The following is a 144,179-nucleotide window of genomic DNA, read 5'->3' as shown; positions in this document are numbered from 1 at the left end:
GGGAGGGGGAGACCCTGAGAGAAAGGGCTTACTGCCAGGGGGCAACACCCCAGGTAAAAGGAGTACCGGGTCTGGGGAGGTACATGGGGGCTGTCATAAACAGATGGTTAAGGGTTAATGTCTCTTTTACCTGTAAAGGGTTAAGAAGCTCAGTAAACCTGGCTGACACCTGACCAGAGGACCAATAGAGGGACAAGATACTTTCAAATCTTGGTGGAGGGAAGTCTTTGTTTGTGCTTTTTGTTTTGTTCGTTGTTCACTCTCGGGACTGAGAGGGACGAGATGTACATCCAGGCTTTCCCAATCTTTCTGAATCAGTCTTTCATGTTTCAAACTAGTAAGTAATAGCCAGGCAAGGCATTGGGAAAGCCTGGGTGTACGTCTCGTCCCTCTCAATCCTGAGAGCGAACAACAAACAAAACAAAAAGCACAAACAAAGACTTCCCTCCACCAAGATTTGAAAGTATCTTGTCCCTCTGTAGGTAAAGCCTACAGTAAGTCAGATACAGTAAGTCAGATACTTCTGTTTGTTTTCTTAACTTGTAAATGTGTCTTTTTGCTGGAAGGATTTTTTACCTCTCTTTGCTGTAACTTTGAATCTCAGGCTCGGCGGGGGGGAGGGGGTCCCTCTAGTCTATATGAATCAGAGTACCCTGTAAAGCATTTTCCATCCTGATTTTAGAGAGAGAATTTTTACTTTTTCTTTCTTTAATTAAAAGCTTTCTTTTTAAGAACCTGATTGATTTTTCCTTGTTTTAGAATCCAAGGGATTGCGTCTAAACTCACCAGGGATTGGTGGGGGGAAAAGGAGGGGGATGGTTAAATTCTCCTTGTTTTAAGACCCAAGAAGTTTGGGTCTTGGGTTCCCTAGGGAAGGTTTTGGGGGAACAGAAGTGTGCCAGACACAGACTTCTGGCTGGTGGCAGCGTACCAGATCTAAGCTAGGAATTAAGTTTAGAAGGATCCATGCAGGTCCCCCACATTTTTACTCTAAAGTTCAAAGTGGGGTAAAAAACTTTGACAGGGGCGAACAGCAAGCGGTAAGGCAGATCACCAGCCTGCAGAGGGTATTCTGGACTGGAAATCGAGCTAATTCCCTGAGAGACCAGCAGGAGGCGCCGCAGGGGTGAGTCTGCACACTTACAGATGCATAAGGATACTGCATTTTTACCAGTGTAGTGTGGTGTTTCGGTTGGTGACACCGTCTTTCTAAAGAGGTTCTAAATGGCCCACAGTCCACTCCAAATTTTACTGGGTCTCCAGCACGAGTCATAGGATACATTTTCTTTCCCTTTTTTTAGCATAGAGGATTTGTGTTCCTTTTGTGTAGTGACAGAAGCTCTGCTAGTTACTAGGCTGCTACCTGGGAGGTGGGACACTCAACAGCCTGCTGCCTTTCCAAAGCTGCCCCCTATTGAGGGGCACGTTCTCCTTTTACGTTCCTTCACCATTCCTGGCGTGACTTGAGCCCAAAGCAGGTCCTTTACCCCTTCCATGCTGGTGATGGGTTTATACACTCTGTCAAAGACACATTACAAGGACATTTAAGTTTTCAGAGAGTAGTGCATGACAGATACCATTACAGCTTTCTAGGCACAGGCATTTAAAAATATTTCTTTATTGTGTAATATAAGTTTGCCACTTCAAAAACAGGGAACTACTGTCACAATTAGCTTCTAGAACATGTTATTTTCTTTTAGTATTAAAAGGACTATATTCACAAATGCTATGGAGTGGGTTTTTTTGTTTTTTTTTTAGTAATATAGAGGAAATAAAGGAAAGGTGTTGTGGGTTCTGAGCATCTGGTATAGCAACATTCCTATATTTCTAAAAGTTATTATGTACTGGTTTATGGGGCCAAAGAGGAACAAATGATACATCTGTGTAGCCAGAATGAATCGTTATGTGAAAGCAGAGTTCCCCCTTCTAGCTTCAATTGTTTTCCAAACTACTGTAGGCTCCAATTACCATTTTCCTTTGAACGCTTCTGGCTTATCTTCTTCTCAGTTCAGGAAGAGCAGCAAAGAGTATTGCAGCACCTTATAGACTAACAGATGTTTTGGAGCATGAGCTTTCGTGGGTGGTGCCACAAGACTTTTTGCTGCTTTTACAGATCCAGACTAACACGGCTGCCCCTCTGATACTCAGTTCAGGAAGCAGATGAATAGAGACAGTGGCTACGTCTTCACTACCCGCCGTATCGGCGGGTAGCAATTGATTGCTCGGGACCGATATATCGCATCTCATCTAGACGCGATATATCGATCCCCGAACGCGCTTATATCAATTCCGGAACTCCACCAACCAGAACGCAGTTGAGGAGTCGACATGGGGAGCCGAGGGCATTGATCCCGTGCCGTGAGGACGGTGAGTAATTCGATCTTAGATACTTCGACTTCAGCTATGTTATTCAAGTAGCTGAAGTTGCGTATCTGAGATCGATTTTCCCCCGTAGTGTAGACCTGCCCAGTGTTGTTCCTACTGTGGCAAGGAGGCAGCAGTTCATGCTGGAGAGAAGTGAGCTGACTTTGCAAACACACAACAAAGAAAAATCACCCTTAATAAATAATAATGGAAGTCACCTCAAGGTTCTGGGAGAACACAAGGATTTCAGCAGAGTGGGGAAATGGCATTTTCTAGATCCTTATTTTTTGTCTATAACAATGTCTTGTAATTAACAAATTTCTATTTTCTGCATAGAACTGAATTTTAATGCAGCCACCAGAAATACCAGCATACACTTCAGTTCCTACACTCAGAGGCTGGTAAATTGACTTTATGATTTTTTTTTAAAGCAGAAACTACCAATTTAACTTACATTGGTTTTAAACCAGTGTTGCCCCATTGACTTCCGTGGATTTACATAGGTTTGAATCAGGAGGATGTGAGAGAAGATTCAGGTTCACAGCATGTCCTTCTCAGTCCAGTTTCAGCACAAACACACATATTTTGTACCATTTAAAGTAAATATTAAGCCCTATTTTTTTTAAATAGACTGCAAAAAGTCTCTTGCCTTTAATCATATAACAGTCATGTGATTGCCTGGTTGCACTATTTTCTATCTGTCCATCTTGTTCCAAGAAGACTAAATCCCCGATCCTGAAAACATATTTAACTGTCCACACGTGAGTAGTACTGAGTTCAATGATTCTACCCATGTAAGTAAATTAAAGCATGTAAATAAAAGTTTGCAGGATCAGAGTATTAAAATGCTACATGATACCTGTCTGCAGAGGTCCCTGTGTATTAGTTAAGGATGAGAATCCACCAATCTGTGTTCTCTTATGGAGACTTTATATTTGTTCTTTCCTTCTTTGCTGTTTATTATAGTTTAAAGTAACCTACACTAAAAGGACACATTTTGCACTTTGTATATGAAAACATAACGATGGCAACTTAAATCAGCCTGATTTGAAGTGCTGATTGTCCTGTGTAATAATCTTAAAACTAGAGCAGTGAAGGGCAGCAGAGGGAGCAGTATCTTCTCTGTCAAAGGTCCGTGACCCTAGATGCTCTTCTTCCATCAACATATGCCAGAGCTAATCTGTGGTCTTTATATTATCAAAGCTCTAGACTTTTGTTTTTATTGTCGTCTACATGGTTTGTGGTGGGTTTATTTTTTTTATTGAATGCAGGGGATATTAAGGATTTACATTCCTCTTTTATTTATTTATATGGTTTGCCACTTACCAGTTAAGGAATCTATCAAGTCATGTATGTAAAGAGGATTTATTTTATTGTCATAGATGACGGGCCCAAATCTGAACACTGATCTGAACTCCAGATACGGATCTGAGTTTGGATCCAAATGTACAGTTAAAAAAAACCCTATAATATGCTAATTTCAATCACCCTAAACTGTGGGAAATTTGAATGCAGATCTGGAGTTCAAACAACTTCACTCAGATTTGAATTTTTTTACTTCCACCCATTGTAAATATACAGATTCTTGGATATGGCCAAAAAGCACGATTCAAAGTGAAGAGCAGATTGGTCTTTACAGTCTCCTACCTCTGAGACCATTCTGAGTTGGTCTTAATCTGGTATGTACCACCTAGCCTTTAGTTTATTTGGTATATCCTTGTCCTCTTCCTATGTCCTTACATTTTTCATCTACACTGTTCATCATAAAAGTCCAATGATACCCCTGGAGAGACCTGATCTTCATGAATGACTGTGAAGTATCGGTCAGGCTATTGCCACTAGATAATCTGAATCTGGAAAATGCTAGGAAATTAAAATTAAAATTGACATTTCATCTTTAATTAACAGTGCTGCATGCTTTTTATTGCTCATATTCTGACAGTAAATCATGGTGAAAAATATAAGCTAATATATTACGACCTTACATCAAAATTATTTTAAAAGTATGAAACAGCTTTAAAATAACATGTGACATTCACATGCAGTGCAATGGGGAGGGGATAGCATGCATGAGGATAGCACGATGGGGTTCATACTGTCAGTCACAGGTGTGTAAAGATCTAGCTTTTCTTTCTATTCACTCCAGCTTCTGGGGTTAAGTGTCAGGGCTGAAAGCTTTTAAGTGCATTGGAGGGCTTGAATTTACTTAGGGCTTGTCTACATCAGAAAGTTGCAGCGCTGGTGAGGGAGTTACAGCGCTGCAACTTTGAAGGTGTACACATCTGCAGGGCATCACCAGCGCTGCAACTCCCTGTTTGCAGCGCTGGCCGTACTCCCGTTTTGTCTCGGGTGTAGAGGATCCAGCGCTGGTGATCCAGCGCTGGTAATCCAATGTAGACACTTACCAGCGCTTTTCTTGACCTCCGTGGAAGGAGGAAGCCTCTGGTAATCAAGCTGGTCTCCTTTCCCGGTTTGCTCTCTCGTTCCCGGAACCCCGAGCAAGCAGGTCTCCTTCCCTGCGGTTTGCTGGGTGGCTCCGGGAACGCGAGAGCAAACCGCGGCGAAGCTGGTCTCCTTCCACGGTTTGCTCTCTCGTTCCCGGAACCCCGAGCAAGCAGGTCTCCTTCCCTGCGGTTTGCTGGGTGGCTCCGGGAACGCGAGAGCAAACCGCGGCGAAGCTGGTCTCCTTCCCCGGTTTGCTCTCTCGTTCCCGGAACCCCGAGCAAGCAGGTCTCCTTCCCTGCGGTTTGCTGGGTGGCTCCGGGAACGCGAGAGCAAACCGCGGCGAAGCTGGTCTCCTTCCCCGGTTTGCTCTCTCGTTCCCGGAACCCCGAGCAAGCAGGTCTCCTTCCCTGCGGTTTGCTGGGTGGCTCCGGGAACGCGAGAGCAAACCGCGGCGAAGCTGGTCGCCTTTCCCGGTTTGCTCTCGCGTTCCCGGAACCCCCCTTGAAGCCGCCCAACAGCGCTGCAGTGTGGCCACATCTAACACCACTTGCAGCGCTGGTTGCTGTAAGTGTGGCCACTCTGCAGCGCTGGCCCTATACAGCTGTACTAATACAGCTGTAACAACCAGCGCTGCAAAATTTTAGATGTAGACATGGCCTTAGTTCCCATACAGTGCTGTTTTTGCTGTCCTGTGTGGGGGCTGTGTGTGTGAGGAGGGGGAATGCCATTTGACAGCACTGTTGTGGGACTACAGCAGGGAATATCTGTTGGGTTTTCCACTGACCCATTATCCAGGGACTCCAGAATACGGTGTGTTCATAGAGGCTTCTGCATGGCCTTTTGTCCTAACAGCAGCATATGCTGCAGCAGAGCATTCTGCCTCTAGGAGCTCCCTCTGTATGTTCTAGTCTTTCTCCACGGCGTCTTTGGTCATGGCAATGCTCTTCTGGGTGATGTCTATTTTGTCTGTGGCTATCTGCCTGTCCTTCTCCCTCTCAGCCACTAAACACCCCACCCCCACAACTATCACCACTGCTCAATCATCTTTTGGGTTTTATGTGAGGAGAACTCCAAACATTTCTTCTTTGGTCCTCTGTTTCTTCCCCCTCAGGCTGGCAACCACTCAGCTATTGTTAGAAGCCCTGTCCTTGACTATCTCGCCAACACTGCTGCAGTAGCTGGGGGAGGGGAGAAAAACAAACGTAGTTACAGTTCATATTAGTGTTATTGCCAAGGAAGCAGTGATAAATAAATCCTGCCCTCCATTTCTGAATCCCATCTCCTGAGACTTGTCCCAGTCTTGGGAGACTTCAGGGGTGGTGACAGTCCTTGCTCCCCTTATTTGTGTGTGTCCCAGGCGCCAGAGGAGGAAGCATGTGCCTGGGGTAGCACATGATAAGGGGCAGCATTTTAGCCATTCTTGGGGCGGTCCAGTCTGGGCAACTTTTTTTTTTTTGCTTCGGCAGTTCGAGTAGCAGTCCGAGCGGTTTTTTTTTTCTTGGGGTGGCAAAAGTAGTAGAGCTGGCCCTGGTGCACAGAGGTGAGCTGAGATGTTGGGAGTTGGTCCCCTTGGTTTGAAGCTTGCAAATAGCATAGGATCAATAATGAGAACACCCCATAGGCTGAAATTTGTTAGCATAAATTATTCTACAAATAGTTAGGATTAATGGACACGTTTCAGGAAATCAGAATCAGCGTGCAAACAATTCACACACAATAAAATAACAAAACAAAATAAAAAACCCTCCATTTGTTCACTAATTTCAACAGCTAGGTCATTCATGGAGGTAACCTATGGCCAAAATTTTCAGTTGTGCATCTATAGTTTGTGCTAAGGACCTCTGAAAATAAACCCAATTTTACTTAGGTGCCTAAATATGGATTTTATGTGCTTAAGTTTAGGTAATCGAATTTGTGAATTGTGTTCTACTTCTCCCTTATTAATACAAAGACACTTTATACACTCTGGGGATCATTTATTGTTTCATTTTGAGAAGTTAGCTTTAACCTTTCTGATATAGACATTATGCCTAACTTGTTGCAATTAATTTTAAATTCAGATCAGGCTAAAATTTTAATTCAGCTTTAATAATGCAGGCATAGTGGCTTGTAGATCTAATATATACAATGGGCCATCACCTACATGCGTTGGCTGAACTCATTTTCACCTATGTTCTTACCTTGGATTTTCCCATTCTATCATGTGACTATAGCCAAAGTTTCTGGGCAGTTTCATACAAAACTGAAATTGGGGAAGGACCATGATGTTAAGGTGCTTGATATGACAGAACATTTTCGGTAAAGAAGAATTGTATCAATGTGTAAAAATTGTGACATAATATTATTCTAGTATCTTACATTTAAAGAGGGGAAATAATTACTATTTCCAAAGAGCCTATGATGAAGTCACTGAGAGTTTCACATGTAAAGGTCTTGCTGGATCAGGCCCTATGTTTAGAAGGGTCACGTCACTCAGCACCAAAATGTACTCACTTTTGGAGTTTCACATGATACTATATGACAGTTGAAAAGAGGGAGCTTAAATCATTACTGGCAATTCTATTGTTATTTGCATTATGACAATGATTAAATAAACAGCAATATAATAACAGTCTGAAAATGGGAGGAGGGATCTGAATATATTATATTTAGCAAAACTGGAATTTAGCTAGGACCCTGGGATGCCATCCCTACTCATGTAACAATATCATGGAGTCTTTAGTGACCACAGTTGTTCAGAACATCCCTTTTGCATCTCATACAAAAAACACAGCATGCTGTTATACCATACTGGGGCATTGGCTCAGTACTGTCTCAGAGAGAGGCTGTCACAACCTGCACTCCCTGGAACCCTCTGTCTTTTCCTTTTAGGTCTGCCATACAAATACCCCTCTGAGGTAGGAGGAAGAACAGATGTTTCTAACTCACAATACTGCAGGCTTTTTCTGCATCAACTCTATTATTGCAATCTGGTCATTTTCCTGGCAATAGAACTGATCGACTGTCTGATAAATCTCACAGGGCCTGATTTAAAGCCTGTTGAAAAAATGAAAAGAGTGCTCTTGACATCAGTAGGCTTTGGTTCAGTCCCTTAAGGATAGGAAGGATGGGCTAACACTTTAACCACAAGTCAGAGATTCAGGCAAGATAGGGTCTACTCCTGGTTGGGCCACAAACCTTTTATTGACCTTTGGACAAGTGACTTGCCTTCAATAAGCATCAGTCCTCTCAATAGGGATAATAGTTAGCTAACTCACAGCAATGTTTTGAGTCTTAATTAAATATTTGTAAGCAGCTTATGATCCTGGACTAAAAGGTGCTGCACAATGGCAAAATATTTTATGATTGTTAGACGGCCTATTTTTAATAAGCCTCATTTGATTATAATGTATTATCCTCGAGAGAATTCATCCATTTTTTTCAACACTTTCCCATGCAATCCATAGTAATTAGTGATATTGCTCTGTTATTTCTACAGTATTTACCTCCCCGGCCCAAGTTCCAGAACAGTGTAATTAAAGCATTCCTAACAGAACTTGTTAATGAATTGACCTGAAATGCCTTATTAGACATTCTATATTAAACTTACTTTTAAAATCCCCTGAAAAGTTTTGTGTGTTTAACTGGAAATCCATCAGAATCAAGTGCTGATTCTTTTCCCTGGGACACAGAAGTAGGCCAGTACAAGGGAATTTAATTTATATCTCAATCCACTGCCTGGGGTGAATCCAACCCAACAGGTGCAACATTAACAAGAGTGACTAAGGTAAAGTGGTGGTAGGTTTGTCCCTGATCCTACAATGAGATACCTGTAGATGGATCTCTGCACTCATATGAAGACTTCACTGAGGTTCTGAGCATATCTTATTGCAGAATCATGGTCCTAGTAATCATTTATTAACCTTAGCATTTGTGATTTGATCTCCCACACTCATGGTACTCTCTTTGTCAACAGTATTTAAATGTCACAAACTCACAGAGAAAGTTTAAACTTTACTAGTAACTTTTCATTTCTTTCTGTTTGAATCCTAGAACTCTGGATATCTTGGGAGAAAACAAAACAAAAGATCTTGCTAAAAATCTTCACAGGTCTAACATGCAATTTATAACACCGGCAGTTTGGTTTTGTGGCTATATTTCTTCTCACACTTCTCTAATTAGAATGAATGAAAACCATTCTTTTCAATATTTTTTTTTCATATTCTGGATTCTTGCTATGGGAAAAAGGGAGAAGCAAACAGATGTCTGTGGAATTGTAATGGTGAAAAAGAGAGAGGGCCATTCATGGATGGATTTGGAGAGGGGAAAGAAGGCTGGTAATATAATAAGTTGGAGTACATTTTCTTATGCCTTGGGGAAAAACATGGGAGTAAAGCAAATGAAATGTGTAAGCAAACAAAGTTTGGCTGCTTTTGTCATAAACTTAAACATTAAAACTAAAGTCACTTTCATATTAGTGCGTCAATGCCAATTGAACTCTAAATCATTGTACCTTTGTACCTTTGTACCTGGACTCAGTAGTGGATCACTTTTACTTTTTCAAAATTTAACTAATAAATACTATTGTTCTGAGGTAAAATTCAAATATACATAAATGATGCATTGTTCTGGTGTTAATAATCAAACCTTGATATTTAGCAAAAACGGGGATATGTTTGTAGGTGGCTGTACAGTGCAATAATCTTAAAGTGTCACATACACATATGGCACTTGGAAGAAGTATAATTTTCAGTAAGTAGATAATTTGACACTTATCACACTCCCCAGCTGTGGATGTTGTCCAGGACTGTCATTCTTCTCAAGTATTTATATGTGATGAGAAAACTTCAGCATGTTTGAAGCTTACAGTGACTCTGAATAAGCACCAAACTCTCTGGACTCTTATCTGAATTGTCCTAATTTACTGAATCTACAAAACTGGCCAGAAATCTGATGTGACTGAGATTTCTAGTGGGACATCCAGTGTCTTTCTGCTAAGATTAAAGTAAGAACAACATTGAATAGTCTCATTGGATGACACTCCCATGGCCTTTAATGAGGCCAGGATTTCATCCATTGTTTTGAATCGGATACACATGTGCATATAGTAGGGCACTTGAGGCCCCAATCTGTAACAGAATTATGAATGCAGCCAAGAGTCCTGTGGCGCCTTATAGACTAACAGATGTATTGGAGCATGAGCTTTCGTGGGTGAATACCCACTTCATCGGATTCATGCCAGAACTATGAATGATATAGATCTATAGATTTTCAGGGCAGAAAGGACCCTTAGATCAACTAGACTGACCTCCCGTATAACATAGGCCATAGAATTTCATCCAGATGCCCTTGCATTGAGCCTAGCAATATGTGTTTGGCAAAAGCATAACTTCCAGAAAGAGATCCAGTCTGGGAGGCTAATGGGTCTGGTAACATGCATAAAGTTAATCTCATGTGTAACTGTTCGTTTGTGGGATTGGGACCCAAAATCTTTACTGGAATAGACCTTTCTTCCAGGAAGGGTTTAAAGGTTGACATCAAGATTCACAGAGACACATTAAAATTATTTTAAAACAAGTGAAAAAGAAACAAGAAAAATGTGACCTGAACCTTTATTGAACCTCAGAAAAGGTGTGCCCATGTACTGAACTTTAAGCACATGCATAAGTCTTTGCAGGAGTGGGCCCTAAATCTGTATGCCAGATTCCAATTATCACGTGAGATGCATTGTCTACCCTGAAACGTTCCCAAACCTTTTTAATTTTCTGCTTCCCTACCCTTTCAACACAAACAACCATAGTTACATGCAGGGCTGGTGTAACCACTAGGTGAACTAGGTGGCCACCTAGGGCTCCAAGATTTGGAAGCGCCAAAAAACGGTGACCCAAATTTTTTTATTACACTATTGCTTCCGGTGGGGGGATGGGCTGCTCGCATCTGTGTTAGCACCTAACTCTGTGGGTGTCCTCTGCCACAGCGGGCCCCGCCGCCTCCCTCCGCCGCACTCCACATCACTGCCTGCCCGTGGCCACCTGTCAGCCTGGAGCAACCTCCTCCCCAAGTCCCCGGGCTGCCGCATTGCTCCCTAACCTGCTCCCTCCAGATCTGGCAGTCCTGGACCCCCTGCTGCAGCACTGGCTGCTGCCCAAGGGCTGCTGGCTGCAGGTCGGAGAGGGTGACATCAGCCAGCCTGAAGCTGGCCCTATTGACAGCAATGCTGCAGTGGGAGGGAGGGAGGGTGTAGGGGAAAGGAAGAGGAGACCATGGCCACCGATCTTCCTGCGGGGGTGGATCATGGCCTTGCCAGAAGATACAGGGTTAAAGACCTGCAAAAGTGTAACCATACCAGCAAGTGCCACCTTCCAAGGCTTCATCCCTGCAGCCCTGTGGAGCAGGTAAACAGACCCCCCTTTTGGGGGAAACTGAGGCAGAGAACAGGGCTGTGACTTGCCCAAGGTCACCCGCGAAATCATTGTCAGAGTCCTGCTTTGAACACAGGAGATCGAGGCTCCTATTTCTGCACTGGCTCAGACCATTAGACCAGAGGCTTTCAAGCCCTGAGCTCTGCACCTGCCCACACAAGGTATTAATCTGGGATTCAGGGGCAGCACACTGCAAGTTTTCAGTGAAGAAGCATGGCTGCCTTAAACCCTTATGGCTACAAGGAAAATCTTCCAAAACCGATGGGCATCTAGCCGACACAGTTCTGTCTGCCTGAGTCTGCAGCCAGCCTGGGACAACAGCTCTAGGAAATGCAGAAGTAACTGTTAAGTCTAATTACGACACCATCAGAGACAGATTTTCATGTAACATGGGTGACCAGTTGCGTGGTGCGCAATCACTGTAAGTGTGCGAGCAACTCAGGTTAAGTGCAGCTGAACCCTGGGCAGGCTGCAGCACCCAAGAGATTTTTGTTCCCCCACTGAATGACAGCAGATGCACCAGTAACTTAACTGGGTAGAAGTTTAGTGACCTCATTAGGGCTATATCTTCCCCACTCCCATCATTGGGCCAACTGCCTTTCATCATTCTCCTTATTGCTTGTGTAAGCAGAGTCAGGATAAGCTCTACCCTGACATCTGGTGGAAAGAATTTCAGAAAGTGTATTTGCATAGGCACGCCTACCCTATCCCAGACTGCCGAGCTGTGGGACTGCTTGGTGACAAATGACTCACCCTCAGTTGGGTGGTACTTGCTAGACAAGGGACATGGGTTCCAAAACCCAGTGAATTGAGAGAAGCTGGGGACAGGTATCTGTGCCTGGTGGTGCAGTCTCCTTGTAGAGCCAGAAGCACCAGTTCCATCGCCTCCTCTCCCCACTGTGGAATGTCAGAGTTGATTTTTTTTATTCCCTCAAGAATCGAAATACAGGTTACTGAGCTGAACTCACTTTGGGCTAATGATGCACTAGCACTGGGGCTCCCCCACTAAGAGTTGAAATCACTAAAGAGCTGAAATAACTGAGCTGAAAGCACTGAGTACTGTGCTAACTAGTGGGGGAGCCTGAAGTTATACTGTGGAACAGAGCAGCTGGTGGAGTGGAGCAGTTGTGGGGATGGCTGGAGCGGATCACGGGACAGCTGGTGGCAGCAGAGCGGCTGGCAGAGCGGAGTAGCTGTGGGACGGGTGGAGCGGCCCACAGAGCGAGCGGAGCCGAGCAGTTTGCAGAGCAGCTCATGGAGCTGAGCAGCTGGTGGAGCGGAGCAGTTTCTGAGGACGGCTGGAGGAGCAGAGTGGAGCAGCTGGTAAAGCGGAGCAGTTCGTGGAGAAGGCAGAAGTAGAACCCACGGAGAGGCAGGGCAGTTGGCCCCGGACCACGTAAGGTGCCCCTTTCTACCCAGGCTGGGGGGAGGGACCTCTACAGATAAACTCTCGAACTCTGGGGTGGCATTGACCAGAGACTTTTGGGTTGTTGGACTTTGGGGTGATTGGACTTAAAACTCTAAGGGGAAAAAGGACAGTGCCAAACGTACTTGGAGGTGGGTTTTTGTTTATGGTTTGTGTTATAACCCTGTTTGTGGTGTTTCTCCAATGGGATGCCGCATTGATTCCTTCCCTTATTAAAAAGATTTTGCTACACTCAGACTCCGTGCTTGCGAGAGGGGAAGTATTGCCTCCTAGAGGCGCCCACGAGGGTGTGGTATGTGAGTGTCCCAGGTCACTGGGTGGGGGCTCGAACCGGTTATGCATTGTGTTACTGAAATGGAACCCCTGGATACTGAACCCGGCCCTTGTTGCTGCCAACTCAGAGGGGCAGAAGAAGGGTTACACTTGTATTGTTATTGATGGGAGATTTGATGTGGACTGAGGGGTGTATCTGTGTCATAACATTTTTTCCCAGAACTGGACCTTAACGTCCAAAATATGGGTGTTAACATGAAAACCTCCAAGCTTAGTTACCAGCTTGGACCTGGTAAAGCTGCCACTAGCCAGGAATTATACAGTGCCTAGCTCACTGTGGTCTCCCAAAACCTTCCCTGGGCGACCCGCAGACTCAGATGCCTTGAGTCTTACAACAAAGGGAAATAACCCCCTCCCCTTGTTTCCTGGTTACTTCCTCCCAGGCTCCCCTCCCTGGACGACCCTAGGAGATTCCCTGCTTCCAGTCCTGGAAACACAAGTACCGAGAGAGCTAATCTCTCTCTCCCCCACCCACCCAGAGGGTATGCAAAGTCAGGCTTAGTAAATCTAACACAAAGAGATTTTCCCCCTGACTTCTTCCTCCCACCAATTCCCCGGTGAACTGCAGACTCAATTCCCTGGAGTCCCCGCTAAAGAAAAACTCCAACAGGTCTTAAAAAGAAAGCTTTATATAAAAAAGAATGAAAAAAGGACATAAAATGGTCTCTGTAATAAGATGGCAATATACAAGGTCAATTGCTTAAAGGGAAAAAATAAATAAACAGCCTTATCCAAAAAGAATACAATTCAAAACACTCCAGCAACTACACACATGTAAATACGAAAGAAAACAATATAAACCTATTGTCTTACTGTCTTTGTACTTACAACTTGGAAACAGAAGATTAGAAAGCCAGGAGATAGAAAAATCACTCTCAGAGCCGAGAGGGTCAGAAACAAGACAAAGAACAAAGAACTCACACACAAACTTCCCTCCGCCCAGATTTGAAAAAGTCTTGTTTCCTGATTAGTCCTCTGGTCAGGTGTTTCAGGTTACTGGTGTTACCCCTTTACAGGTAAAAGAACATTAAGCCTTAGCTATCTGTTTATGACAATCTGGACCTGCCTTTGCAGGCTCAGTCCTGGCCCAGCATTCGAAATAAATTGCCCTGAGTTTCAGAAGTACTGAGAACCCTGGAGTTCTCACAGACATTGGGGGAACCACAGGTGCTCAGCATCTCTAAAAATTGGGCCCAGAATGACACTGACACCTCTGCCCTGGGCCAGAGCTCTCTGAGTAAGGGACTTCAGCAGCGGTTGGCATAGGACAGAGTAAAGCTACCAGGATGGTCACGACGGAAGCTGGAACTCTGTCTTTGCCTCACACCTGTGGGCAGGGCCGGCACTACCATTTAGGCAGCCTAGGCAATCGCCTAGGGTGCCAGAATAATTGGTGGGTGCCATTTTGCCGGAGGGGGCTGCAGGTGGCTCCGGTGGAGCTGCCACAGTGGTGCCTGCGGAGGGTCCGGTGCTCCGCGGCTCCGGTGGAGCTGCCGCAGTGGTGCCTGCGGACAGTCAGCTGCTCACACGGTTCCGGTGGACCTCCTGCAGGCACCACTGCGGCAGCTCCACTGGAGCCGCGGAGCGCCGGACCCTCCGCAGACACCATTGTGGCAGCTCCACCAGAGCTGCGGAACAAGCGCGCGGGGCGGCGAAATTGCCGTCCGCCTAGAGCGCTCAAATCCCTAGCGCCGGTCCTGCCTGTGGGGATGACAGGCCTTCAGACACCCCCTCTGGCCTGCATTCCACCTTCCAGTCCAGGAGCAAAGAACCATTTCACACCTTAGCTCTGGGGAGCTGAATCCCAGAACAGGGAATTAACTTGCCTGAAGTTATCTAGTGAGTTGATGCCAGGATGGAGAATAGAAGCCAGATCCCGACTCCCAGCTCCGTGCTCTGATCCCCAAAACAGCCCTTTTCAAATCCATGGGGGAGAGGGGCAGGAGAGACTCTAGCCATGTGCAGGAGACCCAAAGCCATTTATTTTCATTACATATGTAGACTAAATAATGAAATTAAGAAATTTTCCAGCCAAACGTGTATTAATTCTAATGAACAATGTCACATTATGCAGTATTCATTTTTGAAATATTATAATAAACGGTGCTCAGGGGCGGGGAGGTGGAAGTTTCACCTAGGATGCAAAAAATATCCTTGCACTGGCCCTGGTTACATGGCCATTGGTGGTGGAGGGACTGCTGCTGCCATTCATCGAGCTAGCATCAGGGCTGACAGCTTCAGATATTTCTCAGGTTTCGACGCTTTCAGAGTGTTTACTTCTGCTAAATACCAGTAAAACCACAATAAGCTCCAGAAACCTGTTGAGCTAACATCTGCTGCTTACAGCCTTTCCTGAACTCCAAGTCTAATATAAACTCAACCATTTATTTTATGTTCAGCACAGCAGCTACAAAAATACCTTAAGAATTTTAGTATGACAATAGTTAAACATCAATGTAACATTTTTTGCTAATTTTTCTCTCTCTGTCTTCCCCTTCTCATTCCCCTGCCTCATGGACATACTTAAAAAAATAAATTATTGAAATACAGCAAGGGAAAAATTGAAATTCAGGATGCAGGAAGAACAATTTCATATGCATACAGCAATACTCACTGTATGGCATTGTAAAGTATTTCTCATTTATTAATTGGAATGACCCCAAGAAATAGAACCAGTGACTCCTGAATTTTCCAGAGAATGAATCTTTTCATTTGAACTAATGGTAAGTTACCCCCAGAAAATTGAGTTTGCGTTCATAATGAAGTTATGAAATCTACTGCTGAATTCATTAAATTGAAACAACTTTTATTTCATTATGGTAACAAACACTGCAAATTAATTTTCTCAACTAGGCATCGGTGTGGGGGTTTTTTAATAGAGAACACTATTATGTGTGAACAATTAAAATAATTTACGTTTGGAGAACATTGATTATGAATGATGTTATTATCCCATTAATGTGGCAAAACCAATCAAAACTGAACGTTAAGGAGTTGAAAATGTGCTTTTAAAAAATAAGCAAATGATGTGCAGCTGTAGAGAGGAGTCTGGAACTTTCATATGAAACATTGGCTTAGACTGGCACAAACTATTAGCAAAGGTGCACTGTCTCTTAAGGTCTAATTAGGTCCGGTGTACGGTAAGACAGAGAGCACCAAACACATAATTACCCACTATGTACTAGTCTTGTCTGTTTTAAATGTTACTTTTGATGTATCTAATTATGTGTGGGGAAAAAAACATATGTCACTTTACCTGTGATCTTATCCAGTGATCACTGTGCCTGCCAAGAAATGCCAGTGTTTTAATACTGAACAGAGAACAGATGCTTGGGGGTGTAAAATTATGGCTTGTGTGAAACCCTGATCTTTTAGATATTACACAATAATTTTCATTTTTTTCTTCATGTTCATTCCTACCAAGATCTTCTTGCATAGGTGAATTATTGTCTTCAGTTGGATCATTCATTTTTGTTAAACTGGAACATGCATATGAAGCAACTCTACAAACCATTATAGAGATCCAGTAATAAGGAACAGGGCAATTTAATGCAGATACTACCATGTGCTCCTCACCACTCCAAGGTTCCCCATAGGGATACTTTTCCATCGGCCCATATGACTAATATTGTTAAATATGCAGTTAGCCATTGACTGGCAGCAAATAAACCCAGCAAAAACCAATTGGCAACAACATGCACTACTCCAGTCTTTGTAAGTTTTCAAATGTTGTCCTTGAGGACGTATCTTGCCTGAAGCTATTTCAGCGTATGCTCACAACCTGATATAATGGACAGAAAAGTAAACATAGTCCATACCAATAATAATTTACCCTAATAACAAGTGCTCCACATGACAGGCTACATAAATAGTCTTCCCAGTACTGGTGGCAAACCTGACAAGAACACACGTGTCCTGACACTCGACCCAGGTATAGAACACTTGCTCTCATCATGATCCTGCCCAGTGAAATTGTCCCCCTGGAAGCTCTGTCTGTACCCATGTATGTTTAAAGCCCTCAAGTATATTCATGGAAATTTATACTAAACCAATGCCCCATCAGGGCACTGAGCAAACCATAGAGTAGGATTAGTCTATAATCCACCAAAATGATAGATTATTCTCCACTATCTCTGGTTCCATTCCTTGATTAGTAGCTAACCCAGAAAATTCCTGCCTTCCTGCAATGGGTCCTAGCACTTACTTTTTTCCTCTATCAATTCCTCCTCAACTTTTGTAGCCCCCTAGGAGTAAACAAGAGGACCACGCTCAAGGTCTGCACCTAATTACTTACACGAGTGTGTGATTTCTTATTTACTATCCTAAATTGAATCATCCATTTGCCTCCTTTTAGTGATGATGTTGTTCAAGCCTCCTCATTCTACTACACCAACCAATAATCAAAAGTTTATTTTAAGACAGATGCTTGCCCTTAGCAATTTTTTGCATGGCAGTTCTCTGCGGTGTATTTGCAGGGAGCGTAACAGGGATGGAAGATGAAAGTCTGACATACCCAAATGACACCTGAAGCAGAATCAATGAGGTTTTGTTAGTAATAAAACCAACATTCAGCCTCTCCTGAGAGGCTGTGAAAAGATCAGTGTACTGAGCTTCCAAGAGCACAAGCCTATTTTATGTGCCCCTATATTGTTTTAAAGAGTGTTATGTTCATTTGTCCTTGCCATTTCTAAAGAAGGGGTCAATTTTCATGGGATTGCTCAACCCATATGTGGCACTTCCCTTTTCCTTACCAAATTAGGTTTTTATTTTGGAAATAGGAAATGTATTTTGTTAAGTCCAAATATTACCAGCCTCTTCCTTTGTTCTGCTGTTTGGGGAAGGCCTTCATGAAAGAATGATCTTTGTGTTGGTGGAACATGACAAGATTTGGGCCTCTCCTGATGCCTGTTGGTAGCAAGTCAGAAAGTTTGTTGCCCTCTCCCCTGCTCCTGGTAATTTTACCTTTACATCTGCAAAGTGTAGTGCACTAGTTGCCAGTAGCTCTGATGACATGCCACAGAACACGCAGTAGTCCCGAAGCCCCTGCCTATTCTGTGACTTGTAAATCAACACCTTTCCCTGGAATGTGACTATGGACAGGAAGTCAGTATGAGCTGCAGAGTACTAACATTGTATGCTTTCTCCTGCCTCTTCTTTTTGGGGATTTCCTCACCATTACATGCGCTGGCAACAGCTTCCATGTGGCCCTTGCCTTCAGTCCCACATAAGGTCAGTTGCAGTAATCCATCCTGGAGGTGATGAACCCATGAATCACCATAGGTAGGTCTTTGAGAGGAAAGGAAGAAGTCTTCTTTTCAGTTAAAAATGGGAGATGTTGTTATTAACCACTGCAAAGTGGGTGTCAAGGATGAGACCAGAAGGTCCCAATGCTACACACAAAATAGACGATTGATGAGTATCTGCCCTTGACTGGCAGAGAGGTCATGGTAATTCCTAGCTCTGCAAACTACCTTGCCATTCCTATTAGCTTCAGCTTTTTCCTGGATGAAGTTAGAACCAGCTGTGTTATATCTAGGTTTTGGCCTCCTTCCTGTACCAAGAGAGAGAGTGAGCTGGTAAACATCACCATCTACATGGGAGGAGAAGGATTGGACTTTCAGTACAGAAATGAAATATTTTGTAGGCAGTGAAGCAGCTGAAATTAATCTTTATGATGAAAAAACAATTTACTCAATACTTGCGAACACCCAACAGGATTAGTGAGATAAGTAAAGATTTACACTAAGTAGAAGATCTCTTTCTACACTACGCAGTCAGGAACAAATAAATATTTTGCTGTTTATTGCAGTAGATGAATAATTAATTGCTGGCCTGGAGATTACATCTATGCCATGAATGGTACTGGGGCAGATCTTCAGCTGCTGTAAATCAGCCTAGCTTCAATAATGTCAAACATGATTCAGTTTGGAGCCTGGAACTTTTAGGTGGACACAGGAAAACACACACATGGATAGATAACTAAAGAATACAGCATTGTGTTCTATGTTTTCATCTTTAAGAATCTGCAAAACCATTTTTCTTTTTACATAAAATAAAAGTAATATTTATAATTGTGCCCTGGGCAACAATCAACATAATGACATCAGAGAAGTCCTCACGTGAAGGAAGGATTTCCCAGTGAGGCTGGCAGTAAGAGATTTTATCTTTGGACCAGAGACTCCATTGAGATTAATTTAATAAAAAATGGGTCAGGTAAGTAACTGAAGTGGATATCAGAGAATTTCAGAGAGTGGTTTAAAAAAAAAATTGAACTCAAACACTCAAAATCCCTGTGCTGGCTCAGAGCTGTATTGAATTCTTTGGGCATACTCTGAATGTCCTGAATGAAATTTAAATAGTTTCTTCTGATGTTCTATTATCCCCTAAATTTTATCATGTCTAAGCTCCCTATTCCTTCTCTATCTTTTAAAGATGTATTAATAATAAAAAAAATACTGTTCTGTGAATATTCATTTGAATTTTGAAATGACTTTACTTCCTATTGGTTTGTTTTAATGAACATTTTTGCAGCCACGTTTCACTGACAAAAATATTTGTGGCTAATGAATATCAAAGTCATGCCACATATTACATTTGCACAAACAAGTATTCACGCCAGGAATGCTTGCATTGCTCATCCACTAAGAAAACAGAAACTATACCAAGTGCTTTACCAAACCAGTCACAACAAATCAGCACATCTTAAATTTGAAATATTCGTCATTGGGAAAACTTCGGAAATGATGTTGACTGCATACATTTTAAAAATGAATGCATTTGACTATATTGTGATTTACTTGTAGATTATCCAGGAACAAAAAATGAAATGTTATGAATACATTATTTCTTGTATATTATCCTTTCTGCTTCAATATCTTTAATTGCGCATGAGAGAATCAAGTTGTCATCACAGCAGGGTTACTGTGAGAAGCCCTGGTCCCTCCCAATTTTCATATCAGATATGTCCAGTACTAATATGTTCATCCTGGCAGTCTCGTGCTGATGTTTCCCAGATTTGATTGTATTTTTCCATACTTGGTCCTTGGTCTCATCCCTTTCCAAATAAATTGACACCTGACAGCACAGCTGAGAGCACCTCCACAGGAGCAGACCAGGAACTGAGTTAATGGCTTCACAAAATATAAGGCCAGAAGTTACCATTGCAGTCATCTAGCCTGATTTGTATGACAGGCCATATGACTTCCCTGAATTCATTCCTGGTAAAACTACAACATATCTTTTAGAAAAACATCCAATCTTATTTTTAAAATTGTGGGCGATAGAGAATCCGCCACAATCCTTGGTAAATTGTTCTAATAGTTAATGACCCTTACTCTGAAAATTTGGACTTTACTTCTTGTCTAGTTTCCAGCCATTGGATCTTGTTACACCTTTGTCTGCTAGATTGATGAGCCCATTATTATCAATTTTTTGTTCCACATGGAGGTATTTAGAACCTCTTAAACTTTTCTTTTTTAAGCAAAATAGATTGAGTTCCTTGAATCTTTCAGTATAGGAATGCTTTCCAATCCTTATTCACTCTTCTCTGAACCCACTCCAATTTATCAACATGCTTCTTGCATTGTGGACACCAGAACTGTACACTGTATTCCAGTAGTGATTACATCAGTGCCAAATACAGAGGTATTGTAACTCTGAGAGTCACAATTTGATCTTTTTCTCCCCTTGCTTCATGTGGCTAGGAGGCTGCATCAGCCTTGGTGCAGCTTGCTTCCTCTTCTGCACCAGCTCAGCTGTGGATCCAGAGGTAAAAGTAAGCCGGTCCAGTATAGCATACTGGCAAGAGCCAGTACACCATGCCAGACCCGACCAGCTTCCCCAGGCTGAGGATTTAAAGGGCCCGGGGCTCCCTGGAGTGGCCAGAGCCCAGGGCCCTTTAAATCACCTCCCGAGCCCCGCTGAAGAGCCCTGGGGTAGCGGGAGCAGGGCTCTGGCAGTAATTTAAAGGGCTCAGGGCTCTGGCAGCGGGGCTCAGGCGGCACTTTAAAGGGCCCAGGGTTCCTGCCACTGTGGGGAGCCCTGGCCCTTTAAATCACCACCAGATCCCTGCCGCTGCCACCCCAGAGCTCCGTAAATGAGGAACGGGTGGCGCTTTAAAGGATCAGGGCTCCCCGCAGTGACCAGAGCCTCAGGCCCTTTAAATCCCCATGGGAGCCCTGTCACCACTACCACAGGGCTCCATGGGCGATTTAAAGGGCCTGGAGCTCTGCTGCAGTAGTGGCGGCCAGAGCCCCAGATCTTTTAAATTGCCTCTGAACCCTGGGGCTCCCAGCTGCCTCTGCAGCTGGTAGCACAGGTGGGGGGTGGGGGGAAATTTAAAGGCCCTGCCTCCTCTGGTTGAGGCCCCGCCTCCTCCAGTTGCCCGTGCTCAGGACTCCAGTATACTGGTAAGTCCTTAAATTTACTATCACCCCTGTGTGGATCTGAAATATTGACAGGGGTGGAGCCAAGGCCCTGCCCACTCTTTGTTTACCCGTATGGGAGGAGGAGTAGCAACATGGTCTAGCAGTGAAGGGGTTAGCAACGTGGCCAGGCCATGGAAGAAAAGAAACACTCCCTGTATTCCCCATGCATTGGTGCTTATAACTAGCCCACAGCTGAGTTATTAGAGAAAAAAAAATCCACTCTTTTAAAATAACTATTTGAAGTACCTGTTAGGAACCTACGGTAACCTTAGTGCCATTTTAACATCAACTACACCTGCAGTCACATTATATTTTTTAGCAAGTTTTCTAAGTCCTGATGAAATCTTCATACCCATAGAATTCAGTCCTTTTCTAATTCCTCTGGTAATATTCCATATCCTGCCTTTCCTTCACAGGATGGGACATTTGTGTGACAACAGGGCTATGTTCCTATGGGGAGAAGGTCTTTGAGTTTTAACCAATAGTTGCCTATCATCACCATGAGCTCCCTGGAGCTGCAACAGATAGCTTTGTAAACAAAACATAATTTTGTTACTTGTAATGTTAAAATCAGCCTGAGCAGCAAATAAAAAAGTCACAGTAAATGATTTAAAATGACTAATTGCATAAGATCAGACAGAAGAGCTCATTAGAAAAACTTTTCATATGATTGAAACTGTTTTTCCCCAAAATATTATTATAATTACAATAGATTCTGAAGGGGAGTCTATTTAATGAGCAAATACCTAATCAACATTACTGATTTATTTTCTAGCTTGACAATTTTGCAATTTGGAGTTTCTATGTAGAATGCTGAAAATGAGGCAAAAGGGACTTTTCTGTTTCTTATGTGATCCTATGCAATCTGAGATACATTCTTATGCTATTAATGTGCTTTACATACAAATTAGACTCACTCTTGGGAGCAATGCCATTCTGATTTGAAGCAGCAGCAAAATAAGATGTTGACTTCAGGACCTCAGAAACTGGCACCAGTTTTACCAATCTACAAAAGATTTTAGGAAATGACCAAGAGATCTTTAATAGGCCTTTCAGGGGCTGGTTGGTATTTTTAGCAGAGGTCTGGGAATCATTATCCTTAGTTTCTATTCCTGGCTCTATTGCGACCTGCTGTTCTTGAGCAAGTTGCTTAGAGCACAGCCATCCACAATGTGTTCATATCTCCCACCAGCTCCTGGCTCTCACAGAGACCTGGATCTTTCTGTCTGACCCTGCCTCTGCAACTGCCCTCACTTACAAGGTCCTCTCCCTCTGATGGTGCTGGAGGTGGTGGGCTTTTTCTCTCCCATTTCTGCTGATTCCAGTCCCTCCCTCCTTCCCCTTCACACCTTTTCTGCTTTTTTTAGCAGCACTGCATCTGACTTTTCTCTATTGTGCCCCTCCGTGATTTCCTCTCTGATTCCTACTCTTGCTTCTCATTCTTCCGCTAGTAACAATCTGCCACACTCATCGTTATTGACTTCAGCTTCCATTTGCACTACCCATGTGATCCCATAGCTGCATGTTTCCTCACCTTCACCTCTTCATTCGACCAGCAGCCCTGGTTCAGCTCTCTTGCTCACCGAAAGGGCTCTTCACTTGATTGGGTCTTCACCAGGCACTGCTCTCTCTCTCCTATCTCTTCCTCCTCTCTTGTAGTAGTAGGATTTTATGTTCGTATTAATATAATTTAAAATAAAAAAATAATGTAGCATGGATTAAATATATTGCTCTACGATTTAATCATATCTTGCCAGCCACCCTTTTTAAATAACAAAAAGAAATGGCCTAATGGACCATTGGTAAAAATACATCAGCCAGAATCTGTGTCTGGACTGATTTCAAGACAGTAACAGACCTTTGAGGGTCACCAATTTGTTGTTGGTTTAGCGTTTTAAAACAAGTAAAATAATGCAATAATTGTCTTTCTTTTGCATTGCAATTTAATGTTCCTATTCAGAATGTTCTGTGTAAATTAATTCTGTTTTGTGTGTGAATAAAAAATATATATGTCAAAAAAGAAATGTAAAAGCCATCGCTAAATCAAATGTACAAAAAAGGAAGCAGAGACAGATTCAAGGGCGCCAGGAGGTTGCAACATGCTCCTATTAAAATGTCAAAGAATGGCAAATTAACAAATCTAAAAATAAAACAAGCACCTGTCAATAAAAACAATATAAAAAAATAAAAAAAATTAAGAAAACAAGCACTTGTTAAACAACAATTAATTAAAGTAGGGATCGGCAACCTTTGGCCCGCAGCCCACCAGGGTAAGCACTGTGGCAGGCCGGGCCAGTTTGTTTACCTGCCGCATCCGCAGGTTCAGCCAATCACGGCTCCCACTGGCCGCGGTTCGCCGCTCCAGGCCAATGGGGGCTGCGGGAAGTGGCAGCCGGCACATCCCTTGACTCGCACCACTTCCTGCATCCCCCAATGGCTTGGAGCAGCGAACTGGCAGGCTGCGGCCAAAGGTTGCCAATCCCTGAATACAGCATGAGGGAGCAAAACTCATTGGTCCTGGATTAAAAAATCACTATATAAACAGTGTGCTTTGCTATAAAACTTTGGGTTCATCCTGCCAAGACTTCCCCGGAGCATTGTGTCATGACCGATGGAACCCGGCTCCTCCCTACCGGTGATCAACCTAGCTGGCCACTAGGTTGATCTGAACTAGTAACTATAACATCGACTGGCAAGACAATGTGCATAGTATGTGTATAGATAACTAAAAAAATATGCTAACTGCTGTATTCTCAATAAATGCGGCATATTGCCTTCTCCTCCTATAAAAAATCTCATGTGCTTTGTATAAGCATAACGTTTTTGGTGGAGAATTGCAAAAGGGGGAAGAATATGCACTGTAATTATTGACAATACTGCTAAGAAGGCATACACTTAAAGGTGATCGATCATTCAGATGTGCACACCCCTGGCCTCTTCCAGCATCACCCAGCAGTCAGTCTCCCACCTCCTATGCCCTATCATTCAGCTTTCTAGTCCATCAGCAATGATAGCTTTTCATTTGCCATCAGCCCCTTCTTTCCTGACCTCTCTCTTTCCTTTTTTCCATTGATATGGTTGTGGATTCTTTCCAGACTTCACTCTCCTCCGATAGGGATTCTTTTTTACCCCCGTCGCTCAAGCAAGGACCATCCTGACACCTCGCATCCCTGCTCACCCCAATATCCACTTTTTCCTCTCCTGCTCTTGGGCTGCAAAGTGTCCCTGCCAGAAATCCTGTGACAAGGTTGACTTCTACCACAAATCGGTTCTCTCCTCCTTCAGTTCTGCCATCTTCCTAGATAATTAATACTACCGCTACAATTTAACTGAATCTCCTGCAAGTGGACTTCAGATGATTTGCTCTGTTTAAAGTGCAGAAGTTTGTATGAAATGAAAATGAGCTTTCTTTCCACACAGTTTTCATGACTGATATGTTCAGTGCACAAATAGTAGAGGCGTATAAAAACATGTTGATTATAATTGCCTGCATTTATCTCCGGTAGCATTGTGTCAACATTTCCACAATTCAATTTCCATCCAGTATCCTAATGCCGCTTATAGAGCTTTATCTCTATGCTTGAATTCATTAATACGTTCCTAGGTAACTCATTAATAATTATCCAAGTTTGTATTAATAATGTGCAAGTTCATGAATAATGATTTACTGCTACTTGTCTCAGTAATGGTAACAGTCATCGAGTCATAAAGTCTGAGGCCAGAGGGACCACCAGATCATCTAGTCTGACTGCCTGCATCTCACAGGCCACAACATCACCCAGCACTTGCACACTAAACCCATGGTGTGACTGTGCCCTGGAGGGTTATGTATGATAATTTGACCTCACACTTATTACATGATAAGTATAGGCCACATTTACTACTTTTGATCAGCCACACTTTTTGTGAACCTGGTAACTTAAAGATTAAGTAAACAGAGTTATGCAGTAACAGGGATGAATTTGGAGTAAAGTCACTAAGATAATTTACATTCTGTGCTATTTCTTATACCATACCCATCTCCATCATATCTGAATGCTTTCCAGTGCTGCACTACATTTATTTTTTATTGTGCCTGTGTTGTCTTTTTTTTCTTACACATTTTGATTAATAATATTTTTTTTTAATTTGGGGAAAGTCTGATAGCATATTTTCTCAGTTTATTAACAACAAATTTACAAGTTAATCATTTATTTCAAGGCCCACAGATTAAGAAAGCATTGTTAATGATGTGTTAGCTTTCACATGCATAATCAGCAATGTCAATAATTAGCTAGTTTGGATCTAAGTGATGTGATAAATGAGATACTTTGTTTTAGGCAGAGAAGGTCCTTTCTGAAGGCTGTTCTATTGTACATTGTTTTCCTTTCAAGCTAATATTAACTATAAAAATAAACCTGAAAGCAGGTGAAAAATCACCTGGTTTGGGGGTTCTTTACTAATCTAAAAATGGGCTGAGTTTGCTGGACAATTTTTATGAAGTTTTCAAATCTAGACTTAGTTCTAAGTAAATTTGGGTTGAGCTGTGGATGCTGAGGAAGAATTTATGGGTTTGGAGAGAAATAATGTGAAACTTGATGATTTTTGCATAATTTCAGCTCTAAACCAGGCAAAGCTTAGCAGGTTAGGCTTAATTCCCCTTAATGCTTTTGAGTTCATTCAGACAGGAAATTCAGAGCAAAACTATAGATGATTAACTGATGTGAACTGAAATAAAGAAAAGTGAATGTGAAACTCCTGTGAACTGAAATCAACTGCACACTTTTCTCCCTGTAGTGGGGATAAAATGACAGAGAATATTGTTTGGAGTGATTTCAATGATCAGGTTTAATGTCTTTGTATTAGAACTATGTTTAAGTACTTAACAATAATCTATTCATTTAGTGAATCACAGTATGGGTAAGTTCACAGTTATTTCACTATATGTAGATAGTAGGCAAAGAAGGAAGAAAAAACAAGGAAGGCCATTGATTCTACAACGCCCTGCCTTGAAACATGTCTTCCAGCAGCGATAGAAACATCAGAGGAAACAGAACAGGGCAGTTATTTAATGATCCATCACTGTTGTCCAGTCCTAGCTTCTGACAGTCAGAGGCTTAGGGATACCTATAGCATGGGGTCCCTGACTATTTTGGCTAATAGTTGCTGTTTGTAATAGCTTTGGGGGGAGGCTTAGGGATACCTAGAGCTTTGGGGGGAGGCTTAGGGATACCTAGAGTATAGTAGTCCCTGACTATTTTGGCTAATGGTTGCTGTTTGTAATAGCTTTGGGGGGAGGGATAGTTCAGTAGTTTGAGTATTAGCTTGCTAAATCCAGGGTTGTGAGTTCAATCCTTGAAAGAGTGACTTTAGGGATCTGGGGCAAAAATCAGCACTTGGGCCTGCTAGTGAAGGCAGGGGGTAGACTCAATGACCTTTCAAGGTCCCTTCCAGTCCTATGAGATAGGTATATCTCTGTTTACTATTATAATAGCCATCAATGGACCTATCCTCCATTAACTCATCTATTTTTTTTTAACCTAGTTATACTTTTGGACTTCACAATATTCCTTGGCAACGAGATCCACAGGCTGAGTGTGAATTGTGTCATGAAGTACTTTCTTATGTTAGTTTTAGACCTGTTGCCTATTCATTTTATTGGGTGACCCCTGATTCTTGTGGTATGTGAAGAGGTCCTGGGAGTTGCATTAAACGTAAATGACACTGATTCCATCCATGACCACAATCAAAGAATCAGTGTCATTTATGCTTCACATGACAGTGGTTGACTTTGCAATTCTAGCAATGTTATTTTAATGTAGTTTTTTGTTTTTAATTTCATAGTTTTCTTAAAAAAGCAAAGGGAAATAACAGAAATTCCATCAGGTGGCATCATACTGACTCCCACATGGATCATCAGCAGTGTTGAAACCTTTAGATCCATTGCACCGACCTCTGCCAATTTCGCATTGGAGTAACTAACAGCAGTAGTAGGTTGACATCCTGTATGTGGACCAGAACTGGGGGGCATAGGACACTTTGGCAGTGAGTTTCACAGATATTTGTTCATAGAAAAGGAAGGATGTTAAGACTCAGGAATCTTGGTCTCATTCCTGGGCTTGGAAGTGAATGTGTTATATTGGGCACAGACTCTTCTGCCCATTCCCTCCAGCTTGACCCCTGTAGTCCCATCCTCTTCAACCTGTCCCTGTCCTAATTCTGTCTCTTCCCTACCTCGGCACCTCACCCTCATCCCACTTTCTTACCTATGTAGTCCCAGTCTCCAATCCTTAGACATCTCATCTCAGTCCCAATCACCGTGCCCAGCTAGACCTAGTTTTCCCCTTCCCAGGCACCCAGGATCCCACCCACTGCCAGTCTCCTCTCTCCCATTCTCAGTTCCAATCTCCTCATCTAGCTATTTTAATTCCTCCCCTCTTGGCTCCTGGCCTGACCTGTTTATCTCCCCCTCCTCAGATTCCTGTCACTCCCTCTTTCTCCATCCTCCATGGTCTCTGTTCCCACTGGTTCTCCGTTCCAGGCTTCCTCCCTGGCATCCTCATACAAATCAGTGTCCCCCTCCCCCACATACATGGCTCATAGTCCCAGTCTCTTTACATAGCTAGTCCTGGTATTCACCCTCCAGCTCTTCATCTGATCTCAGTCTTCCCCCATCCACTAGCTCCCAGTCCCAGTTTTCTTATTCAGCCAATCCCAGGCTCCCAACCTCTCAGTCCTAGTTTTGATTCCCCCTGCTCCAGCCTCTGGTCCCAGTCCCCACCTTAGGTTCCCTATCCCAATCGACTCCTGACAAGGACTTCACTCTCAAGCCCTCTGCATTCAAAATCAGGCATGTTTCCCCTCCATGCTGCCTGGGTGTTGGCAGGTGGAGCATTGAGTGCATAGGAGAGAGAGGCTCCCTGCTCTCAGTTCTATTGCCTGGCCCCAGCATGACCAAAGCTGCATTTACAAGGAAAGCCCCACTGATCTCCAACATTCCCTGTCTGGAGCAGCTTCAGTGTTAATGGTATCTTCACTCTCAAGACCTAGTCAGTCTCTAAGAAGGTGGAAATTGCATTTTTTTCAAAGGCTTATAGTTAATCAAATGTTCTTCAGGAGGGCAAAAGGCACATCCCTGAAATACTCACCAGCCCCTGCCAAATTTCAAGTCCCTACTCCAATGCATTGGATGGATAGGGGAGGGAAGCAGTAGAGCTACTCAAAGAAAAGGTCTCTGGAATTTTTTAACAGGGTCAAAACAACCCTTTTCTATTGAGTTGCTGGGAACTAGGTGGGCGGAAGCCCACCCATTGCTAACAGATCCCCTCACTAGCCTAAAGGGAGGACCTACAGGACCTCAGAACCCCACTGATTTCGGAGGACAACTAATAAAAGAACAGGGACAAGAGTGAGGTCAGAGGGTCATAAAAAGGGAGCCTGATGGGGACACCGAGCAGAGAACCCCGGACAGCACCCACTGCTCCTCAAAGGCGTCAAGGGAGCCAGTGGACACTGCCCAGAGGAACTCCGCCTGGATATGTGAATGGACTAAGGATCAGAAACAAGCCCCACAGTCACAGGAGTCTCTATTGGCCAACCTCCTCTCACTGGTTGTGTAGATGGCCATTTTTGCCAGGGCAGTTGGCAAAACAAATCAGCCTGAGGCTGATAGATGGTCAAGTCAAGAATGTTAGACTAAGTCTCTCAACCATTCAACCCTTTAATAGCTGAGGGAAGGGCACTGTGAAAGTTCACCAGGGAACCAGATATTCCTTGCTGATGGGTGCTGTCTGCAAGTGTGGCCTACATCTTTTAACTGGCCACAGTGGCAAAGAAGGGCATTACAAAGGCCCTGTTTGTGATCATTAATGGCACATCTGATCACTCCACATCTCAAGTGATTGAGCTTTATCCAAAGATGGCAAGGAAGGTCAGAACAAGGGGGCTGAACTGTTGGATCTCTCAGGAGATATACAACTTGTTCATGTCCCCTGATTATACCACCTGGATATCAAGATTCCTTAGGGGAACTATCTAAACAAGGTGCCTTGCGTTGAGACGATGGCTCAGTGGATGAAACACATCTTTAAATAGGGTAGCTGTGGCATGTCTTGAACCTTAAGGAGCAAATTCTGCAAGGCGGCATGCCAACAGATGTCAGGAGAGACAATGTTGGACAGGGCTGAGCTAAGGGTACACCATTTACATGTCCAGGAGAGATAGTGTGGTTTCATGATAAGAGCAGTGGACTGGGAGTTTTGCCATTGACTTCAGTGGAGCAATGATTTCTCCCCTGATTTCTGCTTCTGCCATTGGTTTGCTATGTGGCTATTCACCACCCTGTATTGTAGCTGCTTAAGTAGCTACAATACATCCATCAGCAAAACAGGGCAAATCATTTTCTTTATCTCTATTGTTCTTAATAATAATCTAAGTATTCTAGATCCATCTGACTTTGGCTACAGTAACAGTCAGAGACTAGCTAATCCCTCTTGTTTTCATGCCAGACTTTATTTTTGAAAACTGCATTGTCCTCTCACCGCTATTTTTAAAAAGAAAGAAAAAGAACTCTGTCCAGGTATGTTCAGTAAAGGATGTCTGCTGCCCCAGTCTTAGAGATTTTATGCATTGTCTGTTGTATGATCTTAAATTTACAGGGGATATTCAGTTCTTGAGTACAGTTATGGGAAAAAAATGGTGCTGATAGTATTGGCAGCCGTTCAGAAACTACCCATGGCAACCTAGCGTGGATCAGATTCATCTGAAATACCTCCCTGATGTTATTCTATAGTTTCAAGTCCAGGCTGCACTAAATTCCTTGAGAATGCTTAGTATAAAATGTAGAGAGAAACCAAATTTTCAAGTGTGTGTGTATATTTTACTGCTTGTGAAAGATGACAGACCCCAGCCACTGAAATCTTCTCTTTATTTACAGCGCTGGTAGCAGCAATGCAATCTTCCCCCTATTGTACCATAAATTTGTCTAAAATTTAAACATGTAAGGAGCAGCTATGGGGAAAAGAGTAATCTTTTCTCTACACATCTATTCAGTTCTTGGTCTCTGTGCAGATGCTAGAGCGGGACAGGAAATGGTTTTCCCATCCAAGGAAAAATTTTTGAGATTTTGAAATATTTCCCATCTGAAATAAGGAGGAAAAGTCAAAATCTCAGAAGTTTTCATGGAATAACAATCTGGAAAAAAAAATCAGTTTGGGTCAAAATGCTTCATTTCAACATTTTCTAATGGAAAAAATGGTTTGCCAAAAAGTTCCTGAGCAGCTCAACTACCAGCGGTATGGACCAACTGTGCTGTTTCCTATGATGTACCCATCTATTCACTGGGAACTGGTCTCAGGAAAAGAACCAGTTTCCCATAAGCCAATTTAACATCACAAAATCTTTGATCACTATTGACTTGGCACTGGATTTGAATCAGTTTCCTGAAGGAGAAAAATTCTGTAGTCCATTACCAATCTTCTGAGCCATTCAACTCCCACCTGCTTCTGACTAGATGGGTATGCGACTATCTATGCTATACCTAACTGTGGAATCTCTTTTCTCCATTTCCTCTAAGTTCAAAGAGCTCTTGAGGACATTAGCACAGGAGGGAACTACCTATATTTTCTATTTTGTCAAATTTTCACATAATAATTCAGCAAATTTAGCAAAATAATTGTAGCAAAACTGCAGTCTATATTATGCCCCTTCTCACTAACGCTAATTGCCAGAAAAACTATGGATTCTTCGCTGAGGTTGGGCATTACCCAGTGGTGCAGTCATTTCAGAAAGCCATGTCTTGATAAGTTATAATGTTTGATAAGTTATCAAGACTGATTAAATAATATACAGTTCAGCTAGCGTGTGCAAACACAAACTGCTTATTTACCTCACATGGCTGTTGTGGAGTTAAATTAATGTTTGTAATGTTCAGGATCCCAGAATAAAAATTACTGTACACATTTTTTTCCCCCAGAAAAATATCATACCTTGTTTTTTCCATTTTCCCCCTCCATCCCCTGAAACTTTTATTAAAAAAAAAAATCAAAATGGTTATGGAAATTTTTCATTTACCAAAACCCCAGATTTGCACTAATATTTGCAATAGAAATATTATTTGTGAAAAATTGCAGTAATAATATAAATTGATAAAAAGTATAAGAAAATCAGTCTGGGTCCAACTCTTCAAAATGTTGATTCCCTCTCCCCGCATAAAATAGGCTCTTCTTTTTTAAATCAGCTCTGATAAAGTCAAAATTTTTCCATTGAAATTTTTTCCAGTAGAAAATTAAGTTTTTAACAAAATGATTATTTTTGTTCAAAATATCTTTTTTTCTTAAAAAATGTTGTTTCAGATCAGAAAACTGAAAATCCCAAACCAAAACACTTTTGGACAAAATGTTGAAATTTTTGTGGGAAATGAAAACCCGTTTTCAGACAAGCTCTGCAAAATAGTATCACAAATTTACTAATACATTTGCTGTGTCTAGAGATGGATCTATACACCACGAATAAGGACTTAATTCAATGAAGGAAAACAGAATCACAGAAACAAGAGAAGGCCTCTAAATATAGCACTCCATTACAATAATCATTATCTGTAACTTCAACAGCAAAGGAAATAGCTCCTTTAGAAAACTCACAGGTATTTTCACTGAAAAAAAGAGTAAAAAATTAGCCAGCAATACAAATACATTTGACATATATCTTCTCTATATTTTAGTTTCAAGGAAATATATATTACTAAAAATACTAGACTGTGGAGCATCAGTCAGGACCAAACAAAAAATAAAAATTGCAAGAAAAATAGGGTAAATAAATGTTTACAAATTTAGGCAACTTTTCATTGCCACTTTAAGACAAATTTCATTCTAAATCACCACTATACCTTCCTGTTCACATATACTTACAGATATTACCAGTGCCCTCTAGTGCCTATAGAAGCAAGTCAATCAGCAGGGTTTTTAGAGTGGACAAAAAACAACAAAAAAACCACCACTCTAATATAAAATACTTGTGTTTTTATATTCTAAATATACTTTTGGATTACTTAGTTTTTCATCTTCTTCAGAAGCAATGCTACACCTTCCTTCTTTTTTCATGGACACTAATGTATTTATGAACTCCCTCCTTGTGTCATTTAATTATTTTTGCCACCAGTATTTCCCTTTCTCCTTCATTGTGTCTCTACAGTTTTTAACTTCAGCCACAAACAAGAGTTGTTTCACCTCTGTATGCATTATTACACTCAATCCTGCATTGACTGTAATGATTAGCGGGTATGATTGATTATAATGTCCTGAATACTCAGTTATACAATGTGCTTGTCTACACCTAGGCCTGCTTTACATACAAAATTGGTACAACTAAAGGTACAATTTTAAACTGATTTATTTAAACCGGTATCTAGAAACTCAGTTTAGGTGTTGTTATAAACCTGTCTCTGACTAAGATCAGAGTGTCCACATCCACACACAAAGGTGCCCTAATGTAACTAAATGTTTTAAATAATCACACTCTTAGTTAATCCAGTGCAATATTATGTGTGGACACTATTAACTAAGTCAGATTTTACACTAATTTAAGTTAAACTTATGCAACGTCCTGTATATGAGCCCTGCATTTACCAATGAATGCTCAAATAATGTAAGTTAGGTTTCAATCTATGTAAGTGTCTACACACAAAGCTCCACTGGTGTCCCTCCATTAGTGTATCCTAAGCGTTTCTTGAAACAAGGGTCCTTAGATAGTCCAGACTCAGGTATTCAATAAAAGTCAACTTAAACTAAATCAAAATAGGACATTTTTTATTTCAAAGCATCCCACAGAATCTGGCACTGAAGAAATGAAAACTATGAATTAAAAATGATTTAATTATTTTCGTGCATATTTCAGTTTACAGCCCTTAATTTACAAGAGTTAAAGGTGTTAGGACGGAGCCCTGATGGTGACTTTCCCGAAGAATATAAACTAGAGCAGGAGTGCAAGAGGCTTGGATGTCATCCCCCGCAAATGAATATACATTTTTAAACCACAGTGCCTTCTAGAAAGCACTCAACAACATTACTGAGCAATCATAATCATGATGATTGGGAACTACTTTCTCTGATACAGCGCAGATGTCAATCCTCAGAGCAGTAGTTATGCAGACAGCTCTGGCATTTACAAGTGCCCATCCTCATTTTTAATAGGCTGTGTTTGGTTGTCTAAATGCCATTGGGACAGAGAATGCAAAATAAATGTATCCAATATATAAAAACAGTTATTGCTCAACATTTAGTTTCCCCAGTGTTTATACTTCACTGGTCCCTCAGTCAAATTCCTATAACAGGCTGCTGGAAAGTTAGTTCCTCTGGCATGTCAGAAATGTGTAAAATATGCTGATTTTTTTGAGGGTGGTTTCAGATAAATCCCTTCACACTGGGGTGGCTCTAGGGATTTTGCCACCCCAAGCACGGCAGGCAGGCTGCCTTCGACAGCTTGCCTGTGGAAGGTCCGCTGATCCCGTGGCTTCGGTGGACCTCCCGTGGACCAGTGGACCCTCCACAGGCATGCCTGTGGGAGGTCCACTGAAGCCGTGGGACCAGCGGACCCTCCGCAGGCAAGCTGCCAAAACAGCCTGCCTGAAGCCCTCATGGTGACCGGCAGAGCGCCCCCTGTGGCTTGCCACCCCAAGCACGCACTTGGTGCGCTGGGGCGTGGAGCCACCCCTGCTTCACACTCAATCTAAACTGCCATGTTATAGGCTGTAGTATTTGGATTGGTTAAAACAAAAGAAAGAGGAGAGGAAGTGGCTGTAACAGGGCTGGCTGCCTCATGGCTGGGGCGCTGCTGCTGTGTCCTGCCCCCCTTTCCCCCTTTACTCTTAAAAAAAGACCAGTCTCTCTCTCTCTTTCAGTCACAGTCCTTCATAGGCTCTGGATTTTTTTTTTGGAATGAAGTTAATGAAGTGCTCAAACAAAGAAAATCTTCCACCCAAGCTTAAGCTGGGCACAGAGGCACTGTCTCTTCCTCAGGGATTACTGAAGGAGATCCTGTCTCCCTGCTGATTCTCTCTGCAGTTTTCTCACTGCAGGAGCCCTGCAGCTTCTTGCTGCCCTTTACCCTGGGAACAACACCTGATTTAACCCAGGTGTGGCTCACATTGTAATCAGGGCTGGCTTAGTCTCAAGATCTCCTGCCAAGTGCAAGCCATCCTGTTACTGTGGTAGCAGACACCTTTGGGGTTAAGGCAGATTACCAGGAGCTGAGCCACCTGGGTTCTATGCCTGGCTCTATCCTGAATAACCTTAGGCCAAGTCACTTAACTAGAGCAGGCCAATGGTTTTGAAATTTTGTATTTTTTTCTGAAAAGGAGAAAACGTTCATAAAATTTGTCTGAGATTTTCCTTCTTTTTTTGACCCTCCGTAACCTGCTCTGTGTCTCAGTTTCCATTCCAACGACGTGAGGCTGATTTAGTAAGTGTTTGTAAAGCATTTTGATGTGCAACGCCAAACAAACCATCAAACAAAAGCATTGCATTATTGTGCTGAATTTGGTACAAAGAAGTAGGAATTATTGTAACACAAATTTTAGCAACATGAATTCAAAGATCAGGGAACTCACTCTCAAAATTGAAATACTTGCTATTGATGTCTTTGGCCTTGCACCTCTTACACTCTGTTCAGGATTGGACAGAAAGAAGCACTTCCTGTGGTGATGTCGGGACCACAAGACATTCCTTCTAACACTCCCAAAGGGAGAGAGAGAGAGAGAATGAATGAGATGGTATGTGCAATCTCATGCCTTAATTCACCATATATGTAAACATCTCTAGAGCAAAACTAATGTCAAGGCTGGTTTATTTTTGTGACCTGAATCAGTAAATATAATCCAAGCCAAAACAAAAGAGGAAACCATGCCCCACAATGGGCGGTTGGAGAGAAAAGGATATTGGTAAACCAGCCTCTGAATCATCATCCACCAAGTCTGAGACCTTCTACTATTTAGAAGTCATTGTCACTTGCTATTGGTTCTCATTCAAAATCAAATCCCCTGCTAGCATCCATTGATCATGTTGAGGTGGAGGATGTGGAAGTGGAAAATATGCAACAAAAGCAGCCTAAACCATAAAGGAATGGGGACAAGGAGTAGGAGGCTAGGAAACCCCCACCCTCACCCCAAAGGAAGGGCTGTAGTCAACAGCAGGTAGAGTGGTAGGCTTCTTTCTGAACACATGCTGCTGAATCCTTCCATAGACCTTTCTGTTCTTCTATTGGAAACAAGCCCCTCCCTTCAACAAACGGACAGTGATATGGATGGAGACTGTCATGAGGAGGAGATGGTATCTGAAGATAGTATAAAAACCTCCAGCTCCTGAGGAGACACAGAACAGCAATGAAAGTGGAAGTGAAGAATGCTACTCTGATGACAGTGTGTTACCCTTTCTAAAGCTAGCAAAGCAAACACAACACAATCATATTGTATAAAGAAAGGCCAAAGAAACAAATCCAAGCTTTGATTTCCAGTCAAACTGGAAACCTCCTTTGTTTTGCACTGTTTCTGCCACTATTCTGTTCACATGAACAGGAACTTTATTGTCTTCAAAGTATCTTTGCGAACTAGTGAAACTCTCTCTGAAGAAGGAACTCATCTTCAGCCTTCTGGGGTCATTTTAAGAAGAATCATGTGGATCCAAGTCACAGAACTTGTGCTCATTCTGAAATGCACATAAATCACAATTGAAAAATGGCTTATCTGGGCCCAATAGCTAAAACAAAACCTTTACTACATCCATACCCTAGTCAAACTCAAATAATGCTTGTTCAGAAGATAACCACACTGCTAAATTAATTGCTGCATAATAGCATAGTGGAGTTCATATTGAAACAGAACAGCAGGGATTACTTCCTCCTGGTTTTGGTTGACAGGATTGTCAGCTTTTATTATTTATTGCATGTTTTATTTTGTTTTTCATAAAACCCCAGCTCTTGCTGTCAAGCGATTGCAAAATATCTTTCCTTTCCTTTCCTTTCCTTTCCTTTCCAAGTTTCTAGCACTCAAGGCTTGCAGAGAAAACCTTTCAAATGTGGACCTTAAAGGCTGAATAATCAGAAGGCAAATTAGAAGAATGCAACATTTATTATCTTTAAGTCAAGATTTTAGGAAGCCTGACTCATGATTAAAAATGCTTTGGGTTGGCAATATGCACTGGATTTATCCCAGTTCTACCACATGTGATGCTGATTTGTCATTAGCAACAAAGATCTACAATTAAGCACAGAGGCTGTGCTTACCTTCTCAAATTGAAAGATTGATATTTTTATGGGTAATATGTATCTCCATATCAGAGGGCAACACTAAGCCCTAAATCGTCAACTCTAGTTTATATATTTTCAGTTATCATTCATCCTACACAAAAAATATTTGTTTAAATAGAATTATACATGGCTATCAGGTACTAACAGGAAAAAATTATTAAGAGATTATTGAACTTTTTTCTCAAGGATTTTGCTACTCCATTAGCTTGGAAATTCAGAATTAAAACTTAGGAATCCACATCAGAAATGTTGACCAAGTTACAATGGCAGAATCTTTGTTTCTGAAGATGTCAAAGCCCGAAACAACCCATCCATGACTTTCAGATTCTACAGTGAATTTGTAATACTGACAACAAGGAAAATTATCTTTTTACATGAGATTAGATATGGGTGTCGCTGACCAAAAGTAAATCAGGAATGATAGAATGCCATTCTTTTGCAGTCACTTTCAAAAGTATAACTGCATTTCAGTTATTAACTTTCTTATTAAAGGTAAACAGAATTGTTGATGGTATATGTTGTTTTTCTTAAATAGGAATTAAGGACTTGATCAGATAAAGTGCTGAGTAGCAGGGATTTAATGCAGCAAAGTAGTTAAGCATACCAGTCTCCAGGATCCAAGGATGGGATGATGGTTCCCAGGGATACCATGCGGAACTTCAACTTTATCAAGAACTTGTTGAGTTCCCACAGGTCTAGAATTGGTCTGAGACCTCCCTTCGCCTTGGGGATTAGGAAATATCGGGAGTAGAACCCCTTGCCCCTCAAGTCCTCCGGTACCTCCTCTATAGCTCCCATGGCAAGGAGGGACCTTACCTCCTGCAAGAGGATTTGCTCGTGAGAGGGGTCCCTGAAGAGGGATGAGGATGGAGGGTAGGAGGGGGGGTAGCGAAATAAACTGAAGGCGGTATCCAAATTCTACCGTGCGTAAGACCCAACGATCTGAAGTTAGTTGGGTCCATGCAGGGAGGAAAGAGGAAAGGCAGTTGCAAAAGGGAGGGAAAAGATCTTGTTGAACAACTGGTACGTCGCCCTCGGACGTGCTTTCAAAAGTTTGGTTTAGGTCCCGAGGGTGGTTTGGTGGGGCCGCGATTCTGACCCCCTAGGGGTCCAGACTGCCATCTACGATTGCCTCAGCCACGCCTCCTGCCGAAGTCTTTCTGCTGTCTAGGCGGGGGGTAAGGTCGCTGAGGCTGGGGCCGGAAGGGTCTATGCTGAGTCTGCGGTGTGTGCATCCCGAGCGAGCGCATGATCACGCTATTGTCCTTCAGACTCTGCATCCTAGGGTCAGTCTTTTCCAAAAATAGGCCCTGAACTTCGAAGGGCAAGTCCTGTATCGTATGCTGCAATTCAGGTGGAAGGCCTGACACCCGAAGCCATGATATTTGCCTCATGGTAATTCCTGAAGCCAGAGTTCTGGCCACGGAGTCGGCTGCGTCTATGGAGGCCTGGAGAGAAGTTCTTGCCACCTTCTTTCGTTCCTCCAAAAGGGCTGCCAATTCTTGGCGCAAGTCTTGGGGGGCTAGCTCTGTGAATTTCTCAACTGCCGCCCAGGTGTTATAGTTATAGCGGCTAAGCAAGGCTTGTTGGTTTGCCAACCTGAGTTGGAGGCCCCCGGCAGAGTAGATTTTACGCCCCAATAAATCCCTGAGCCTTGCCTCCTTTGCTTTTGGGACAGGGGCTTGCTGGCCATGGCGCTTCCTTTCGTTAACCAATTGGACAATGAGGGAGCAGGGAGGAGGGTGTACATACAGGTACTCATACCCCTTAGAGGGAACCATGTACTTCCTCTCAACTCCCCGAGCCGTGGGCGGAATAGATGCTGGAGACTGCCAGATGGTATCAGCCTTTGCTTGGATCGTCTGAATAAATGGTAAGGCCACTCTTGTGGGAGTGTCAGCTGACAAAATATCTACCACCAGGTCCTCTATCTCCTGAACCTCCTCCATCTGGAGGTTCATATTCAGAGCCACCCATCTCAGGAGATCTTGATGTGACCTTAGATCAATTGGAGGCAGGCCCAAGGAGGATGTCCCCGCCACCGCTTAATCTAGAGAAGAGGAAGAGGAAAGGCCAGGGACAATCGGGTCCTCCGTTGTCTCATGGACTTGGGCAAAGTCCGGCTCCAGTGGGACCTGAGGGTCTGGTGCCTGAATGGGAGTGTCCTCCGTAGCTGCAGGAGGGGGGCAGCTAACAGTAGCCTCCGGCACCCGGTGCTCCGACAGTACAGAGAGTGATGGCACTGGAGGTCCACCTTGGGCTTGGTGATATGCTCAAGGTGTCCAGAAGGACCACTGATGAGGTCCTTGGTCTTGAGCCTGGGTCTCTTGAAAGACACGGCTGGGAACATCTAAGTCATGGTCCTGTGCATAGGAAGCACTGTCCGCATGGGATGACATAGATGCATGGCAAGACGGCCAAGGAGGAGCTGAAAACTCCTGAGAATGGGTAGTCTGTCTGTACACTGCAGCGGAGAGTGGCACCGGGCGCTATACCGGTACCGGGAATGAGACCAGGACCTGCAACCGGAATGGTGCCAGGAGGTTGACCGGGACCTCGAAGCTCAATGCTGGGAGCGGCTGCGAGAGGTGCTGTGCCGTGAGTGGTGCCGGGAGCTTATTCGGTACCGACAGTACTGGGCCAATGAACTGGGTTTTGAACGGTGCCGCGAGTGTGACCGGTACCGAGATAGAGAATGGTACTGGGACTGCGAGAGGCGTCGGGACCGGGATAGGCAATGGGACCGAGAATGCCGGTGGGACTGCGATCATGATCGGTGCCTCTCAGCAGTACCAACAGAGAATGGTCTCAGTAGGGCAGGCTTGCCTATGGACTGTATAACTTGCACCGGCGGTGCCGGGGGTTGAGGCAGCGCAGACTCTGTCCCTGAAGAGAAAGTCTTCGGCATGGAGGGAATAGTAAGCTCAACCATGGCGCATGCCGGGGAGCTGTCAGGCACCAGATTCGATGGCTCTTATGGGACCGAAATCAATGGTGCTGAAGTTGTCGGTGCCACGGCAGTTGTCTGTGCTGGGAGGTCCAACTTAGGTGGGTGCTCCGACTGTGGTGTGGACACAGAAGCTGCAGGAGTCTTATGTTTTTTTACCTGCGGGGAGAGGGAGCGGTGCCGAGCAGACATCTGGGCCGGCAACGGTTGGTGCCGAGGGGCCTAAGTGGTACTGGTGTGCTCTGGTGCTGAAGATGCACTTCTCCCCGGTGTGGACTGTCCGGCGCTTGGTGCCGATGGTGGAGGAGTAAGAGCTGCCTCCATCAGGAGCTGTCTAAGACAAAAGTCCCGCTCCTTTTTGGTCCGCGGCTTGAAGGCCTTGCAAATGAGGCACTTATCTTAGAGAGCTCACCAAGCCAGTCTGTGTATGAAGGAGGAATTGCAGATTTCCATTTTCTCAAAATAACTCTTTTGGCCCCTAAAAGACTTACTGCAATCCATTTCTAAATGTTAAATGGTAATAACAACTCATCCACCATCCATAATATACATAAGCTTGAAGAAGGAAAGATAGCAGCCCTTAAAGTTTTTGAGAGGAGCACTGAATATGGTGTTCAAGAACACATGCATTTGTTGACAGATACAGAGGATGTGTGAAAGGTTGGCATGTGGCTGTTTCCATCTCCATCATTCAATCTAGCTTTAAACAAACATTCTGGAGTCCAGTGATACTTGTTTAATATCTTGTTCTGAAAGAATTGCTAGGTAAAGAACTTAAAGTATCTTTCACATTAAGCCAGATATCCTTGCAGGTTTCTGTTGATAGTAAGGGCTAAATTCTTTTCACCATTTTTCTTTGAGCTTAAGCTTGAGAGAGTAAGCATAGCTCAGTGGTTTGAGCCTTGGCTTACTAAACCTAGGGTTGATGAGTTCAATCCTTGAAGGGCCACTTAGGGATCTAGAGCAAAAATTGGTCCTGCCTAATGAAGGCAGGGGGCTGGACTCAATGACCTTTCAAGCTCCCTTCCAGTTCTAGGAGATAAGTATACCTCTTATTATTAAGCCACCAGAAGTAATTCTGACAAAGTGACTTTTGTTTCCATATTTCTTAACATTTTCTTCTAGAAATTGAAATAGACCCATTGTCCCCTTTCCTTGCATGAATCACTGAGCACAGCTGCCGAAAAAAGTAACTGTGAGAGAGCAGTAGCTGATATTTGTTACACATGTAATCATCCTGTACTATATCTCTAATTTTTGGTTAAATCCTTTTCTAGACAAATTGTCTTAAGTGTGAAGTTGATCTTGAACCTGAGGCATGGGTTTCTGAAAGTTTTTTGGATCTAAGTGCAGAAAGCCATTAAAATTGCTTCCAGGTGACCATGTTATTCTTTCTGTAATTACGAATAATATGTCACACTTGGGCTAATAAGTTTCAGACTATTTTTTTCCTTTCCAAGACTTCCATGTCTGTTTGTTTTGAAGTTTAAATACTGTTTGTTTACTGGAGATATCCATCAAATGTATGACCTGTAACAGACAGCTTGTCTTCAGATGGCAAAATTTAATTGTGCTGAAATCTTCTGGGATCCTTTCCTCTTATTATTTTAACCTCTTACTTGGATTTGGACCAAAATACCCTGAATTTTGCTGTCCTCACAGTGGAAATGTACCACACAATCCTACTTATTTACATAAGGTCTGTATTTTGGAAAGAAAACTGCTGACAGAAACTGTACAAAATCAGTTTCAATAAGACAGTTTCGGACCTAGACTTTATTTTTACATTTAAATGACTTCTAGAATTCTACTGACTGTAGCTCTTCAATCCCTCAGTTATTCAGTTAGTAAAGAACTTGCACTATAAACAAGCATATGTCATTAGCATAGTTGCTCTATAACTGAGGCCACAAGCGGTGCATGAGGCATGTTCTCTGTTATAAAGAAATGTTGTTGCACCTGCACTGGGCAGCCCTTGTAACAAGGGTTAATTGTGAGGTTAATATGATGATGCACTCCCTTGTACCAAATAGCTGAGGATGAGGTTGCAGCAAAAATATTCACACATGCAACTAATTTGCAGTATACCCAAACAAAGGAAACCTTTAATAAAGAGAAGCAGAGAGCATGTAATTGCATGTGTGGTAGGAATCCTTTTAATTACGCCACACTAAAATACTTCCTCCTGCTGCACGATGCACTGTGCTCACAGCTAGCAGACATGTGATGTCCTATGAATTAAAACCAGATTAGGAAGGGAATGTTGCAGGCTACCGTAGCATGCTCCCCTTGTTCTCATAAGGTGTAATGAGGTTAATTGGATTTGCCTGTTTATCAAGTGCTTCTGATTTCTGTGTGTGAGAGAGAAAGAAATGAAATGGATTGAACAAATTACCACATACAGGCTGTTATTCAACCAGGTGGTTAAACACATGCCTAAAATTAAGCATATGAAGAGTTCCAACCAACATATTGGTTGACTGGAATAATACACTTCTGTGTGAATGAACTTCTGTGTGAAAAAATCATTCAAGCTAAAATCTGTGAAACTTTTCAGTTTTCAGAGGTCATCTCAAATAAACCGGGTTTCAGAGAGATAGCCATGTTAGTCTGTATCAGCCAAAACAACGAGGAGTCCTTGTGGCACCTTTGAGACAAACACATTTATTTGGGCATAAACTTTCGTGGTTGTCTTAATGCTCACGAACAACCAATGATCATACCTCCAGAATCGTAGCATTCTGAATGTGGCACTACTATCTGAGAATAGTCATCAGTCACATTTTTTTTACTACTCAAACAGCTTTAACTATCAGTGCAGTCTTTCACCTTTTTTGGAAGCAGTCTTGCTGCACACACCTTGCCTAGGTGTAGAAAGCACACAGAATATACAGCAGAAGTTTTGAGTTTCTGTTGCATAGGGAAGAGACCATGGAGAGGCAATGGAGGAGGACTTCACATCCCCCCTGTGTCCCAGCAGTGCTCTGTGTCATTTCTGTGTGTGATAACACAGATAGCTGGACGTGGAATAAGTTGGGCATAAAATACACAGGACCACTAGCTAAAAGCCCCAAGTGGGAGGAGCACTGTAAGACAGGGCGCCTGCTCCAGTCCATGGACTCATTAGCAATCAATAGGAGTTAGGTGCCTAAATACCTTGGAGGATCTGGTCCTAAGTATCTGTGTTGATGATGCTCAAGGGTTGGGGAGATAATTCTATCCCTATCTCCCCCAATGTCATGTAGGTCACCTGCACAAGATCTATTTACATGGGCTTTGATCAGATGACAAGGAATTTGATCTAAGACATAAAGGGCCAAATCCTGCCTTGTCTCATATGTCTGTGGAGAGCCATGGTAGAACCAAGAACATAGTAGGAGTATGCACTCTGCCCTCCTTGGCAATTGTAGAGCCCAGCACTGCCAGCGCTCATTCCACAGCAGTGGGACAGAGATGAGAGGAGGGAGGTTGGTGGATCTGCACCCAATGAAAACCTATTACTGGTCCCGCCACCCATGCATGAAGCTTGATACTGAAGCCCCAAGACTGAAGAAGAGGCTTTGGAGTGGCTTTGCTTTGTGGCTTGGCACAGTGTATCTGACTCCTCCCCCAAGCCTTAGTGTGTAAAGCAATGCACAGCTGCATGCTCCAGACAGGATTTGCCTCCAAAAGAGGCTATTTCGTAGAGGGTGAGATTAAATCATGTAGCTCAATGGTGTCCTAGGTTATTAATGGGGAATCTTCATGGCATGTGATTTCTTGGAATTTACTCCATCAAAGTAAATTCCCAAATGATGTGTTTTGTAGTAGAAAGCACATGCCTATCATCATACACTACAGCATAGTTTTGTTTTGGATTGTTATTAAAAACTTCAGACTTGTATTTCACATAATCCTCTTTTAAATATCAGCTTAGTAAATCTATCCCATTTATTGTCAATTATTGTTTTCTTGCGACCTTACTTATCTCTGGAAAATGCTGAGAAGGGAAGCAGTGGTGGACAAACAAAAAGAACAACATCCATTGCTTACTATAATTCCCCCCATTTCGTTTTAGTGTACAGAAGAAAGCTCTGCACAATTCAACATTGATATTGTCAAGATTACTTCCACCACCACAAATGGTCTATTAGGATGCTTGCCATAAGCAGAATCAGACTGCAGGTGCTGGAAGCAAATTTTGCTCAATATTGCAATAATCAGTGTTATCAATTCTGGAGATTTCATCATGAGCCTCACAATATTTGATGGATTTTGTACAGATCAAGCTTCTGGAGGCACTTATTATATGAGACTCCTAGCTTTCATTAAAAAAATGTCTAGCTAGCATGGTTGCAGTAAAAAGCTTAAAAAGTTCCAGCGGTGAGAATAATTAACCACTGCAACAATATACCGAGGATCGTGGTGGATTCTCCATCACTGACAATTTTTAATTCAAGATTGGATGTTTTTCTAAAAGATCTGCTCTAGGAATTATGTTCAATGGCCTGAGCTATACATGAGATCAGACTAGATGATCATAATGGTCCCTTCTGGCCCTGGAATCTGTGAGTATATGAATCTATGAAAATACATCCTGACTGCACCTAGAAGCCTCCTAAATGCACCAATAGGCAAATAAAAAGACACTAACTTTTTTTTTTAATAAAAAGGCATGATTTTAAAGCCAACCTCTTGATTTTTGGGACCTGACTCGTGATGCTTGAATGCTGGGGGTTAACGATACTGATAACTCATATTTATTGAGCACTTCATATCACAATAATACCCAGAGAAATTTCTAAATTAATTTATTTAGACCTTTATTTTTCAGATGACCTACCACATAAAAGCAGAGAGCTCTGGAGATGAACACAGGAACATATAAAGAACATATAGCAACAGTACATGACAGTTTCAGGGCCCGCTTCAAAGTCAATCAAAATCAACAGAAGCCTCCATAAGCTTCAGTGGCTTTAGATCTGGACAGGAAGTTTAACACAATGCAATAATAGTTTGAAACTAGGGTTTCCAACTTTCTAACCACACAAAACCGAACACCCCTGCTCAACCCCCTGCCCTTGCCGCTTCCTCGGGGCCTCACTCCTACTCACTCCATCCCCCCTCCCTCCATTGCTCATTCTCTCCCCCCCTCACTGGGCTAGCAAAGGAGGTTAGGGTGCGGGATGGGGGTGAGAGCTCTGGCTGGGGGTGCATACTCTGGGATGGGGCTGGGATAGGGTGACCAGACAGCAAATGTGAAAAATTGGGACGGGGTGGGGGGTAATAGGAGCCTATATAAGAAAAAGACCCAAAAATTGGGACTGTCCCTATAAAATCAGGACATCTGGTCACCCTAGGACAGGATGAGGGGTTTGGAGTGAAGGAAGGGTCTCTGGGCTGGGTCAGGTGGTTGGGACGTGTGTGTGTGGGGGGATGAGGGCTCCGGAGGGGGTTGTGGGCTCTGGAGTGAGGCTGGGGATGAGGGGGCTGGGGTGTAGGAGGGGGCAGGGGTTTGAAGGGGTGGGCTTCAGGGGGGAGACTCCGGGCTGGGGCAGGAGGTTAGAGTGTGGGAGGGAGTGCAAGGTTCTGGAGGCATTTACTGCGGATCCCAAAAGTGGCCACCAGGTCCCTGAAGCCCCTAGATGCATGGGTGGCCAGGGAGGCTCTGCATGCTGACCTCACACTGAGAGGCACTACCCCTGCAGCTCCCATTGGTCGTGGTTGCCAGCTAATGGGAGCTGTGGAGCTGGTCCTTGGGGCGGAGGCAGCATGTGGAGCCTCCCTGGCTGCCCATGAGTCTAGGGACTGCAGGGAGCTGGCAGCTGCTTCCAGGAGCTGCGCAGAGCTAAGGCAGTCAGGGAGCCTGACTTAGTCCTGGCTCCCTGCTACGCCACCAACCGGACTTCTACGGCATCCCTTTTTGACCGGGCGTTCTGGTCAAAAAATGGCACCCTATCTGAGACTGCAGATAGAAAATAGCGTAACTATAGTAAAATGAACAGATTTTCTCAAAACATTTATTTTCATATAAACCTGAGACAGGCACAATTCTGTGGTTTTGTTAGCAATAAGCTTTAATAATTTTTAAACTTTCTTTATTGCCAATGATATTGGGCAATTCTCTCTCACTTCAACATCTCACACTCTCAAGCATAGGGAAGGGATAATCCCCCTAATATGTCTGCAGAAGGTTGCAGGCAGTGCCACATGTGTTGTATAACACCTGCACTTGTGTGACCCATCCACATAGTTAGTGCATGCTTTTCCTGAAATTTAAATTAGAGTTCTGTGACTTAACAAGATTTATGGTAAGTCTGCATCTTGAGTAACAATAGACTTCAAGAGTCTGCAGGCTAGTGACACAAATCCTTCTATGCTCTCACATTTACCACATAGAAATTGCAGAATATTAATAATGGATTAGATTATAAATTTGCAATCAGCCCTGGCTAAGTGTTGGCTGCACTGCCCCAGGAGCAGACCAGAGAATAAACTGTAACACAGTCACAGTTCCTACCCTTGCTTTGGGGAGGGAGTAAGGCCAGACCAATGGGTATGAGATATCTAATCCTTTGAGGGGCTAAGTTATTTCACCCCATTTTATGAAGAAGTTTACTCCCTACCGAAGTATCTATGAGAGGGTGGCACTATACCTATGTAACAATATGAAATAATACAAAATATATGGTCCAGGTAAGTCCATGTTATTTATTCTGAAATCATTGATTGTTCTTTCCCATTTCCTTTCATAACAATTCCAGTTCTGTGTTGTTCCTGGTGAGGTTTGCTTCATTATGATCACTGATCAGATGGAGCCAAACAGTCTTTTCTGGTCCCACTAGATTCACCCATGCCATCAGGATTGCTTCCCCCCCGCCTCCAGTGTTACTCATAGGAAAAGAGTGCTTACATTTTATGGAGTTTTAACATTTCAGCAATGCCTAAGATACACAAACTGTGATGTTTTAGGAACAATAATCTCCAACATGCTTTTTATTGTGCAAGTCACTTCCTTGTGGGTTAGTTGACATGTCCATTTTTGGTAGATATTTCCCCCCTTGTTATTTCAAACCATTTGAGTTCAGTAGGGACAGGAAGCTGAAAGTACCATTAATAGACATGTATGAGTCAGTAACACTAGCATAGCGTATATAAATATATACACACACACGTTATTTTGCTCGATGATAACTGCACAATTAAAGAGGTTATAGGCACCGTATTACTTGTTTTTCCTCCTCACAGAAGAATTTCTGTATTTTGATGTGTTCTGCGGTGTGCAGTAGGAAAAATATATTTTACACTCTTCTAAAAAATTCTATTAAGACATACTCATGCCTGGGATTTCTACTGAACATCAAAGTAAGCTGCAGTTAAGTCACTTGCATCCAGCTGTATTTAATGGTAGGTTCATCATAGCATTGAGGCCCTTTACCATCTCCATCTGTTACTGCTGATGTCAAACAATTTACAGAGAGACAATATAAATTAAAAAATAGAGGACTAGGAATGCTATCAATGAGTTTGGACGTTTACATTTTGTTTGTCTGAGGTCACTGAATGCTGTCTCCAATGATCAATGGCCTAATGAATGGCTTTAAACCCAGAGGCTGCACTCAATTCCTGTAGTTACTCCATGTTAGGGTATGTTTTATTACACAAAATTCTTCTCTTGCATTTTTATGAAATAGATTTTGTGACTGTATAATAGTATTTTGACATCCACCCTCCCCCCCCCGTAGGAAGAATCCAAATGACTTATGAAATAGATGGTATTTAACCTAGCTGTGATAGATATAGCAGAGGTGAAAGGGTTATATCTATTAATAAACAGCGTTTGAAAACCTTTTAACACCATCTTTCACATCATACTGTTTTAACCTCTTGCACTATGAGTTCCAGCCTGGTCTGACATGAAGAAAAAAAAAATCATGATCTCAGGATTATTAAAGTATTTCATTTGTCCTGCTAAATGAATGAAATGCTGGTGGCATGGCAGTTAGCACTTCACTTGAATGCAGAAAGGTGGATTTATTTCAGTCCTAGTGGGCGTTGACATTTTAACCTACTTATCTCTGATTTATTCAGCCCTTAATGGTGCCAAAAGAATGATGCATTTCGCTTAGAGGGTCTGTAGGTGAGGAAACTAGACACAAACTTTTTCTTTCTGCTAAGAGGGTGATCTCCTAAGCTGTACTGCATAATGACACTAACATAATGTTTGCTACTGGGAGAAAATAAAGAAAAAGTAAAGTATTCATGATTTTGGAGGTTTTTTTGTGCCACTTTTCTTCAGGTTGTTTAAATAACCTTAGAATAAAAATGTGGGACATCAACCTCTAAAGGTCAATAGCTGCAGCATGATCTATGGTAAATAATGGAGTTGAAAAGCATTAGTACTTTACCATGACAACACTAAAAAATATTCAGGAGGATTCTAGGCTTTCTAGACTAGCAGGTTATTTCTGTGCCTATACCTTACCTTGAGTATGTCCAGATTATTTTAGGTATAGTTGTCATAGGTATGGGCACTTCCAAGCATGGATACATCCCTCACCTGTGGCTACATGGAGCAGAAGAATTTTTTTTGTATTTATAGAATGGCTTCCATTCTGAAAAATCTCGAGGCACTTTTTAAGTTATAGGCTGGATCCTGGGTTGGGTAGTCAGCTTTGATCTGTACCATTGGTGGATCCTGATCTTAAAGCCAGTGGAATGACTCTGCAAGAACCACCTCAGCATAACAAGGACCCTTTAGTGGTGCACAGCCAGAGCGGAGCTTCTAAACCGCTCCCCTATTGCTGGTGTGGAGTGAGTGGCCAGGGAAAAGGTCAAGTATCCTGGGTGCCCCTGTACTGTGCTAATCCCCAACTTCCATTTCAGCCCATAAGGCAACTCCAGTTTATGCCTGGGGACCAGTCCTGGATATAACAACTCCAGAATTGGAGAAGTGCAAAGGTGAACTTTGTGCTTCTCAGCTGTAGCTAAGGAAGTTTAATCCTACTCTAGTTTAGTTCAATGGGAGTTTTGCAGTTGACTTCAGTGGAAGCAAGAGCAGGAGCAGACCCCTATAAATGTAACACTTCTGAAACATAAGCATCTCTGGGTTGAGGGAACCAGATTGGGCCAGCCAAAGTACTTGGGAACTTGCTGGAGCCATAAAGAAAAGCAGGGATGTTGGCGGAGAAGCTCTCTACTCAAGTAATTCTGCTGGCAAGGATAGGATTCCACCAGGTAGGCCGGGGAATTCACAGTATAACTCAGTTGCTGCCTCTCTGAATAGGAGCAAAATGTCCCCTGCCCCACCTCCGAGCACATGTTGCTCACTACATACCTGCTAGATAGGGCTTGATTCAGGAGTACATGCATAAGTATATTCTTAAATATACCCCTATTCAGGAAAGGGATACTTTAATACACACTTATGTTAAGAACAGGGATGTTTTCCTGAATTTTGGCATAAATGGAAGGGAGCAGGAGAAAGCAGGCCTCTTCCCCATCCAGGTTGTGGGGCATAAGCTGGCCTGGTCATGAATCTCCCTTTAAGAACCTTTGCATGCTAGGAAGACATTCTGTCAGCAAGCCAAAGTGCAGCATCAGGAATTTGCAATCTGAAATCGAATTTCTTTAATGGACAGCTGTTGCACAGTACTGGGGATAGGTCTCCCACCTTTCCAATTGCTATCCTATTGCTCATATTCTGCTGCTAATCAAGGTGTTTTTTGGGGGATGGGGGGTTGGGGATTGAAATCAAATCCTCACTGTTCCCTCCCCTCTCACTTAAAACAGAACTATTGTATAAGGGGAACAGGGGCTTATGAAAACTTGAAGCATTATTTTTTATTTTTCTGTCTCACTCTTACTATTTATAGAATAGACATTTGCAGCATAGCAAAGATAATTTAAGAACAAGTTCATACAGAAGAAGGAAACAAAATCAATGTTCTTTCCTCACAGAAGCCTTCTTAGGGAATGACATGTTTCATAACCATGCAGAGCTAAATATTGGTTTAACTAGACAAACCTGTCCCTAATTGTCTGACTGATAAGAAAAGTCAATGGAGGTGGGGGTGGGGGCTAAGAATGCAGAGATTCTGATTAGATTTCCACTTGGTACATTGCATTTATGTAGCTCCATTTCTTCTGTGGATATCAAAATGCTTCACAGGCACTAAAGGCCTGATTTTCAGCCTGGCCATAACCCAGCTTCCAGTATTATGGGTACAAAATTGCTGGTTGATTAAGTGCACCCATGATCATGTCAAGGGTCTGATCCAGCACCCACAGAAGTCAAAAGAAAGACTCACACTAGCTTCAACTGAAGTTGTTTGAAGTCCTTGGATGCCTGACTTACATGGACAATCAGGAAGTTAGACATCTATATGTGACCAGTTTTTGCAATTTGAGAACAGATTCACAACTGTATGGCTTAGAAATTAATCCCTGTGAGATGTGTATTATTCCATTTTACAGATGGGCAAAGTGAGGCAGTGATGTGGCTAGGATCACACAGCAAACCAGTGTCTGAGTAGGGAGCACAACCCCTCAGTACTAACTACCAGCATTCCTATCTACCCACTAGATCACAATCCTGCCTCTATGATAAACAACACTAAAATCTGCAATGTAACAACTGTTTCCTGGCTTACAGTGAGCCTGCCACATGCAAGAGAAATGAAGGTTGAACTATGGAATCACCCCAGTTTGCTCCCTCAAATATATATTTCATAATGAACTACACAATGGAGTACATAAACCTTCTTCCAGCCCAGTGATTCCTATATAGCACACATCTCCAGACCTACTCAAGGGAAGGTTCCAAATGATTCTGAGATATCTTTGTGTTTATTTCCCCTGCAAAATCTTTTTTTTTTTTTTAAATGGAGATATACCTATCTCACAGATCTGGAAGAGAACCTGAAGGGTCATTCAGTCCAGCCCCCTACCTTCACTAGCAGGACCAAGTACTGATTTTACCCCAGATCCTTAACTGGCCCCCCTCAAGGATTGAATTCACAACCCTTAATCTAGCAGGCCAATACTCAAATCACTGAGCTATCCCTCCCCCCAATTCAGATGTTAAAGCCATGTTAAGACCATTTTTAAAGATGAGCAATGAAAAGTTTCTGGCCTGTTCTGAACACTGAGTCAAAATAGCAAGGGACATAAGACACTCACTCCCTTCAACCAGCATGCCCTACTGCTGCTGTCATTGATGGAGGAGATAAAAGGCTCCACAGAGCTGCTACTTCTCCCATACCGCAGCAAGTGGGTGATCAGAAAATGTTTATCTTACTATTAATGCTTTTGGTTTATCCATGGTTAGAAATTCTGTCTCAAAAGGGAAGATCCCCTCTTTCATGGCCTGTTCCATTTCCATTTCCAGTGGTAAACATCCCATGGCTTGAGTGTAGCAGAATCAGGTTCTTAGTGTGATCCTTGGGAAATCTCAAAACAATCCCCATCCAATGCTTGTATAAGAAACTGAAGTCATCCCTTTGGAGCTGAGATTCTTGTAGAAAGCCCATGATGCCCACATAGCAAAATTAAAAAACAAAATCTTACTGGTGGCAAATCGTTGTCTTTTCTTGCTTCTTTCAGAATTCTAAGCATATTATGAAAATAACAAAAGCATAGAAATATGGGCCTGGGACAGGGCCCTCTGGAACTGGATGCTGTTAGCACGGTGAGCACTCTCAGTTGTGATTTTTCCCTCCAAGGCCCACACGCTCAATGCTTGAAGCATTTACGCTTCCATCACAGTTGTGGAACTGATTACATCTCTGTCTCCTTTCTGGTCTGAGTTCATCCCCCCAAGTACCTTGTGCCCTTACCTCTCTTGGGGTAAATTTCTCCATTCTCCCACTCATAGAGCAGGATTTGGGTGTAATAACCCATCAGTATTAACTGCTTATTACTGCGCAGGTCCAGATGGAGTCCTGCATCTCTGTCTTTTGGAAGCCTGTGACCACTGCCATAATTTAAAAACAGCCTTCTTGGAATGTGTATGTTTATTAACAAAGAGAACAAAGCTACCTTTCTTAGGTACCTATCTGACACCCATTAATACAGCATCTGAGCATTTCACAGCCTTCAGTGTATTTAGCCTTAGAACATTCCTGTGAGGGAGGGAAGTACTACAATCCCCATTTTACAGATGGGAAACTGAGGCACAGAGAGACTAAGTGATTTACCCAAGGTAACACAGGAAGTCTGAAATAAGGCAAAGACTTGAATCCAGTTCTCCGAAGCCCTAGGCAAGTGTCCAAACCACTTGATCATCCATCCTCTCTTTTACTAGAGGAAATTTCAAAACAACAGCCTACACATATAGCTAAACTCAACTGATCATATGCTTCTCTACACGCTAAGTTAGAGACTTCCTTCTTGAGTTGCAAGAAAAGAACAGACACCATTTACATTCTTTTGCGAAGCTAAGGAGTTTTTGGGACTCAGCCTAGTCTCTGTCTTCTTTCCAGAATGTGTGTGTATTCCAGACTCTTCCCACCGCCCCCTCCCGCCCAGGAAGGTAAACTCCTTTTTCTCAAAGCCCCATGCTTCCTGTGTGCCTGAGCCTAATTGCTTCTTTGCTTAATGACCTTTGTTATAGAGCCTGGGTGTGAAGTTGTCAGTTTGCCTCAGTCTGGTTTTTTCCAGTTGGCCCACCCGGGCCATCTGAAAATACCCCTGTGACAGTTGTTTGGCACTTAGTCCCAATCAACCTCAGTGGCTTTCAATCACAGGTCATATGATACGGGCATGTGTAGAAACTGTTATCTCCCCCACCTCAGAAATTTTATACATGGAAAACATTTGGGGTACAGCTCCATATTTATTATCAAGTACATGCCCCTCAGCTCCCCCTCCCCGCCATGTTCATCATAGATTTAACAAAAAAATTATGTCAGAGCTGTTGATACCTCTGACAGTCCAACCAGACATAGGCTGTTTAGCCAGCTGCAGTTTTCTTAGGTTTCCAGTTATGTCCCCTAGATATCACGGAACAGATGAGTCACCAGTGTAACAATATCTATGACAATCTGGGTTCCGTAGGTTACTGGTGACTTTTGCACCTGGAATAGGATCCCACTGTTGACTACATGCAACAATTTTGGGATGAAGGGATGTGACAATCATGCCGGTTGTGCCCTTGTGGATGCGTCATGTAGGTTGTGTGGATAAGAATCTAGTCACCATTTCTTGAAGCATGGTGGCTTAACCTCGCTATTAGCGTTGTTCCCTTTAGAGCCAGCAAGTACCATAGCTTTAACTACAACACATGTGTAGGGATTCTATCTAGTTCAATACGTGACTACCAGCATGTTACAGCTTTTCAGTCAAAGGCTTTTGTTTTACACCCTGTATTAGCTCTACTTAATATAAATTGCCGAATATTCCAGAGAGACTCAGCTGTCTTCACTGTTTAGTTTTGTCTGTGCAGAACTAAAATAAAATAACACATCTAAATCCTTAAAGCAAAGTGGTAGTGTCTGTTCTATTCTCCATTTTCGCTAGTTCAGCAGTTTTTTTTAGGAGAAACCTCTTCATGCTTTCTTAGGAATTCATTGAAGATTAGTTTAGATTCACTAACAAGGGAGTCTGGTGGAAATTCCATAATTTCCAATTTTCCACTTCTCCCCCACAGATGTGTTTTCTACCTATGGCAATTATATGAATCAGTGTGGCTCATAAAATTGTGTTCACTGAATTCAATTTATATATATTTATACCCAAGTTAACTTTTGATTTTGATGGAAAAAGACATAGCTCTAAACTCATCGAGTTCTTTTAGAACACCCAGAATAACTTTTCTTTTAATCCAATTTATTTTCTAAGGTATAAATATGAATGGAACTTTTGTATAGTCAGAAATGTCAGATTTTCAGCAGTACAGTCAGATAATGCACTAGACCTAGGGCACATCTACACTGCAAAAAAACAAGTATGTTCTTAACTCAGGTTGGCGAACCTGTGCTAGCTACCTGACTGAGGTTAAAATAGCACTGAGGACATAGCAACTCAACTTTTAACTCAGGTTAGCAGCTTGAGTTAAAACCTATATGGGTATTTCTGTATTGCAAGTGGGAGCAAGCCTCCCAACAAGGGCAGACAGATTTGCTCTAGTTTGGCTCAAGCGAGCATGCTAGAAACAGCAGCTTGGCTTTCAAGCCAACCCAACCTCTTGTGTCTGAGCTTGGGTGGCTAACCCAAGTCTCTGCTGGATCTGCAATGTCTACACTTCCAGTTTCAGTGTGCTAGCTTGAGCCCTGTTAGTGTGAGTGTGTCTACCCAGGCTGGGTCACACCCTAAGGAAACCTGCAGTTGAACTCAAACTGCTAAACTGAGTTCCCATGTATTCACTGCTATTTTAACCTGAATTAGCTAGCTTGTGTATGATCATCTACATTAAGAACACTTTGTTTTTGTAGTGTAGATTTACCCTCACATCCCATGAAAATGGGTTGTAATTGATGATGTAATCAGACACTTTTAACAATATTGGCCAGGTCTGTTTCACAGACATCCACATGGAAAGGCTAGAAGTCAGAACTGATGTGCCTTCAAATTAAGGCAATTTATTGGGCTCCATGTGCTTGGAGGAACCCAGATTACTGATTGAGAATTTTTTCTGAAAGCCCTTTAATTTCGTAGTGCCAAAAGCATCATCTGAAAATCCCAGGCTAGCTCTGGTTCTGCTCTCAATAATTCATGCTTATTCTGCCTACACAATATGCAGAGTGCAGCACAGACATCATTCTCACTACCAGTATTATGAGACCCTGTAACAGGGTGCTGGCTTAAAAGGCACTGAACCAGCCCATTAGCTCAGAACCTGCTAGCACAGCTCCCATCAAGGGGAACTGACTGGGGCTAGAGCTGGCAGGGTGTGGCTCATTAAAGAAGCCTGAGAGCAATCACCTGTGAGCCTGCTGAGAGGAAGGCCAATAAAGCTAGCAGGAACAGAAAAGTGAAGGGTGAGGGTATGTTGCTCCCAGCTGCTGTCAGAGCAAGCCGTTCCCTAAGGGGCTACCTGACTGGTATTGAACTGTATAAAGGTGTATATACGTGGTGATGGGAAAATACTGGGAAATAAAAGGGCACTGGTGTGTGAAAGAGTGGTCGCCAGCGAATTTGTGCCGTGAGCAACGAAGGGCTTGTCTACAGACCCTTTCCAATCTGCCTCAAAGCAGAAATGCCTTTCTGTCTCCTTCCAATGAGGCCAGGTTGAACAGCCAGAGACAAACATCACAGGGAACCCAGATTAAACAAACCTAACCTAAACCAAATTAAAAATTACTAAACAGTCAGTGAGTTTTTTATCTGCAAGGGAAGCAGAAACTAGGTCATTGTGCCCACTTCTGATGATGTCAGCATAACCAGAATGAGAAGGCTTTGCTTTTTGAATCCATAATGGAGCTGAGGAGCTTAATTTTTCATATTCAGATGAGATGAAAACTCTGGGACACTCATACATTGGCCATATTCATTTACTGCTGAGTTTGGTGGGGAGCACTGTACTTCCAACCCGATGTAGTTTTGTGGGAAGGAAACAGTTATGAACAGATTCAGTGACTGCCCACACTATCCTTCTACATAGTGGAGAGTGGAGACCTGCATTGGTGATCTGCACAAAGTGCATAGCAATGTTGCTATTGCTCTTTTGAGCCACAGCCAGGTAGTTTTTAAGTTGGCCTTGGCCCTAACATAAAGTATCTTATGATTGTACTCAGCATTAGGAAATGATGAACATTCTTCCTAGAGATAATAAGCTAACAAAATCCCACAGTGGCTCTTTTCAGGAGGATCAGTGCTAATGAGACATTACAGACTGATAGAACTACAGTCTGAAGGTATAACTACAATGCATTTAGACAATGGCAGCTGGCCCATGCCAGCTGACTTGGGCTTGTGATGATCAGGCCACAGGGCTGTTTAACTGATGTGTGGACTTCCAAGCTCGGGTTAGAACCTGGACGCTAAGAACCTGGAGGTGGGAGGGTCCCAGGGCTCAGGCTACGGCCTGAGCCAGAACGTCTAGACCTCAATTAAATAGCCCTGCATCCCAAGCCCAAGTCAGCTGGCACAGGCCAGCCGTGGGTGTCTAACTGCAGTGTAGACAAACCCTCAAAGGCCCAGCCCTATTTATCTACAAGACTGTATACAGCATGGAAAATGGCAGCACAACTTCTCCCAAACCACCTAGTCAGTGTTATTGCTATAATTTATGATTAGGACTTTTAATTCACAGTACAATTGTGGGACTCAGATGGCTTCTTAAAAACCCTGCAATTCTTATTCTTCCCCTCAAAATATTAATTTTTTATTTCATGTTATTTCTTTTTATTTATTGGTAGAGAATTTTTGGTTAGTGAACTATTTTTCCAGTTTTTACACAGGAAGCTAATTAGTTGAACTCCCTACCATGAGTCCACACATGGAAATGTAGGCAGAGTTCCTAACAACAACAAAAAAATAGTTTATATTAATAAAGTAGGATTTTCATTAAACATATTAGAGTAGTTTTGAAGTGTATCATCATATCAGATCATTTGCACAGATGGAATCTTGTGAACCAAACAAATTCTTTTTTTGTGTCCCAAATAAAAAGATTAACGGAGTGATTTAAATTTTGCCTTTGGGGTTTTTTGTTTATTTTAAAGGGAAACTTTTGAACTTTGTCCCACCATTTTGCATTTAAATTTATTCTAAGTTCTTGTCTTAACTTTAAGGGTTTTAAAAATAATAATAATAATAATTAATAATATGATAGCTAAAATAATCCTAATAGAGCATAATACGTGGATTATATGTGACAATTGAAATATTTCTTTCTTGTGCTTTGTAACTGATTTTTTAATAGTACAGTCTGAAGAAAATATCTCACCATCTGATATCTATTATTTTAGCTTTGATTTTCCAGTGGAAATGTAATTTGAAGTTCTTGGAATGTAGTCACTTGTTCTGGAAAAATCAGTGCCCTAATTTTTTAATATTGGCCTGGTCTGCCCTTTAAATCTTAGATCGGGGTTGTCAAACTCTTTCACAGTGTGGGTTGCATGTTGGCAGAGAGATCCTACCACCACCTATCTTATTCCTTATTCACAGATTCCCAGGCTAGAAGGGACCATTGTGATAATCTAATCTGACCTTCTCTATAACACAGGCCACAGAACTGCTCCCAGAGCATATCATAATATAAGGGTCACCTTCCCTTGCATTTGCCATTGCAGAACATCTTTGGTGTAGCTAAAAAACACCCCAATTATTGACATGCAAAACTAATGTTAGGAAAGCATTTTTAACATCCTTTGATGTGATAAATATGGAGCCCTTATAGATTCCAGGCTGTTTTTGGCAATGAAGAGCTTGGAGGCTTATAGCAGCAGATGGGAACAAGAAAGAGAGTCAACATCGCAGGTCCAGTTAGTTCTCTGCAGACAACCAACAAACTCCTCATGGAACACAGCCTGGGAACCTTTGATGATCTATGCTAAGTGAGTGAATGGTCTAATTCCTGTTACTAATGGATTCATCTTCACATTACAAAAAGCACTATGATCTGCACCATTATTGGCAGTTTCCGCAGGGGCACCAAAGACCGAAGGGGGATGGAGTGTGGACCACCATCTCACACCTAGACATAGCTCAAAACAGGGATAAGTCATATCGGTAGGGCAGTGTACAGGGAAGTTTGTATTTCCATTACCCATGCAATGGCTATTTTATAAATCTGTGGATCAAATTTAAGTCTCCATGGCCAATAATCCAATATATTTCATGGGCAGCATAACCAACCCAAATTAAAGAAAAATAATAATATTCAGCACATTCAAATCCAGTCTATGACATTGTGGGCCATATTCATTCCTCGTCTAATTACACTGATTTTATCTGTTTTACAGTAGGGATGAATTAGGCTCATGGGGCCAGGCAGGTAAAGATGCACATAGGCACCCAGATGAGGAGCTGGACCTTGTAGTTCCACCTGACCATAGTAGGAGAAACCCTACATGCCTGCTCCTTTTTAAATTATTGACAAATAATCGAGAAGATTCAGATTGTGCAACAGCTAATTAGCCCCTCTGGTCATTTCTTAACAGTCCAGAGAAATTCATTGGTTTTAGATAGAAGCTTTTTGCTGAGCTGCAGGCTGAAATATTCCCAGAGGCTGAACAAGTTTGGGTTCTTTATTTTCTTTTTAAATAGTGCATTTTGAGGCCAAGCCTTGGCAAGGAGTTATGAGGTCAGGATATTTGCTTAGTAAGGAAAAATGTGACAGCTGGAACTGGCATTGGCTTTTTACATGGAATTTGTCTTGAAATGCTGTATTTTAAAAGCAAAAATAGAACATCAACCTCTTATAAAATTTGCAGCCATAGATCAAGGAATTAAGCTATTAATAGCAATCAGTGTACATCTTTTGAAGCATCTAGTTTATGTAACACTACAGATTCTAAAGCAGGGTCTTAAATCTTTCTCTCTGTTATTTGATTATGGTGTGTCTGTTGTTAAGGTTGCATTGTCAAGTTTTCTTTATAAGCCTGATGTTAGCTCTCCACCTAAAATGAACAATGAATTTGTATTACCATTAAAATTGGCAGATTAAATCTGTGCCTAAGGTAGAACTTTTCTACAAAATTTGAAGTACATTGACCAAAGGATTCCTGATATATTGCAATCTAAAACCAGACACGTTCAGAAGAATTAGAACAGTCTTTTAACTTTGCTTTGACAATTGGTGATAAAATTAAAAAATTAAAAATACCCAAACAAACATTAGGAACCATGCAAGACAACCAACCAAGCAAAGCTAAAGAAAATAAAAACCTATGAAAACTTTGCTTTCTGGTTTCTTCTAGTAGAGAGATTTAGTACAGAAAACCAACACATAGGTGATTTAATATATCATAAGCAAAAGTGACAGCAAACTCATTGCATTTTCTTGGACTCATGTTTTTAGTAAATGTAATTCTAGTTCAACCACATGTTGTTGGATTCAGTGGAAGAACTGGGTGCAAGTTCCATAGCTTGTGTTGAACAGGAGATCAGACTGGGTTTTTAGACTTATAACTGTACTTTCTGGTCTTAAAATGTATGACTTCAAAAATATTGGGCAAATCTGTGACTTGAATTACATAACCTCACTGTAAAGGGGACTAGGAATCCTCCAGTAAACATCTGTATGGGCTAACCAGAGCTTGGATTGGTTTGGAGGAATAATAACCATGCAGTGGGCAGGGAATGGACAGAGCCTAGGCCTTACTCCTTAAATATACTGGTCATAATCTGCCACTAACCTAATTTGTTGTTGGGGTCGATAGAGTTGCATAGTTAATGAACCTGCTTGACATGACTATTGACCTATTCCTTTTCACAGATCTGCCTGGAGTACTGTCATGGGTATTTGTTCCTCAGAATTCTTCCAGTGAAAGAAAGTTTCACATCTTCAGGAAACTGTGGTTTCCAGAGATCTTGGTGACCAATAAACCAGAAGAGCACTTGATACTCACCTGCACTGATACAGGGATCCAGTTGTCCTACAACACTAGACTGAATTTTGCAAATGGATTTTGCCACATAAAGCAAATAGGATCAGGAAACATGCAACATGATCACTGAAGAACTCAGAGAAACTACCTTACATTCAGTGCCGCAGTTTATCATGTGGCTTTCTCCCATGTTCCTTAGCACTGTATAATAGATCCCAAGATCACATATCTAATGAAGTAGTGCTAATACGTATATGCCATACTTTGCATGAGGCTATTCATTATTTCATCATCTCATATTACAACAGGAATAATAAAGCTGAACCTGTGATTATTGTAATCAGGCATGAACATTAATATAGCGGCACTTCCCAAACACATGTGGAGGAATATAAATCTATGACTTTTTAAAATAAAATTGGTTTACTTTTACTATAAAACAGTTCAATGATTTCATTCAAATTGAGTGTTTGTTAACCCTAGTGAAGGTAGTAAGCTGCTAGTTGCTTTCTATTTAAGGAAGCAGCAAACTTAATAACTTCTGTAAGTGTTTAGCAAGAGGGCTGGATGCTACAGGGCAGATGGTTTGGGGAAAGTCTGGATTGGAAGAGGTGTTGGGGTCACTCTGCAAAAAGTAACTGGATGGTGGAAGCCAGAGTGTGACCTGCAGGCTTGTAAGCTGGTTATTGGTATCAGGACTGTGAGCCACAGCAGCATAGCATTAAGGCATACAGAGTTGTAGGGCAGGTAGTGACACTGCCCCTTACTGCTCTGGGTTGAACTCAAGGTGTCACACAGGTGTAATCGTAATGGTCCATGCCAGTGGATGCTCTTACGCAATAGGAATAAAAAATGAAGATATAACAGAATGCTTGGAGTGGGGAGGAGGAGAAAGGAAACAATAATAAAAGCATGGTCCTACTGCTAAATAGAAGTCAAATTAATTATTACTAGAAAACATTTTATTTCTGTTTGACTGGCATTTTTGTGGTATATCCTCTTATGTTCTCAGGACTAGATTATGTCCTTGTGATACCTAGGAATTCCTCAACATCTTTGTGAGCTTGCCTGATTCTGGGGTCTAGGTCTCGTGTAGAGGGCAGCCCCTTTCTAGAGATATTGTCCTCATGAATAAGTGAGCGAGGAAGCGGTGGGGCATGGATGGAGCCAAACATCCACCACTATATCTTTTTTGGTAGAGTTGCTGGCTAGGCATGAGCCAGCAAAGAAATTGCCCTCTTTTAAGGGCAACAAGAGAAAGGAGCAGGAGAGGAATTGTGATTATCTGAATATGTGGTGGGAGGATGGGTGGAAATTAACTAAGGAGAATTAGTAATAGAAAGACTTTGTGAGGTAAGTTGTAGAAATCACATCGCTGGAGAAAATAAAGGTACTCAGGGACTGCAATGACAAGAACCATGGAAACATGTTAATAACATCAGAGTGTTAGTTCCCACAATCTAAGTAGAGTTTGTGGATCTGGGAGTTCTCCAAGAGTAACCTTGGTGGTGATGTTTTAGTAGCTGGCACTGCTTTCCCAAGTGAAGACAGAACCAGTGAACAAACATGATGCTAGGATTCATTGGCATTTCTTACTGCTGATATCCTCCACTTTTTACAAGCATTGTTAGCTACTGGTGTCCTACTCATCTTCCAATTTCAGTAAACCCATTCTGCCTACCTAAATTCCTTTGGTATTTTCATTTGCTTTTTTTATTCACTTCTACCGTATGGGGCCAAATTCCGTTCATGTTTCCATTGATTCAAATCCAAGGTCAGATTCTACTGCTGGAAACAATTGTGCACCATAGTGCTGCTAGCTCAACATGACTGATTTGTTCCATCCAAGGGGTAGCTACATTCTACCACAGCTGTGATCCCTCTCTATATACAGGGTATTGGGAACAGGGGTCTATAGTGGGAGAAATAGTTAAGAATTGAATTATGGAGCTTTTAAACTGCTTCTTTTCTTGAATAGTGGTCCTACTGATCTCTTTAAAATTAAGAAGCGTTGGTACTTTAAAAATGCTGACATTTGCAATCCTCAAAATGTGGACAACCCTAACCTGCAATTAGAGGGATTAGTGAGGATCGCTTTATGGAGACAAATTCTTTATGCCACACATATGCTTTTCAGGGACATATTCATGTGCAAAAATCCAAACATGCAATAGTGGAATTATCTTATTTTAATGGTTGCATGATTTCTTTTGAGGACTTTATGGTTTTTGACATTTCCTGTTTAAGAGCTGGCGAAGGTAAGAGGTTGCATAGGCGGTACCATTGAGAACACAGTTCTTAAAACACATTGCTCCTTATATCCCTCTAATTAAAGACTAAAGTTATAGAATATAGTAGAAAAGCAATCATCTCTTTCTAAAAGGCTGAAGAATCCCCAAAATTAGGTTTCCAAAAGCAGAGGCCTGATTCTTATCTCACTTACATCAGTCTAAATCAGGAGTAACACAAATGAAACCAATGCAGTTTCTTTGCTATGAAACCAGTGTAAGAGGGAAACCGGATATGTTTAATATTCAAGCAAAAGACAGGTGAGGATATAATTGGACTTTCTGAATAATGAAAGTGAATTAAGAAGGAAGTGATAGTGGGTGGGAGAAAAGTGAGTATATGCAATCAGTAACCTATCTGAGCTTCCTACCACTGCAATATTGGCTCTCTGTGTCTATTACAGGTTTAGTGGCATCTGCTCCTGCCTTAACTGCTTGTGTTGCAGAATATGCCGTTGACTTTATTGTGGGAGTGCAGGTTTAGCAGCAGAAGCCTCTTGCCGTAGTTTCTGTGTTCCTCTCCATACTACCATAGTCCCAGTCTATGCCTCACTGCTAAACTAAAAACAAATAACTCATGCTATTTGCAAATTTCCTCTACAGAGGAGACTAAATACAGAGCACACCGATAAGTCTAGCCTATTCTGTGATTTCGTTAACTACATCTGGGAAATAACTAACTTCACTTGTCTGAGACTAGATCTAGTGAATATTATTATAATTATGTGTTTTACTGTAGTGCCTTGGAAACCCAGTCATGAAGACCCCATTGTGATAGGTGTTGTACAAACGCAGAACAAAGAGATTCTGCCTGCCTCAAAGAGCTTACTCAGGTATTCATACTCACTTGTCTCCCCCAAACTACTTCTTTTTATTTCCTTAGCCACCATCTGTTGTTGTTTTTTTAATAGTATAAAAATCAGAAATGTTACTGGGACTGCTGACAGTGGACTTACAATATCAATATGACTGGACTGTGAATAGGACTGTCATACTTTTGTACAAAAAGAACAAGAGTACTTGTGGCACCTTAGAGACTAACACATTTATTTGAGCGTAAGCTTTTGTCTAATCAACTCTTTTTGTGGTGGTGAAGCTTCTCAGTACTTGTAATATTTCGGAATGATGCAACTGCATGTGAAAAGTAGATACACTCTGTGGAGATGTATATATTTCGCAGTCTCTTTTAAATTTCTGTTTATCCACCAGAATTCCCTAATTGTGGTATTTAGCTAGTGTCTTGGTTCCTGGTCCCAGAACAATTTCCCGTAAAATACATATTTTCTTAAATTTTGGAAATAACCTCCTATTTCCCAGCGTATTTAGACCTGGACCCAAAGCAAAGCCCTACAAAGGAGCTAAAAAAATGCTTCAGTGGCACAACATTATTATGGTAGTTGGGATAAGCTAATCTTTCCCACATTTATGGATCTTAAAATACCTGCTTGTTTCTGATTTGGCCTACCTATAAACACCATTGCCTTTCAGTGATATCTGCTGGAACAGATAGGATTGAAGCATTTTCAGGTTCCCTCCGCAGTTTCTACTAGCCAGCATTTGGCTCCTGAGCGAGAAAGCAACTCATTTCTTTTTTCACAGCAATCCTTGGCCAGGTCAGGTTTCAATTTTTCCACATCCCCTTGGTACAGCTTCTTTCCAGCCACCTCCTCATCACTGCAGGAGAATGACCAACTTGCCAACATGACAAAGATCCAGAAAGTTATAGAAACTTCATTTTGAGCCCAAAATCTAAGAAGGACTCAAAGTGCCAGCACCAAAGAAGAGAGAGGTTGTACATTAAAGCACAAAATCATTAACTAATAAATCACTTGGCAGGAGCTTGAGTTTTTCTAACAGTTTACACATTTTCCCAAGAATATTTACATTTTTGAGTTAGTCTCTATTTTTACATTGTATCCTCCTTGCACAGATTTCAGGGCAAATTACAGATAGCTCTCTTAGAGCTGTATTTTTAATTAATTAATTAATGTTAATGTTTGTTTCTAGCTAAGAAAACCCACTGGAGTGCTTTCATAATGAAAGCAAATTGGGAAAGAATCTTTTCTCTCTTGCCTGGACCTATGGCTGTCACTATTACTTGCTATTTAACTCTGATTGTAACTGTAACTCTATAATGCGTTTTGGGTTATGGTTTGCATGAAAGACACCATAGAAAGTAAACTTGTATTTTACAATATAAAACTAGTAATTGTATTATTTTCCTTAGATATATAGGCAGCTTATGACAATGATGGTATACTGAAAAATGGAAGAGGAATGCATTTTTGCCAAGATAGTATATTGTGATTGTTTTATATTAGTTTTTTGATTTATTTTATAAGTAACAAGAAAGCAGGAATGGACTGACACTGGCATCTTGTCTTTCTTTGTGCCAACCACTGAGCCAGCAGGACTCTTTTTTAGCACTGGTTGAGAAAAAATTTTCCCTTCAATTTTTTTTTGACTAAAATTGATAAAAATTCATGTGCATCCAAAATTGTCTGCAGTATGTTTTTTCAGGCTTTCATCAAAAACTGAAAATAGCCCAAAACTTTGAAGACTTTCTCATTTTCACATTTGTTTTATTATGTCCCCTTCTTTTCCCTGCTGCCCCAAATTAATCGAAAATAGACATTTTCTACTTTGGCAAAAAAGCCATTTTCCATCAAATAAAAGTTTGTTGGAAAATTTTCAAGCAGCTAATAATGTAAGATGAACATAGAAATCCTTCAGCAAAAATTGTGAGGGAGGGAGTTTTCTTTCATTGCCAAAAAAGGATTAAGTGACATAAACGTGTTCTGGCTGTCACTGAAAAAAAATGGAGGCCTGTCCTAATATGTAAGATAAAATATTTTAAAGTATTTTAATCTGCATAAAAATTACCACTCTTATTATGATGGCGTAGCGCTTCTAGGATACCTGCTGATTAAAGTGCTTGTAGTGTAAAGTCACGTTGCTCAAAGGAATCCATCCACGACTTTAAAGACTATTCTGTACCTTTTTGACATTTGTGACCATAAATGACATCTCTTTTCCCTCATGTTTTGCTGCTTTTGCACTTGAAAACATCCCTTTTACATAGTGAGAAGAAAAAGTGGCCTGCTGTATATACCAGTTTTAGCAACCTCCTTGTTAAAGTGCACTGCATGATCTACTAATGCAATGTCTACAAAACTGAGTTTTTGCAGACCACCACTAATTCATGAAAGGCTCTTTATTTGAGGTTTAGATCATGGATCAGACTCGCCCCTGGTGTAATTCCAGTAACTTTAATGAAGTTGCACCAAGTTGGTGTGTCTCATAAATTTTAAAAGAGAAGTTAGTAAGGAAAAAACATATCAACAGCTCCCTTAAATAACGGGCATTGGGATAGTGCAGTGGTTAATCTACAGCAGAGGAGACAATCAATGTGAAAAAGGAACAGGATATCAATAATATCAACATCATAACAACCAAAACAGATAACTAGCGTAAACACATAACACAAGAGACTCCAGTTTTAAAGCCTCAGACAGATTCCTAGTCCTTGGAAACATGAAAATTTTGGCAACCATCCCTGAGAATTATCTGCTCTCGGGTTGTCTTGTTATTATTGAACTCTCCTCTTTAATTTTATCTTTTTATATATACACACTTTTTTACAGCACTCTCCTGGTAGCTGGCCCTTTAAATCTGAGAGAGACATTCAACACAAAATGATCATTTTACCTTAAGTTGCATCCTTCAGTTTTCCAGATGAGCATTTAGCTATTTAATTATTTTTTCATCTCAGACAGCAGTGTGTGTCATCGAATGCTTCATGGAGGCACAAGAAGCAGGTCTGCTATGAACTATTTATCTATGTTTTCACTGAACAGCTTTTGCAGCTACTGTAAACTGACAAGCTGAGAAAACTCAGGAGCAAATGCCAATGGAAAACTATTTCAGATGACTGTACTAATTCTTATTCTTTATGATAAATATTTTCTTGGCAATCAGAATCTACTTTCCTCTCTTGAGACACAGTGCACTGTCGTTAGTGCATACAGAACAATGTCATTTATGATACAGAATGTTTCTATATAAAGAATGTTGTACATGTTGTGACTTTAAACCTATCATAAAGTGTATTTTTATTGAATCATTAAGCTGGTTGGGAAGGGTTTTTTAATGAAACTTCCCTAATTCTTATAAATAAGCTATCTTATCATTGGTTATTCTTTAGCTTTTAAAACATGTGTTAGGGAATTCTAGCCAATTTTCCTTGTGGGTTGCTTAATTTCATTTTGAATAATTAAAGAAGGCATATAGCATGTTGAAAAGTGCAACTTAGGAACTTCCAGAGTGTATCAGAGTAATTGTCCATCTAGACCAGTATCCTCTGTTTGACCAGCACCAGAAGACATAGAAGAAAGAGAAAGTAATAATAATAATACGTAGCTCTTACATAGTGCTTTTCATCAGCAGTTCCCAAAGTGTTTTACAGAGGAGGAAAGTATCATTATCCACTTTTTACACATAGGGAAACTAAGGGAAGTGGTTTGTCTGAGGCCAGCAGATCAGTGGCAGAGCTGAAATCCCACTAGGCAACACTACCATCTTCCCTAGAGTAGCCTGTTAAGAGAGAATTGAACTCTCAGTAGTTAAGGATTGGTTTATGCTTTGAAGCATGAGGGTTTATACCCCTTCCAAAAATGTTGCTGTGTTTCATTTAGCTTTATTAATATTTCCTGTCACCACTCTGGATCATCTTTATGTATAAAAGCATCTAATCCTATTTAAAATATTTTTGAGTGACAATACAAAATTCAGTCCTGACTCAGACCCTATAAATCACGTCATCCACCACAGAACCACCTAATACCTAGGTGAATTACAGCAATTGTTAACTCTTGATAGTACTGCAATACTACAAAAGGGTTTTAAGCCAGAAGATGAAAAATATCCCATTGAAATCAGAATTTAAATACCTGTGCTAGAATTTGGCCAGAATACAGGTAATCAGGATTAATTAACACCCCTATGCTTGCAGTGAGTGCTATGACATCTTTAATGAAGAGTCATGGTAAAGACGTGGACTATATGACTAATCCCAAAGATGGCACCTCCAACAGTTCCGTGCTTGCTAACAAAATGACAGGACATTGGTTCAGTGCCTTCTAAGAAGGAGGAATACCCCTCTTTTATCACATATGCAATTTCCTGCATGCAGGACATGGATGCTCATAATCTGGAGAGTAAACGAGTTGTTCTATAAAATTCTGTCATCCACATAGTGAACAGGCCCTACTTTGCTTAGCTTGTAAGAACAGTGTAAAGTGGTATGGCTGCAGGAGAAAATACTAGTGGAACGAAACAGTTAATTAGGTTATCACATTTTGCTCAGATTTGTCTGGAATAGTTTCAAACAAACATATTATTTATGAATTACTCATCATTTATTACATTCAGTGGCATTGTAGCCATTCTGGTCCCATAATTATCCTTTATCTCATGTACCCTCAGTACTACAACAAGGTGGCTGTGTGGTTCAGGCATCTAACAAAACTCTGAAGGTTATAAGTTTGAGTCTTGCTTGGTCTTACATTAACAGGACACTACTATTTCACCCAGTTACAAAATGGGTACCTGATTCATCAGGTAAAGGCATCCAGACATGATGCTGATCACATCACTCCCTCATGTATTGCTGGCTATGAAACTGAGGTAACTTAACTGTGCACCCTGAGTCGTCGTCACTGGCTTCGGGGAATGTTTTTACCTTAGGCCCAATCAGTATGGTAGCTGAGTATGCATTACATAATTTAATCATATATCCAATGCCTCCTCTCCCCCTCAATCAAAGCCACATTACTTGAATGGACAACAGATCCAGCTGTTGCCCACTGAGAAGGGCTATCAATGGAGCGCTCTGAAACTCAGCTAGGTGAAGCGGAGATTTGAAAAAGATGGCATTTCAGAATGCACTAATGCTTTGAATGGGGTCGTTGGGCTTTGGACATATCTCCAGATAGTTTAGGGGGGGAGTGTGATCTGTTTTTACTTAATCTGATTATTAGAAAAAATCTGATTCTCTCAAATTTAAATTCCACCAAATGGAATTACTTTAATAACTAGTCTCCTTAAGGTGTGATTTAAAATTGTTGTAATTAAGGGCCAGATCCTGCTCCCACTGAAGTCAATGAGAGTTCTCACTGATTTAACAGGAACACAATCAGGCCTTAAACCTTTTTTAATGTTGTTCCGTCAGAAGGAGATTGTACACTTATTTTTATCCTCTGCCCAAAAGCAATTTTCAAGTGCAATACCTGCATAAAGTGAACATAGTCCATATCTCAATAAAAAAGGTGTTTTGGGGGGGAGTTAAGTTTATCATTTGCCCACACTGCTAACGAATGCATTCTCTGACCTAGATGTGATTCACCACTTCTAAGTAGGAAAGAATACAAAATCGGTGCTATACCTCTGATAATGATGATTTTGGAAGAGAAGCAAAGCTCATGAATTAAAAAAGTTTCAGCTTGCCTGGCTGGCATTTAATTAAACATTTCCATCATCTCTTTCAAGCTCTATAACATAACGAGGTTTTATGGTTTTTTGTTCTTATTGACATCTTCTCTTAAAGGAGAAAATATCAAAGACAGGAAAGCTAATTTTCTGCAGGATTAAATCACCTCTTTTAGTCTTTATCATTTTCTTTTTAATATAAGCAAGCTTTGCTTAAGACTCCACCCACTTAGTCTAGTAAATCTGTTCTTCCACCTGTCTCTTCACTTTGTTTTGAAACAGGTGTGTGGTTTTCTCAAGGTGGCCAAGAACTGCCTTTGCTGCCTGTTACATCACATAATTATTTTCTAATCTAAACAAGTCACTTAAGACACCTTTATTCAACTGGAGCCAATAAAGCACACAAGGGAAGTTTCAGTAATTACATGGCATTTAGAAGCATTCAGTCAAAAGGTTCAGTGTTTATTCTGCTTTCAAGAAGATACCCCTATAAACCTTACACAGAAGGTTTGCCATAATTATGGATTAATCAGAAATTGATCATGTACAGACTGTACATTCACAGTAACATGGTGGATATTCAGACTGTGTAAGCACTTATTTATGCACATAGTCCCATTGTTACCCTGAAGGAATACTTGAGTAAGGGCCAAGTAATTCAAGTAATCAGTGTGAGTAAGGGCTCCCAGTCAGGACCATAGTGCATGGGTGGTGCAAGACTTTTTTAAGACATTGTCCATTTCTACCACACCTGTTTCCCCGGTTTTCTGTTTTCTGGATACAGTATCTCTGATTTCTGAACACACACCATTTCTCTATTATTTTTAAAATATCCTTCCTCCTTCAGATTTCCATTGACACTGACAAATCAGGAGGATATTCATTTGTTAATTCAAGTTAAGAGGCCCTCTCCTGTTAAAGAAACAATCTTTTACAAAGCCTTTAGCATGTATGCATATTGTTTGTATTGCTGACGACTAGTCAATACCAACAAACCATTTGACCCATTAAAGTAGACTGCAAAATTCTGCTGATATAGAATACAAAAGCCCAAGCCCATCTTTGCTTGAGAACGAAGGAAGAGAGAAATGTCATTGCTATAGTTTTTTACTCAAGAGGTGCTCAGAACTATAGCAATGGACAGATAGATTAAATTGATTTATTGATTGGTTTGGTAGAATGAGCTGTAAACTATCAAAGGCAAAAAGAAACCAGGATTCTGGAATCAATTATTGGTGTATAGTTGTATAGATTGCCTCCAGATTCTCAGCTCTAATAATACCAATAAGAAAGACACTAAACTGTTCAACACTTGGGATCGAAGAGACTTTTCATTTGGACATTAACAATGACTTAGCAGTGATTGTGGCTTGCAGGAGAATTATAATATTGAGTCCAGAAGAAACTGCTCATGTGTCAAGGATCAGTGTTACCAACGAAAAAGTTTCATGTTGGATTGCAGTTTTCTTGCCAGAAAGGCACAAAGAAAAGACCTGCCTTTCTGAGATTCTGGACCAAATTCATCTTAGGTGTAACTCTTTTCAAAACAATGGATTTATATCAAAGACTAATTTTACTCACTGTGTCTGCTCAGAGACAACATATCTCTTTGTAAAGGTTTTATTGCAAAGTTCATCAAAATAGCGCATTAAGAAGTCCCAGCATGTCAATTAGTGGCATAGCTTCTAAAATCTTAAGGGGTTGGAGCTAAATTAGTATATGACACCCTTATTTTGAAACTTGTAACTGTCTTCAAATGGCCCTTTCCTCATCTAGTTGTCAGTTACAGTATATCACACTGAATAAACTAGTTACACCAGTTCATGAACTCATTGTTTACAAAGATTCATAGACTCTAGGACTGGAAGGGACCTCGAGGGGTCATCGAGTCCAGTCCCCTGCCCTTATGGCAGGACCAAATACTGTCTAGACCATCCCTGATAGACATTTATCTAACCTACTCTTAAATATCTCCAGAGATGGAGATTCTACAACCTCCCTAGGCAATTTATTCCAGTGTTTAACTACCCTGACAGTTAGGAACTTTTTCCTAATGTCCAACCTAAATCTCCCTTGCTGCAGTTTAAGCCCATTGCTTCTTGTTCTATCATTGGAGGCTAAAGTGAACAAGTTTTCTCCCTCCTCCTGATGACACCATTTTAGATACCTGAAAACTGCTATCATGTCCCCTCTCAGTCTTCTCTTTTCAAAACTAAATAAACCCAATTCTTTCAGCCATCCTTCATAGGTCATGTTCTCAAGACCTTTAATCATTCACCAAACATAAGTGAATGTTTAGAAAGAAAATAATTGCACAGGTATTTTTAAGTGAAGTCATTACAAGGGAAGAAGAAAAACGTTAAGTGAACACAACTGACAATTTTTATCTGCTGATGGTATTATGTGGAATAAACTCATACCATCTTACAAATGAACTGGTTTTATCTTCTTGTGGCCTGGTCTACACTACGCATTTAAACCTATTTTAGCAGCGTTAAACCGATTTCACGTTGTACCCGTCCACACTACGAGGCCCTTTATATCAATATAAAGGGCTCTTTAAATGGGTTTCTGTACTCCTCCCCAACTAGAGGAGTAGCACTAAAATCAGTATTACCATATCGGATTAGAGTTAGTGTGGCCGCAAATTGACGGTATTGGCCTCAGGGCGGTATCCCACAGTGCTCCACAGTGACTGCTCTGGACAGCAATCTGAACTCGGATGCACTGGCCAGGTAGACAGAAAAAGCCCCGCAAACTTTTGAATTTCATTTCCTGTTTGGCCAGCGTGGAGCTCTGATCAGTACTGGTTACGATGCAGTCCCAAATCCAAAAAGAGCTCCAGCATGGACCGTATGGGAGATACTGGATCTGATCACTGTATGGGGAGACAAATATGTTCTATCAGAGCTCCGTTACAGAAGACGAAATGCCAAAGCATCTGAAAAAAATCTCTAGGCTATGATACAGAGTCCACAGCACAGTGCTGCGTGACATGCGTAACAGAAAGCCAAAGAATCAAATGGACGCTCATGGAGGGAGGGACGAGGTACCGAGGACTCCAGCTATCCCACAGTCCCCGCAGTTGTCATAACATTTTTTCCCAGATCTGGACCTGAGCGTCAAAATATGGGTGTTAGCATGAAAACCTCCAAGCTTAGTTACCAGCTTGGACCTGATAACGCTGCCACCAGCCAGGGATTTATACAGTGCCTAGCTCACTGTGGTCTCCCCAAAACCTTCCCTGGGGGACCCCAAGACTCAGATTCCTTGAGTCTCACAACAAAGGGGAATAAACCATTTCCCTTCCCCCTCCTCCCCTCCAGGTGTTCCCTCCCTGGGTTCCTGGAGAGATATACAGAAGCAAGCTTCGTGAATCTAAACAGAGGGACTCCACCCTCCCTGTTTCCAGTCCTGGAAACACAAGTACCGAGAGAGCTAATCTCTCTTCCCCCCTCACCCAGAGGATATGCAAAGTCAGGCTTAGTAAATCTAACGCAAAGAGATTTTCCCCCTGACTTCTTCCTCCCACCAATTCCCTGGTGAGCTGCAGACTCAATTCCCTGAAGTCCCCACTAAAGAAAAACTCCAACAGGTCTTAAAAAGAAAGCTTTATAAAAAGAAAGAAAAATACATTAAAAAATAGTCTCTGTATAAGGTGAAAATATACAGGGTCAATTGCTTAAGAAAAAAAATGAATAAACAGCCTTATCCAAAAAGAATACAATTCAAAACACTCCAGCAACTACAGACATGTAAATACAAAAAAAAAAATATAAACCTATTTTCTTACTATCTTTGTACTTACAACTTGAAAACAGAAGATTAGAAAGGCAGGAGATAGAAAAATCACTCTCAGAGCCGAGAGGGCACAGACACAAGACAAAGAACAAAGAACTCAGACCCCAAAACTTCCCTCCACCCAGATTTGAAAAAGCCTTGTTTCCTGATTGGTCCTCTGGTCAGGTGTTTCAGGTTACTCCTTTCCAGGTGAAAGAGACATTAACCCTTAGCTATCTGTTTATGACAGCAGTCTCCGAAAATCATTTGCATTCTTGGCTGAGCTCCCAATGCCTGAAGGGTCAAACACATTGTCCGGGCTGGTTCAGGGTCTATCTTGTCAATTTACCCCTCCTCCCCCTCCATGATAGAAAAGGGGAAAAATGGTTTCTTGACTTTTTTATATGTCACTCTATGTATATTGCATGCTGCTGGTAGACACGGTGCTGCAGCAGTAAACAGTAGCATCCTCTCTCCTCCCCTCCCCGGTGGCAGACGGTACAGTGCAGTAGGACTGATAGCCGTCCTTGTCATCAGCCCGTGAGTTCTCCTGGCTGGCCTCAGGTGAGGCCGGCCGGGGGCACCTGCGTAAAAATAGGAATGATTCCCAGTCATTCCCAGTAGATGATGCAGAACGGCTGGTAACCGTCCTCATCATAGCAACTGGGAGCTGAGCTCCATCAGCCCCCTCCCTTTCATATGTAAAGAAAAGATTCTGTACTGCCTGGACTATCATGGCAGCGGGATCCTGGGCTCCTCTCCCCAACAGCGCTTAATGTCCTGCCTGGACTATCATAGCAGCTGGAGGCTGCCTCCCCCTCATTTTATCTCACTAACAAGTCAGTGTTTCTTATTCCTGCATTCTTTATTACTTCATGACACAAATGAGGGGGACACTGCCACAGTAGCCCAGGAAGGTTGGGGGAGGAGGCAAGCAATGGGTGGGGTTGTTGCAGGGCCACCCCCCGTGAATGGCATGCAGCTCATCATTTCTGCGGGATCTGACACGGAGCGGCTGTGCTTTCTGGTTCTCTGATACACTGGTTCTCTAGTACACTTGCCCCATATTCTAAGCAGGACTGACTCTATTTTTAGATACCATAAAGGAGGGATTGACTTGGGGAGTCATTCCCATTTTTGTCTTTGCACACCTAGCCAACCTCAGCCAGGGGCACCCATGACAGCAGCAGACGGTACAGAACGACTGATAACCGTCTCTGCTATCATGCAAAGGCAAATTAATGCTGCTGTGTAGCGCTGCAGTATTGCCTTTGTCAGCGGCATCCAGTACACATATGGTGACAGTGACAAAAGGCAAAACAGGCTCCATGGTTGCCATGCTATGGTGTCTGTCAGGGCAATCCAGGGAAAAAGGGAGCGAAATGATTGTCTGCCGTTGCTTTCCCAGAGGAAGAATGACTGACGACATTTACCCAGAACCACCCGAGACAATGATTTTTGCCCCATCAGGCACTGGGATCTCAACCCAGAATTCCAAGGGGCGGGAGAGACTGTGGGAACTATGGGATAGGTACGGAATAGCTACCCACAGTGTAACTCTCCAGAAATCAACGCTAGCCTCGGACCATGGACGCACACCACTGAATTAATGTGCTTAGTGTGGCCACGTGCACTCAACTTTATACAATCTGTTTTACAAAACCGGTTTATGTAAAATCGGAATAATCCCGTAGTGTAGACATACTCTGTGTTTGGACAATAATGATGTATTTTCTTTCTGTTTTCAACAAAAATGGAATATAACAACATGGATCTACTTATGTCCTTATTTGTACACCTGCTTCATGGATTTCAGCTCCATGCAGAAGCTATGTGGCACATGTGCCTGGCTTCAGGAAGTCTAATATAGCTCCACTGCCAGGTAAGGCAAATGAAGAATAAAGTCTAAATAAATTCAAAGACACTTGTGTTTCTTTCTAGAGAAGGCTGATGGAAAAGAAATGTATGCTGAAGATTATTTAATGTAGATTCCATATGTGAATTTTGTAAGTGAAGGATTCTGGTCTGTAGATTCTCTACCTTTTCCTCATTTTTGAGGCCCATGTTAATAGGAACATATAACATCATATGCTTTATATTATGAAAGTCCATAATGCTTATCCTACACTAGGATCTTCCAGGATTTGTATCATTTATTTGCACCATTCCCGAGTACTGACCAGCTTATTTACATGGTAGCACTGCCTCATGAGAATATAAGCCCTATAGTGACAGCCTTCAAGGGCAGAAATACAAGAAGCAGTGGGGGGAAATATCAGACCTTAGAATGGAGAGGGGTAGGTTTTCCTACATGCAAATCTATGGTTCTGCTCATTAATTAAAAAAAAAAAGACAAATTATTTTGGACAATTCAGTATTGTACCGGCTTTGATAAATTCTTGGTACCCCATCATTGCCCCCGAAGGTGGAATTCCTCCATACAACTGAAATCTACAGATTGTCTAGTTTGCATCCACAAAATAAGATAATAAAAGAAACTGGACACAAATTAATAACATGTAGACTTATTCATAGGAACAAGCACATGACTTTCACCAGCATATAGTACATTCTTTGCTCACTAAAGTTAAAAAAGGAATAGTGTTGAAAGACCCTGTAATGGAAGTAAGGAATGCAAGAGCTATAACAAAAAGCCACAAACGTCCTGCATAGTTATCTGGCTTCAGTCAAAAGGAAATATCCCAAGTAAGAAAAAATTGCCTTAAGTTATCACAATTCACCACATAAAAGGGTTTAGATATATAGAGTGCAATCAGCTACCAGCTGTGTTTGTCTTTCATATCCATGTCATTCAACTATTATTCATCCAATTGGCCATCCGCCCAACTTGTGCATATATTGCTTATTCTGTAGTGAAATTCTAGCTTGTAGGTGATCATACCCAGTTAATTTGTTATAGTTGCTTATATTATATAGGTTCTACTATAGGTTCTACTTTTTTAGAACAATGTGTAGAAGCCTCTAGTTATGGCTATATCTAAGACTGTATCTTTAACTTCACACTGATCTTCATTTTACATTTTCACATGCACTATCAAAGCAAAATATATGACCATTCTTACTCCAAGCTTATTGATGCTCTAAGCTTTTGTTTGATTTTGGTTGACTTAATGATCACAGACAATTAAGCAATTTTTTATATTTTTTAGGTATTAAGATTTTTCAGAAAGTAGATTCATAGATATTAAGACTAGAAGGGATTACAACAATTATCTAGTCTGTCCTCCTGGATAAGATGAGCCATAGAATTTCTCTTGGTTCTGAGCCAGGAAGGTTTAATAAATAGCTCTAGATAAAAAAAGACTAATGAAACCTGTAATTTTTTGTGCTATCGTACATTATGATTACCAAACTATGAGTCACTACAGCCTATGATCAAGCCAGATCTGATAAAGGAACATAGAACCATGTGGAATTTCTATGGTTTGGTTTTAGAGTAGGCAGCCCCTGCATGGATTGCTGGTTATCTTAAAAAGAACATTTAGTTTCTGTCTTTGAAAAGTACTTAAGGAAAATCTTGAGACCAACTGGTCCTCTTGGAAATAGTTGCAGCCAACAGATTATCCTTAAACTAAAACTTTAGGTACAAGAAACCTGATGACAGTAATTTTTAAACGCCTTCTAATTGTTTTTCTATAAACTAAGTTGTAAAAATGACTGATCTTCCCCCAATAATCAATATTAGGAAATATATCTGTATTTTTCCATCTAGACTAAATTTAAGGGTACTGAAAAGATTAGGGAATATTTTTCCAAGCTCTATGTAATGACATTGATGCTGAGAACTTTTACATGCAGTGCACAATCCTTATGGTTTTGTACCCTACCAGGATGAAGATGGTCTAATGAAGGTCATGCCAAGACTTTAAAATGTCAGATGAGATCAGTGCTTTTATTCCTGGTAAGAAGCCTGATGTGGTGGAAAAAGGAGTATAGTTACGTTATTGAACTTGAGAGAGATTGAAAATTTAGTTCAAAGTGAACTGGGTATTGTTTTTGTCTTCCATTGTTGCCATTGTGATCAGCTGTTTTTAGCTTATTTTCTGCTTCCAAGAGACTGATAAAGTTACAGCCATATGCTGAATGTTCTTGGGTAGATTTGAATGTTTTGTTCTACTCTGTATCACCTGCTCAGGCTAGTCATTATATAAATGCATGGTAAGGGATACAGGGTAACTTAAATACTAGCAGAAGGTTCCTTTATTTTAAGAGTTATGATTTGGTTTAATCTGTACTAGATGAAGCAGAGTTTTGGTTTCATGTGGTTAGGCAGTTCACTTGTTGTGGCAACTCATTGAGTTCTGAGCCACTGGTGAGCCTGTGACTCAGGGCCTGCTCCATCGTTCTCTGAAGTCTATGGAAGTATTTTTATTGATTTTGACGTGTTTTGGATCAACCCCTCAGAGATGGGATATTTTTCTTGTGAGAATCAATGAGCTAGATCTTCTTAGGAGCATTGCTCTTTAATTTGATTCATAATGTAGCTTTTTTAATGGTTTTCCCCCCTGCTCTGGAATCATTGGTATCTGATAAAGGCTCTTGAATAATTTGATTTTATTTCTGCTCATGTAACCCACACATTTTCTGGGTGTGGTGGTCTATTGCATTTAGTGGCACCAAGACCACTTAATGAGAGAGATAAAATGAGTCTGGGCTACAGCCTTAGCTAATGGACAACTGGCTTTTATGTCATGAGGTAGAGGCTCATGTTTTAAGCTGCAGATGTCCCCGGTTCTATCCTGCTCACTGACAACCAGGGTCTGCCGGCGTTACACCCACACACATATTCCACACTAAATTCTCTCAGTGTCATAAGGGTAATGTTAGCACTGTTGAAATATGGTTGAGAGGGAAACAAAACAATGAAGATCCTGGACCAATTTCTCTGCTGGGTGAAAAACTCCACTGAAGTTGAGATCACACTGCAGTGGGTGCAATGCTTCTTGTTGCTAATGCAGGCCAGAACGCAGAGTGTTTCTCCTTCCAGATATCCAGAACATTCCAATGTTTAAAAAGGGTGTTCTCCAAATGCTGTTCTCCCCCACTAATCTATCTCTCCCTTGCAGAGAGGAGCACTGGAGGACTGGGCAATCTATTGATTTGTTTTTTCACTTGAAGAGAAAGGCCTTCTGATAACCATACCTGAGGAGGAAGGTAACAAAAGCAGGTAAACATGTTCATCTGCACTTTGCCATGACGATTTATACTTTTTTCTTGAGTGAGAAGTAGTATTCATAGCACAGTACAGTATTCAGCTAGTGTAATCTGAAATGGGGTTTGGGGATATGGGTACTTACTATTATAGAGAATCCAGAGATATCCTCTGCCATTTGGTACAGTCTTGTTCATTCCAGAATTGTAGTCCCCCTATAGAGCGCCTTTTGGGAGCCAATAGCCTGGTCACGTAGAACCTGCAGGTCACTGGATGTAATTAGAGTAAGAGGGAGATAGGTATCTGATTGGGTTTGGAAGGTTAGCGGGGATCACTTACACTTGTAGGGATTCTAGTGAGCTAGTGAGGTAATTAGCTAACCAGCTGGATAGCTCAGAGAAGAAAGCAAGCATTATAAAAGGCTGCGCCAGGGAACTGGAAGGGTGCCCTTTCTACTTGTTACTAGATTGTGTTGTACCTGGAATGTAAATCAAGAAGTAATAATGAAGACACTTTGTGGAGGTAGCCTGGTGAAGTGTGTGCAGTTTAATGCCAGCAAAGGCTTCCAGGGCTGGAAGTGGAAACCCACTTGCAGTCCCTAAAACAGGGGTTTATGCGCCTAACTCCTTTTGTGCATCCAGCCCCCTGTTTGCAATGACTCTGTCTTTGTCAGTGTTCCTATAGTACAGCAGAGGGCCTTAGTTATGGAACATTATACCCTACTTATGCTTGATTTTCAGGTTATTTATGGAGAAAGTTGTGTAATGTCCCTTCTAGGTAAATAACATGCAATCAGTACTTATCACGACGGGTTACTTGTTGTGTAATGGAAGACTCTTCCAATATGTGGTCAGAGGCTCCACAAGGGAACAGAGTAAATGAAAAAGGAGGCAGCAAAAGTATGATTATGGAAACAATGCCAATTTGTAAATGAAAAGCTTGGAATTATTTTTTTTTCCAAGTCTGGTGCCCATGGGCATTTCTAAGTAGATTTGGGCAAGCCAGCCGATAAAGCAACAACACAGCCAAGCCAAGGGACTGGCTATTCTCCATGAGCCAAAAATAGAAGCCAAGCCATTGGAGCTGACTGCACAAATATGAAAAAAGGAAAATGTATACAGAGAGATATAAAACTGATGTGAACACAAGGAAGCTATGCCAAAGGATCATCTTCATTCACAGACACAAAGCCAAGCCAAAGGCTGGTAATCAACTAGAGGAAGAATGTAGGGTTTTTTTCAGGACGAGTTTGGACTTAACTTTTGTAAAGCTGTGTGATAAAATAAGGTAACAGGAACTGCAGAATCAACTTAAAATCAAGTCCCTTGACTAGATGCATGGCAAATCAGCTCTTTATGGGAGTAAACAGAAAGCTCTTACAGAGAATTGTATTAACCCACACACTATCTGGAAAGATGAGGATGGGAGAGAGACTGCAAGGTTGAAAGATGAGCCTTTTAAACACCTGATAAGTAAAAGAGACTATCTCAAACACAAACAGAAGATTATGAGACTGGAAGAAACAACACTTCTACATGGATTCAATTACTAACCAATGTTCTTCTGTTTAAGTCATAAAATACATAGGAAGAAGAAAAGGATAAGTTATAAGCAGAATGGTTTTTTAAGCAGACTATTGTTCATAGATTTCCATAATGCAATAGTGGCTGGTTAGCCATGTCCTTTGAAAATGATCATTCTAGATCATAAAACTAAAATGCAACCACTCTCTGAGTGAGACACACTTTGCTCTGTTTGGAAGTGGGCTGCTGTTTTAAAGAGTTCTGTTTACATTTACTCTGCAAAACATACAGTGCAGTTTAATTAGCATGTGATTGAAAAGTGTTGATCTCTTATGTTCTGTACGGCCAAATGAATTTCCTCATGCTGGGGAATATGTACATTCCTTGAAGAATTGTTTATTCTACCAGTGAGACTTTTAAGTAATTTTGATTACAAGAATTAAAGTAGACAGCTAAGACAGTTATTTTGAGGATTTAACATAGTTGTGAGACCAAGAGTGTAAATAACTTTTTCAAGGACCTGAAGCAGCCTGTGAAAACAGCTGTACAGATTTTTTCTTTCACTTTATAGAACAGTTGACTTTAATTGCAGCTTTTGTCCCTTCTCATCCCTGGCAGCAGAAAATAAGATCAATAAGTATAAAAACCTTCCATTTCCTAGCACTGAATATCAACTTTAAAAAAATAATACAAGACTTTGGGCCTGATCATCCTGTGCTTTACAAAAGTATAAAACCATTTATAGATTACAAGACTTGGAAGGATTATTCTGTTCAACTAATCTGACCTCCTATATACACAGGTCATTGGGCTTCCTTTGCAGTGTTGTTGTAGCCAGGTTGGTCCCAGGATATGAGAGATACAAGGTAGGTAAGGTTATATATATATTGTTAGAACAACTTCTGTTGGTGGAAAGCACAAGCTGTTGAGCTACACAGAGCTGAGGAAGAGATCTGGGTGGCTTGAAAGCTTGTATCTTCCACCAACAGAATTTGCTCCAGTAAAAGATATTATCTCACCTACTTTGTCTCTCTCATGGAAAATGTTGCTTCTTTGATTTGGTTTGTCTTGAAAAAAAAGTCAGCTAACTGTACTTTTAAACCACTTATCTATTGGGACTGTTTCATATTTTGAGTGAAGGCTCATTCACTTTTTTATCTGAACAGTATTGCCCCTTCCAAATCAACTTATATTTTATTTTAACTGGAGATGGGGTCCAGGTGAAAAATTCTGATTTGGATCCAGATTTTGAATTCAACAAAGTTTAAGGTTTTGGTTCAGACCATGAAGAAAAAGTCTGGGTTGGGATTAAGACCAGTACCCCAAAATTAGCTGCATTTGGATCCAGGATTTGGGGTCAAATGTACCTCAGTCAAATATGATTACTTTAAAAATCACATTTATTAGGAAAGATGTTTTATACTAATTAAGAAGGGTCTTGGAGATGTTTTTCATAATATTCCAAAGTGGTTTCATTCTACCATCATTGCTACTGGTGGACTGAAGTTTTGATTTAAGAAAAATGAGCCAGGCTAATATCCTGTGCAACTTCAACTACATCAGGGATGAAATTGGCCCAATGATGTCTGAATAGACCCAAATGAAACCTTCCAGTCAGTTACCAAAGGGGATGGCAGGAGAGAGGGAGAGAGAGAGAGAGAGAACAGATGTTGCCTCATTATTCACTGGGAACTTGTTTATTTTTCCTAACATCAAACAATTATGGAGACTTCAGCTTTTAAGGTGGCTTTAATTTAATTGACTATATAATTACATAGAAATGTTACTTTGGAGTAGGATTACTCTTTGAAAAATTCAGAAAATCTACACAGTGGCGGATGCATGTTTCACTTTCTATTACAGTAGCACAGCTATATAAACGAGTAACATTGCTTTGGAAACACTTGTAATAAGCCTGCATGTGTTTTCATGGATGTGATTGTGAGAGCAACTCTGAGTACTTCTGCTGTCTGGGAACCCCACATGTGCTATTGGATATAGTCATAAGCAACCTGGAAGATCCTACCACAATCACCTCATGCTCCTATACTCCCTGTATGTCTATACTGCAGCTGGAGCTAGTGTGCTAAGAATAGCTGTGTGGACATTGTGTGCCCACCTGAGCCCCCTAGGTTTGACAGCCTGAGTCATAACATCCACAAGACTAATTATACCATGCTAGCTTGAGCATTGCTAGTATCAATCTGTCTATCTGGGCCAGGAGGCTGACTCCCAGCTGCAGTGTAGACATATCCGATAACTGATGCCCCATACACTGCCTCTGCACTTGTCTGTACTGGGGTCCTGATTCTCATTTACATTAAGGCCACTTTACACCACACTAGCAGTGTAACCATGCCTTAATGTGGGTCCACGTTACACCCATTTTAACACCTTCCTGTAAAGTGGTCTTAGTGTAAATAAGAATCAGGTGCTAAGTGTTAGAATGACAGAGGGACACTCCACCCACACCTATGCCCCCTAACCTTAGATGTCCTACCCCATGCCAACACAGAGCAGTATTGCAGTAGGTTTTCTCCTAAGTATGGATATCAGTAGAGAGATCCCCAATGGACAAATTGGGGGAACCTAATGTTCCCTAGCTAGGGGGTGGGTTGTCCTCATGCTCCCTAAACACAGTTTTGCATGGGGTGACCCCTCTCAAAAGAGAGGAGAAAACAAAGGGAGAAAATAATTATTTCAAGTGAGATTTAAACCTACTGGCCACCACTTTAGTATCTTGGGTGCCTAACGCATCTGATTTTCACCCATAGGACATGCATGAAATACCAGGCGAGGAGCAATGAAGGCTGCTGTCATGCTACCATTCATGAAGACACTTTAGTAACATCCCTGTTATTTCCAGGCTCCAAGACACTTATGCAGACGAAAAAGCTACTGTATATATATGTGAGATCAAACTCTTCTTTTGGATGTACTGGTTGACTTCAACTTTGCACAAGAGGGAACAAAATTTAAGCACGTGCTTGGGCAACATTTCACCACTACTGAAATGCAGTCAGTTTTTTTACCACGAGTGGGAGAGATCAATACAATAGTGCCCAACTTACATCTGAGGATATCCTAAGAGAAGTGCTGTAACTATAAACATATTGCACTGGCATGTCTAAATTACTTTAAAATGCAAGATGAAATTACCAAATGCGTCTGGGGGAATGATCTTGGTCCTTGATGAAGCCAGTGGGATTCTTGCCATTAACTTCAAATAGAGCAGAAAAGTATCCAATTGTTATAACACATCTGAAGACAATTTGCTGTTGGGGAGCCACTGTTGCTAAACAATATATTTAATGAAGTATCTATAACTGTTACTTTGATTTAAAAATTTTACCTTATCAACCTGTGAAAGAGAAACAGATTATGGCATTGCCATGGTTTTGTTGTATATCTTATAATATACCATGCTGAAAATCTGTTTGTTTTTCTCTCTGTTGTTTGAGTTCATTGATATAGAAAGTGTGATGAAGGGAGGATGATTCTTTACAAATGGCTGAAGACTGAATGTTGAGCTTCATTCTCATCTGAGGCTTGCAACATTTCTTTTCACTGTATGAAATACATGGAACAGTCCTTGTTTTGGAATGAATTAATCGTGTAGGCCTATAGCTGATTGCAACTATATATAAACATGCAGAGAATTGAGTGTTTAACTCAGTGAATAACTTTTCTATCCATACTTGCCCAATTGTAATGAGTACTTTTTAGCAGCATGTTCTCAATTAGTCTATTTGTCAGTTTAGCTATAGGTAATCATAATAGAATAAAAGATGAAAAATCATTGAAAAAATAACTTAAATGAGCACATAGTAAAAAAAAATGTAAGTAAAACAAATGTTTAAGCTGAAAACTACTGAAAAAATACTGTGTAAGTATTCAAATCACTACACAGGAATTTCTTACACAGGAAAAATTCTTTAAAACAGGCCTGCACAATTCATAAAGCAGTGAGGGCCATATTACTCCAAAGAAAACAGCTGAGGGCCAAAACCCCTTGGCCCTGCCGAAAGACTCCCCCCTAGTGCTGCCCAGCCCCACCGAAACACTCCTCAGTGCCCCCCCCCACTGAAACACACACCCAGCCCCAGCGCTGCTCGGGCCCATGGAAATACCCCCCCCGGCGCTGCCCACCCCACATAAAGAAACCCTCCTTCCCCAGCACCGCCCCACTGAAACAGCTGTGGGCTGAAAAGGAAGGTTGGAGCGTGGGGAGAGAAACGACGCGCATAAGGTGACCAGATCACAGCAGTAAAATAGGACTCGTCCCCATTCCTGTTCTGCCCCACCATCACACCCCAGTGTGAAGGGATTGGATGTGACTGTCCAACACACAAACACAGGGGCCGCAGGGAGCTTGGGGTGGGGGTGGGTTGCAGTGTGATAGGGGCTAGAGAGGAGGAAGGTCCCTGGTCCAGGGGCAGCAGTTGGGGCAGGGCAGGTGCAATACACACACAGAGACGCACAGATGTCTCCCCTGGGGATTTTCTGGCTGCCCACAGACAGTTCAACTCCCCCTGCCCCCCAATCACTAAGGAGGCTGCCCTGGGACCAACCAGCGCAGTAGCCGCCCCATCCCCAACCGAAGGTGGGGGGTTGAGGGGGGTGTCTAGGCCCAGTTGCCCCCCCCCGCACTCCCACTCCCCTGAGCTGTGGCGTGAGCCCAGGCTGGGCTCCCCTCCCCTCACTCGGCACTTACCGCCTCTGCCTCATACCCAGCGTTTCCCGCCTCAGCAGGCCCCGGAAGTGACGCACTCACTGTACTCCAAGCTGGGGGAGCGGGAGATGGAGACACGTGTGGTTCTGGCCATTAGGGCAGATGGGACATGGTGTGCACACGAGGGACTGTGAGGTGGGACCCCCCTGGGCAGGGGGAGAACCCAGCAGCCCCACCCCGCTCCTTGCCCATGGGCCGCACAGTGAGCCCACATGGGCCATATGTGGCCTAAGGGCCGCATGTTGTGCAGGCCTGCTTTAAAACATGATTTCTGGGATGAACATCTCACAGTAAATCCTGATCTTTAACTACTTGTTGAAATCCAGACCACACAAGTTTTACATTCATTTTTATGATCTGGGCATTTGGCTTATTGCTGCCACATGCTGCACAATAAACACACTCTATGCCATTTCTCTTATACATACAAAAAGAAGAGATAGGGCGGAGGGGAGAGAAATCAGGGGTGGGCTGAGTATCCTGGGGTTTAAATATATGCACAAATTTGGGTGGGAAAAGCCAACCATTTTTAATTATTATTTTGGCCCAACAATGCAATAGCCAAACATGACAGATGTATGCGTGAGGATGGAGGAGATACATTCACTGGCTGGGCACATCAATCATACAATAGTTGGCAAAACAAATGTTAAAACAGGCATATCAATCTCAGATTCCAGATATCCTACCTCTGTCTGTGTTCCTGTCAGACCTCACAAGCAAATCAGGCCTGGGACTAGGTAAGGAGATCCAAGGCAAAACGAAAACACAGGAAGTGGTGCTGATGAATCAGTTTGTGCCTCTCTTTCTGCAGAATTAGTGCAAAACCATATGGCCCTCATATGATGTCAGGGTGGCACTCTAATGACAGTTGTGCTGGTTCTGGGAGGAGACATAAAACCAGACTCTTGACCCTTAGACTTTATTAAAGATCCCATAGCACTTTTCACAACTTTTGGAAGCATCTGCCCTTATGTCCTAGGTGAATTCTGACTGAGGATTATGACTTTTTGACCATCCTGCTATGAAAGCAGGGTGAATCATTCATGTTGAATAATTTACTAGATCATTTTCATCATTTTTCTTGTATTCAGAAATTGTCCATGAACAGATCATGATATTATCAGATCTCTTCAATATTCCAAACTTTTGGTTGAATAATATCAGGGAAAAAAAAACCAAAAAAACCTTTTGCTCTGTTGTTTATTAGTGCACTTTTTTACTATTACAGGAAGCCCCAACTGAGGCCAGGATTTTATGTGCACAAGCACATAATAAGAAACAGTGCCTGCTCTGAGAAGCTTACAATTGATCGGCAGATAACAGACAAAGGATGAGAGAAAGAAGGAATTATTATCCCCATTTTACAGATAGGGAACTGAGGAACAGAGAAATTAAGGGACTTAAATTCAAAATCAATGAGATTTTGACTGTTGAAAATATTTAGTCTCTATGTGCCTCAGTTCCCCATGTGTGCAATGGGGTAATAGCACCTCCCTACCTCATGGGGGAGTTGTAAGGCTAAATACATCAAAGACTGTGAAGCACTGAGATACTGCAGTAAGAGACCATGTAAGAAACTAAGAAAGGTAGATAGTGTTGTCTCCAAGTATCTTATTTGAAGGAATTCACATTGTTCATCCCAAGAGACATTCATAACCTTAAAGGATTGCTCCTTTCTTAGGCACTAATGAGAGTGCTGTATGGAGTGCCATTCTCACAGAAGACAAAAATAATTCTCCAAGGAAGCACACTGAGGGGCACCCTTGCTCTTCCCTCAGCAAGGAGCAGATAATGGTTGATAACAGAGACCATATAATGGGCAAGTGAAGACTATTATTGTTAATTATTTATGCCTCACCCAAAGTGTACTTGGGGTGAAACCCTGGCCCTAATGAAACAATGGGACTTTTTCCACTGAATTCAATAAGGGCAAACTTTCACCCTTGATGTGCTATAGTTACTGATCCAGTGAGAGGAATCAATCCTGCTTTCAAATACCTGACTCTTTCATAGAACTTGTTAGCTGTTGTTTATTGTTTATTCAAAGTAATAAGAGATTTTACTATTAATCTTGCACTTACATGTTGTCCAATTGGTTGAAATGGCACAATGCTGACCTTCTGTCTTCAAAATGGGCTCCCCACAAAACTGAGCAACTGAAAAGCCTCTTGCAACCTGATATATTACTAACCTAGGCTTTTCACTATGGATGGACAATTAAATTTGGATAGCATAACTCAGCCCAAGACTCTTTTCAGAGGTCAAGCTAAACTCAAGCCAAATCTTTTCGGAGGGTTGGAAAATTTCTGTTGACTTTTGTATTTAACAAAATTAACAATAATAATATCCTCATACTGTACCGCTGCTTCTGGTTTCCAGCTGGAACTGAAAGTTGAAATGCCTAAATATCATAAGACTGTCTGTCTGCAAGCAAAAATGTTTAGAAATCTCATAAGAAAATAAGGGAATTTTCCAGCCCAATATTGCAGATTCAAGACTTTGGAATAAACTCCCAAATGCCAGGATACCTATCCAAATTTCTAAGGACTGTTTTCTCATAGTTAGTCCCGCATGATTCCTTGCATAAATTTGCATGTGCTTAATTTAGGCACATAGATACACTGATATGTTCACTCAGATCAGAGTTTTGCATGGAAGCTTGTTGAGGGATTTCCTATGTAGCTATACGTGTGCAACTACTTGACTTTTATGAATGTGCCATGTATTTGAGGTATGTGCATGCCTAGGTTTGGAATTCTGGCCCTAAAGAATTTCACCCATTGCTACTTTTTACCATTAATTATTTCCTTACTGGAGAACAAACAGTTTAATTGATTAAGGTTCAACCAAATTTACAACGAATTTATCACATTTCCCCTTTGCACATGTTTTTTCCCCTCACCGTTTGGCTTTACAAGCTCTTTAGCTGGGGTGACTTTAATGAAGATGCTTCAGCTGCCACTTCAGTCTTAACTATGTTAAACCCCAGGAAAACTAAATAACGAAGAAGAGTATTGGATTCCAGGAGCATTAACACGAATGCTAAGGACTAAGTAAAGTAAGAAACAAGCTGAGCCCAATGAAAACAGCAATTACTTTAACCAATAATAAAAGTAAAACAGTTTGTGGGAGTGAATGGAAGCATTGTTGAAATCATAATTACCGTCCAGGGAAATGGAAAAAAACAACAACAGTTTAGGATGGTTTACCTCTAAGTAAATAGAATGCTTTTCCTTGGATACTTGGGTTTCTGCTGACATCTATGGTATAATCTAAAATAACCAAATAAGCAAGATCAACAACAAAAAAAAACCATTTACTTGAGTCAAACATATTTCAGGAACTGGTATTTGACAGTGGGATTAATAGAAGATTCTATGAACAGATGGGATCTTGTAAAACAGCAGAGGGTTACTCTAGTAGGAATAAGTAGTTTGGAAAAAATGGTTTCCCTGGTTTTGAAGGCTATGATGTAAAAAATCTGCATAGCATCAGCAGTGCTTTCTGGTATATTCAAAATTCTACCTTCAGTTGCATACATGCAGCCCTGATTTAAGTTAATGGATCAGATTCTGACCTCAGTTACACTTGTGTAAAACAAAGTAATGCCAGGGGACCCACAGTCTTATTTTTGATTCATAGTCTTGCCAAAGGCAAGTCTGAGAGCAGTTGATGTTATGACTCTTTCCCTCTTCTCTTCCATCCTCAACAACATGTTAAAGCGGAGTCAGCACACCCTTCATTTGTTGGTACTGCACATTTGCCCCAGACTTGCCCTCCATGCCATTCTTTTTTATAACCACCTTTTTTGTGGGAATGCATCCTCAGAGAGCTGATGCATTTCAAATAAGGATGGGAAGCAATCAGGATTAAAATCCTTTACTGAAGTAAGCTCACAGAACTGCCTTCCATCTTGTTTTTCTCCTCCCTTATTCTGACCCCCCTTCCTTAAGCTCCCTGTACTGCTTTCAAGATGTAGTACAGCTATTCTAGTGATTTTATGTTCAAGAGGCTGGTGCTAGTGCTTCTCCATGGATTAGCTAGTTGGACTTCAACATCCTGACAACAAATAGGGGGCATAAGAAACCACTAAACAATGTAAGACACGCCTTTTAGTAGGAAATACTTTCCCTGTAATCTGTTTCAAGAGTCAGCATTTCTGAGTAAAATCCAGAGGTATGTTAGAATCTGAAGATGAGGGATGTTTCTTGCAAAGAGGAATGTGTAAGAGGTATAATATGGGACTGTACAATAAAGCAAATGAAGATCTTCCCTTGCAACTACTCAGAGATTAGATGCCCAACTTCCATGGCAACCTCACCCTTATAAAATATCTTACATTATTATTATTAGTTATATTTCACTAGCTCTTAGATGTGCCAATCAGGATGAGGTCTCCAATGTACCAGGTGCTGGCAGACCATAGGAGACAGTCTCCGCTCTGATAATGGTTCGAAAATTGCAGCATACAATTTTGTTACTACAGTGTTTTTGGCAACTACTGTAGAATTCTGCATTTCCTTTCCTACAGATTGTAATGTCACATATCTGGTGGAACTATGGCAAGGAATGTAGCTGGTTCCTTTTCTCCCATTGGTCTTGCTTGCACTTACAGTATGTATCACTTAATCACAATAAACTTGATTCTCATCTCACATACACGTACATAAATTAGGAGTAACCCTCCTGCAGTCAATGGAATTCCTGAATTCATGCGAATTAGGCCCAATATTTGAACCTTCTGGAATATTTGACAAAAAATCTCAGTATAGAATGTTACATCTGATATAATGTGTACGATGTCCAACCATTTCTTTTATTTAGAAATAACTATTTTTAAAGGGAAAAGCATGTTTTAAAGTTTTGACTTGCCCTCCTTATTATGTGTATTAATAGCATCATAAGAGTAAATCAGCTACCTACCATTACAGCTAAACGTCTGCATGAAATTCTGCAGAGTCTGCCATTAACAGTAGCCCATGAGACTTTCTTCTTAGTGATTTGAGTTTAAACTCAGGCTGAAAAATCTGAAGAGAGCCCCCTTTTGGTTTAAATTCTCAAGCCTATATTGTGTTTCTGTCATCAGAATGATTCTAAGAGGGACTAATTAAAAGTCCAATGAATGTGTGAGGGTTAAACTCAGGCTCTGCTCATTAACAGTCATTCATCTAAGAATATTTTGAGATAATTCTTTTCTGTGATGGGAAGGAAAGGAATAAGACAAGACATCAGTTTAAAAACATATTTTATTAGATGAATACAAATATCTGTTCTATTACTGGCTCTACATTGATGACAATATCTAATTTAATGAGAAGATTCTGCCCCCTTTCGCCGTGTTTCTTCTTGCAAAATAACAAAACAAAACAAAACAAAAAAATCACTAATGAACACCCTCTTCCCCCAAGAAATAAGGAAAATCAGAACCATTTTGTTAATTGTCTTTTTCCTGCTGTTTCCATGGTAATACTGGCTACTAGACTTCTCTGCAGAGTGACAGTCCAACAATTCACACACTACACCCTTTCAGGCACAATGAATGGTTGTGAAAGAGGCAGAACAGGCACTATTCAGGAAACATGTGATATCTACTCAATGCACTACCTTTCATCCACATTTTCCAAATTGCAGTTAATTTAATTCTAAACAAATGGCTAAGGGGTACAAATGAGGATTAGAAGGAAAAGAACATCTTGAGTTCTAATGGGGATGGTTTGTGTGAAGAACAATATAGCACTTTCTTCTGATGCCAAGACTGCTGGATTGAAAGATGCACTTTCCCTCTTCTTCTGAGGCCTTCATTTAGAGTCTATACCAACAGTGAAAAAAAGTAGCAGAAAATTCTTTGAGTGTGCATAGTTTATATAGATTTTTTTCTTTCCATTTGGAAACATATTTGATACATTAAGGACTAACCTTAATTTTCTTCAAACTAAGAATAAACCTTCTGCATTTTTCAGTCAGCAATTGCTTACAAGATAACTTGCCTGGACAGATCTCTTTTTTGGTCAGTTAGTAGTTTGTTCTCTTTCTCACAAGTTATTGTTTGCTCCTATAGAAATAGCAATGGGAAATGCTATCTGGTCACCTTGAGAAATAACAACAGACCTCTTGAGAACAGCAAAGCCCAGAAGCAAATTATTATTCTCATTAGATTCAATGACAGCAAGCCTTTTGCTCATGTGACTGTTTTTATTTTGATAGATAAAGAACAGTGACTTTACCCAAAACTGATCAAGCAAACATCTTGAATGTTGTCATATTCCGTCAAAAATCAGCTGACACATTTTAATAGATTTGGTACTTTTGTGGATGAAATCACAAGGGAAAGTAGTGCATAAAATCTACTATGATTACTTCATTTTCTATACACAGTACAGTGAATACTAGGAAACCTGAACAAGTTTTAGAACAGAAAAAAAAAAAAGAAATGAAAAAATGAATAGCAATTTAGCTTTTAGACTGTTTATGCACTTTTACTTTCTTTTTTTTCTTTGACACCAAATGCAACTATGATTCTTTAGGAAATATAATTCTTAGTTGTAACAACTTCATTGCATCTCTAGAATTTCCTGATCAATATAGTCAAACTAGCACTCCAGATATGAACAGAAGGCAGACTAACTATTAGTGTTCTGCTTTTAAAGTTCTTCTTAATTCTGTCTATATGAATACTTGAGCTGTAACCACTGCTGGTCACTTGTCAGCCATTTCTCCAGAAAAAACAACATGCATTCCTTCAGTGTAAATAAAGAATAATCCAGAGAGAGATGAACAAAGAGAGGTTAAAATTATCATAGGAGTGGTCATATTTTAGGAGGCCAAAAATGTCACACTCAGCTAACTAAAATAAAAATGATTTGATTTTCAGATGTGCTGATGACCTGTCATTCCCCAACACCCTGACTGCTTCACCCAGTCAGAGCTCCCTTGACTTCACATGTGATTTATATGGTTATAGCAGCTTATCTGTTTGCTATACTCTGAAGGACTGAGGCTGATAGCCAACCATTTTTAAGTGACTAACTACAGATATAGAGTAGGTGCCTAATGTTTTTGTCATAGTCCTTTGTGTTTCTAAACTGATATTGGTGTGCATTCCCACCAGGATGCTATGCATAAATAGAATTGATTCAGAAATCAATTACAAAAATAAATTAATAAATGACATGTGGACCTACCAGTATATCGCATCATTGCTGATACCGAATGTCAACATAGTGTTTAAGTGTACTCTGAGTATTGACTTACCACAGTGATCCAAACCCTTGTCACCTTTGAGAACTACTCAGAAACTTCACATGGGGCATAATGGGTCAGCCTACTTGCTTAGAGGTCCATTGTCTACTCCTCCGTTTTGTTATCTGTTCTCGCTTCAGTTGATTTATGGGTGGAATTCAAGAGTTTTGCCCAAGTTCAGAAAAACATCTTTATTCAGAGCAGCACTTAAACATGTGCTTAAATGAAAGAACACCCGGAAGGGCTTTGCTGAATATGGATGGGCCTAAGCATGTGCTTAACGGCTTTCCTGAATCAGGATCTTAGGTATTAACTTATTTAGCTCAGTGTGGACGGGGATCTCTATAGGGATGGGTGAAAAGGCTAGCACTATTACTGCCATCAGAAGTCAATATTTGCAAGGGATTACACACTTTTATCACAGTTATTTCCTATTCCCAGTACAGAAGAAAACAGAGGAGCTATTGGCAAATGCTTACTTTTTAATGCTAATAGCCCCTCAGACTTAAAAAAATGTCTCTAGAGTGCACTTCTATATCTTTTATACTATAGGTTTACTTAGGCTATGTCTATTCTGCAAGTGCTACAGCTACACAGCTATAGCACTGCAGCTACAGAAGTGTAGTGGGGACACTTGCTATAGCAACAAAAGGATTTTTTTCCCAAAGCAGTAGTAAATCCACTCCGCAAGAGGCAGTCACTAGGTTTGCAGCAGAATTCTTCCATCAGTCTAGCAGTGTCTGTACCGAGGTTTAGGTCAGGCTTAACTATGACTCCCAGGGATGTGTATTTTTCACATCCCTATGCAATGCAGCTAGATTGACCTAAGGTTAGGTGTAGACCATTCCTTGGATAGCATGTCTGGGCAAATCCTTGAAAAGTGTGTTTGGGTGTGGTGGAGGGAGGAGAATGCTACAATTATTTCCCTCAGTCTGGATCTCCATCTATTTCCTCTTCTTGTATTTAGAGCCAAACAAATGCACAATCTAAAGATAAAATTCAGACAAACTTGCTGAATTTCATCCATTAAAGCCAAAGAGAAGACACAAATGTGACACGGTTTCAAAGAAAAGTGCTAAACTGGCCTCTGTTCTCTTGAAACTGGGTTCAGGTTTGTTCAAAAGTTAACCTGTCAGATGAGTTTAGGCTATCTAACTTTTCAACAAATTTTGAGTTTGTAACAAATCTGAAAGCAGGCAAATATCATGAGTCTTTTGAGTATCATAAAAACATCAGACATTATAAGAGGTTTGTGAACCTCTTATGCCTTCTTTACCTTCACGTTGAAATCACCCATATAAATTCACACATCAAATCAGCAATAAAACAAATAAGTGACAGAATTCTCCACAGCTCCGATGAGGCATTGAGTTCTTTTTAGCTGTAATTTTTTTGGGATCATGCCCCAATAAGATTCACCAAACATCTTAGTTGTTTAACATGCAGCCTTGATATTTGCTTCCCATTTGCACTATGACTCCTTTATGCTTAACAAAATGACAGACAAACTTCACCTTCTTCAAGTCATATCCATATTAATGTACAGATCAGTAGATAGGGATATCATTATTGCAGCCACCATGTCCACTAGAGACTGAACATGCCATTCACGTGAGAGATATTGAGCCATTTTCACAGCTGATGTAAATTGGCACAGCTCCATTTGGCTTCAGTGGAACTATGCTGATTTACACCAGCTGAGGCTCTGACCCCCAGTAGCCACTAGCTAAGGAGAGTTTAATCCTGTGACTCTTTCCAAATTCATATTCTACATTTCATATATATGGGCCACTAGTCCATCCTGATGCAAAATTACTTATACATTTCTATCCCCATTATTAAACTGTCTAATCTCTTTACAAACCACTATTTTGAATCTTGCCATTGGTAAATAGCTCTGATTTATTTCTAAATACAGAAGCATTTTGTGGAGTGACAATGATTCACATTGCTTGTGTGTGATTTTATTATTGGCATTGAGATCATGAAGATCGAGCAGTATTAATAAAGAAATTATGCTAATTTCTCTACTCCTTTTAGTCACAGATCTACAGATTTGGGGTTTGCTTAATGCCAGGCCTTCCATCATTCTCAGTTGTGTTTTTTTTTCCCCTAATTGACCTAAGCCTCATCCTGATTCTAATATAAAACAGCTGAAAAACTTCAACTCTGAAGAAAAAAAAAATATAGAATGAGGCAAAAGACACTGTTGCTAGGCACATATTTTCTGCATGTAAAATGGATATATGGTTCCCCCGGCCCTCTTGAAAACCAGGCCAAGCACTGACCTCAGTGCTTTCCTGTAGGAACAGATGCATAGCTATGCATTCACTTGTCGTTTAAGAGACAGACCTTGATTTTTTCCCCTTCCTTCTCCCTGATGTGTCCCTTAAAAACAAAATGTGTCCATATGTTCTAGACAATGATGTTTCCTCTTATTTTATTTTATAATACTGCTGCGTGTGTGGAGCTGAATCCACTACAGGAATTAGTGCATTGTAAGGTTTTGGAGTAATTGAAGAGGATTGCAGTTCACAGCTGGGGTATTACTTATTTCTAAATTTCTAAAATAATTTGTCATATAGAAACTCCCTGCCTGGGATGGTCAGTTCAAGGCCCTCCACATCACATCACATCAAATCAAGTCTGCGGAAGAGCTAAAGGCTATTTTTTTTTTGTAGGGGGAAGGTGAGGAGATGTCAGCTGACTGAACATTTGTGCAGGGGTATCTGTATATTCCCTTTGCGATACAGGACTGTCCCCTGTGCCCTCCTACATAGAAGGTCACTTTGGGGGTGGCCTAGGAATTGATCAAGATGGGGATGCTTTTAAGTAGATCCATTGTGCCCCACTCGACTTCATGCAGGTGGAATGAATTTCACTAGTAGTGTCCAAAGTGTCCTAGGTTCTTTATGTGCAAAACTTCAAAGGACTTTGTTCCCCCCTTTTCTCATGAACCTTCTGTGGCTCTGAATCAAACAAGCAGTGCTGCACCAGTGACAGGGCCTGATCCATGAATTTAGCACCCACGAGAGCTGTGTGAAATATGTGCAGTGAAATCAGAAACCAAACACACAATGTCCTCTGGTTTCAGTTTCCTTATACATTCAAAACTCCGGTGATGGTTATGAAGCATTGCTAATGTTCATGAACCTTTAGAGCCAAGTGGGCTGAGCCTGAAGAAAACCTAGACTGATGTATGTAAAATGTACAGTTTTGAGAAGGAAACAAGTGATATGTATTAGACCTGACTAATTTCCATGTTACAAATTTGGGTTAGTTAGAACCTGGATTTCAAATTGACACTTGAAGTAGAGAGTGTGACACAAAGAGACTAAAAATAGGAAAATGTTTGCATAAATCGAGAAAGTGAACCTGCTGATTCTAGCATAGCTGTTGCATGAATTAAGAAAGGGAAATTGGAGCAGTAATAGTAAATGCAGCTTCTGGTGCGGATTTTTAAATGGTTAAAACCAAAAACAAAACAAAGCAACCCTTCCAACCTTGAAGGCAATGAGTAGATGTGGTGGAGTAGAAGGGAGGGTGTATTGGAAGGAAAAAGGCCACTGTCTTGAAGAGAAGCAAGGAAGTCTGGAGAAAAATTATTATATCAACACAATTTATTAAACCCATGCAACTAGTGGGAAAGCAGTAAAGTGGACGCAAAGCTGAGCCAAAAATGATAGGTTGGTAATTTTGTTTTTATATCACAGACTTCTTAATAAAATTTTCCATTAAAGTATTAACCGCACGTATGCCAGGGACCAAATTTACCCCCAGTTTAACTTAGGAGAAATCAAAGAAGCTACATCAAGCATGAAACTGGTCCCGTATATCACTGCAGAAAGAATGAAACTCTTGTGGTTAAAGTACAGTACTATTACTTAGACCTAGGGTAAATTTATCCTGGCATAGATGTGTGAATGGCTATATGACCACATAAAATAATTGAATAGTAGAGTCTGAGTTAGCACAGAAGTGATTCAATCTTGACTATAGAAAAGATCAGTTGTAACATCTAACTCATTCCCCTGCCAGTACAGCATATGCAGTAATCTTCAGAATGAGAAGGACGTTATTATGTATGTGAATGTCTTATTTTGTCTAATTTTGAACTCATTCAGAGATCATGGGTTGACTTTAATTTATGGATAGACTTAAAAAAATCTAGATCTTGTAACAATGGTTGGATTGAAGAACTACGGCTAGCAGTATCTATTGACAAATTCACCTAGAATCTCTTTGTGGCCCATTTGGCAGCCTTTTAATTGAAGGAGGACTTGCACAACAAAGTTTGCAGCAGGATTCAACCTCTCCCGTCATCCAAGGGTGTTACAGACTTACAGACCAGCATACAGAATTTTGGTATTTGGAGAGAAGTCAAGGAGAATACTGAGGACTGCAGACAAATGATTACCTGGGTCTGTTAAACTGCTTTTATCTCTCTAACAAACTGCTTAGTAGAAGACTTCTGTTAAGCTATACTAGTGATGTACCTTAGCTATCAAGGTAGGGTTTCTAGGGTTACAGACCTTGGGGTTATCTTCAGCATTCAGATTTCAACCCTTAATATTAAGGCACTTACAGCTAGGATTTTGGCTCAGGCTAAAGTCTAATTTTCTGTGTGATATATACTACCTTCTTCACTGATCCACTTCAATCATAATATTTTTTCCTTTTATCTTTTGCGTTAATTTAATAGTCATCCAAAGGATTATTAGCACTAACCTCTGGATACATACCATATGGGCTTTCTTACAGTGCTCTGCCAGGTCTGTACCACCATTCCTATTCTTGACTGTCTGATTTTGTGAGGAGTAGAAGTAGGGGCTAAAATGAAACTCCTTCCTTTTCTGTCTGTATAGCTTAAAGCTATCTCACCCAAGGCAAAAACTTCTGTCGCACTGATCTACCATGCTACCAAGCTTCCCCTTCCTGGGAAGTAGCTATTGTACAACATTCAGTGAATGATTATTTATTCCAAGAATAATATATTTTTATGGTATCAGACACTGGGCAAATAGTACCCTGTTACCCCATGCAGCTTCACTGAACTCCATAGAATGGTGTGGCTATAACCAAGAACAGAATCTGGCCTGGTGTGGTTTATCACATGTTTAGTTATTTTCTCTTTGGAGAATATTCAAATTTTAAGTTACCCAGTAATTTTGTTTCCAGAATCAGATGTAAGAGATTTCAGGCAGAATGATATTACGCTTGGACTTGGAGAAATTCTCAAGTGGGCAGTGACAGAGTGACACCATGTGGATCTAATGAGAGCTACTTCAGTTTAACAGAAAGCAAGAAATAACAAAAATGCTATCACATAATTACATGCCTGAGCAAAGCTTCGAGTGTGTTCTCAAGTTGTTCCATCTCTAGCCTAATGTACCTTTACTGCTATTTACCAGGATTTTCCTTTACCAGTTCATTTGTTCAGGTAACACTATTAGGCCACTATTCACTAAATATCAACGCACATCAGATTTAAATTCCTCAAACAAGTCGTTTTGGAACTTGGTTTGGTTAGCAAACCTTGCACATGGCTCATATGAAAAATGATCAAGTATGCAAGGAAATTTGGTGTAAGAAAGTGCTATTTAATAGGCATATGGGAAATAGTCCTGTGTGTTTAAACCAGGATTAAATAAAGCATCAGCAGTTTTTCCTAGATCCTTTCATTTTTCCTTTGTTTGTTTTTGTTATTTGTTTTATGTATTGTTGTAACATTTTGCTGCTGCATTGTTAGCAAAAACTTGAACCTAGAAAGAGAATATATAATCTCTATTTTTTCTTTAATTTTTAAAGGAGTCATTTCCTTCCATGATTCAAAAGAAGCAAGTAAAGAAGTGTGAATAGTGAGCTTAGTCTTCAGCTGTATATTCAGTGCAGCTAAGGCAGAAGGTTGCAGGGGGAAAGGGGAGAGGTGGCGCTAGATCACTTTTCCAGTTCTCTGATTCAGGACAGCTGGTGGGTTGCTCTCAGCTATGACACATGCAGACAACAGTTTCAGCAACTGAGGATGGGGTGGTACAATGTATATTCTGCTCGGCTCCCTCCCACCTCTGACACACTGCCTGCATTGAGTCATGGGGTGGGTGGTGTAGAGTTGGCTTTGTGCTCCCCTGAGGAGTTTAGTATGAGAGCAGTGCAAAGCACCTGAGACCCAAGCTGGAGTCCAATTTGTTTAAAATTCTCCTGAAGCTACTTAGATTAAAATAGTGGCTTAACATTTCCAGAAGCTACTGTTGTATATTGGTGTTGGTTTATTTTCCTGGAGGCTATGGCTGCCCCCCCTTATTACTGCATAATGCAAGGATACTAACTGAAAAATCTAACACTTAGCTCTTACATAGCATGTCATTGTTTTTCTGCAGTCAGCCTAGTCTTTGTTAGAAGGAATAATTGCTGCTTGCATTATTCTTTACAGATTAACACAGTATCCCAAGCACAGCTTGGTTCCTCAGTAGGATACCGTTGCTGTAAATTTATTTTTGCAGATTTAAAGGGAAAAAGTCAGTGAAAATAAATGTACAACATTTCATCAGCTTTATTATATTTCATTCACAAATGACTTTAAACACTCCTCACCAGCTGATATATATCTCCACAACAAACATGCTAGTTTTATGGATGCTGTCACAGTAATTCAGATGCCTTTAGAAATAGTCTGCATTGTGGACTGGAGAACTTCTTTGATCACATAGATCTGAATGCAGGATCAAAGCCATATTTTGTACTTTCTTTGCTTGCTTACTAACACTCTCCCCAAAAGTAAGACTAGAGGAGAAAAAAGGTCCATCAAATCTATTTCAGTGAAAAATTGGGATTTTGGTGAAACATTTTAGTATTCCTGCACTCTTTAGAAAATTTTGACTTTTCACTGAAAATAAAAAAAAGTTTAAAAAAAATCAATTTCCACATGAAACTTTTTCTGACAAAAAACAAAAATGTTTTTTTTAATTTTTTTGGCAAAAAGTCAATTTTTCTATAGTACCTCTTCTCCCTCCATCTCCATTTCTCACCATCTCTAGCCAGAAGCTTCAGTCCGGGGTGACTGCATTCAAGTGATGAACAAGGTGATTCATATAGAATAGGTACTTTTGATAGTCTAAGCTTTCTTCTGGAATGCATGGAAGGAAGGAATAGAAAACATTGTCATCTTTTAACATCTTTTAAGTCATGGGAGGCCCTCAGATACTATAGCCATGAGGGCCCATACAGAGTGTTGTTAACTGTCAAGATTTCATCTTGAATCCTATGATATTTAGTATTTCTCTATAAGCTGTGGCTCTCAGAGTCATGTTATTCTGTGAGAATCTCAGCTGGGGTGGTCAATAGGTGGACCCCGCAGGGCGAATTTGGCCTGCCAGGCGCCTTTGAACAGACTCCAAAATATGTTCATTTAAATATTATTATTATTAGTTATTCTCTCTTGTCTGGACCTTGACTATATCTTGACCAAGAAATTTGGACCCTGACAAAAAATAATTGGCTACCCCTTCATTAAAAAAAATAAGTTTCTAGCCTTCATTGTTATGAAAAAAGCTTGAAAATATGACTGAATTGCACTCTAGTGGCTCAAAAACCAAAAAACCAATAAAAATTTCCCCAAATTTTTAAGCTCATGTCCCGATTTTATTGGGCCTGACTCTTGTTTGATGCTTGGGATTGGCAATACTACACATAAGTAGTTGGATAGTGATAGATTTGTTAAACTAATAAAAGGCCATGGGATTATTCTGGATTCAAGACACTGTATAAGCGTAAATTATCAATATTACTTGAAAGATAGTGACAATAATACTCAAGGTGGCATGTGGAAATAAGGTTTCATTCATGCTGATATTGCTAGCTTTTTATTATTGTAGAAATAAAATAAAATTATAAAAAATGCAATGTTTTCCTTCCTAAAGTAACTAAACTGTATATTTAGTTCTCTTAACTTGTACAAGATAACAAAATTAAGGTAAGTCCAGCAGAAATATTTTATATATGATTTTTTTCCCTAGCTTGAAGGCAAAGATGAATTTCAAGACTCTAACCAATGTTTTTGAGAGAGCTATTTCTAGTCAGCTAGACTGGATAACTTATTCTGGATTTTCTGCCTCCCCCTAGACATTCAGTGGGACTCAAGCCCATCACCATTCCACTGTTTTGGGGCACATTGTTGTCCAGCTCCATAGTAACATGCCAAGTACGTTAAACAATTTGACAAATCATTTCCGGCATGAGCAGCACAGAAAAAAATGCCATTGTTTATTATTTTCTGCTCTGTATTCATAGCATTAAAACAAGAGAATCTTCAGACTGTGCAAAGGTAAAATGTAGTCACCCAGCTCTCAGAGAAACCTGTGCTGCTCACAGAAATATATGGAGAGCTCTAGGGTAGAACATACTTGTTATTTGTGGCATCTGTTACTTGTGACAATATTTGCTATGGCCAGTCTGTCATGCTTGTATTGAGATTGAAGCTCACTAAGTGATCCCAAAGACATAAATATACATTCTGCTTTTGTCACTCAGCCCAAATATTTAGGCAAAAACCCTATACTACATGCTATGGCACGATAGGAAGCCACACATGCTGCCATATCAAAATACTTGGTACAGCAGCTGATACAAGTTCTACTACATTGCACTATACAGCTTCATCCTGGGGTGACCATAGATTTAGGACATCCAACTAACCCCCCTTCATAAACAGATAGCTAAGGGTTAATGTCTCTTTCACCTGGAAAGGAGTAACCTGAAACACCTGACCAGAGGACCAATCAGGAAACAAGACTTTTTCAAATCTGGGTGGAGGGAAGTTTTTGGGTGTGAGTTCTTTGTTCTTTGTCTTGTGTCTGTGCCCTTTCGGCTCTGAGAGTGATTTTTCTATCTCCTGCCTTTCTAATCTTCTGTTTTCAAGTTGTAAGTACAAAGATAGTAAGACAATAGGTTTATATTGTTTTCTTTTGTATTTACATGTGTGTAGTTGCTGGAGTGTTTTGAATTGTATTCTTTTTGGATAAGGCTGTTTATTCACTTTTTTTTTTCTTAAGCAATTGACCCTGTATATTTTCACCTTATACAGAGACTATTTTTAATGTATTTTTCTTTCTTTTTATAAAGCTTTCTTTTTAAGACCTGTTGGAGTTTTTCTTTAGTGGGGACTCCAGGGAATTGAGTCTGCAGCTCACCAGGGAATTGGTGGGAGGAAGAAGTCAGGGGGAAAATCTCTTTGTGTTAGATTTACTAAGCCTGACTTTGCATACCCTCTGGGTAAGGGGGAAGAGAAATTAGCTCTCTCGGTACTTGTGTTTCCAGGACTGGAAGCAGGGAATCTCCTAGGGTCATCCAGGGAGGGGAGCCTGGGAGGAAGTAACAAGGAAACAAGGGGAGGCGGTTATTTCCCTTTGTTGTAAGACTCAAGGTATCTGAGTCTGGGGGCCCCCCAGGGAAGGTTTTGGGGAGACCACAGTGAGCTAGGCACTGTATAAATCCCTGGCTGGTGGCAGAGTTATCAGGTCCAAGCTGGTAACTAAGCTTGGAGGTTTTCAGGCTAACACCCATATTTTGGACGCGAAGGTCCAGATCTGGGAAAAAATGTTATGACACCCCCAAACAGTGAACATTGTTTAAAAAGGAGTATCCAGGGAGGGTGACAGAATTCCTGTCAAAGGGGCACAAGTTGGTCAAAGAAAATATTTTCAAAGAAAAATCTTTTGTTCCCTGATCCCTGGACCTAGATATTTGACATCCATTACCCTGATCACTTTGCTTGTAAGTTGCACCTCCCCCTTTCTCCCACTCTTTGCCATGTCTATTTTGACCATGAAGCCCTTTGAGGCAGGGATCGGATTTTATTGTGTGTTTGTACAAATCTTAGCCCAATGGAGCCTCCTAGGCATTACTATAAGACAGATAATAAATAATGATAGTCACAGTAATTGACCTCTCAGGACTATGAGATACAAAACTTGAAGAGTTTTATTTTTCCCCTTTGGGTGCAGAGGAATCTTTTACTATTCCTGAGTTTGCAAGTGAAATGTTGTATACTTTGCAATCAAAACTGAAGCCCATGAAATACACAATTATGGTGGGTTCTTCAATAGAAAATAAATTGAACTGTATTCACTACTCTGTCCAGAGCAATGAAAGCTAAGTCTTTAAAGGAAGGTCCACAAACAGCATATAGCCCATCACTAACAAGGGCTAAAATTGTGTCAGCAAAAGGCCTTTTTACCACTGAAGTCTTAGCATATTCTTTACTGGCCCTGTGTGCAAGGGTTAGCTTCACTCTGTAGCTGATCCCCTGGACAGTTTTCCTCTTGCCAGGAAAACTATTCTTGTATTGACTCTAACTGAGTGAAATGTCCCTGTTTTGAGCTGTAAGCACAATTAATTATCAGGAAAGTAGTATGTGTAAGGATAGCTTTAGAGATTTATAATGTTTGGAACACACATTTCCTCTAATAGCATGAGTCCTGGTTTACCGTTCATGGCCATATGAGGCAGAGAATCATAAAAATCATATGGAAATATTTACTGGAAAAGCTGGGTGCCTAGTGAAAAAACACTGAGGTTAACAATCTTGCAACTTTAGTAACTCCTTAATCATATGAAGCATGTGCAAAGTGTGCTACTTCCAGCCAGAAAACATAAAAACGTTCACTTAAATTGCTCTGTGCAATTTTAACTAATAGGACCTGTATTCCAGATGGGCAAACCTCAAAAGGTTCAGAGTTTGGATTCAGTTCCAGTAAGGACACGTGAACATTTGAGTGATTATCTCCTTTCGGGTCTGCAAAATTGTGCTGGAATTATGACAAAAACAAGCTCTCTTCTCCGGTGATGCTTCAGCATTTCTAGACGTGGCTGAAACTTGCACATTTAAAGGCAGATTTTAGAAACAAAGCCAAAACAAACAAAAACAGATGGTAAAAGGGGAGAATTACATTTTTAATTTTCAAATTAAAAATTGTTGGTATAGGTTTAGTATGCCTTCATGTTCAGGAAAATTAAATTATAAGCTAAACTTTAAAAAAAAGGCAGAACCCCCCCCCATGTAACATGCACAATTTTAATTTTTGAGGGAAATCCCCCTAATTTGATAACAAAAATATTTCAGATTGTTCACATTTTTTCCATCACGTTGTCAATTTTTGTATTAACTAAGGGAATAAGTTAAATGAGCTGTCGAGCGTGGCAGCCCCTTCAGAACTAATTTCCCCGACTGTTCTTTAACAGTGAAAGACTGTGCTTCAACACTACAGGTGGCTATTGGAGTCTTACTTCTTTTCTCCCCTCTACCCATCCCTGCTAGTATTGTCTGCAATAATAAAATTGTAATGGAAGTGAGCTGATAGCTGCATACTTAGAATTGCAATGTGAATTTTAATTTTTCTAGGTAATTACTGTTTTGAGGAAAAAATTACCATTCTTTATAAACAATATGGCATCATCAGGGAAACATTCAAATACAGTACTTACACTCCTGAGTGAAACTCTTTCTATATGAGACAAGCAGCCTAATATTTGGCCAAATAACCTTGAAAGTATCTCTTTAAATTTTCATGAGAACTACATTTCATTTGGTTCTTGGAATTTAAAAGGCAGAGTCTACTAGTGATCCCACTGAAGCCAGTAGGTTTGGGTGCAGTATTACTGAATGTCAGGCTTTTACTGATCACAAATCACTATGCAGAAAACATAGCTGCATTGTGATGTGTTTAATGTGCAGAAACAGCCAAACATATTTTAATTTGTCAGGAGATATTGAATTTTATGTAACCCGTAAAATAATATTTACAAGTGATTCCTCACCAAATCTCTATTGTTAAGGATTGAGATTTGATGGCACAAAGCTGTTCTGAACTGACACTTGACATGTAAACTTCCAAGCTAAGAGCAGAATTATTTTTTCTACAGTTTTCCCCTCCTTTTGAAAAATAGAATAGGATTTGTAAGGTAGACATATGATAGACACAAACAAGCAGACTTACTGCGCTGGTTAGGGATTACTATATTTATTTTATGTGTGACTTAATGACTCCAGGGAGAATGATTACCAAGAAGACACCACCACTGAGGATAAATGTCTGTGTGCCAGATTCTGCTGTTGGCTATGCCTATCCAACTTCTACTTAAATCAATAGGAGTTTCATGCTGTTAGCCAAGGGAAGAATTTGGCCTTATCAAATCTGATGGGAGTTCAGATCCAAAAAGCTGTAAAATCAGAATAACTATAATCAAAGAGGCTAATTTTACGACAGTAATTTTCAGATTCCTGTTGGGAGAGAAGAGAGTTATTTTACTCTGTCACATTCAAGGCTCCAAGAGTTTTGTTTCCCTGAAATCGACCCTGACTAGAAATGAAGTTGTTTGTCACCTTATTACAGTTTCCTTTGGGAATAGTTTAGTCTATATAAAGAGAAATGGAAGATAAAGGAAAATGGGCTGGTGGCAATCAGAAACGCTTGAGAAATATTAACCATGGACCTACTGATAATCAGGATTATAGTTGTGATGCATGACTGAGAAAATTCCTCAACCAGAATTACAAATATCAGAAGGGAGCCTTTTATAGCTTCCTGTTTAAGGAACAGGGGAGAGCTACCAGTGACAGACAAAGACAGCAATAGAAAGTAAAATCAAGAGAAACAGTTTCTGGAAAAAAAATACTTATGAAAACATCAACACTCTTATTGCTATCACCACAATTTGCTACTAGAATGCTTTATTATTTGTATTACCTGCAGTCCACCAGCACAGGGGGCCTCCTTGCCCTAGCACAGGTGAGTGCCAGCCAGTCATCTCCATCGTCCCTCACCCATCACCGGTGTCCCCCAAGTGCCTCACACCTCCCCCTTCCACTGCCCTTTCTCTCATCTCCCGGCACTGAGTGGTGTCCTCCAATGAGACGTCCAGGCCAGACCAGCCCCATCACACCCCTGCCTCAGGATCCTCCTTGCCTTTCAGCTCTCCAGTCTTGGGGTCCCCCTCCCCATAGTTCCATGACCTTGGATTCCACAGCTCTGCTCTCTCCACTGTGACTGGGATCCTCCATCCATCTGGTTTCCTTCCCACCCAGCCCCCAGAGAAAACAGATCTTAGAGCCCCTCCTCCTCCTGGAGGGTCCTGGGATTCCCCAGCACCAGGATACATATAGGCTCCAAGAGTCTCCCAGTTCTGTTGTGAATGTGTAATTACATATTTTTTTTTTAAAATCCACTGAGGGTAGCAAGACCATATGCACCTGGGAAGTGAGTTTGCTGCAAAGAAGTCCAGGAAGGTGGATTTCAGAATGTAAGCGGTGCGAGACGGATTGTGATTGGTGAGGTTATTTTTAAAAATTATATGAACTTCATTATAATTATAAAAAAGAACTACAATATAATATAATAACTTTATAATTATACAGCTGGGTGCTATCAATATGTAACCAGCAGCCAGCAGTTGCCCTTGAAGTTCACTGTAAGCAGATTTCACCTATATAAAAAATGTTAAGGGGGCTGCCAAGGTAGTATCCCCACTCTGAACCTTAGAGTCCAAAAGATGGGTTACCTGTATGAACCCCTCTAAGCTTAATTACTAGCTTAGAAATGATAGAGCTGCCACCATAAATATAGTGTTTTGGGTCACTTTCTGACTCCCCAAACTCTTCCCTGGGGACCTCAAGACCCAAACCCCCTTGGATCGTAACACAAGGAAAGTAAACTCTTTCCCCCACCGTTGCCTCTCCCAGGCGTCCCCTCCCTGGGTTATCCTGGAGAGACTATACAGATTCAAGCTCCGTGAATCTAAAACAAAGAGGAAATTCGCCTTCTCCCCTCCTCTTTTCCCCCTCACCACTCCTTGAGAGACAGACAGATTCCTAACACAGAGAGAAACCAGGCTTTTCCTCCCCTCTTCTCTCCTTTCTCCCACCAATTCCCTGGTGAGTGCAGACCCCCACCCCTTGAGTCTTAGACAAGGGAAAAATCAATCAGGTTCTTAAAAAGAAAAGCTTTTAATAAAGGAAAGAAAAAGTAAAAATATTATCTCTGTAATATCAAGATGAAAAAATGTTACAGGGTCTTTCAGCTTAGAGACTAGAGAGAATCCTCTCCCCAGCACAATACAAGTTGCAGCAAACAGAAATACAATCCTTCCAGCAAAATACACATTTGCAATAAAGAAAATAATCAAAAGACTAAACCGCCTTTCTAACTAGTACTTACTAAATTTAGCAGAAGAGACTTTTTCAGAAAGATTGGAGGAACCTGGATGCATGTCTGTCCTCTCCTAGCCCCCAGAGAGAACAAAGCAAATACCAAAAAAATAAACAAAGGCTTCCCTCTACCAAGATTTGAAAGTATCTTGTCTCCTGATTGGTCCTCTGGTCAGGTGTTTCAGGTTTACTGAGCTAATTAACCCTTTACAGGTAAAAGAGACATTAACCCTTAACCCTCTGTTTATGACAGGAGCCATGTCCCTACAATAGAGCTGGTCAAAGGGGCAGACTTTCTGTATTCCCAGGGGGTGCTTGACCCCCTCTCTGCCCCAGGCCTCACCCTCACTCCACTCCTTCCTCCAAGCCCCCACCCCTGCCCACCTCTTCCTGTCCCCACTCCTCCCCTCCCTCCCAACGCCTCCTGCACACTGCTGAACAGCTGGTCATGGTGGGTGGAAGGTGCTGGGAGGGAGGGGGAGAGCAGATCGGCTGGGTCACCGATGTGTGGGAGGGCTGGGGAGAAGAGAGGAAGGAGCTGATCTATGGGGCTGCCAGAGGATTCTGAGCACTCACTATTTTTTTTCCATGGGTACTTCTGCCCCAGAGCACCCATGGAGTCAGCGCATATGTTGCTGGTATAACTGTGGTTCTATAGATCAACAGCTTTGTGGCAAGCTTGATGTCATTATGTCCCCCTTAAAGGATCTGAAACATGGTGCAGCTGCTGCTATACCCGTTTCCTCCTCTTTCGAGCATCTTCCAGCACTGTGTATGATGCTGCCTAAATATTTAACTGTTATCACATGCACATGGTGCCATCTGGATAGGTTAATACTGAGCTGCTCATAATATAAAGTGAGATGCTTCTTGATGGTAATGGCCAGAGACTTAGTTTTATCAGGATTAATAACCAGACCAAAATGTGCTGCTTCTTGCCAGACCAGATCAGTCATCAGCTGCAGCAAATCACCAAACTAAGCAAACAAGACAGTGTCATAGATGTATTTGAGATCTCAAAGCAGAATGGTGTTCAGCTGATCCTTCAAGTCAAGGCTGATGCTGAACTGTAGTGATTGCATGCAGCCTTGTTGAACTCCCATGGAGATAGGAAACCATGCAGTGTATCTGCCATTGACAGAACACAGATTTCTGTTCCAATAAGACATTATTTTCCCAGACTTGCTGGCTGCACTGAATCAAGGGCCTGACAAAAGTGTATTAAAATGGTTGTGCACAATTTATTAAATTTAGCCATCCTTTCCAAAAACTGTCTCAAGGTTAGGATCTGATGGACCATGGAATGACCAGGTCTAAAGCCGCACTGTTCATACCACTGGACTATGGCATATCCTGATGTGAGTCTCCCCCAATCTTTTCCACTGAAGATGTCCCACTTTAATTAAATAATTAATTAGGCCAGAGAAGAGTGAGAATCACTTTATATTCCAGTGGTTACAGAACTCATATGAAAGGTGGTAGATTATTTGTTGAGAATACTTCTCCTTATTGGATAGAGGGGGGTCTTGAACCAGGTCTCCCATATCCAAGGTGAGTACTATAACCACTGAGCTAAAGGGAAGGTGGTCTTCGCTTCCTCCTCCCTACCAGCTGTTTTGTGTTGCATGAGGCGTTCTCAAAGGCTACATATGGGATTGGTCCCCACACAGGAATTAGATGGAGGAATATCTATCTTTCACCTGTTTATGGATCACAGTCAACATAGCCATCTCACTGTGACCTGGACTTAGGGTCTCTTCGTGAGGCAGGTGAGGTTTAGGACACATCCTTTTTGATGGCATGGATTTTATGGATAACAAGGCACCTATATTTCCCTCTCCACTGTAGTGAGATGGGAGCCTAAGCACCTAACTATGGTTTTGTGGGTTGAAGTGTTGTTCCTGTGATGTTCTAGGCACCTAATTTCCTTTGTGGATCCAGGTCTTCATCCTTAACTATGGATCCACTGATCATAGAACATCAGGGTTGGAAGGGACCTCAGGAGGTCATCTAGTCCAACCCCTTATTCAAAGTAGGACCAATTCCCAACTAAATCATCCCAGCCAGGGTTTCATCAAGCCTGACCTTAAAAATTTCTAAGGAAGGAGATTATACCACCTCCCATTCCAGTGCTTCATCACCCTCCTAGTGAAAAAGTTTTTCCTAATATCCAACCTAAACCTCCTCCACTGCAACTTGAGACCATTGCTCCTTGTTCTGTCATCTGCTATCACTGAGAGGAGTCTAGATCCATCCTCTTTGGAACCCCCTTTCAGGTAGTTGAAAGCAGCTATGAAATCCCCCCTCATTCTTCTCTTCTCCAGACTAAACAATCCCAGTTCTTTCATAAGTCATAAGTCTCATAAATCCCTCTCCTCATAAGTCATGTTCTCCAGCCCTCTGATCATTTTTGTTGCCCTCTGTTGAACTCTTTCCAATTTTTCCACATCCTTCTTGTAGTGTGGGGACCAAAACTGGACACAGTACTCCAGATGAAGCCTCACCAATGCCGAAGAGAGGGGAATGATCATGTCTCTCAATCTGCTGGCAATGCCCCTACTTATACAGCCCAAAATGCAGTTAGCCTTTTTGGCAACAAGGGCACAGTGTTGACCCATATCCTGCTTCTTGTCCACTGCAACTCCTAGGTCCTTTTCTGCAGAACTGCTGCCTAGCCATTCAGTCCCTAGTCTGTGAGAATACACGAGATTCTTCCATCTTAAGTGCAGGACTCTGCACTTGTCCTTGTTGAACCTCATCAGATTACTTTTGGCTCAATCCTCTAATTTGTCTAGGTCCCTCTGTATCCTATCCCTGCCCTCCAGCATATCTACCATTCCTCTCAGTTTAGTGTCATCTGCAAACTTGCTGAGGGTGCAGTCCATGCCATCCTCCAAATAATTAATGAAGATATTGAACAAAACTGGCCCCTCGACCAACTCTTGGGGCATTCCGCTTGATGCTGGCTGCCAACTAGACATGGATCCTTTGATCACTACCTGCTGAGCCCGACAATCTAGTCAGTTTTCTATCTATCTACCATATAGTCCATTCATCCAGTCCATACTTTAACTTGCTGGCAAGAATACTGTGGGAGACCGTATCAAAAGCTTTGCTGAAGTCAAGGAATAACACGTCCACTGCATTCCCCTCATCCACAGAGCCAGTTATCTCATCATAGAAGGAAATTAGGTTAGTCAGACATGACTTGCCCTTGGTGAATCCATGCTGACTGTTCCTGATCACTTTCCTCTCCTCTAAGTGCTTCAGAATTGATTCTTTGAAGACTTGCTTCATGATTTTTACAGGGACTGAGGGGAGGCTGACTGGCCTGTAGTTCCCTGGATCCTCCTTCTTCCCTTTTTAAAGATGGGAACTACATTAGCCTTTTTCCAGTCATCTGGGACCTCCCCCGATCGCCATGAATTTTCAAAGATAATGGCCAATGGCTCTGCAATCACATCCACTAATTCCTTTAGCACCCTTGAATGCAGCGCATCCGGCCCCACGGATTTGTGCTCATTCAGCTTTTCTAAATAGTCCTGAACCACTTCTTTCTCCACAGAGGGCTGGTCACCTCCTCCCCATACTGTGCTGCCCAATGCAGCAGTCTGGGAGCTAACCTTGTTCGTGAAGACAGAGGCAAAAAAAGCTTTGAGTATATTAGCTTTTTCCACATCCTCTGTCACTAGGTTGCCTCCCCCATTCAGTAAGGGGCCCACACTTTCCTTGACCTTCTTCTTGTTGCTCACATATCTGTAGAAACATTCCTGTTACTCTTAACTTCCCTTGCTAGCTGCAACTCCAACTGATTTGGCCTTCCTGATTTCACTTCTGCATGTCTGAGCTATAAGCTTCTTTTTTTGTGTTTAAGATCAGCAAGGATTTCACTGTTAAGCCAAGCTGGTCGCCTGCCATATTTACTATTCTTTCTACAGATCAGGATGTTTTTTTTCCTGCAACCTCAATGAGGATTCTTTAAAATACAGCCAGCTCTTCTGGACTCCTTTTCCCCTGATGTTATTCTCCCAGGGGATCCTGCCCATTAGTTCCCTGAGGGAGTTAAAGTCTGCTTTTCTGAAGTCCAGGGTCCATATCTTGCTGCTCTCCTTTCTTCCTTGTGTCAGGACCCTGAACTCGACAATCTCATGATCACTGCCTCCCAGGTTCCTATCCACTTTTGCCATCCCTACTAATTCTTCCCTGTTTGTGAGCAGCAGGTTAAGAAGAGCTCTGTCTCTAGATGGTTTGTCCAGCACTTGCACCAGGAAATTGTCCCCTACACTCTCCAAAAACTTCCTGGATTGTCTGTGCACTCCTGTATTGATCTCCCAGCAGATATCGGGGTGATTGAAGTCTCCCATGATAACCAGGACCTGTGGTCCAGTAACTTCTGTTAGTTGCCAGAAGAAAGCCTCATCCACCTCATCCCCCTGGTCTGGTGGTCTACAGCAGACTCAGAGTCTCATAGACTCATAGACTCTAGGACTGGAAGGGACCTCGAGAGGTCATCGAGTCCAATCCCCTGCCCTCATGGCAGGACCAAATACTGTCTAGACCATCCCTGATAGACATTTATCTAACCTACTCTTAAATATCTCCAGAGATGGAGATTCCACAACTTCCCTAGGCAATCTATTCCAGTGTTTAACTACCCTGACAGTTAGGAACTTTTTCCTAATGTCGAACCTAAATCTCCCTTGCTGCAGTTTAAGCCCATTGCTTCTTGTTCTATCATTGGAGGCTAAGGTGAACAAGTTTTCTCCCTCCTCCTGATGACACCCTTTTAGATACCTGAAAACTGCTATCATGTCCCCTCTCAGTCTTCTCTTTTCCAAACTAAACAAACCCATTTGTTTCAGCCTTCCTTCATAGGTCATGTTCTCAAGACCTTTAATCATTCTTGTTGCTCTTCTCTGGACCCTCTCCAATTTCTCCACATCTTTCTTGAAATGCGGTGCCCAGAACTGGACACAATACTCCAGTTGAGGCCTAACCAGTGCAGAGTAAAGTGGAAGAATGACTTCTCGTGTCTTGTTTACAACACACCTGTTAATGCATCCCAGAATCATGTTTGCTTTTTTTGCAACAGTATCACACTGTTGACTCATATTAAGCTTGTGGTCTACTATGACCCCTAGATGTCTTTCTGCCATACTCCTTCCTAGACAGTCTTTTCCCATTCTGTATGTGTGAAACTGATTGTTCCTTCCTAGGTGGAGCACTTTGCATTTATCTTTATTGAACTTCATCCTGTTTACCTCAGACCATTTCTCCAATTTGTCCAGATCATTTTGAATTTTGACCCTGTCCTCCAAAGCAGTTGCAATCCCTCCCAGTTTGGTATCGTCCGCAAACTTAATAAGCGTACTTTCTATGCCAACATCTAAATCGTTGATGAAGATATTGAACAGAGCCGGTCCCAAAACAGACCCCTGCGGAACCCCACTTGTTATACCTTTCCAGCAGACTCCCACCATGACATCACCCTTGTTGCTCACACTTCTAAACTTAATCCACAGACTATCAGGTTTTTCTGCAGTTTCATACTGGAGCTCTGAGTAGTCATACTGCTCTCTTACATACAATGCAACTCCTCCACCTTTTTTGCAATGCCTGTCCTTCCTGAACAGTTTATATCCATCCATGACAGTACTCCAGTCATGTGATTTATCCCCCCAGGTCTCTGATATTCCAATCACATCATAATTCCTTGACTATGCCAGGACTTCCAGTTCTCCTTGCTTGTTTCCCAGGCTCTTGCATTTGTGTATAGTCACTTAAGATAACTCACTGATCGCCCTGCTTTCTCAGTATGAGGCAGGAGTCCTCCCCTCTTGCGCTCTCCTGCTTGTGCTTCCTCCCGACATCCCACTTCCCCCAGGGCTTTGGTCTCTTTTCCTGGTGAACCTAGTTTAAAGCCCTCCTCACTAGGACTTTAAACCACAAAATTCCTCCTAGTTGAAATTTAACCTAAAAGGGACATTGCAATTCCCCCATATTTCATCAGGTAAATAAATTGTCTTGAATGTGAGAAAAAATGGTGAGATGCTCACATTCATTTTCACAGAAAAATCCCCAACAATGTTATTTAGTTCTGCTATAAATTTCTCATTTCTAATTCAATATTAGATATGACAAATCTAAAGAATGATTTAAAAATCAAGACCCCAGTGCAGCCAGAGCTCATAAGAATCATCTGACCTTTCTCCTTCTCAAGACCTCTTTGTACCCTCTGAATTTCCCAAAGAATGGAACCAATTATATCAATTAACAGGTAATTTGACAAGGTAAACACCTGCACTTAATGTATGAAACCTATCAATTAGGGAAAGAATGTACAATTCAATCATGTTCCAAATGCAAATACACAAATTGGATTCAGTTTTTACTTAATAAACTACCTTATTTTTCCTCTCCTTTTCCTATCACTCACCAGAATTTTTCAAAAAAAATTCTTTGTTATTCACAAATTAGGTGACAGCAGTAAAGTGGTCAAAGTAATCTGAACTTTTATTAAAAAAGAACAGAAAGAGAATCCTGTTTTTCCTCACACATCTACACAGTGTGATATGGAGAAATCAGATATCTAAACAAACCAGCAGCTATGCAAACCAGGTCCAGCACTCCCCCATATTTTGGTTGATTCCTTTTTTTTAATCAAAGTTAAAAAAAGACAATGAAGTCAACCCAAAATCAAATTTATTTTGATGGTCTTACTGTATGCAATTTATTGCATAGGCAAGGAAATGAGGTTGGGTATCAATTTCCTCTGTGAACTTGGGCAAATCACTTGGTTACTTTTTGTCTTGGTTGACAATTGCAATGTTGGGGATAATAATTCTTGTTTATATTATGTGTTAGGAAAAATATACCTTTATTTTTAATTTTTAATTATTATTATTTTGAGATGTGCTTGTAGAGACCTGTCTAATCTAGATACTTTCTGATTTAAAATTAGTAGTGTTTAATGCATGATGAAGATGAGACAGCCCTTCACGCACCCTCAGCCAGTCATTTGTTAGAAAGTTGAACTCACAGTTCTCTTCCACCATTTTCTCTTTGAAAAAATAAAACCATAGGACCAGAGGCACAGCTGGAGTTAATCTATGTAGCTCCACTGACTGCAGTTTACACCCGTTTACACCAGTTGAAGATATGGCACATAAATGTTTAGTTTATGAAAAATCCCTTTATTTTGTTTCAGGCTGTTTCATAACACTTTCAAGTTTTGAGTTAGATCAGCAATCCAAAGTCACTCAATACTCATCACCTCAAGTTTCACCTTTCAATTCTACAAGGGTGGACTTTGAAGTTTGAAATTGTTGGCAGAGTCCAAAGCTATAAAGTGTTTTGGTTTTATTTGTAAAGAAATGGTACCTCCCAACAAACGAACCATTTCTTGACATTAACATTTTTAGTTTTTTCAGTTGCTCCAACATATTTGCCAGCTTCAAATCTCCATGACACAAACACTGTCAAGCTTTAAAATATACTCAAATTGCTGTATAATTCTTGAAATCTTTATGCAGTACAAGTTGAAAAAAAATCATATTTATTGCAAGAATACATCAGGTAGCAACTTGCTTCCAATGCCTTAGCCATATGAAATTTCATCTCAGGTAATATTAAACTACCTGCTGCTAACTAAATGCAACAAACCGATATCTGCAATAGTTATAAGCATTAGAAAATATAGCAATTGAATATCCCCCTGTCTAGTGAATATATTGCAAGAGGCTTCAGGCTACCCAGATGCAGTCAGGATTAGTAAGTGTAACTAAAGGAAAGAATGTGATCTATTGGTGAGAGGAATGAGTCTGGGAATCAAGGTTCCTCCACCAACTCTTAGGACTAGATTCAGCTCTGGGTTATAAGACTGTCTATTAGAATTACCTTAGAGCATAAGACCCTTGAGGATGGGAAGTTGACCTAGCAAGTGACTGTAGTGACATGAGGTATTCTCTTTCACTAGAGGATCTCCACTCACCAGAACTTCTGAAGAATGAGTGGCACTGGCCAGAGAGCGTGGCTATGGCAGTTGGGGAATGTGCTGATTCAGTCTAGCCGCCTTCTCCCATCTGACATGTATTATAGCCCACAGCACAACATTGCGGTCCCTTAGCAGGACCTTAGAGAAAAAATACTGGTTCAAACACAATCTGTTCCTCATCGGGATCACTGCTTCATGGAATCTGGTGGCCCTTGCTGGCTCAGGCAGTTCAATAATAGCCAACAGTGACACAAGGTTTAATTAGCTAATGTTTATAAAGCACCTTGTGATCCTCAATGAAAAAGGTGCAACTCTCAGTAAGTGCAACATGTTGTTATTGCTTTTTAAAGCTCAGGTTGAGTCTCCCTTCCTCTTTCTGGTTCAGAGCATGTGCTATCGAGAGATACCAGTACCAAATCACATGCTAAGACAGAAAACTGTGATCTGACCAAGGCAACTTGGCCCTTCCCTCAGCTGGCCATGATGCTACAATGGACTATGAGAACCCAGTCAGACTGCATAATCGAGATATAGGTTCTCTAGGCAAGTAATTGTTTCTGCCCATCTTCTCTTTTGTCATGGCCATGCTGCAATCTGAGACAAATAGTTGCACTGTGTCTGCTCACTGCATGAGATGAGGTGAGCTGGGGAATGGTGGCTGCCAGGATCCAGATTAATGGCGTGTTGAAACCCCAGAGCAAGATATGCTGGCAGCAAAGTGCTCCTCTATGGGGAATCCTACATAATATGCTTTCCAGATTTCTGGGCCATCATCCAGCTTTTCACTCCTATGTAAGCAACAACACTCCCTCATGAGGAGGGAGAAAGGGCCCTTGCACTTGCTGCTGATGGCTGCTCTCATAAATGTGTTTAACATATGTATGTTTAGGAAGCAGTCATAGGGAAGCAATCTGACTACCATCTTTTCGCATACATCTTCCTCCTGTCTTGCTCAAGGGCTGGACTGAAGCCAGCATGAAGACAACACGATATATCACTTTCAGGCATGACAGTCACTGCACCTATGCAGGCAAATAGTCATACAGCATACAGTACCGTAGAAAGTGCTCCTCCCATGTTAACCATGCTGTAGGGGGAAATCATCATGTTTCCATTTCCATGCTAGAGTCATTGTTGCAGAGCTACAGACAGCTTGAACATACTTATCCTGGGTATCTCTGGAGATTGGAATTTCCTGGGCCTTGTGAGTTGCTCAGCTATTGGAACTGTGCTGGCCACTGGAACGCTGACTTGGTCCTCAGGATATCAATGACGAAACACCCATTGACATCAGTGGACCTCCACAGTCTCAGAAAGCCCAGATTATACTCATGCTTCTCTGAAGGACTGTGTATAAGAGAATATACTGCACTGACCTCTGCAATGCCATGATGAAAGTATCATGACTTTGGAGGAAGGAGATGACTGTTACCTTGAGAAAGCTATTCAAATGCCTTGGGAATTTGAAATAATTGGAGCCAGGATTTCAATCTGAGTTCTTGAATACCTTTCCTAGGATAATAACCATTTCCTTCCTCCAAAGTCATGGTAGTTTCAGGAATTTCATCATGCCATTGCAGTGGTCAGTGTTGTACATTCCCTTTTGCACAGTCTTCCTGAGACCCAAGAATATAATGAGGTTTTTAAGCATCTGAAAGGATGTTTGGGCTTGATCTTTAGATTGCAGGACTAAGGCTATGTCATTGAAAAGATCATTTTCCTCTAGACTTTGAATACAATCTTAGACTTGATCAATCAACATACAGCTAACATAATTTTTTGGACAGGCAATTTCCTAGAATTGTATTGCATTAACAAGGATATACTAAAGTGACAACCATCATTCATTCCTAATGTGTAACTTTATTAACACTGAATATTTCAGTCCCTCAGACAAGCATGACCACAACAGACAACTTGTCTCAGCCTGTTGGCTGCAGCTAGGCTCGTTTATCCTACTCCATTCCAATACTGATTGCATTTTATTGGAAAACTGCCCCTAAGAAAAAGGTCACTGGAATATGTGAGTGGAAAGTAAAGACTCAAAACAAACTATGAAGTTGGAAACCTGACCTCCAGTCATCTCACATGTCCATCAAAACTCTTTTGAAATAGTTTAGATGGGAAATGGTGACAAGACTAAAACAGCTTTTTTTTCATAGCAGTGATGGAGATATATTAACCATTTGGGGAAAATAGAGAATTAAATAGGGGAATAAAATGTTGTGCTAACATTGTGTAAGAGGCTCATAAAGCTTGCTACATGATGTAGTAATAATACCATTATGTGCACAATAGCAGTGTTATTAAGAGCTGTAAAATGCATTGGGCCAGTTTACAGATCTGGGTGGTCACATTTTTCTTTTGGTTACAATGGTATAAGTCTTGAGAAAATTCAGTTGGTCCAGATTTACACCAGTGTAGCAGAGCAGAATCCAGGCCAACATTATATATTAGTGTTGTGGGACTACTACAGCAGAAATTGTAGGGACAAGTGAACTAAAGAATTATTTTTCTGTATGGCCCAAATTTTATTTATATTGAGCCAGCCAAATACAGACAAATGTTTCTTGCTAACATTTGAGTACTCGGATCCTAGTGTCCCTAGCCTCTGTTTGCCAGAAGCTGGGAATGGGTGACATGGGATGGATCACTTGATGATTACCTGTTCTATTCATTCCTTCTGGGGCACCTGGCATTGGACCCTGTTGGAACACAGGATACTGGGCAAGATGGACCTTTGGTCTGACTCAATATGGCTGTTCTTATATTCTTATGTACTTGCTTCTGTTATCAGCTCTAGGTCAGGCAGATCTAGAAGAAAGCTGATAATATGCTCTTAGCTTTGCCTGGCAAGCCATGCTTTCTCCCTCCTCCTAACCACATGTGATAAGGGCTAAGAAGATCCCTTCTCCTCCTAGTATATTCTTGCTCAGTAGCATAGGTGAGAAAAGAAACCTCTAGATAAACTCCTCTTCCTGCCTTCAATTTGCCATCTTTTGGCCTCAGTGGCTTTTCCCCATCTTTCTGAAGGCCTGTGAGTAAAATGCTGCCTAGCTTGTCCTCATCACTCAGGTTTGGGACAGGAAATATAGACTTTTTTTGTCTCCTTTCTATAGATATCCAGTGAGAGATGACTAGCAATCCCTTTTCTCTCAAGTCTGCATGGGACAGGAGTGAAGAAAATCTTACTCAGTGGGCTGACTGACCCCGAAAAGACCAGGGAAGGAAGATCTAGTTGGCAGTGAAAACAGGAAAACCCACGAAAGGTGTCAAGTATCAGAGGGGTAGCCATGTTAGTCTGTATCCACAAAAACAACGAGAAGTCCGGTGGCACCTTAAAGACTTTGTGGGTGAAAAAAAAAGCTTATGCACAAAAGCTTATGCCTAAATAAATCGGTTATTCTTTAAGGTTAGTCTTTAAGGTGCCACCGGACTCCTTGTTCTATGAAAAGTGGAAATTCACAGAATATTTTGATGCAACAGTCAAATTATGTGAAGAGTAGGAACCCCTGGATGAGATTATGTATAGCATCTGCATAAATGGATACTCTTCCTTTGGTCTGTAAAAACTAACACCTGAAAGAAGTCCCATCATCCCTAAAGTGCTTTTTTATATGTTACTCTGGAGTGGAGAAGTGAGTGTGTGAGATGAGTAGGAAAAGGAAGAAGAATATTCAAGGGGAAAAGTCTTTAGATATTTTTGCTGTTCATTCTTTCTAAAAAAATACTCAAAATAATGAAAGGATTTTTACTATATATATTTTTCTAGCTATTTTTTTAAATGGTCCTTAAAGTTAGGCTTCTACATCAACATTTAGTCACTCAAATAAATTGAAGTTAATCTTAAATTGCTAAGCTCTTAGAAAATCAGGTACCAGAACCTATTTTTTAAAATATCACACCTAAGAAGTGTATCTAATCTATTTTTTTATTTAAATGTGATTAAATGGCCATGTTTAATAGGAGTTTGAATATAATTATTGAATTGCACCATCAATGAGAGCATGCTGATCTCCCATTGACTTAAACATTATACTGCAGTATAATAAATATGCATGTGTGTGCTGGTAGAATCAACAAAACAAGTTGCAGGAGTATGGGCATTTCACTTCTGTTTTCTAGATCAAATATGTTTATGGCAATACTGAAAATATTCACCAGGCACTCAGATGTTGATATGAAATTTGAATGAAATATCAGGATATTTTATTTTGTGAAAATTCTACTCGGCTGGCCAAAGTTCATCTGCAGTCCTGGACAATCTGTTTGCATTTGCTGTTTGACGACTTGGCTACACTGCATAAACTTGATATCACTGTGCTGACTTACAGAGTAGGTGATTTAGATGGAGTATGGAAGCCTACAACATCAAACCACTTTTGGTTGCCATAGAGAAATCCATCTTGCTGTTGTCAACTTAATATTAGTGTGCAGTATGCTTATTAAATCGTTTTTGTGCTGCTCTGAAAATACTTTTCTGAAGGAAGATATGATTTAATATATCCCTATCAAAACCCAACCAGAGGAGAATGAAGAGAAATAATCACTCTTAAAAATCAATATGCAGTCATGGGAACAGAAATCTGACTTTTTCTACTACTAAGCTGGTGAAGTCATTCATAACACATTTTAGCCTGAACGTCAGGCCACTTCCTCTAGGAAACATTCTGTCTTCATCTATAAAGTAGTCACAAGGTTTCCAACAGAATTTTAGTCCATTTTGCTTATGTGGTATTTTCAAAACTGTGTTCAGACTGTAAGATGTCACTTTAAATTTCAGATTTATGTCTTGGTCCTGCTTGCACAGATCAGGGGTCTCTATAGGGAACTGTGTGATCTGGACCTAGCAACATTCACCCAGTCAGCAACACAGAGTAAGGTGGGGTGAGTTGTGTGTCTCTGTTTTAGAGAGCAGCCTGCTGTGTCAGTCTCTGTCTTTGGGTTCTGGTTTGGTGGTATTCTGGATTCCAAAAAATAAAGTAATGTTATGTTGCAACCTTTCAGCAAGAGTTTAGTATGTTTTTAATCTAACTTCACTTAGTGTACACCATGAAAAAGAACAGTTTGCACCTCCCCAGTGCTTGAATTGTTGCAGACAGGCCCTCCCCACCCTGGCAGTCTCAGTAGCAGCACTCAGACCTGAAGAGCAGTTAAGAGTCTGGGTGTCCCAACGCCTAACTGCCTAAACAGCAGTGGTGACCACTTAAATCCCATCTACCCAAATGACAACAACCAACAGCCTCTCCCTACCCTTGAGCATCATGAAGTGGTGAAGCTGCCCCAGCTACTCATGGACACGGTTCCTTTTGGATGTAACAGGCCTGTCTTACAGCCTCCTTGTCATGGGGCAGATCATTTTGTTGCAGATTCTCTACTACATGTGGGTTCCAGGCTGCGTATGATGACATCACAGTTATATTATTACATGACTCCAGATCCATGGGTCTTGGGCAAGAGTCTGTTGTGCCCAGTGATTAATGTGGTCCTGCATAGCAGTAATGCCCTTTTAAGGTATTTTCTACCATACTCATGGAAATTAATTCCCAGTGAAATAGTTAGCCATGACTATGAATACTTTGTGTTCCCTTTGACTCCTCTCGGAGACAAGGGATTCAATACTTTTCAGAAGATGTTAAGCACCTTTCTGAATTAGACACAATGTTAGTTGCCTATAATCCTTTAATGAATGGAAGTCACAGAGCTAAATTGATGCTCAGACATTTCTATCCTTATCTAATGGCTATTCTTCTGATAGTTAAAAACACTATTTGAAGCCCCAAAGTAACAATTAAGAATCAGAATGAAATAAAATCAAGAAAAGATTCCTAGCTAGCATTAAGAGTAATGTCTGGTTATCTTAACCAGAGTAAATTTCACACTGTATGCAAAATACAATACAGTTATTTCATATTCAGAATTAATCCCCATTAGGGAAAACATTCAGCAATGGGCAGTTCTTTAAGAATATAAGAGATTTTTCATATTCATGAAACTGTCTATTTTCACTCTGCTTGTTAGCCTAGAATTCTGACCTTGGAATAACACTCCAAGGTCCAGTATAGTAATACCCTCTGACTGATTTGCAAAGTACCAGTGGAAAAATTATACAACCTGAAAGTACTTGTTCATATGTGGTGTAATGAAACAAAACTCTTAAGTATTTTTTTTGTAAATGCAAAGACTCTATTTAGGAGATTTGTTTTCTTTACTGAAATTTTTCAGTTCCACTTAATTCAAAAGATCTTTAATAACTAGAAAATCCTACTACTACCATCCTTTTATACTCTCCACCTATAATATTCTTATACTGCTATATAGCCTATTCAGAGTTTGGTGGTAACCACGACGATTACACCAAAGATAAATGCCACCGAGTGGTAAATTATGATTTTTGATCACAAAAGCATAGGCATTAAAGATGCTATTACATCAAGTTCACTTTTCAGCATATGTATGTTCCTTAGCTGTGGTGTGAGGCACCTATGAGTTTCTAAGGTTATCGGGAAAAATCATCAAGCGTCTCCTCATGAAAAGATGGATCAGTAACCTCTCAAGTACCAGCCACAATATGTAGACATACTATACATGGAATAAAGGAAGATGCACTGAATTCCTTATTCCTCTCCCTGAAGTTGTTGGAAACACCTTGGTGGGTTTACAATTCTGCTGGATGTGATGCATTGGGTCTGGAAGGATGGCTGATTTCTATGATACTGTTCCTAGGCCACTACCAAATTAACAGTCCATTTTGATCAATTTCATGGTCATAAGATTTTAAAAATAGTAAATTACATTATTTCATTTATTTAAATCTGAAATTTCACAGTGCTGTAAGGGTGGCAATACTGCAACCCCCACAAAATAACCCTGTGACCCCCCCTGCAACTCCCTTTTGGGTCAGAACCCCCAATTTCAGAAATGCTGGTCTCCCCTGGGAAATCTGTATAGTGTAGAGTAAGAGCATACAAAAGACCAGATTTCACAGTCCGTGCTGCATTTTTCATGGCCATTAATTTAGTAGGGCCCTGACTATTCCCCGAAGAAGCCACAGATATTTACTGTGTACCATAATACTGAAGAGATTATAAAGAGCAATTGAATCTCTGTGGGTGTTGGAGGCCTTCCTCTCAGAGGTCTGAAAAACCCAGTTTAGCGTACAGGACTGCAACATGGCACTTTTCACTGACACCAACTTCACTTCAGAAATGTTTTTAAAAGGTGTTGAATAACCAAGAAAATTGAGACCACAACTCAGCTGAGTATTCAGCTCCTACTTTACTAAAAATCAAACTCCAGTACACTGCTGTTGTGGTTGCAGCCTTAGTTCTCCTTACAAAAATGTGTATGGAAAACGCAAGGGAACTTTGATGATTCCTTTAAGATTTACTGATGTATTTACTTAGCTAGTTACTAAGGGCTGCTCTGATTTTCCCAAAAGATACATTGACCTGAGCAGAAGCAGTGAGTTCAACTGGCCTAACATGTGGCTTAATGGAAAGTCCAGTTCTATTTATAAATAGCAATAGCCATGATTTTTCTGTGATGTCAACTTATTTCCCCCAAATAATAACTTATCTGCCAACAGCTGAAGGAAATTTATATACAAGTATGCTCATTTAGTCTGTGCTACTTTCAGGACTTGGAAAAGTTAATGCTGGTTAACAGTCAGAAAGTTCATGCACTGAATGAACAAAACTAGCTGTGGGAGTTATAGTGATAGAGCCTTGTTTAAATATGCACCTTTAAAAAAAATCTGACATAAAACTGGAATGAAACAGAGATCCTGGTGGGAATACTGGATGAGGTTAGGCCCTATGTGCTAAAGGAAACTGCACACTCAGCGGAGGAAGTGAACACAAACTGTTACCGCCAGGCCTGCTGACGGGGGGAGGCTAAAGGGGCAATCGCCCAGGCAGGCCGCAGAGTTCCTAGGCAATCGCGATCGCTCTGGACCGCATGCTTTAGGGGCTCTGGGGGCAGGTGGAACCCGACACGATTGGCCAGCATGGGAGTTCCTGGGAGTGATGGATTTGTCACTTCCATCCCTGACCTTGCCTCCCCCTGGGATGGCACTGAGGCCCGGAATTTCTGTCAGTGGGCCTGGTTACCTCACTCTCAGTAGGATCACTTATTTAAGAAACAGAACAGCCAGCTGCAGCCCCCTCTGCTGGGAGTGGGACACAATTTAATGAGCCATTCACTGCACATCCTCATTTTTATCAGCTTAGAAAGAGAGCCACAGATGTTTAGGGAAGAGAGCAAAACCAATGAATTGTTTTAAGAAGTGGAAAAAAATTCTCTGCTCTAGGATCTTGCACTTTGAGTGCACCCAGAAGACTCACTACAGTAACTAAACCAAGTCTGAAAGTGAATCATGAGTACTACTTTTAACTGCGGCCTGACATTCAATAACTGGAGGCACCAAATTATTTCCAGTGGGATAAAATAATATACAAAAAGCAGCTGCAGGAAAGGAATTCCCAACCCCAAACTAAATCCAGAGCACAAAAATGGGAGAGTCTAATCTCAACTTGCTGGAATTTTAAATAACAGTCAGAAATTGGTTCACAAACTATAGTTTAACCACTAAGTAAAAGTGACCACAATATAATTGAGTTTGACATGCTTGGGCAGAGGAATTGTACCAAAAACTAGCATGATACTAAGCTATGGAGAAGAGAATGGGGAGCTAGTGAAAAAACCCTAGAATCAAAAATGAGGAATTAATATCCTTAGACTTGGTACAAAGACAATTTAGGCATATTTTAGGCATAGAGCCACAGGAAGCATGGATGCCCCTGAGCAAATGAGGGAACATGCTACACCCTAAATACTGTTTGGAGTTCACAGCTGCTGCCACTAGTAGTACTGGGAAACATCACTGAGTGTAGTGCTTGTGTAACCCACACACCTTCTGGGTGTGGTGTTCTGCCCCATCTAGTGGTACTGGGACCACGTAGAGAGAGAGACAAAATGAGTCTGTTCTACAGCCTTAGCTAACAGCTAGTTGGCTTTTAGCTCACGCTGTAGAGGCTCATGTACTAAGCTCCTTAAGTCCCCAGTTTGATCTGCTTACTGACAACTGTGGTCTGTCGGCATTACACTTGCCAACTTGATCAGGTTTCCTTCTTCCATGTTCATTTACCTCATTGTGCTCGTTAATACAATATTTACTTTAGACTTCAGAACATCTATTCTCCGCAAGACTGTAGGGAACATTAGGCCTTCCTGCCTGACTGCTCACTTGAGTGCCGTTTAAGGTCCCCTTTTGCCCTGAGTGAAATGTCCTTAGAGTTTGCAGTGCTTGTGTCAGACACTTCTCCAGTCCTCTTCCCTATCAAGGGCAATCCAGCTCCCAGCTTCTGAAACCCTCCCAGTGGCTTCAATCTTACCAACTGCCTGCTTGTCTCCACAGCACCCAGGGCAATGGAGTTTCCACCATTGATCTGGAGATTGAGAAATTCATTCCTCCAAGCTGAGAAGCAAAATAAGTAACAGTGGGCCAGCTCTTCATCAGGTGCACATTGGCATAAACCCATTGATGCTGATGGAGCTATGCAGATCCATGCTAGTTGGAGGAGCTTCCCCATTTCTCCCTTTGTTTTATTTGCACTAATTATTTGCATTGCAGTAAGAGCTAGAGTCCTCGGCTCAGACCAAGATCCTACTAGGAACTGTGCAAATGCATAGTAAGGGACAGTCCCTGCTCCTACAGTCTAAATTAAAAAAGACAGACACAAGGTGGAAGGACAAATGATGGGAGAGGGCATGGGGGGTGTGAAGCGGGGATGTACAAGCTCACACAACTGGTCAATGGCAGAACTGTGAACAGAATCCAAGTTTCCTGCCTCCTGTTCATAGACTTCAAGGCAGGAAGAGACCTTTTGATCATCTAGTCTGACCTCCTGTACAACACAGGCCTCTATCCACTAGACTACACTGTCTCAAGATCGCACCACTTGTAAAATCATTTTGGTCCAAGGATGATAGTATTGCCCCTGTCAGAAAGCTTGTGCTTTGCTTTTAGCACTGTCCTGGATGGAAGTCATGATGTCTCAATATCACTTGCAGACTTGCTTCCCCTCCACTGCTGATTTTTTAAAAAAAAGCAGAACCTCCATCTAATGCTGAGCACGCTCCACACACTCAAGTGTACACTGTGGTCTTCCGGCAAGTATTCTTGCAATCCTGACAGTTTCTTGCAATCTTTAGAGACAGCCAAAGAAAGAGAATGAGAGAAGAGCTCAGAAAGATTTTTACTTATTGTGTCAAAACAACAGTCCCAAAACTGCCAACCTCCCTCCCCTGAAAAGCTTCAAGTAGGTTTCCTCTTTTCCCCATGTAACCTTCTGATATTTGGTTTGAATGGTAGTTACCTTTTCAAATTGCTTTTTGTGAGATTTTATTTCCATATTTTAATGTGCAATAATGAGGGAAAGGAGATGCTATGCAAAGCAATTGCCTCTCCTTCCCCTCTTCTGAGTGCAACAGTCAAACACATTTCCTGCCATCTGTTTAATTCCTATCTCCTGATGCTTGTAACGAACCTGGCAGCATCAGGCAGATGGAGAAAACTGGCAGGCATAGTTGTTGACTTGTAATAGCGGCCCTAATTTGTTAGACTTGCCAGGTTAGTCCCAAGTGGTCATATATTTCACAGTGACAGAGGGTTATTAAAAGAGCTCAGGTGAAGAAAGTTCTTTCCAGCATATGGGTCTGAGTTGAAGGCTTGGTTATGCTACACTGCTAATACTCTCACAAAGCTTGACAGCGCTGTTAGCAGAATGCAGGGCCATGTTTGCTGATCTTGGTTAGGTGCTAATTCTATATCTGCCTGATAGTGAGCTGAGGTTCATTAGCCATGAATGCCGTCTGCCCTAGATCATATGTATCACCACTTAAGACATAACTAAAGGAGAAGAAAAACTTTTGCCCATTGTGGCAGAGCTCTGACCTTGTTGTCATAACCTATTCCCAGATTTGGACCTTAGCGTCCAAAATATGGGGGTTAGCATGAAAACCTCCAAGCTTAGTTACCAGCTTGGACCTGGTAAAGCTGCCACCACCCAAAAAATTAGAGTGTTTTGGGGCACTCTGGTCCCCTCAAAAACCTTCCCTGGGGACCCCAAGACCCAAATCCCTTGAGTCTCACAACAAAGGGAAATAAACCTTTTCCCTTCCCCCCTCCAGGTGTTCCTGCAGAGATACACAGAAGCAAGCTCCGTGAATCTAAACAGAGGGATTTCACCCTCTCTATTTCCAGTCCTGGAAACAGAAGTGCTTCCCTCTTCACCCAGAGGGTATGCAAAGTCAGGCTAGTAAATCTAACACACACAGATTTCCCCCTGACTTCTTCCTCCCACCAATTCCTTGGTGAGCACAGACTCAATTCCCTGGAGTTCCCCACTAAAGAAAAACTCCAACAGGTCTTAAAAAGAAAGCTTTATATAAAAAGAAAGAAAAAGTACATAAAAATGGTCTCTCTGTATTAAGGTGACTAATACAGGGTCAATTGCTTAAAAGAAATATGAATAAACAGTCTTATTCAAAAAGAATACAATTCAAAACACTCCAGCAACTACACACATGTAAATACAAAAAAACCATATAAATCACTATCTGATCTTTTGTACTTACAACTGGGAAACAGAAGATTAGAAAGGCAGGAGATAGAAATCCTCTCATAGCCGAGAGAGCGTACAGGCAGAAGACAAAGAACAAAGGACTCACACACAAACTTCCCTCCACCCAGATTTGAAAAAGTCTTGTTTTCTGATTGGTCCTCTGGTCAGGTGTTTCAGGTTACTTCTTTCCAGGTGAAAGAGACATTAACCCTTAGCTATCTGTTTATGACACTTGTCCCTGTGGGTCCCACGCTTCCAGAGCCTCATTGCGACTCTCCATATAGCCCTTCTCTCTCTAGGGCCAGGGTACAGTCTACTGAGCCCTTTTCATCATAGGCCAGCAAGGAGGTTGGTGAGAGAACTCCCACAGTGTCTGTTATCCCTGGGGCTTATTTCAGAACAGTTTAGCTTCCTGTCCTGACAGGGGCCTGTCTTCCCTTCCCAGGAGGTGTTTCTGCAGTGGCGGCTTGGGGGAAACCCAGGCCCACCCTCTACTCTGGATTCTGGCCCAGGGACCCTAATGGTAGCAGCTGTTGACAGCCAACCTTTCACTGCCAGAGTTGCTACACTTCCCTGGGCCACTTCCCCACAGCTCTCCTGCTTCTCCCTTCTTCACTCTTACCTTAGGGCTCTCTTACCGAAGGCTTGATGGTGTCTTCATTAACCAGCCCTTCAGCCGCATTTCCTCTCCTCTGGCTCTCCCCAGCCTGACTGGAGTGAGCCCTTTTATAGTATCAAAAGGGCCTTAGAGTCAAGTCTTCACATTACCTTAATGGACTCACCTGACTCTTTGCAGGTTAATTGGAGTCAGGTGTTCTCAGTAGCCTGGAGCAGGCCCTGCTCTGGTCAGTCAGGGAACAGAAAACTGCTAAGCCAGTGGCCAGTATATCTGCCTTCTACTACTTTGTTGTACCCCTGTCCCCAACACCTGCCCTTTTTGCAGCATGAAAGAGATCCTGGCGCACATTTATTTAGAGTGCACCAGATTGCAGCCCCTGTTCCGGCTCCTCTTGAACCTTATGTTGCGTTTTTGGTTGCATTTTTCCCCTCACCTGTTTATCTACGCACTCCCCGTCCGTGGCCCCACCAAGTCGCGGAATCTCCTTGTCAACCTCCTCTTGGCCCTGGCCAAACTAGCCATCTACAAAACCAGGGAGAGGAGGTTGGCCGATGGGATTTCCTGCGACTGTGGGGCCTATTTCTGCTCCTCTGTCTATTCATGCATCCGGGCAGAGTTCCTCTGGGTGGTGTCTGCTGGCTCCCTTGATGCCTTCGAGGAGCAGTGGGCGCTGTCTGGAGTTCTCTGCTCGGTATCCCCATCAGGTTCCCTTCATTTAGCCCTATGACCTCACCCCCGATCCTATTTTTTTCATTGGTTGTCCCACGCAATTATTTGATATCACAGACCTGTGGATCCTCCCCTTAGACTGGGGGGAGGTCCTTTAGCATTGGGTGGGCTTTGCCCGCCCACTTCCTGGATACCAACAGGACTACTTTGTTGTACCCAACTGGCCTGGGTCCATCGCACCATTGACTAAAAGGCCACTTGACTGGTAAGAGAGGGCTAAGCAGATCTCTCACTGAAAGGAGAGTTATCAAAATAGAAACTTGCTAAGCAGAGTTTGGATTATAAGTGAGAATATCAGGCTTGTTTTACTGAATTCATGTATTTTTCCTGATATGGCCTCACCTAGGCAAGATGAGATAAGAGAAACAATTTTATTTGTTATGTCCACACAAAAAAAGAAAAAGAAGAAGGAAACTTTAGCCTTAGTGTCATCTAAGCAATTGGCCCAAAAGGTAGTGATTTTTATTTTTCTGTTACAGGTTATTTTTCCCCATTTAAAATATATTAGCATATTATGGATTGACAGCCAATCCTATATAATCTACATAAAACAGAATTAGAAAATAGTCCTACTACAAGAGAGGGCAGAAAAATTCTGCAAAATTAATTCTGGCTTTCTAGAAACGTGAGTCTTATCTCAGATTTATCAGCAAACTGACCATAGTAAAATCTTATTCTTAAAGTACTTTGTACATATCACACAGATTGTCAAGAAGTATAGGCCAAATTTCCAAATTTCTAAAATTGTGCCTGCAGATTTTGGTGGCTAAAAACATGTTTTACCATGCAAAATAGGTAAACACACAGTCTGCCAGCGCATATGCCTGTTGTGCCCATATTTCTGGTTTCTGCACCCTCAAATGCTACGAATACAAAATCTGCAGGTTCAGTTATAAAAGCCTGCTTGAAGCAGTCAGTTTAAAGCAAAATGTGCAGTAAACACAGCTACCGAACAGAAATCTTTCAGGAAAAGCAGATTTTGCATTTGTAAATATGAATAGTTATTCCAGAAATTTGATTTTAGCAATTATGCTCCTCCAGTCAGCGAACAAAGATGTCATGTAACCTATGTGTGCCATCAAACAGCACCAATTTTACCTGTCCAGTACTTTCAGTGAACTACATGCAAATAAGCTGCATATCAAGACTTATTTTAATAAATCATTTAGCAAACGACTCTGAATCCCCCTGAAAAAATTGTGATCTCTATGGAGATAATTCATCAGTGGAAGAAGAGGCAAATTTCTTCACACATGAGTTATTTACTGTGAATTTTTGTCCAAACTTTCTTTCCCTTGTCCTCCCTTTTGTTTGCCATTTCCTGTCATGTCATATCATGTATTACTCAGACTGCATGCGCCTCTGGGCAGGTACTTGTCATTTATTTTTTTTTGCCTATAAAGCCTCAGGGCATAAACTGATCTTCTGCAGACCTTATCCACATACATTTACTTATTAACTTGGCACTACACTGAATACTGCTACAGATATATGCATGCAATTCCTTTATTTTCATCCGAAAGCTCATGCTCCAATACATCTGTTAGTCTATAAGGTGCCACAGGACTCTTTGCTGCTTCTACACAGACATGACTTCTCCATTCACAGGCCTTCCAAGTCTATTACTAATAAGGAAATCTTTACTAGGGAACACAGTCATAACCCTGGAAAAACACAGCAACAGAACAGATATGCAAATAAAGATTTAATTATCAGACATCCAGGAACTTTTTAGTAGTCTAACTCCCTTCCCACCTGCCAGTGAGACTATCTCCCAGGTGATAGTCGCTGAACTTCATTACCTCACCCATCCATCAAACTCAATCCATGGTTTGGACCAGCAAGCAGAAGTAGCTCAAATGTCTCTTTGCAGGCCTGCTTCTGCCTCAAGGAAGTTGCTTGCCTAATCCTGCCTGGAAGCACTAACCCAGTTTATTAATTCACATTTATTAAAGAACTGGGTAGGCATGGCCCTACTGGAGTGCATTCAGCTTTTCTGCTGATCTCTGCATTGTCTCACTCTGTGAAGTTCTCTGGACCATCTCTCACAGTAGAGACCTCATTCACTCACCATAAAGTCCCCAGGGAAGGGAAACCAAGAAAGCTAAGGATCAGGAAGGGGCAGTGCTGGGGGAGGGGGGAGGATCTGTTACAAATCACCAAATAAAACCAGAGAACAGGATGCGTTACTCTTTAAGCACCTGCCAGTAATGTGTAGGGAAAAACTGTTTTGTTGTGGGGAACTTTAATTAGGGAGACACATGCTGGAGGTGTTATGCTGCCAATAGTAAAACATCATTAGAGTTTCTAAAAATGATTGATGACAATTTTCTAATCCAAAAGATATTGCACCCAACACATGGTAACACTATTTTGGACCTCATTATAATTGATAAAAATGAATTAATAATTGACTTGGAAGTTGGTGGTTGCCTAGGCATCAATGATCATGACCTGATTACATTCAATATGAGCAAACAGAAGACAGTCAGAACCAATAGCATGCCCAATTGGTGCTTCAGAAGAAATACATTCCTAAAAATGGAGAATTAGGAACGAAACTGAAGAAACAGACAGAAAAATCTGAATTAAAATAAGTGTTTATTAGACGGCCAAAAAGGCCATGATTCCACAGTCAAGAAAGGGCAACTTTGACTAAAAGTGATACCTGATTCAATGATGAAGTGAAGGCAGCAATTAGAAATTAAAAAAAAAGCAACGTATAACAAATGGAAGGTCTAACTCCACTTGTCTGTCGGTATTATACTTACTCCTGAGGGGAACTGTGCACCATGAAAAATCTTGCCTGGCCATATTATGTGTCCAACCCTAGGGAAAAAAACTATGATTGTGAGGGAAGGACTGGAGAAGTAGCAGCTAATAGCGAACATACCTTAAGCAGAAAAGCACATTGGTTGCTCATTTAGGGACAAATTCTTCCATTAGTTATGTACATACAGTGCCCACAGAATCCAATGGGAGTTGCAGTGATGCATCTAAGTGCTGTAATTTGATATTGAGGGGAACACTTTAAGCACAGTCTCTCTTAGTTCTAGTATGGACACAGCTTGTTTTGTAGGGCAGCTCATCATGTGTTTTAACCACTCCCATAATAGTGGTTACATGTTGGAATCTCCACAATGATTCCATGCCTTCCTAGTTTATCATGGCTTTTAAGAGCATGTTCAGACATTGCGTTGGGGTGGGAGAAGGGGAGGAAGATGGATTTTTAAAGGGTTTACCCAAGGAACTTGTGTCTTGCAGAAAATAAATTTTGAAATAGCTTTAGGAAAATGAGTGTATTGTTTCTGTGAATCAACTCAGGCTATCAAAGGGTTCTCTGACAATTTCTACAAATTTGAGGACCCTTTTCCTGTCTAGCACCATCCCTGATGCTTCCTCCATTACTATAGGAATTATATGTAACCTGGAGACAAGAGCAAGAACAACTTCACATGGCCCCTCTCAAAAGAATCATTACTTAGACATAAGATATATTATATACAATCCAGCATAAGAACACACACACATTAAAACAAAATTCACAATAATGTTTAAATTGAATGAAGACCCTATTTATTAGTTTAAGTTTCTTAATGAAAGACTAATCAGGATCCAGGTACATTTACTCTTAGCCTTACCATACAGATTCATCTGTGATCTTTTCACTGAGTGTTGTGGTCTGAAACTCTCCTCAGCATGCTATACATTATCCCTCTTGACTTGTCATTAGCAGATCGAAACAAATTCTATTTACTGATGTGATTAACTATTCCATAGGGAGAGCAAGCATTTTGCCATCTCTCTCTGTCTACCGACACAGCTATAATGGCTATGTGCACCTATAGCACAATAACCACCAGCAGCTAGCTCGTATTGTTCCCTGCTAATGAGCCATATAATTCTGCATTTAATCCAGCTTCTGTGGTCTAGGTAGAAGGAAGAGGGCTACAGTGAAACTGGATAGGGTAACACAGCAAGCTGAGTGTCTCAAACAAGCATTTAATTTAGATTTAACAAGGCAGTTACTGTTAAATCCCAATTGATTGCTAAAGAGCACCTACTGATGTTAATAAGCATAACAAACAGCTATAACTGGCATAAATTAATTCAAGCATTACAATACAGAAGCAATAAAATAGGTAATCATTATGCTCTTTAGTTTATATTAATGGGCACACACAACCTTGTCAAATGGTTTAACTGTTCACGGATATAGCAATAGTAAATTAATTTGAAAGAATTACAATACAGCAAACACATCCTAATTGCCATTTAATATGTATGGTAATTTATATTTAATTTGACTACAATGCCCCATTGCAAGAGAGGATAACTAGAGTATATCAAGAGTGCTAGCAGAAAAATTATGGTGCAATATGGCTGTAATTGAAGGAAAGCTCTACAGGTCTGCAGACTAGTTTCCTCTATGGTTTTAAGTAGATTTCCTCCCCCTCCCATCCCATCCCATCCACCAATGAACTTTGCCACAAAACACCAGTGAATGAGCTAACATGGCAGGAGTCTAATCAAGTGTTGCATAAACTAATATTTTAAAGGGGGTGGAGAGAAGGACTGTTCTTTACAAACTAGGATGAAAGAATCCACAACATGTCAATATCCTCTGTAAAATCACTCAACATCTTGAAAAAAAAGTCATATTAATAGGTAAAACAGGAACTGATCAAAGACTTCACTTTATACTCCAACTGATTAGTGTCTGAAGAGTTTGTTTATGAGGGAAACCCTAGCCCCATTGAAGTCAATGGGAATTTTACCATTGTATGGTCTCCAGTGACTAGTATATTTGCCCTCTACCAGACTCCTGTATCCCACTGGCCTGGGTCCGTCACATACTGAAATGTGTATCCTCCTCTGGATACAGGCAAATGCTTTGGCCCAATTTTCAAATGTGGGTGCCTCACAATTAGGTCTCTATTTCCTTATTTATTTAGGGTTCTTTGATATAAGTGTGTAACTTTGGGTACCCAAGTTTGAAAACTGAGAGCATGAAGAGCAAACATTTTTACCTTCAGAACACAAAAGATGGCTCCAAAAGGATTTCGTTTTCAAAGCATTTTCCTGAGAATTTTATCACTAAATTCCCATATAAAGACTGCTCCACCCCTCTGTAAGTTACAGGATTTGAACATTATTAAGGAGACTGCTAAGTATTATACAGAGAAAAAAAGAGACTACGACAGTATAATGATTAAGCAGGTGAGAAGGACTGAGTATTTACTAGAAGAAGCACATTGGGGGGAAATTCATAACCTCATCTCTATAGTCCACTTCCACCAATCTTGGAAATGCTTGGAGATCTCAATGAGTCACAGACTGGCTGCAGCAGTAAATTACAGCTCTCTGATCTATTTTGCACCAGCCAATTAAAAAGGATGAATAGAACAATAGGATCGCTGAGAATAAATGTTCAAAAGATGCAGGTTAAAACATTTCTTATTTCCATCTAATACTTTGAAGCAAACTGGTAAGTATGTTTTGAAAAATTCTTTGCTGCCTAGACCACCTTACATTTCCATCTGATTGCTATTCCATTGCTGGCTGCTGGTAATTTGCAAGGTGCTCAAGAGACTGGAACTTGCTGAGTGAAGCTGTTTTAGGGACAGTGAAAAAAAGAAAGTCATTTGATAACATGTTTTAACAATCAGAAAGTTGTAAGTCCTCTGAGCTTTGTCCCAGCATTCATTTTTCCCTCAAATAAAACTCATTGGGGCCTCTCTCTTAGGCAGCCAGGCAAGATAGAAAATTGAATTTTATTATTATAAAATTCACTCCATTTTGGAGTCAACTAATCTGCTTGTTTTGTACTGGGGGAATGGGGAAGCTGGAACTGTCATTATGTTGTCAATTTTTATCTTAAGTAAAATATATCTTGAGTCCCAGTGCAGGAACCAGCACATTAACTCTCATAGGGCTATTTCTACAGCAAAGCCCATCCTCTTTGAGCTGAGTTGGGACTGAGAGTTAAACACACCAAAAATTATAGCTTCTAATATGAGCATTAAAGATAAGTGATTTTAGAATAAGGATGGGTTGCATCATTTCCAGTAGTGTCTAGTTTATAAAAGAATTATTCACACACACTATGAATAGTGACAAAATGGCCAGTGTTGGTATGGTGGGTCCCACACTTTTCTTGGTAGGGGGGCTAGAACACCACCAATTGCCCCTGCTCTTCGGGCTCCAAGGACACCACTAGTGGCCCAGGAAGGTAGTAGAGGAGCAAAGGGCATGTACTCTGGAGGTGGTTGAAGCATGAAGAGACACATGAATATTTAGTGCATCTGGAATGTAAATATCTTGCTACGCCAGCTACAACAGTGCCATGAGAATGCCTGTTCTCACTCTCAGCTGACATTGTAAACAAGAAGTGGGCAGCATTATCTCCTACAAATGTAAACAAACTTGTTTGTCTGAGTGATTGGCTGAACAAGAAGTAGGACTGAGTGGACTTGCAGGCTCTAAAATTTTACAGTGTTTTATTTTTGAATGCAGTATTTTTGGTACATAATTCTACATTTGTAAGTTCAACTTTCATGGTAAAGAGATTGCACTTTAGCATAGGCAATGGGTTATATTATTTTGTGGTGCCCAAGCTCCAGCAATATTCAGGGCTGGGGGCTCTGCTCCACCAATATTTGGACCTGGGTCTCTCCCCTAGCCCTGCCTGGAATGGGTCCTGGCCCCTGCGGGTCTCCCCCCCGCCCCGCCGAGTCCCCTCCTGGAAGAAAGTGGTGCTTGCCTCTCCCATGCCTGCTTGTGCTGCCCATGTAGCACATTCCTATGCGGAGGCCCACTCCTGGCAGCAACTGCTGTCTGCTGCCCCAGGGTCCTAGTGGCCCCCATCCCATAATGGCAGGGCAGGCTGCCCTTACCCTGCCCTTTGACCCTAGCCCTGAGCCTCTCCAATGCCCCAAACTCCTCATCCCCCACCCTCATCCTCCCACATCCTGATCCTCTTCCCCAGCCCTGAGCCCCCTCCCGCATCACGAACCCCTCATCCTTATCCCCAGCCCTCATCCCCCTGAACCCTAATCCTCTGCCCCAGATCTGAGCCCTCTCCTGCATCATAAATCCCTCATCCTCAGCCCCAGCCAGAGCCCTGATCTCCACATACCCTAATCCTCTGCTCCAGCTCTGAGCCCTCTCCTGTATCATGAACCCCTCGTCAGCCCCAACCCTCATTCTCCCTCACCCTAATCTTCTGCCCCATCTCTGATCCCCCTCCCACACCCCAGACCCCTCATCATCAGCCCCACGGCCCTTATTCCTGACCCCCTCCTATCTCCAAACTCCCTCCCAGAGCGTGCACCTTCTCCCCCTTCCCACACACCACCTCCTGCCCTCAAACTCCCTCCCAAAGCATGCACCCCCTCCCTTTGCACCCCTCCCACCCCCAAACTCCATCCCAGAGCCTGCACCCCTCACTTCCTCCTGCACATCCACCCCCTGCCCCAGCCCGGAGTCTGCACTCAGCAACCAAACTCCATCCCAGAGCCTGCACCCTGCGCCCCTCCAGCACCCTAATCCCCAGCCCAGGACCTGCATCCTAGACCTCCTCCCCCCACTCAACCCCCCTCCCAAAGCCTTAGGCAGGTGGGGGGCGTGGTTTGGGGGGGTGGAGTTGAGGGGGCAGGTTCTGGGCACCACCAAACCTACCACCCATGCAGTGCTGTATTAGGTGAATTGAAAAAATACTATTTCTTGTGGGTTTTTGACTGTGCAAATATTTGTAATAAAAATAAATATAAAGTGAGCACTGTACACTTTGTATTCTGTGTTGTAATTTAAATCAGTATATCTTAAAATGTAGAAAACATAAAAATATTTAAATAAATTGTATTCTATTATTATTTAACAGTGCAATTAATCACAATTAATGTTTTTAATCACTGGACAGCCCTAGTTAAAACATTAAAACTCATTTCTAGTGTATAATGAATCCACACATGGATTTGTGTAAGGCTATTGTTTTTTTAATGTTTTATCTATTACTGTATAAGAGACTCCCATATAATAGATTTGCTGTGGAAAAACATCATGCTATTTAATGATTTTCTTGTACTTTATTCATTTGAAGTTCTAGACCTGAAGTTCATAGATTTGACCCATCTCTAATTATTAACTGAAAGCAGAGTATGTGGTTTAACCAACAGCAGCATCAGCTGTTCTTTATATAGTAACACAAAAGTGTATTTATTTTTTTTTGTACTAAAATTATATATTTATATTTTCTTGTTTCTTTCTCTGTAGTGGAAATACACCACTCCATGGTGATGGACTACTTGGATCTATCATTAGGCTTTTACTGCCATCTAGAGGTTATATCAATACTTGCAATGTTAGTTGCTCGTACGTCTATAAAAACACCACTGATTGAGTCTAGATTAGAAAAAATATGAGACATCTGAAATAATAAATATCTTGAATTATTTTATTTTTAAGTTTATTTCATTCTCTTTTTATTTTGAAATAAGTGTATTACTGTGTTCTGCTCTATAAATATATTTAAAATGATATTACAAGAGCGATATCTCGTGCATGGAATGTAATTTGAACAATCCATGTGACACAGATCATTTCATAAAATTTAGAGTGTGTCATTACTTTACCTGCTTGTCTGTTTCAAATAAAAAGTTAAATACAAGTTTCTGAAGTAAATGAAGAGAACACAAGAGAGGTCTGGGCAGATTTTGAAATCAGAGTGCTGTGTGGTCACTGTACCGTTTCTCTTTTTGCTATTGGAGTGATTTTATTAGTAGTAGTAGTGGTTTATTGCAGTGTAAGAGGCTATAGTTAGGAAGAGGGACTTATTGTGCTAGTTACTGTAGGGGGAAAATGGCTTAGGTTCTGATTCAACAGTACACTTAAGCACCTGAATATGTCCTATTAAAGTTTAGCATGTGCTTAAGCATTTTGCTCAGTTAGAGCTTTACAGTCTTAGGCCTGGTCTACATTGGGGGAGGGGGGTTGGGAATCGATCTAAGATATGCAACTTCAGCTACGAGAATAGCGTAGCTGAAGTCAGCGTATCTTAGATCTATTTAGAATCACTTACTTCGTGTCCTCTCGGCACGGAATTGATGGCCGTCACTCACCCGTCGACTTTGCTTCCTCCTCGCGCTGAGCTGGAGTTCAGCAATTGACAGGAGAGTGATCGGGAATCAATTTATTGCGTCTACACTACACTCGATAAATCGATCCCCGATAGATTGATCGCTACTTGCCGATCTGGTGGGTAGTGTAGACGTACCCTAAGTGTATGTATGTCTGCACTGTAGTTGGAAGATGTAATTGCCATATGTGTAGGCATTAAGTTTTAATGGATTTAGTTCTCTAGCCTGTGGCTGCATAGGTGGCATACCAGCTAGCCACCTGAGTATCTATTCAGAGTTCCAGGTGGGTTTGTTCTTGGGCAGCTGGCCCATACTTCTGACCATAATGCTGTGTGTTCATGGATATTTTTGGTGAGCTACCTTGACCAAATAATATTTGGAATTAATATAATGGATGTATGTTACATTCCTGCACCTGTATTGGCTCTTAGGCCAACAATTACCACAGTGCTGTATTGTAATGTGATCTGTAACTATGACTTTAATATAATTTTAAAAATATATCAGAATGTTCAGAATCAGAATATTGTAGATTAGAGGAAAGCCAATTTCCTGGCTTTCACAATATCCAATGTCACAGGAAAGATTTTTACAACCTCCTCATTTTTCAAAGACAAGGCAACCCACATTGTTTAATGAAATGCTAAAAGTCAATCCCTTCCAATTAGCACTAGTGCTTGTGGTCAAATGCTGGGATAAAAACAGTGATAATCCATTACAGTGAAGAAAAAAACCATTTTAGAATATGCCTACATGGAGTTGGGAGGTGTGATTGCATCAGCTGTAGGGATATCCAAGCTAGCTTTGACTTTCCTATAATCTACAATATTCTGATTCTGAACATTTTGATATACTTTTAAAATTATAATAAGGTCATTGTTACAGATCACATTATAATACAGCACTGTGGTGATTGTTGGCCTAAGAACCAATATAGGTGCAGGAATGTACCATACATCCATTATATTATTTCCATATATTATTAGAACAGAGGCTAACGACTGGTGTACTTCAAATTTTTCTGTGTGGCTGAATTTTTTTATGCCTTCTTTACAATTATAAAAAAGAAAATAATGTAAGTAAATTATCTGTGGAAAATAGCATGATATGTTACTGTTTCTTTTACTTTACTGATCCCAAGTTCCTAGATTCATAAATCTCAATGTCCAAAGGAACCGTTGTGATCTTCTAGTCTGATCTCCTGCATAACATCGGACTTGGAACTGTACTAGCGATTTCTGCATCTAATCCAATATTTTAAATTGGACAAGGTCGTATCTGGGTTAGAAAGAAATCCAGTCTTGCTTTGAAGATGCCAAGTGATGGAGAATTTACCACATCCCTTGGTAATCTGTTCCAATAGTTCATTAACCTGCACTGTTAAAAAGTTACATCTTATTTCCTTCTTGAACTTTGCCAACTTACTTCCAGTCAGTTGGTCTTTTTATGCCTTTGTCTGCTAGATTAAAAAAACCTCTATTATCATATATCATCTTCCAATATAGATACTTACAAACTACAACCAACTTTCCTCTTAACTTTCTCTTTGATAGGTGAAATGGACTGAGCTCCTTTCATCTCTCAATGTGAGGCATGTTTTCAGACTACAAGTCACAAATCATGTGTTGCTCTTCTATGAACTTTTTCCAGTTTTCAACATCTTTTTAAAAGTGTGTACAGCAGAACAGGATACAGTATTCCCTCAGTGACCTCATCGTATATTGTAGTACTGCTGCTTGGTAGTCCCATTTACACATTCAGAAATCATATTAGTCTTTTTTTTTTTTTTTGCCACAGCATTGCACTAGGAATTCATGTTGGCTTAGTAATCTACAAACTTTTTTCAGAGTCACTACGTTGCACAATATGGTCCCACATCCTGTAGAGACTTTAAACAAAATCCTGTTCTAAGTATTAATCTATGAATTTTTAAATTGGATTAATCCTTCTTTGAGTTATTATTGCAATAATAACTTTTTATATATTTTATATAAATATAATATTTATATATATATTTATAACTTATGGGATGCTAAGTTGCATTTGGTTTGTTTTAAGCCAGGTATTGAAGAAGAGCAGTTTTAAATATTAGGAAGTAAGGAAGACTAACTAAAAATGACTATTTATGTAGAACAGGTAAAGGAATACTTTGAAATTGTTGAGCATATTCAAATCTGCCACTTTTGATAAAATAAAGGAATAAATGATAGAAAATACTGAAATACTGATAGTTATTTTTAAGAAATGGGAATAGAAAAGGTGCCATAAGACTAGAGGAAAGCAAATAAAGTAATATAGATTTGCACAAAAGGAAAAAAGTGAACCTAGTAATTATTTTGTTATATGTCATTAGAGCTATTTTAAGGTGGAAAACCTGAAAATTTTCAACAAAACCAGATGTAACACCCATTTCAACCACATGCAATATCTTTGGGAACCATTGTGTTACTTTTATGTATGGCTGTTTTCTACACCATAGGGAGATTTACCACAGTTTCTACAGGATTTAAAAACAGTAAAGGATGCTTATCCTTGGGATTGTAAACAACTCCAGAGATATAAACCTCCTTGCTGTGGTTTATATATACTGGTTCAAGCTAAGAATTCCAGAGATTAGGAGACAAAGAAAGGGGCTTTGGATGTAAACATCTGAGTTTAAACACACTCGTGGGCTTCATTTTGAAAGAGCAAATGACTCTTTGTCAAAGGTAGGGTTGGAGCATTGGAAAGGACTTTATGGAAGATGGGAGATTCGTGGTGTGTGTTTAAATCTATTTATTGTTTTAATATGTTCTCTCTGTAAGAAGGCTCTTGCCCTTAGAATAAATATGCTTTTTTTTGGAGGAGCTGTGTGGTAACTGACACAGGTAATAACACCAACATTGTCTGTGGAGAGGAACTAAAGAGCAGGGGGCTGGAAGTTTGTCAAATCTGCTCAGGATAATCACGTAAAAGGGCCTGGGGATTCAGTTTAAAACCTCCAGTCAGAAGGGAGTGGAACATAAGTCCCTGCTTAGAGAAAGGTGAAGGTTAAAGGCCTGAGACCTCCGGGGCATTTCTGGAGTGGACCATGCACTTTATACAGGGATGGTGTGTTAAAGGTGCAGTTACCCTGTAACATGAGACATTTCGTGAAAACTTGGTATAAAAAAATCCCTCAAAAACATATTTAATACTGTGAGAGTCAGGGTGTCAAATCTCCCTGACTCACCCTAAGCTCCAAAGGCCTATCGGAATCCTCCTTTGCTGACCTCTTAATAGCCTTGATTGAGACCACTCCTCCAACACTGTAACTAAAACTCACTACCAGGTTTTGGTAACCTCGTATCTATATCCTCCTGCAAAGTGTGCTGCTCCTCAACAAATGACCCAAAATAGCATGGGATTCCAGCTCATGTTGTAACCATGACCTCACTTATTGTAGTATCCCATGTGGAAATAGTTCAAATTCTGGGTCTCTGCCCTTAGTTGGAGTTGAGTAAATTCCTCAGTACTTCAACATATACCTGAATGTTCAAGATGTTAGCTGCTTTGCACTAAGTCATAAATGATCAAGAAGGAAGGTACCAGCAGCCTATCCGTTTCTGCATGATCTCCTCACTGGCTTCCAGCACCAAACTCTCAAATTCAATCCACTTTGTATTTTGACTTGTAGAACTAGCAGTTACAAACATGAACCAGTGCCTGGTGTTTACTTCACCTCTTTTGCTCCTAGCATCATCTGTGCTGATAGTCAATGCCATTAGGATGGGAAATAGTTCCCAGGGAGTTACATCTTTTACTATCCTCCTCAGAGCCAATCAATAATGCTTGTCCTGGTGGAAACCACAGAGCCAATGCCCCTCAGTGCATCCAAACTAGCTTTCAGGTCCAACTTTGGCATCCAGTTCTGCCTTGAAAAGAAAACTCTACTGCATAGATTCAGAAACTGTCCAACACACAATGAACTCTCTATTTCTTGATTTGTCCTTACTAATACATTTGGTTTGGCCATAACTGAGAAAGCAGCGACTACCAAGCATAAAATGCCCATCTCCAAGGCACTACACAGGGATGTGAAATTGAAGATGCTAGTTTGCAGATCATGCAAAGTAATCTTCTTGGCCGTGCCAGCCCTGCTTTCCAGCTCCTACAAGCCTGACAATTTATTATTATTATTAGAAAGTAGAAATACCTGCCTCTGTTTTAACTCAGCCTTCAGATAAGCCAGCCTGGGAGGGGAGCTCTCTGTTTTTATTTTGCCGTCAGTATTCCTAACCTGCCAGCCAACTGTAATGAGATCAATGGGCTTGTAATATTTGTCCAACATCATAGCTGAATATATATATCTGGTGGGTGGCACATTGCTTTCTATATCCATGCTCTTCTTATATCTCTCTGCCCTGCCTTCCATTGTGGCTTCCTTATATAATAATGAAATTCCATGCCCACATGCAACGGTGTTAGGCTCCTCTGCTGTTTTCCTCCTTACAGCAGCTTTTTTTGTTCTTCTCAGCTCAGAATGGCACCACCAGGCAATAGGAAGGGCTTATAGGTAGGGGTGCTGGAACAATTTTTATAGTGGGGGTGCTGCTGATGGAAACCATATATTTGGTGTTTGTTATTACCACTTCAACCCAGGGGGTGTAGGAGCACCCTCAATACTCCTAGTTCTAGTATCACTGCTTATAGGCCATCTCCTCCAGTGAGGGGGTGCCAATAAGGTTGTTTTGCACCATTAAATCCAAACAATCATCACAGAGCCTCCTCAAGACCACAAAACATGGAGTGGGGGAGAGTGCAGTCCTAAAAGGGGCCAAGGATTTTCTTTCCTCTACTGGTCCATCACCTCAGGGGCCATTCACAATATTTGCCAGGCTTTCAGGAAGATATATTGAACAAATATTTTGGGGTCAGAAAATTCCCAGGTAAATGATGAGAGCTGAGATGTTAAATATGGAGTGTTTAGCCTATATTAAGTCAGCAGCAAAATGTCTCTGTGTTTGCTTAGCCTAGTGATGTTCCCAACATACTAGCATCTACAGAAGAGTCTCTCTGGGAAGCCATCTGGTATGTTATAACACAGTGCTGTCCTCCCCTGTTGCCAAATACATGCATTCAATTAATGATAAACATCTGCTACTTCTATGCACCCATGTATTGTTTTCTTTTTCTGTACAGTCTTAGTCTTTGCCTAATCACCTTAGGAAACCTTGATGTTGAAAATTTGATTTCCTTCCCAGACAGCAGAATACCAGTGGGGTCTGACACAACCCTTGCTTGTTGATGAAGAGGAAGAGGAAATATAATAGCATTGCTTTCTCTCACATACACAGCTGGACTCCCAGACACAGTCAGCAAAAAATGCATATAGCCAGAAGAAATGTCAGCAGAACTTGAGCGGTGCTGGTCTTTTAGTAACAATAGCTCTAAGAACAGCTGTTGTCGTCCATGGAGACTTCACAGTTCCATTGCAGAAATACTGTAGTCCATTTCCCGCACAAGCATTGATAACAGGGAAAATCAAATTTTAGATGCTGTTGCAAGAGAAGACAGAAATGGAGACTTTCAATGCTGAGCCATTTTGCAGAAATGTCCCCAAAGGTAAGATTTACATTAGACACTATTTGTTCAGCATTTGTATCAAAACATGTCCTCAATCACAATTACACTGCATGTAGAATACATGTACATTAAAACAAGCATGGGAAAAGAAAAGATCACAATGAAATGTTGGTAATACCAGGTGTGTAAGAATAATATCTAACTGCTGACAACTAATGCCTTCTCTTTCATAACACATCTCTGCTGAGTAATAGAAGAATCTATGTTATGCAGAGAAATTGGAGGAAATAGCATAGTACCCATTGTGCTTAAAAAGAACAATTTTGTTCAGAGATGAACTTGAACGGGCAAGTTAGATCTGAACCTCCCAAACTATGTGAAAGCTCATCATAATATTACCTTTATAAGTGACAGTGATATCCAGACAACTACTCTATGCAGTTTGAGTATCCAGTAGTTGTGTCTAGTTTCCATATAGTTTTTAAAAGCGGATGAGAAGTTAGGGACAGTTCAGAGAAGAGCCACAAAAATTATTTGATATTTGGAAAGTATGTCTTACAGTAAGAAATTTAAGGAATTCAACCTATTTAGCATGTGAAAGAGAAGGTTGATTTGAGCTGATCACACTCTATAGTACCCACCAGAGAGAAGACATCAGATACCATGGAACAATTTAAGCTAACAGCTAAACACATAACAAAATCCAAAAGGTGGAAATAGAAATGAGAAGAATCAAATTGCAAATATAACACAGCTTCTTAACAGTGCTGGTAATTAACCACTGGAAAATTGCCAAGTGAAGAATTTCCAGATTCATCATTACGTGGGGTCTTTAAATTGGGACTGTATGTCTCTGAAATATCTGATCTTGTTCAACCACATGTTCACTAACATAGCAGGGAAGAATAATTCCATCCATGACTGCATGAAATTATGCATACAGTACGTCACTCTGGATGATCAAGGTGGTCCCTTTAGGTCTTGAAATTCTATGTATCATCTCCCTACTTATTGTCATTTCCCATTGCTGCTTCATGTCTTAATTTCAAACCATGAACTCTTTGAGATGAGAACTGTGTTTTTCTTTCTCTTCTATCACTGCTATAAAATAAATAATAAGCTATAGCCAAATCCACTTCCAACTGTCATAGCATGGGCATAGCCATATAATGGTGTCTGAAACACAATACCAAGGGCCTGACTATTTCATCACTTGCATCATTGTAAATTTGAAGTAACTCCAAGGAAGTTCGTGGATATCATGAATCAGGGTCTGCAGTGGGCCTGCAGTACACTGCCGGATTGGCTGTGCTGCCTGATTGGCCTGAAGCTCAGAGTAGGAGTTTGGCAGCTACTCAAAGCTTTCACCTACAGATGTGATAGCTCTTGCCCATGCCTTGTTCTCAGCCTTACCCCTGTACTTCCTCTCTCCAGGTAATGTGGTCCTGATCCTCAGCTCTGATTCCTGACCTTAGCTCTGATCCTTGGCACTTGCATCTGGTCTCTGACTCCAGCTCTGACCCTGCGCTCTGAATCCTGGCTACCAACTCCTGCTCTAACCACTGGACATGACTCCTTCTCTAAGCACTAGGTTTGACTGCCTATGTCCTGGTCACTGGCAGTGGAACCACACAAGTGCAAAACTGATGTAAAGTGCCCATGAATCTAAATAGCTCTGAACTATGGGCAAGTCTGGACTACAAAGCTAAGGATCATATACTATAGACTTTGTGATAACACAGTTATGAGAAGACAAGCCAACAAACTAAAGCAAAGGTCACTTTAAACATTGTGAAGAGCTGGAAATGGCATAAGGGTAACAATGCTGTTGAGTGCTTTGGAACATATCCTTCACTTATTTCAGAATGGAGCCTCTATAGTTAATTATAATTAAGGTCTATTACAACAAAAATGTACAAAGAAACCTGTAACCTTTGTAGGTCTGACTGTTCACGGTCACTTTGCTATAAATGTGGATGTTTACGGCAAGGCTCTTCTTATGTGGCAGAAGACAGATAATACAACACTGAGCTGAGAATACAAGGAGCTGTAAGGAATGTAAAAGGGGAGTTGCCTGTATAAGGTTTACTGGGTGAGAATCAACATGTTTGATTAACATTTTGCATTCTGCTTTCCCCCCTCCTTATTTTTTCCTCTTATTCTTTCATTAACCTTTTGTGAGTTTCATAAAATGAAGGTGTTAAAATTTAACATAGTACACTGCATCCTTATTTTTTTAATTCCATTTATGAATAGTTATATACTAAATAACTAGTTTTTAATCTCTAAACAATACCTTGTTTTTTAATGCCCATTAGCTCCATGCTAGAGGTATTGAAACCAGAAGCTTTGAAACAAGTTTTCAGTTCATACTCTGAGACCAAGACCTATGGTAAATTCTTGGCTGCCACTTCATTAATGTGAGCACCCAAAGAAAGACTAGAACAAGTGTACTTTCAAGTTGTGGCTAGCGGATACTAAATGCTTTAGAAAAAAAAATTTGTCTGTGCAGAGCTGAGCTGAGGCTCTCAGTTTAAGAAACAGAATAGATGGGGAAAGACTGAATAGTTAATATAGCCATATCTCTCGTCCCATGAGTCTTATTGGCAAAGAATCTTTTCTTTTGTCATTATTTACAGTCTTTGGAATTAATTCTGCAAACTCTTATATGTCAATAAAGAGTAAGTGCTGGGATTAGTTACATAAAATTTATCCCTTATAAACTAATACAGAATTCCTAGATTAACTCTTAACTCCCTCTTGTGGCCTTTTGACAAAATATGTTCTTCCTTCATGGATTCTGGTAGGGTTTTATTTTTCATGGCACATATTAGATAATGGCATAGTAGCTCTGGCAAAAGCCTTGGAAATATATTAAAAATAGCAGATGGTCATTTATATAGGGTCATGAATCTGTCCTTCCTTAAGTACACCAGTATATCTGTTATAAACTGTAATAAAGTTTATTGATAGCTTTACAAATAATTAAATGAGAACATTTACATCAAAAGTTACTGAGAGGCTCTCTATGCATGACCGAAGAGGTGATGACATTACAATCAATACCCTTCAAACAACATAAAATTGAATTGTGGGAAGTGTGTGAAAATAAACCTCTGCTGTCGTACTTTGAATTTTTTTGTATAACTGACAATCAGTTTTTGCAGGAAGCAAGCTCACTCCACTCAAGACCTGTTCTAACAATTGTATGCTGTATTAGGTAACAGAAACTTGATAATTTTTCGATAGATCAGGTTGATGTATGCTTCCTAGAAGTAAATGCTTTGAGAATGATAAGAAGAAATAAGAATATGCTGTGGCACTTACACCATCAGGGAAGTGATAGAATTAATTATTTTTGTAACTGTCAGTCAATAGATCTTTGATTATTAGCAGGTAAATATGCCCAATGGTCTGTGATGGCATGTTAGATGGAGTGGGATCTGAGTTACTACAGAGAATTCTTTCCTGGGTGCTGGCCAGTGAGTCTTGCCCATATGCTCAGGGTTTAACTGATCACCATATTTGGTATGGGGAAGGACTTTTCCTCCAGGGCAGACTGGCAGAGGCCCTGGAAGTTTTTTGTCTTCCTCTGCAGCATGAGGCACGGGTCACTTGCTGGAGGAATCTCAAACTGCGATTTGAGGACTTCAATAACTCAGACATAGGTGAGATTCTGTGGCCTGTATTGTGCAGGAGGTCAGAATAGATGATCATAATGGTCCCTTATGACCTTAAAGTCTATGAGTTTATGAGACTCCCTCACTATCGGCTTTCCTAGAGTATTTGTATAATCCAGTCCAGGCCAATTTAGTTTCCCCTTCATATTTCAAAACATTTAAAGAACATTCGTGTTTTTCTTTCTTTAGGTTTCAAGTGAATTCTCTGATCCCAAGTCTTGCTAGAAGATCTGTGGACACTCTGACTTTGTAATGGAAACCTTATACCAGCATGGGCTCAGATCTGGTGGAAATATAAGGGATTCTGCAGCTCCTAATTATTGGTTTGCAGTGGTTTTG

This window comes from Gopherus evgoodei, chromosome 2 (genome assembly GCF_007399415.2).
Source record: "Gopherus evgoodei ecotype Sinaloan lineage chromosome 2, rGopEvg1_v1.p, whole genome shotgun sequence".
NCBI classification, from domain to species: Eukaryota; Metazoa; Chordata; order Testudines; family Testudinidae; genus Gopherus; species Gopherus evgoodei.
This window is presented reverse-complemented; position numbering follows the sequence as displayed.